The sequence below is a fragment of the Salvelinus namaycush genome, unplaced genomic scaffold (genome assembly GCF_016432855.1).
Source record: "Salvelinus namaycush isolate Seneca unplaced genomic scaffold, SaNama_1.0 Scaffold131, whole genome shotgun sequence".
Classification (NCBI taxonomy): Eukaryota; Metazoa; Chordata; class Actinopteri; order Salmoniformes; family Salmonidae; genus Salvelinus; species Salvelinus namaycush.
In genome coordinates this window covers 117,008-261,186 of record NW_024058020.1, presented here as the reverse complement: position 1 = coordinate 261,186, position 144,179 = coordinate 117,008, and the positions used below count along the sequence as shown (strand labels likewise).

The 144,179-nt window shown below is 45.4% G+C and overlaps 5 protein-coding genes, 1 long non-coding RNA gene and 1 other non-coding gene across 12 annotated transcripts in view; 3 read left to right on the top strand and 4 right to left on the bottom strand.

The window, feature by feature from the left end:
• Window positions 1-6,856, bottom strand: part of LOC120036335 — a 10,248-nt gene extending 3,392 nt beyond the window's left edge. For 2 of the 3 annotated variants that reach the window (XM_038982815.1, XM_038982816.1), the window contains exons 1-5: window positions 6,649-6,855; window positions 3,253-3,419; window positions 1,287-1,397; window positions 913-1,065; window positions 260-820 (exon numbers count right to left, since the gene is read on the bottom strand). In XM_038982815.1, coding sequence (XP_038838743.1) covers window positions 260-820; window positions 913-1,065; window positions 1,287-1,397; window positions 3,253-3,419; window positions 6,649-6,766 — 1,110 coding nt within the window. In that variant the 5' untranslated portion in view covers window positions 6,767-6,855. Of the gene's footprint in view, window positions 1-259; window positions 821-912; window positions 1,066-1,286; window positions 1,398-3,252; window positions 3,420-6,648 lie in introns of all 3 variants that reach the window. The other variant, XM_038982814.1, reaches the window with a different exon arrangement.
• On the top strand, window positions 5,946-14,233 carry LOC120036336. 3 transcript variants are annotated; one of them, XM_038982818.1, is made up of 6 exons: window positions 11,353-11,527; window positions 11,716-11,882; window positions 12,173-12,283; window positions 12,455-12,607; window positions 12,712-13,314; window positions 13,398-14,233. In XM_038982818.1, the coding sequence occupies exons 1-5, from the start codon at window positions 11,410-11,412 to the stop codon at window positions 13,309-13,311; spliced, it is 1,149 nt and encodes a 382-aa protein (XP_038838746.1). In that variant the 5' UTR covers window positions 11,353-11,409; the 3' UTR covers window positions 13,312-13,314; window positions 13,398-14,233. The 3 variants fall into 3 exon arrangements, 2 of the variants coding, with proteins under 2 accessions (XP_038838746.1, XP_038838745.1); XR_005474469.1 differs by lacking the exon at window positions 11,353-11,527 and adding an exon at window positions 5,946-6,480 and having other exon boundaries at window positions 12,712-14,233; XM_038982817.1 differs by having other exon boundaries at window positions 11,354-11,527; window positions 12,712-14,233.
• A 13,319-nt stretch (window positions 14,234-27,552) lies between these two features.
• Window positions 27,553-37,113, bottom strand: LOC120036339 (mpv17-like protein). The gene is made up of 4 exons (XM_038982823.1): window positions 36,067-37,113; window positions 35,659-35,729; window positions 31,872-31,901; window positions 27,553-29,167 (listed from the first exon to the last, which is right to left on the bottom strand). Exons 1-4 carry the CDS (start codon window positions 36,386-36,388, stop codon window positions 28,934-28,936), a joined length of 657 nt encoding a protein of 218 aa, XP_038838751.1. The 5' UTR covers window positions 36,389-37,113; the 3' UTR covers window positions 27,553-28,933.
• An 8,833-nt stretch (window positions 37,114-45,946) lies between these two features.
• Window positions 45,947-69,620, top strand: LOC120036334 (cytokine receptor-like factor 3). 2 transcript variants are annotated; one of them, XM_038982812.1, is made up of 10 exons: window positions 45,947-46,051; window positions 53,376-53,512; window positions 61,473-61,680; window positions 63,417-63,504; window positions 65,087-65,264; window positions 65,378-65,435; window positions 66,368-66,532; window positions 67,358-67,496; window positions 67,598-67,710; window positions 67,866-69,620. In XM_038982812.1, the coding sequence occupies exons 2-10, from the start codon at window positions 53,396-53,398 to the stop codon at window positions 68,132-68,134; spliced, it is 1,335 nt and encodes a 444-aa protein (XP_038838740.1). In that variant the 5' UTR covers window positions 45,947-46,051; window positions 53,376-53,395; the 3' UTR covers window positions 68,135-69,620. The 2 variants fall into 2 exon arrangements, with proteins under 2 accessions (XP_038838740.1, XP_038838739.1); XM_038982811.1 differs by having other exon boundaries at window positions 45,949-46,051; window positions 53,383-53,512.
• A 5,011-nt stretch (window positions 69,621-74,631) lies between these two features.
• On the bottom strand, window positions 74,632-110,677 carry LOC120036333 (polycomb protein suz12-A-like). Its single transcript, XM_038982810.1, has 16 exons — window positions 109,932-110,677; window positions 107,291-107,337; window positions 106,905-106,969; window positions 100,939-101,007; window positions 98,746-98,795; window positions 95,375-95,460; window positions 94,709-94,952; window positions 93,407-93,506; window positions 90,893-90,998; window positions 88,292-88,475; window positions 86,895-86,986; window positions 83,631-83,774; window positions 82,993-83,150; window positions 79,212-79,410; window positions 78,523-78,602; window positions 74,632-75,534 (listed from the first exon to the last, which is right to left on the bottom strand). The coding sequence occupies exons 1-16, from the start codon at window positions 110,131-110,133 to the stop codon at window positions 75,126-75,128; spliced, it is 2,235 nt and encodes a 744-aa protein (XP_038838738.1). The 5' UTR covers window positions 110,134-110,677; the 3' UTR covers window positions 74,632-75,125.
• An 8,354-nt stretch (window positions 110,678-119,031) lies between these two features.
• Window positions 119,032-124,173, bottom strand: LOC120036340. Its single transcript, XR_005474470.1, has 2 exons — window positions 124,002-124,173; window positions 119,032-121,217 (listed from the first exon to the last, which is right to left on the bottom strand). It is a non-coding gene; the product is annotated as an uncharacterized LOC120036340 (long non-coding RNA).
• Window positions 124,174-124,560: 387 nt separating this feature from the next.
• trnat-cgu lies at window positions 124,561-124,632 on the top strand. The gene has a single exon. It is a non-coding gene; the product is annotated as a tRNA-Thr (tRNA).
• Window positions 124,633-144,179: the final 19,547 nt, after the last annotated feature.

The window sequence follows — 144,179 nt, the reverse complement described above, 5'->3', positions numbered from 1 at the left end:
AAAATCAGATTTTATGACTGTGCCAGCTGGTGAGCACTCTGCAGAGCTGCCTCCAGAACAAGATTCAACACTAACCTGCCCTAAGATTGCATCCCCCTCTTGACCCCCCCCCCCCCCCCGGTTATCAAGTTGTGTTAACAGAATGGTAATATTAGTTGAAAAAAAAGTTACACTACCCAAAATATACTCAATTTGTGGAAGGACCCACACACTCGGTCCTCAGCCCTAGGCTCAATGCCAACAAGGTATCCACACTCACTATGTCCTCTGTATGCTGTTCTACCCCGTCTGTGAAAGGGTGTGACACACTCTTGGTTGGTAGGAGGTCCATGTCCATCTCAGCTTTTCTCTTCCTTGGAGAAAAGGTCAGTGGAAGGCCTTTATCCTGTGGAACATGGGCCTTCATATCCAGCAACACGCTTCTGAGCTGTGAAGACAGGTCAGTCACGTACTGTTCCTCTTGGAGATGATAAGTGAGTTCTGTGATCTCTTTAAGATATCCTGCACATTGCCCTCGTAACCGCAGCAGCTTCCTAGAGGACCTCTTCTTTCCTCTTACAGATGGACCTTCGTATGGACGGTCAATGTTGGAGTCTCTGGTGGCCTGCTTGGTCTTAAACATGACATTTCTTATGTCACTGTCAGTGGGGTAATAGCGCCTGCGAGTAGGTGGAGGGGGCTGCTCTCCATGGAAAAGCTCTTCCACTACAAAGGTGTTCAGATGACACTTCATTTCAGTCATCTTTCTCACACCAGACAGAGTCAGCTGCTCAATCTTCTCTCTCAGCCTGGCATCTACAGCTTCCCGAACATAAGCTGCCTGTTGGAGAAAGAACACATGGGTTTATCATAAAGGAGTCAGTGGGTAACTTAACCAACACTCTATTATATAGATTCTATAGATATATTTACCTCGCCAACAACTGCATGTGAGCTGTGCTCAGAGAGGGAGGGGAACCTGACGCAGTAGACAACCTCTGCCTTCACGGAGCTGGGTGTTTCACTTAGTGCTGCCTTCAGAGTTTGGGAGGCCTCCTTTTTAGAGCACACTGTACTTTCCTCAATCTAGACAAAAAAAAAAGTGGTATTTGTTACATATCTACTGTTACTATGTACAGTGTTAGGCTGATTCACACAGACAGTCCAATTCTGATCTTTTTTCCCTACTAATTGATCTTTTCACCAATCAGATCAGCTCTTTTGCCCATAATTGTAAATGGGCTGCCTGTGTAAACACGGCCTTAGACTTTGACCAACTGTAGGCCTTAAAACGTTTTCATATTTACCTTAAAATCAGGAAAGCGAATAACGTGGGCGATGTTGATTATAGCCTTGCAGTCCACCTTTTTGGTATTTTGTACCAGTTTCCGTTTCTGTAGAAAGGTATGGTCTTCAAGCTATGGAAGATGGCAAAACATTTAATAATAATTTTTAAAAGAATTGGACTTCCAGTACCAGTCAAAAGTTTGGACACAGCTACTCATTCAATTTGTACTATTTTCTACATTGTAGAATAATAGTGAAGACATCAAACCTATGATATAACACATATGGAATCACATAGTCACCAAAAAAGTGTTAAACAATTCCAAATATATTTTTGATTTTTCAAAGTAGCCACCCTTTGCCTTAATGACAGTTTTGCACACTCTTGGCATTCTCTCAACCAGCTTCACCTGGAATGCTTTTCCAACAGTCTTGAGAGTTCCCACATATGCTGAGAACTTGTTGGCTGCTTTTCCTTCACTCTGCGGTCCAACTCATTGCAAACCATCTCAATTGGGTTGAGGTTGCGTGATTGTGGAGGCCAGGTCATCTGCTGCAGCACTCCATCACTCTCTTGGTCAAATAGCCCTTACACAGCCTGGATGTGTGTTTGGTCATTGTCCTGTTAAAACAAATGATAGTCCCACTAAGCGCAAACCAGATGGAATGGCATATCGCTGCAGAATGCTGTGGTAGCCATACTGGTTAAGTGTGCCTTGAATTCTAAATAAAATCACTGACAGTGTTACCAGCAAAGCACCCCCACACCATCACACCTCCTCCTCCTCCATGCTTCACTGTGGGAACCACACATGCAGAGATCATCCGTTCACCTACTCTACGTCTCACAAAGACACGGCAGTTGGAACCAAAAATCTTAAATTTGGACTCATCAGACCAAAGGACAGATTTCCACCTTGTCTAATGTCCATTGCTGGTGTTTATTGGCCCCAGCAAGTCTCTTCTTATTATTGGTGTCCTTTAGTAGTGGTTTCTTTGCAGCTATTCGACCATGAAGGCCTGATTCACGCAGTCTCCTCTGAACAGTTGATGTTGAGATGAGTCTGTTACTTGAAGTCTGTTATGCAATAATTTGGGCTGCAATTTCTGAGGCTGGAAACTCTAATGAACGTATCCTCTGCAGCAGAGGTAACACTGGGTCTTCCTTTCCTGTGGTGGTCCTCAAGAAACAGTTTCATCGTAGCGCTTGATGGTTTTTGCAACTGCACTTGAAGAAACTTTCAAAATTCTTTACATTTTCTGAATTGACTGGCCTTCATGTCTTAAAGTAATGATGGACTGTCGTTTGTCTTTGCTTATTTGAGCTGTTCTTGCCATAATACGGACTTGGTCTTTTACCAAATAAGGCTATCTTCTGTATACCACCCCTACCTTGTCACAACACAACTGATTGGCTCAAACGCATAAAGAAGGAAAGAAATTCCACAAATTAACTTTTAACAAGTCACATCTGTTAATTGATATGCATTCCAGGTGACTACCTCATGAAGCTGGTTGAGAGAATGCCAAGAGTGTGCAAAACTGTCATCAAGGCAAAGGGTGGCTACTTTGAAGTATCTGAAATATATTTTGATTTGTTTAACACTGGTTACTATATGGTTACTATATGATTCCATGTGTTATTTCATAGTTGATGTCTTCACTATAATTCCACAATGTATAAAATAGTAAAAATAAAGAAAAACCCTGGAATGATTAGGTGTGTCCAAACTTTCGACTGGTACTGTATATAGCACTTTTGTAGACACCCAAAGCTCTTTACAGTGTACAGGGAAACTCACCACCCTAACCCCATCTACATACTCTTGCAATAAGTGCCATGGGATCTTTAGTGACCAGAGTTAGGACAACCCTTTAAAGTCCCATCTTATTGAGGAACATTCCATTGTTAGTACTTCAACATGATTCTAATTAAATGTTATAAAGTGCATGGTGTAAATGACAGTGATCCGTCTCTGAACTTACTTCCTTCTTGTCTCTTTCAGCAGCATATTTCTCTTTGGCTTTTGTCTGTCTGTCTTTGCCCTGGTGGCATTCATACGTCTTTGTGCCAACAACTTGAAACGGAACACCATTGAATGGGATACTTTTACTCTCCCAGCTGAGTTTTTTCCGTGCCAAAGGCTGTGCATCTGTTAAAAAGGTCAACAATATGATATATTACTATTAGAATGATAGGCTTGTAGGGAAACTAACAAAGTTGCTCTGTCAAATAACTCATCTGTTCTTGAAATGGATCCCTTATGCTGATGATGCACTAGCAATTTTGAGGCAATAAAGTTGAGCATCGTTGCCATGGCAGCATTGGTTGCTGCAACCAATGTACTCTTAAGGAGTGTAGGTGAGTCTACCATTACTCTTTATGGTCAAAGGACCTTATACACTACACGATCCCCAAAAAATGTGGACACCTGCTCGTCGAACATCTCATTCCAAAAATCATGGGTATTAATATGAACTTGGTCCCCCTTTCCTGCTATAAGAAATCTATAAGAAATCCCGCTATGCCCTCCGACAAACCATCAAACAGGCAAATCGTCAATACGGGATTAAGATTGAATCCTACTACGCCGGCTCTGACGCTCGTCGGATGTGGCAGGGCTTGAAAACTCTTACGGACTACAAAGGGAAACCCAGACGCGAGCTGCCCAGTGACGCAAGCCTACCAGACGAGCTAAATGCCTTTTATGCTCACTTCGAAGCAAGCAACACTGAAGCATGCACGACAGCACCAGCTGTTCTGGATGACTGTGTGATAACACTCTCGGTAGCCGATGTGAGCAAGACCTTTAAACAGGTCAACATTCACAAAGCCACTGGGCCAGATGGATTACCAGGACGTGTACTCAAAGCATGCGCGGACCAACTGGCAAGTGTCTTCACTGACATTATCAACCTCTCCCTGACAGTCTATAATACCTACATGTTTCAAGCAGACCACCATAGTCCCTGTGCCCAAGGAAGCGAAGACAACCTGCCTAAATTATTACCGCCCCATAGCGCTCACGTCGGTAGCCATGAAGTTCTTTGAAAGGCTGATTATCACATCAACAGCATCCTCTCGGATACCCTAGACCCACTCCAATTTGTATACCGCCCCAACAAATCCACAGATGACGCAATCTCAATCGCACTCCACACTGCCCTTTCCCACCTGGACAAAAGGAACACCTATGTGAGAATGCTGTTCATTGACTACAGCTCAACATTCAACACCATAGTGCCCATGAAGCTCATCACTAAGCTAAGGACCCTGGGACTAAACACCTCCCTCTGCAACTGGATCCTGGACTTCCTGACAGGCTGCCCCCAGGTGGTAAGGGTAGGCAACAACATGTCTGCCACACTGATCCTCAACACTGGGGCCCCTCAGGGGTGTGTACTTAGTCCCCTCCTGTACTCCCTGTTCACCCACGACTGTGTGGCCAAACACGACTCCAACACCATCATTAAGTTTGCTGACGACACAACAGTGGTAGGCCTGATCACCGACAACGAAGAGACAGCCTATAGGGAGGAGGTCAGAGAACTGGCCGGGTGGTGCCAGAATAACAACCTATCCCTCAACGTAACCAAGACTAAGGAGATGATTGTGGACTACAGGAAAAGGAGGACCGAGCACGCCCCCATTCTCATCGATGGGGCTGTAGTGGAGCAGGTTGAGAGCTTCAAGTTCCTTGGTGTTAACATCAACAACAAACTAGAATGGTCCATCACACCAAGACAGTCGTGAAGAGGGCACGACAAAGCCTATTCCCCTCAGGAAACTAAAAAGACTTGGCATGGGTCCCCAGATCCTCAAAAAGTTTTTCAGCTGCACCATTGAGAGCATCCTGACCGGCTGCATCACCGCCTGGTATGGCAACTGCTCGGCATCTGACCATAAGGCGCTACAGAGGGTAGTGCGTACGGCCCAGTACATCACCTGCAACCCAGGACCTATATAATAGGCTGTGTCAGAGGAAAGCCCGAGCCATAAGACTGCTGAACAATTAATTAAATGGCCACCGGACTATTACATTGACCCCCTCCATTTGTTTTGTACACAGCTCCTACTCGCTATTTATTATCTATGCATAGTCACTTCACCCCTACCTAGATGTACAAATTACCTCTAACCTGTACCCCCGCACACTGACTCTGTACTGGTACCTCCTGTATATAGCCTCGTTATTGTTATGTTATTGTGTTACTTTTTATTATTTTAGTTTATTTGGCAAATATTTTCTTAACTCTTCTTGAACTGCACTGTTGGTTAAGGGCTTGTAAGTAAGCATTTCACGGTAAGGTCTACACTTGTTGTGATCGGTGCATGTGACAAATAGTGTGATTTGACATGATCATAATTGACTGTAGCACATATAAAGTGCCCACAAGCTACCAGTGACTGAAAACACAACACACGTCATCAGAAGTGTCCACTTAACTTGAGGGCTGAGGGGAGAGTGTTTTTGGAATGTAACCGTTATTGTACAATCATTACTGTTGACCAATCACCGATAAAAAAGTGGCTTAGACTTCGGCTAGCCTCTAGAAAAAAAATTTGTTTGCCCGAACCACAGAACCGAAAGGGTAAACCAGACACGTCATAGGGGCTATACAGCTGCAGCGTCCCTTATTAAGAACGTTTTCTCACCACCAAATATGGTAGTGAGAGGAAGTCCAGTCGCGGGTAGTGGGAGCGGATGGAAGTAGCTGAAACTGGGCCGACATTCTGCTAATTTTCTCGTCGATTAAACATCTGATCTCAATACATTGTTCTGTCCAAAAAGTACAATATGTTACGAGCACAGTGCGCTAAGTTTTATAGACTTGAAGCTTTGCCAAAGTTTTAAAAAATTGCGTTTAGGAGTGGAAGGTCGAATTGAGTTTGTGCTTGGCTTTGCCCACTTGCTTGTTCTGCCCACTATGCTTATACTGTAAACAGCACAGATGAACTAACTTCGTTTTGGAAACAATTTCCAAGACGAACAAAAAAGCCAAAATGTCATAATATATGCACGAACTTTTCCGAAATGTTTCGGCTGGGAAGAATCCCGACGCCTTTAGCAAGGGCTTCGGTTCAACGTCCGTCCTTCAGCTGATGACACCGAACATGGAATGACTGAGACGGGCAAACCCCACTCCGTTGCCAGCAACATTGCATAGCAATATTGCCCCCCCAGAAATGGCCAGTGTATCATTAGCCGTCACGTAAGTAACTTAGTTATTTCAACAGTAATTAATGAAAAGGTCTAATTTATTGGGCTAGTGTATCATCAGCTTTAGGTCATTTTAGATGAGTAGCAAAAGTAAGCTACTAGCTACCTCATGTTAGCTATTTAGGCTATATACATGTATATGTTTTTAAAGACAACTTACCCTTTTGCCCAAAACTTTTGTCCTTTCTCAATGTTATGAATTTCAGTGACGTTTCCAATTCTTGTTCTCGAATGTATTTTGTTATTTGGTCCTCAAACTTGAACTCGTGATATGCCATTTCGAAAATATAGCGTTTTCCACCATAGATATTAAGCAGTGTACTAGCAGTTTCTAAACCTAGAGACGCAACATCGCGATACTTCCGGGAACGGTTGCGAAACAGACCAGGACGACGCCTCGATCACACCAACATTTTTCCCCCCGGTGTTGGTACACCAGAAGTACATTCATTTCCGATGGAACGCTGCGTTTGCATTACAGTATTGCTGAGGCAGTTGTGTGGTGCATAATTACTAAATCTGGAAGGTGAGAATCACCCACCACAATATCATCCACTAGATCTGGAAGGTGAGAATCACTCACCACAATATCATCCACTAAGGAAGGAAGATGAGAATCACCCACCACAATATCATCCACTAAATCTGGAAGGTGAGAATCACCCACCACAATATCATCCACTATAGAAGTTGAGAATCACCCACCACCAGGACAAACTAAGGAAACAACGTTTTTTTTGTGTAACAAAAAGGTAGCATAGTAACGTTTACACTAATAAAGCAAAAATTAGGTTAAGGTTAGGAAAAGGGTTTAGCTACAATTCTACAGTTGTCAACAATGGTTGTCCCTGACATTACCACCAAATCTAGCCACAACGGTAGAAACGTAAACAGACCATCTGTCCCGACATACCATCAGTATCAAAACACCGGTTTACGGTATGCGGGCAATGACCAATCAGATAAGGGAGTGTGATGACGTATACATTTTACAGCCAGAGGTTCTAATTAAAATAAATAAATACAACATTTGTACGTCTTTTTTTGGTGACGTCGATTTATTCCCCTTTCCGCAGTTTTTTTTCTTCTCCAGTTCACCACCCGTACAGTAGGTAGCAGCATGTCCATTCAATTTGTGGGATTGCCTCTCAGTGTGAGTAAGGAGATATAGATTGAAAAAATGTGAGTTTTGTTTTTTGTCAATTTACTATTTTAGTTGTGTGGATGAAGTTAGTTTCCCCCATCACGTATGGATGATCTTTTTACCTTGTATTTTCAACCCCCGTCCAGTTGGTGGTGCAAATACACTTTTTTGGGATGTAGTTTTTGGGATGTGTATTTTTTTGAAATTCATTATTTTATAATTGCAGCACCCTCGGCCCCCCTACTTCCCACGGCTATGGGACAGGGTTAGTTGGTAGGTCATATGTATTTATTTTTTTAAATCACAAAGTGTAATTCATTCAAACTACGTAATAGTAGGCTGATACACAGCCAATACAGTAGGTTGGAGCATGCCCCTAGAACATTTGTTAGAAGAAGAAGAATAACATTTGGCCTCACACTCCAGAACAGTAGGTGGCGCCAAGGGGTTTGTGCTGATTGTACGGAGATTGTGACAGCCGGTTAAATGGTGTCCCTTGACAAGGCAAGAACAAGATGTATGTCAGGAGAAGTGCAGTATTATCATAAGGAGACGTATACTTGGAATAGGGAGGAGGAATGGAGGGAAAACGAGTGGCAGAGGAGGTCTAAGAGAGAGAGGGAGGAAGAGGGTGAGCTTGAGTCGGTGAAAAATGGCGAGAAAGGAGGTGGTAGGTGTGAAGTTCTTGGAGCCCGAGGCACCGAGAGTCAGGATAAAGACGAGTCTATGACAGTAGGAGTGAAGTTCTCGGAGCCCGAGGCTTGCACCGAGAGTCAGGATAAAGACAAGTCTGTGACAGTAGCAGTGAAGTTTTTTGAAAAAGTGTACCCCTGCCTTTTGGCTGATCCAGTTGTGGTTTCAGGGTGGGTAAAAACAGAGTTGGGTGCTGTGGAATCACTGAGGGTAACCAGAGTGGCCTTGTGATAATTGTTTGTGTTTCTGCTGGTCAGAGGGAGCAGGCACTCCGTGTTAAATGAATGGAGACAAGATGTGAATTGTTTTGCTCTCAAGAAAAGGGCGCCATTGAAAGGAGTGATTACTGGGGTAGAGGTAAAAGCTGACCAACTGAAGGTGAAGACTCCCGGTGTTTGTGATGCTCGTCGTTTGGTGCGTAAGTGTAGAAACAGAAGTCATTGTTCTTTTAGGTTTTGATGTTTAGTCTTTGCCCAACAAAGTGATGTTAAGATATATAAAAGTTCTCCTGTACGAACTTTTTTGCCGACTACATTACGTTGTTACAGGTGTCAAGCTTATGAGCATGTGGCAGCAGTGTGTAGGAGGGAGGTTCCTAGGTGTGCAGAAGGGCATGAAGCAAAGGAATGTGTAGCATTGGGGAAAGTAGTGGTATGTGTTAATTGTAAGGGTGCCCATTGGGCTGGGGATCAGAAATGTCCCGTGCGAGAGAAGCAGGTTGAAGTTTCCAGGGTTATAGTAGTGCAGAAGTTGTCATACGCTGAGGCAGTGAAGAAAGTAGAGGAAGATGGGTCAAGGGGGAGGGATCCTGAGAAGAGTGGTGTGAGTAGTAGATCTGTACCGGTACAGAGGGATAAACCAACAAGTGATTAACAGTTGAAGTCGGAAGTTTACATACACCTTAGCCAAATACATTTAAACTCAGTTTTTCACAATTCCTGACATTTAATCCAAGTAAAAATTCCCTGTCTTAGGTCAGTTACGATCACCACTTTATTTTAAGAATGTGAAATGTCAGAATAATAGTGAATGACTTATTTCAGATTTAATTTCTTTCATCAGTGGGTCAGTTTACATACACTCAATTAGTATTTGGTGCCTTTAAAATTGTTTAACTTGGGTCAAATATTTCAGGTAGCCTTCCACAAGCTTCCCACAATAAGTTGGGTGAATTCTGGCCCATTCCTCCTGACAGAGCTGGTGTAACTGAGTCCGGTTTGTAGGCCTCCTTGCTCGCACACACTTTTTCAGTTCTACCCACAAATTTTCTATAGGATTGAGGTCAGGGCTTTGTGATGACCACTCCAATACCTTGACTTTGTTGTCCTTAAGCTATTTTGTCACAACTTTGGAAGTGTGCTTGGGGTCATTGTCCATTTGGAAGACCCATTTGCGACCAAGCTTTAACTTCCTGACTGATGTCTTGAGATGTTGCTTCAATATATCCACATAATTTTCCTCCCTCATGATGCCATTTATTTTGTGAAGTGCACCAGTCCCTCCTGCAGCAAAGCACCCCCACAACATGATGCCGCCAACCCCGTGCTTCACGGTTGGGATGTGTTCTTCGGCATGCAGCCTCCCCATTTTTCCTCCAAACATAACGATGGTCATTATGGCCGAACAGTTCTATTTTTTTCTATCAGACCAGAGGACATTTCTCCAAAAAGTACAATCTTTATCCCCATGTGCAGTTGCAAACTGTAGTCTGGCTTTTTTTATGGCAGTTTTGGAGCAGTGGCTTCTTCCTTGCTGAGCGGCCTATCAGGTTATGTCGATATAGGACTCGTTTTACAGTGGATATAGATACTTTTGTACCTGTTTCCTCCAGCATCTTCACAAGGTCCTTTGCTGTTGTTCTGGGATTGATTTGCACTTTTCACACCAAAGTACGTTCATCTCTAGGAGACAGAACGCGTCTCCTTCCTGAGCGGTTTGACGGCTGCCTGGTCCCATGGTGTTCATACTTGCGTACTATTGTTTGTACAGATGAACGTGGTACCTTCAGGCGTTTGGAAATTGCTCCCAAGGATGAACCAGACTTGTGGAGGGCAAAAAATAAAAAATCTGAGGTCTTAGCTGATTTCTTTTGATTTTCCCATGATGTCAAGCAAAGAGGCACTGAGTTTGAAGGTAGGCTTTGAAATACATCCACAGGTACACCTCCAATTGACTCAAATTTTGTCAATTAGCCTATCAGAAGCGTCTAAAGCCATGACATCATTTTCTGGAATTTTCCAAGCTGTTTAAAGGCACAGTCAATTTATGACCCACTGGAATTTTGATACAGTGAAATAATCTGTCTGTAAACAATTGTTGGAAAAATGACTTCTACATATCTACAAAGTAGATATCCTAACTGACTTGCCAAAACTATAGTTTGTTAACAAGAAATTTGTGGATTGGTTGAAAAATTAGTTTTAATGACTCCAACCTAAGTGTATGTAAACTTCAGACTTCAACTGTATGTTTCAGTAAGATTGGAGTTTTGGCATTTATAGTAATTGTAATCAACTGCAGGCATGGAACGTAAGTCGCAGAAAGTAGAAGTTGTGGTGGCAGCTGCAGAGAGGTCTTTGGGTGTGCGAGACTTGACATCAGAGTTACAGGGTATGTTAAGTGGTGGTGTCCCATCATTACAGGCTGTTGGCCTGAATTTTTTAAAATTTAACTAGGCAAGTCAGTTAAGAACAAATTATTATTTACGATGACGGCCTAGGAACAGTGGGTTAACTGCCTTGGGCAGAACGACAGATTTTTACCTTGTCAGCCTGGGGATTATATCTAGAAACATTTCAGTTACTGGCTCAACGCTCTAACCACTAGGCTACCCTGCCACCCCAATAGTGGAGCATGGTATTTATTATAATTTTTTAATTATTATTTTGTGAGTGTAGTGTGAAATTGTAGGGTATTTGTTATTTTTAGCAAAGTATAAGGGAGTTATACTCCAGTCTAGTAGGTAGCGGTAAACCTCATCGAAGAAGAACAGTAGGTGGCAGTGTATGCATCTAAAGGTTGGATGCGATCCGCCAAACCAATCTCAAAGAAGAAGAACATATTCGCTAACGCCGCATTTTCGAAATGGCATATCTCGAGTTTAAGTTTGAGGACGAAATAACTAAATACATTCGGGAACAAGAATTGGCAACGTCACTGAAATTCGTAACATTGGGAAAGGACAAAAGTTTCGGACAAAACGGTAAGTTGTCTTGTCTTTTTTTTTTAACTATTAACGTTAGCTAACTTTTGCTACTCTCATCTAAAATGATGCTAAGTTAGCTAGCTAGCATAACAGATTCCATTCCAAGCACTCGACCAGAGAGGAACTTTGTTAGTTTCCCTATCATTCTAATAGTAATATATCATATTGTTGGACCTTTTTAACAGATGCACAGCCTTTGGCACGGAAAAAACTCAGCTGGGAGAGTAAAAGTATCCCATTCAATGGTGTTCCGTTTCAAGTTGTTGGCACAAAGACGTATGAATGCCACCAGGGCAAAGACAGACAGACAAAAGCCAAAGAGAAATATGCTGCTGAAAGAGACAAGAAGGAAGTAAGTTAAGAGACGGATCACTGTCATTTACACCATACACTTTATAACATTTAATTAGAATCATGTTGAAGTACTAACAATGGAATGTTCCTCAATAAGATGGGACTTGAAAGGGCTGTCCTAACTCTGGTCACTAAAGATCCCATGGCACTTATTGCAAGAGTATGTAGGTGGGGTTAGGGTGGTGAGTTTCCATGTACACTGTAAAAAAGCTTTGGGTGTCTAGAAAAGTGCTATAAAAGTCAAATGTATTATTATTAGCTGAATGTATTTTTTATTATCTTCGGTAGCTTGAAGACCATGCCTTTGTAAAGAGACGGAAACTGGCACAAAATACCAAAAAGGTGGACTGCAAGGCTATAATAAACATCGCCCAAGTTATCCGCTTTCCTGATTTTAAGGTAAATATGAAAACTTATATCAAGGTCTAGGCCTACTGTTGGTCTGTTTAAAAAAAAAAAAAAAAAATGTATCAGAATTGAGCTGGATGTGTAAACACAACCTGTGAATCAGCCTAACACTACATAGTAACAGTAGATATGTAACAAATACCACATTTTGTTTTTGTCTAGATTGAGGAAAGTACAGTGCGCTCTAAAAAGGAGGCCTCCCAAACTCTGAAGGCAGCACTAAGTGAAACTCCCAGCTCCGTGAAGGCAGAGGTTGTCTACTGCGTCAGGTTCCCCTCCCTCTCTGAGCACAGCTCACATGCAGTTGTTGGAGAGGTAAATATATCTATAGAATCTATATATGTTGGTTAATCTATATATGTTGGTTAAGTTACCCACTGATCCCTTTATGATAAACCCATGTGTTCTTTCTCCAACAGGCAGCTTATGTTCGGGAAGCTGTAGATGCCAGGCTGAGAGAGAAGATAGAGCAGCTGACTCTGTCTGGTGTGAGAAAGATGACTGAAATGAAGTGTCATCTGAACACCTTTGTAGTGGAAGAGCTTTTCCATGGAGAGCAGCCCCCTCCACCTACTCGCAGGCGCTATTACCCCACTGACAGTGACATAAGAAATGTCATGTTTAAGACCAAGCAGGCCACCAGAGACTCCAACATTGACCGTCCATACGAAGGTCCATCTGTAAGAGGAAAGAAGAGGTCCTCTAGGAAGCTGCTGCGGTTACGGAGGCAATGTGCAGGATATCTTAAAGAAATCACAGAACTCACTTATCATCTCCAAGAGGAACAGTACGTGACTGGCCTGTCTTCACAGCTCAGAAGCGTGTTGCTGGATATGAAGGCCCATGTTCCACAGGATAAAGGCCTTCCACTGACCTTTTCTCCAAGTAAGAGAAAAGCTGAGATGGACATGGACCTCATTCCAACCAAGAGTGCGTCACACCCTTTCACAGACGGGGTAGAACAGTATACAGAGGACATAGTGAGTGTGGATACCTTGTTGGCATTGAGCCTAGGTTAGTAGGGCTGTGTGGATACCTTGTTGGCATTGAGCCTAGGTTAATAGTGAGTGTGGATACCTTGTTGGCATTGAGCCTAGGTTAGTAGGGCTGTGTGGATACTTTGTTGGCATTGAGCCTAGGTTAGTAGGGCTGTGTGGATACCTTGTTGGCATTGAGCCTAGGGCTGATGACAGTGTGTGGGTTCTGCCACCAATTGAGTATATTTTGGTTAGTGTAACTTTTATTTAAACTAATGTTAACATTCTGTCAACACAACTTGATAAAAACATGTTTTCTCATCTCAAGATGTTAAACAAATAAATTACTATAGTAAGTCATTTAGGAAGCATATATATACACACTGTTCCTCTCTTCTGCTGCTACTCTGTACTTTATTTTATTATTGTCTGTCCTGATGCCTAGTCACTTTACCCTGCACATTTATCTCCTTGATCTGGTACTGGTACTTCCTGTATATAGCTGCAGATTGATCTGGTACTTCCTGTATATAGCTGCAGATTGATCTGGTACTTCCTGTATATAGCTGCACATTGATCTGGTACTTCCTGTATATTGTGTATTCTATTCCTCTTGTTACAATCCCAAAATGTTTTAAACTTTGCATCGTTGTGAAGGGCTGTAAGCATTTCGCGGTTAAATCTACACCCGTTGTATTCGGCGCATGTGACAAATAACATTTGTTTTGAAGTGCCCAAATGAAGTAACAGGGTTGACCTTAAGTGTTGACGTTTAATCTTAAATCAGACAATTTCAAAATGTACAATTCTGAACGTTTCTTTGAAACTGTGTACGTTTTACTTGTGGATATTGAAAACAAAACATTGAAAATCAAGATGTACCAATTTGTTTGTCTACATGCCATTTTAAAAACAATGCAGAAATTGGATTAAACCTATTTTGGGTTAAAACAAGTAACTATGAGTAAGAGCCAACATAATGACAAGCTTGCAATCTGTTTGAGGGGTTGGGTGAAATGCTGAAGACACATTTTGGTTGAATGCATTCAGTTTTACAACTAAGTATTCCCTTTCCCTGAATAAGCAACCTGGTCATGGAGCATTTGGTATTATTCTGTACGTAAATCCGAGATACTCCACTTAGTATATGTTTCGTATGGTATATGTTAATCTGGGGATGTCCATCACCCATTCTGTATGACATCTTACGAACTATTATTAATATTATATTTTAAGAATTTGCAAAAAGTATACTATGTTATGAATTCAAGCTAGGTGGGTAATGTTAGCCAGGCTGGGGGTTAGTGGAAGGGTTAGCTAACATGCTAAGTAGCTAAAATTCTAAAGTTATCGATGATGAAATTCAAACTCGCAACCTTTGGGTTGTTTGTGTTATATACACCTACCCATCCACCTGACTTAAGTAACCATATCAAACGTAACATCCAGTGCATTCAGAAAGTATTCAGACCCCTTACCTTTTTCCACATTTTGTTACGTTACAGCCTTATTCTAAAATGGACTAAATTAAATGTTCATCAATCTACACACCATACCCCCTAATGACAAAGGGAAAACAGGTTTTTATAAATTTTGGCTAATTTATTTTAAAAAACCTAAAACTTATTTGCATAAGTATTCAGACCCTTTGTGATGAGACTGGAAATTGAGCTCAGTTGCATCCTGTTTCCATTGAGCAACCTTGAGATGGTTCTACAACTTGATTGGAGTCCACCTGTGGTAAATTCAATTGATTGGACATGATTTGGAAAGGCACATACCTGTCTATATAAGGTCCCACAGTTGACAGTGCATGTCAGAGCAAAAGGTCGAAGGAATTGTCCGTAGAGCTCCGAGATAGGATTGTGTCGAGGCACAGGTCTGGGGAAGGATACCAAAACATGTCTGAAGCGTTGAAGTTACCCAAGAACAGTGGCCTCCATCATTCTTAAATGGGGAAGTTTGGAACCACTAAGACTCTTCCTAGAGCTGTCCACCCGGCCAAACTGAGCAATCGGGGGAGAACGGCGTTGGTCAGGGAGGTGATCAAGAACCCGATGGTCACTCTGACAGAGCTCGAGAGTTCCTCTGTGGAGATGAGAGAACCTTCCAGAAGGACAACCATCTCTGCAGCACTCCACCAATCAGGCCTTTATGGTAGTGGCCAGATGGAAGCCACTCCTTAGTAAAAGGCACATGTCAGCTGGCTTGGAGTTTGCCAAAAGGCATCTAAAGGACTCTCAGAAAAAATTGGAAACAAGATTCTCTGGTCTGATAAGAGTTCAATCTTGGTTAAGCCTGAATGCCAAGCGTCACGTCTGAAGGAAACATGGCACCATCCCGTGGGGATGTTTTTCAGCGACAGGGACCCAGCCAGAACCTGGACTTGAACCCAATCGAACATCTCTGGAGAGACCTAAAAATAGCTGTGCAGCGACGCTCCCCATCCAACCTGACAGAGCTTGAGAGGATCTGCAGAGAAGAATGGGAGAAACTGCCCAAATACAGGTGTGCCAAGCTTGTAGCGTCATACCCAAGAAGACTCTGCTGTAATCGCTGCCAAAGGTGCTTCAACAAAGTACTGAGTAAAGGGTCTGAATACTTACGTAAATGTGATATTTCATTTTTTATTAATAAATTTAGCCAACATTTCTAAACCTGTTTTTGTTCTGTCATTATGGGGTTGTGTGTGTGGATTAATGAGGGGGGGGGACTATTTGATCAACGTTAGAATAAGGCTGTAAAGTAACAATGTAGAAAGTCAAGGGTTCTGCACACTTTCTGATTGCACCGTATCATACTAATGAGTGTCCTGGAGTTCCACGTACTATGCTACGTCTAGTCTTTGAGACCAGGCTGGAATAAGACATCCGATTACCACTTTGCGTTTAGAACGGGCTCACCGTTGGTTTTTATTATAGCTAATAAATAACCAAATCATTGAGGCAATGGAAACGTATGGCCTTTTTGCTCAACTCCTTCGTTCTCGCTCTGTGTTCTCACTTTTGATAAAGATCATATGTAAATGACGAGAGGGAATGTGGATGGAAAATGTGCTTGTATGAAATTCTCCACTCGTGCATCATCATGCAAATGTTTAACGTGGTGGATTCAAAAATAAATGAGGAAAGTGATACAACCCAATTAAGTTGTGCAAGACGTTTTGTATGTAACCAACTCTTTTCTTAATCAACGTGGCAGGTTAGGAGAATGAGGTTATCTTAACCTGCTATGTAAACGTACCATCAGTATTGCCTTGTTCACGTGCTAGGAACTAATCAACTCTGAAATGGCGACTTGCAAAGTGATGTAGCTGAAGCGGCAGGTAACCTAGTGGTTAGAGCGTTTGGACTAGTAACCGAAAGGTTGCTGACAAGGTCAAATCTGTCGTTCTGCACCTGAACAAGGCAGTTAACCCACTGTTCCTAGCCCGTCATTGAAAATAAGGATTTGTTCTTAACTGACTTACCTAGTTAAAAATACACGTGCTGCGTTGAACATAGTAAGTGATAAATATCAGACTTTCCTAGTTCCGACTAGCACGTGAACACGGGATAATGCCGCCACATTGGCATACGTGTCAGCACACTCCATCTGATTGGTCGGGTAGATGGGCCTTGGGGTGTGTTAACTAGCGACGACCGATTCACTGGTACTGTAATCATTTTTCAACAGGCTATTTATTGATGACTTTAGTGATAATAATCTGATCCTAGATCTTTAGGTAATAAAGTTACTTTTTTTAGGCCTCAATGTGATCAGTGGAATACATTCCTATGTCCTACTCTTCTAGCAAGCCTGTCCATTTTGTTATGAGCCTGTCCAATTTGTTATGAGTCTGTCCAATTTGTTATGAGTCTGTCCAATTTGTTATGAGCCTAGCCTGTCCATTTTGTTATGAGTCTGTCCGTTTTTAAAAGCAGCCCAGAATATTTCAAAGCAGCCCAGAATATTTCAGTCACTATCTCAGATGTGGGCTAGAAAATAGACAGGTTGCGGTTATGCAATGATCTTTGCCTATCCATGTGTTGTCTATGTCATATGAGGAGACCATGCATGCCTAAACATATTGCTGAAACTGTTAGGGGACAGTGAGATTACTGCATGCTGAAACTGTTAGGGGACAGTGAGAATACTGCATGCTGAAACTGGTAGGGGACAGTGAGATTACTGCATGCTGAAACTGGTAGGGGACAGTGAGAATACTGCATGCCTAAACATATTGCTGAAACTGTTAGGGGACAGTGAGAATACTGCATGCTGAAACTGTTAGGGGACAGTGAGATTACTGCATGCTGAAACTGTTAGGGGACAGTGAGAATACTGCATGCTGAAACTGGTAGGGGACAGTGAGATTACTGCATGCTGAAACTGGTAGGGGACAGTGAGAATACTGCATGCCTAAACATATTGCTGAAACTGTTAGGGGACAGTGAGAATACTGCATGCTGAAACTGGTAGGGGACAGTGAGATTACTGCATGCTGAAACTGGTAGGGGACAGTGAGATTACTGCATGCTGAAACTGGTAGGGGACAGTGAGATTACTGCATGCTGAAACTGGTAGGGGACAGTGAGAATACTGCATGCCTAAACATATTGCTGAAACTGTTAGGGGACAGTGAGATTACTGCATGCTGAAACTGGTAGGGGACAGTGAGAATACTGCATGCTGAAACGGGTAGGGGACAGTGAGATTACTGCATGCTGAAACGGGTAGGGGACAGTGAGAATACTGCATGCCTAAACATATTGCTGAAACTGTTAGGGGACAGTGAGAATACTGCATGCTGAAATGGGTAGGGGACAGTGAGATTACTGCATGCCAAAACATATTGCTGAAACTGTTAGGGGACAGTGAGAATACTGCATGCTGAAACTGGTAGGGGACAGTGAGAATACTGCATGCCAAAACATATACCAATACAAAATGTTGCTGACAGTGGGGGGACTGCATGCCAAAACATATACCAATAAAAAATGTTGCTGACAGTGAGGGGACTGCATCTGCCCCGCTGTTTCGTGGGGCAGATGTCTCCACCTGTAGCTGAATGTAAGAAACTACAGTTAAAATTGAATATAGCATTCTGTCAAGATTATTTTTGACCATTTCAATGAAATAATGAGAACTCTCATATCTTAAACTTTAAATCACTTTATTTGACCCACTGTTAATCTATCCATTTATACAATGGGTATATTTCTACAAACCATCGTAATAAAATGTGTTAGTCATTATGACCAAGGCATTTCCATTCCATTTCCATCATCATTATAGTCAAAACACACATGGATCATCATTATAGTCAAAACACACACTTGGATCATCATTATATTCAAAACACACTTTGCTTTGAAACAACAAATTATAAAATCCCAATGTCGATGCATTCATTGGGACCGTTTCAGATGAGCAGTATTGCATTCTCCATGTCGGCAGAGTAGACAGTAGGCCTTCTCCAGGGCCTGTCCAGAAACACACAAACAGCCCAGAGGCCTAGGCCACAGAGAGTATACAGTAGGCCTTTTCCAGGGGCCTGTCCAGAAACACACAAACAGCCCAGAGGCCTAGGCCACAGAGAGTATACAGTAGGCCTTTTCCAGGGGCCTGTCCAGAAACACACAAACAGCCCAGAGGCCTAGGCCACAGAGAGTAGACAGTAGGCCTTTTCCAGGGGCCTGTCCAGAAACACACAAACAGCCCAGAGGCCTAGGCCACAGAGAGTAGACAGTAGGCCTTCTCCAGGGCCCTGTCCAGAAACACACAAACAGCCCAGAAGCCTAGGCCACAGAGAGTAGACAGTAGGCCTTCTCCAGGGCCCTGTCCAGAAACACTACATGAACTACATGAAGTGGTTAGGCCATGGATAGAGGGGTTAGGGGATGTTTCTGGACAGGGCCCAGCCAGGTTCTGTGAGTTCAAATACTTTATTTTCCAGGGGTCAGAGGTCAGCCAAGCAGGGATGTCTGGGTAACTTTGTGCCTTCAGAGATTACCAATGTGATCCTGGTTAATCCACACGCTAACTATCAGCAGGCAGGGCCCCATACTGTTCTCTCTCTCTCTCTCTCTCTCTCTCTCTCTCTCTCTCTCTCTCTCTCTCTCTCTCTCTCTCACTCACTCACTCACTCACTCACTCACTCACTCACTCACACACACACATAGACGCCAAGAGAAATCTACAGGATCTGCTCTCTCTCTAAATAGAATAGATGATGTTTACACTACAGTAAACCATGAAGTCTGGGCCACCGTGTGGCATCACCACCAACAGCAGATTAAACAGATCAGTGTCTGTGTCTTCACCTGTCAATCACAGACGCATAGCCTGCATGGCACCCTATTCCCTACATAGTGGACTACTTTTGACCTGGTCCATGGCACCCTATTCCCTACATAGTGGACTACTTTTGACCTGGTCCATGGCACCCTATTCCCTACATAGTGGACTACTTTTGACCAGGTCCTTGGCATCCCTATTCCCTACATAGTGGACTACTTTTGACCAGGTCCTTGGCACCCTATTCCCTACATAGTGGACTACTTTTGAACTGGGTCCTGATCAAAAGTAGTGCACTATATAGGGAATAGGGTGCCATTTTGGATGCAGGCTTAGTGACCTTCAGTACGAGAGAAGTTGAGGTCAAAATTAAGTTGTTTAGCTTCACGTCCACCACACTCAGGGCTCAGATTACGGGGTTGCCGGGGATTCCAATAACACAAGGTAAAATAACACTGCACTTTGATTGATGCTCCTGTGTGGTTTATTGAAACAATGTGAGGACTGGGAACACACTGTAACAAGACTCCCATTAGTGGCCATCAGAGACATTTAGAGTTGGGACATTGACGTAGCATTTACATGACACCACAAGATTCTAAGGCAGCCATTTTGGCTCCCCGTTAAACATTTCACAGGGAATATTTAAACAATACTATATAACTGGATGTCTAGAATTTAGAACAATGTTCAAAGTTCTTTAAAAGCTGGCTGAGCTTTTCTAAATATATGGCTCTGCTGTCCACTTCATTCACCGCCCTTTGACCTCCTCCTACTGCGCAGCACCCTGACTGTGTGATCTATCCAGGTCAAGGCAGTGGCACCACTGTCAGAGTACATTGTGTTCCACACCAAGATAGCCTGGGTGCCAGTCTGCTTCTGCTCTTCTGCCGACTCCTCCTGGAGTTGTCATGCCAACGATGACAACGGAGGAGTAGGCCAAATCTCAACCAGATCTGGGACCGGGCTAACGCCAAGCAGAGCTGTAACTCACAACGTTGGACTTAATGGACAACATCACACGCCACTCATAGTCAACCGACAACAGTCTTCGCCAACAGAGCAAGAGATGAGTCTGTCTCTCCATGACAGTTTGCTTTACATCTCAGTGAAGGTGAAAGTCACTGATGTATTCCAGCCAACATGCTACACCAGTGGTTCCCAGTTCTGGTCTTAGGAACCCAACGGGGTTTTCCCCCCGAGCACTAATACACTTAATTCAACTAATCAACAAGCTTTTCATTATTTCAATCAGGTGTGTTGGTGCTGGTGCAAAAACAAAAATGGTTCCCAAGGACCAGGATTGGGAAACACTGACTACTACGTTATGGTGAGCCTTCACTCTGCCGACTACTACACCATGTTATGGTGAGCCTTCACTCTGCCGACTACTACACCATGTTATGGTGAGCCTTCACTCTGCCGACTACTACACCATGTTATGGTGAGCCTTCACTCTGCCGACTACTACATCATGTTATGGTGAGCCTTCACTCTGCCGGCTACTACACCATGTTATGGTGAGCCTTCACTCTGCCGGCTACTACACCATGTTATGGTGAGCCTTCACTCTGCCGACTACTACACCATGTTATGGTGAGCCTTCACTCTGCCGACTACTACACCATGTTATGGTGAGCCTTCACTCTGCCGACTACTACACCATGTTATGGTGAGCCTTCACTCTGCCGACTACTACACCATGTTATGGTGAGCCTTCACTCTGCCGACTACTACACCATGTTATGGTGAGCCTTCACTCTGCCGACTACTACATCATGTTATGGTGAGCCTTCACTCTGCCGACTACTACACCATGTTATGGTGAGCCTTCACTCTGCCGGCTACTACACCATGTTATGGTGAGCCTTCACTCTGCCGACTACTACACCATGTTATGGTGAGCCTTCACTCTGCCGACTACTACATCATGTTATGGTGAGCCTTCACTCTGCCGACTACTACACCATGTTATGGTGAGCCTTCACTCTGCCCACTACTACACCATGTTATGGCGAGCCTTCACTCTGCCGACTACTACACCATGTTATGGTGAGCCTTCACTCTGCCGACTACTACACCATGTTATGGTGAGCCTTCACTCTGCCGACTACTACACCATGTTATGGTGAGCCTTCACTCTGCCCACTACTACATCATGTTATGGTGAGCCTTCACTCTGCCCACTACTACACCATGTTATGGCGAGCCTTCACTCTGCCGACTACTACACCATGTTATGGTGAGCCTTCACTCTGCCGACTACTACACCATGTTATGGTGAGCCTTCACTCTGCCGACTACTACACCATGTTATGGTGAGCCTTCACTCTGCCGACTACTACACCATGTTATGGTGAGCCTTCACTCTGCCGACTACTACATCATGTTATGGTGAGCCTTCACTCTGCCGACTACTACACCATGTTATGGTGAGCCTTCACTCTGCTGACTACTACACCATGTTATAAACTCAGCAAAAAAATAAATCTCACAGATCTTAATTGTAAAGGGTTTAAACACTGTTTCCCATGCTTGTTCAATGAACCATAAACAATTAATGAACATGCACCTGTGGAATGGTCGTTTAGACACTAACAGCTTACAGACGGTCGGCAATTAAGGTTACAATTATGAAAACTTATGACACTAAAGAGTCCTTTCTACTGACTCTGGAAAAACACCAAAAGAAAGATGCCCAAGTGCCCTGCTCATCTGCGTGAACGTGCCTTAGGCATGCTGCAAGGAGACATGAGGACTGCAGATGTGGCCAGGGCAATAAATTGCAATGTCCAATGACGTCTAAGACAGCGCTACAGGACGGACAGCTGATCGTCCTCGCAGTGGCAGACCACGTGTAACAACACCTGCACAGGATCGGTACATCCGAAAATCACACCTACGGGACAGGTACAGGATGGCAACAACAACTGCCCGAGTTACACCAGGAACGCACAATCCCTCCATCAGTGCGCTCAGACTGTGCGCAATAGGCTGAGAGAGGCTAGACTGAGGGCTTGTAGGCCTGTTGTAAGGCAGGACCTCACCAGACATCACCGGCAACAACGTTGCCTATGGGCACAAACCCACCGTCGCTGGACCAGACAGGACTGGCAAAAAGTGCTCTTCACTGACGAGTCACGGTTTTGTGTCACCAGGGGTGATGGTCAGATTCGCGTTTATCGTCGAAGGAATGAGCATTACACTGAGGCCTGCACTCTGGAGTGGGATCGATTTGGAGGTGGAGAGTCCGTCATGGTCTGGGGCGGTGTGTCACAGCATCATCGGACTGAGCTTGTTGTCATTGCAGGCAATCTCAACGCTGTGCGTTACAGGGAAGACATCCTCCTCCCTCATGTGGTACCCTTCCTGCAGGCTCATCCTGACATGACCCTCCAGCATGACAATGCCATACTGCTCATTCTGTGCGTGATTTCCTGCAATACAGGAATGTCAGTGTTCTGCCATGGCCAGCGAAGAGCCCGGATCTCACTCCCATTGAGCATGTCTGGGACCTGTTGGATCGGAGGGTGAGGGCCAGGGCCATTCCCTCCAGAAATGTCCGGGAACTTGCAGGTGCCTTGGTGGAAGAGTGGAGTAACATCTCACAGCAAGAACTGGCAAATCTGGTGCAGTCCATGAGGAGGAGATGCACTGCAGTACTTAATGCAGCTGGTGGCCACACCAGATACTGACTGTTACTTTTGATTTTGACCCCCCTTTGTTCAGGAACACATTATACCATTTCTGTTATTCACATGTATGTGGAACTTGTTCAGTTTATGTCTCAGTTGTTGAATCTTGTTATGTTCATACAAATATTTAATATAAAATTGCCACTTTTTATACTTTGCCGAAATTACATAAGAATGTTACTAAACCTCCAGGGCGCCCTATTGTAGCGGGCATTGATGCAGTAACGGCCCCTCTTTCTACTTTTGTTGACTTTTTTATTAGACCACTCGCAGAACAGCTCCCCTCCTTTGTAAAGGACACCAGCAGTATGATCTCTATCATAGAATCTCTTGATCCTCTCCCTGAGAACACATTGTTAGTTACTTTTGATGTTGAGTCGTTATACACTAATATTCCTCACGAGCGCGGTATTGAAGCTATGGAACATTTTCTTCTGCAACGTGACCCCAATAAACCACCTTCCAGTGAATGCATTATAACATTGGCTGAAATAGTACTTACACACAACTATTTCATGTTTCTAAATGATTTCTTTATTCAGACGAAGGGTACTGCTATGGGATCCCCCATGGCTCCTAACTATGCTAATTTGTATGTTGGTTACATGGAGAAACAGTCTATTTTCAATCCTCTCAAAAATGTTTTCTTGCCTAACATCATTATTTGGAAACGGTATATTGATGATATTTTTGTTCTATGGAGGGGTGATGTAAAACAGCTCCAGGCGTTCCATGATTTTCTTAACTCCTGTTCTGAACATTTGAGATTTACTATGCAATCTGATACACGTCAAATCAGTTTTCTTGATCTTCTGATCTTGTGTGAAAATAATGTTCTATACACTGATCTTTACAGGAAACCTACTGATCGTAACAGTTTGTTGAGGGCTGACAGTTTTCACCCACTTCCCTTGAAAAATAGTTTGCCCTACAGCCAATTCTGTCGAATCAAAAGAATTTGCAAAAAACAATCAGATTTCGACAGAAATATGGCTGAGACGCAAAGAAAGTTCAAGGAGAGGGGGTACAAAAATGATCAGATTAATAATGCCATTGAGAAAATTCAAAACAAAACGAGACATGACCTTTTTCAAGGGCAGTCTCGCAAAAAGACGCATTCTTGCATTTTAACTACCCGCTATTCAAAGCGCTCTGAACAAATTAAGGGAATCGTTCACAAACATTGGCATATTCTTAAATCCGATGATAGTCTCGGTAATGTGTTTTCTGACCTTCCCTTGGTCGTATTTTCGCGGGGCAGAAATCTCCAAGACCAATTGGTACACTCTGATTTAACCCCCCAAGATATTCCTGAACAACGTCTATTTGCGCCCCTATTGGATGGTAATTATAAGTGTAATGGCTGTGCCCAATGCAATGGCACTTATAAATGCAGATCCTTCAAACATCCACAAACAGGGACATCGATCCAAATCAAAGGTGTTATTACGTGCTCCACTAAGGCAGTTATTTATCTCATAACTTGTCCTTGTGGTAAAAATTATGTGGGCAAAACAAAGCGTGAATTAAAAGTACGTATCTCAGAGCATCGTAGCACCATTAGGTGCAAAAACTTGACCTACCCAGTTGCGGCCCACTTTTTGGAGGCAGGCCACTCGATTTCATCTTTGCGTTATATTGGCATCGAACATGTCACCCTCCCTAGGAGAGGGGGTGACCTTGATAATTTATTGTTAAGACGAGAGGCTGCTTGGATATTTAATTTAAAGACCCTTGCTCCCTTCGGTCTTAATGTGGACTTTGATCTGAAGCCATTCTTGTGATTGTTGTGTTTGTTGTGACTTTGCCATTGTGGTTGTTTGTAGGCTTGTGTGGTCTTTAGTGAGTCTATGATCGTATGCTATCCATTTGTATTAATTGTATGTTGCTCATTCTATGCCGTTTTAATATGAGTAATTAACCAATGATATTAGGCCACTGTTGGCCATGATTACAGACACCTGTGTGTCTTGACACTATATATAAACGAGTCATCCCGCAGTGTCTGATTGTACCCTGATGAAGACAGCTTGCCTGTCGAAACGTTGGTAATTAAATATTTTTGCATCTGAGCTCCTAGAGTGTGCGGCTCTCCTTTATTTTCTAGTTTTCTACTCCGCTAGCCAGCACCTCGCCTACATAGGTGTGCGTTTCTTTTTCTTCTAGATCATACAAATATTTACACATGTTAAATTTGCTGAAAATAAACGCAGTAGACAGTGAGATTACATTTCTTTTTTTTGTTGAGTTTAGTAACAAGATGCACAGCATTAGTCAACAATCTCACACTGACTGCTTGTTCTGACATATGCTAAAATATATATCATGATGTTAATGTCCTTTGTGTCTACACTGTACATGTGGTAGTTCTCCATAATGTATTCCATTGGAATAATATGGTACAGTATTTTGGAGGATAGAAGATTTAGTCTAGGATGTAATCCACTTGCTCTTTGTCAGCATTGTATCTTTTAAAGGTAATCTTCCCTTGTCGCGGAGACCGCATTAATGGTGAACGCTACGTACGTCAGCTCATTGAGAAATAGATTTTAAATGGCGCTAGGCCGACAAAGCTCGATCATTTGAATCGTGATATGAGGTTTGAGGCTAATATACCTCTGTCGGTACAGTAAGTATCTCTACTAACTTGTTAACTCCTACTTTAAGAGGCAAAGAAAAGGAGGTATGACTTGACCTTGGATTTTATTTCTATCTATTCATTCAACGTATGTCATAACACAACTCTTCTATGAAACAGTGAACACAGGTAGCAAATGTTGAGTATTTGTAATATTAACACTACTTAAGTAGATTATACAGTAGGGTTGAACAACATTTACAGAAATCCAGGTAAGAGTATCCCTGGATTTCTTCCTTTATACCCTTCAGATTCCAGGAATATTTCAACCGGGATTTGTGGAAATCCTGGGAATTTTGGGAAAATTCTACAGTAAGGTTTGACTTAAGTAAAGAATGTTACAGATCTTCAGTACCTTGATGGGATGCAAAATTCCTGACACTTTCCCAGATTCCCAGGGTTGGAAAAACAAAAAACTGGAATTGGCAAGGAATAAGGAGGACATCCGGGAATCGTCCAATGGGTATTTCTGGAAAACCTAGGAATTTGGGGTATTTTGCAGCCCTAATGGTACACCTCTTGTTCATGGATATATGTACGTTATAAGGTAACCGGGTCGATGGCAACCTAGTAGGTTCAAATAAATATATAGACAATTCAAGTAACAGGACAGGATATCACTTTATCCTTCGATGGTCAATCTGGAAGACTAGTTATACAACACTTGAGCAGTACCATTCAACAGTTGGCACACACCTACTCATTCTACGGATTTTTTTAAATGTTACTATTTTTTACATTGTAGAATAATAGTGAAGACATCAAAACTATGAAATAACACATATGGAATCATGTAGTAACCAATGTTGTGTTAAACAAATTAAACAGATTCTTCAAAGTTGCCACCCTTTGCCTTGATGACAGCTTTGAACACACTTGGCATTCTCTCAACCAGCTTCATGAGGTAGTCACCTGGAATGCATTTCAATTAACAGGTGTGCCTTGTTAAAAGCTAATTTGTGGAATTTCTTTCCTTCTTAATGCGTTTGAGCCAATCAGTTGTGTTGTGACAAGGTAGGGGGTGGTATACAGAAGATAGCCCTTTTTGGCAAATGACCATATTATGGCAAGAACAGCTCAAATAAGCAAAGACAAAAGACAGTGATTTAAAGGCACACTTAACCAGCATGGCTACCACAGCATTCTGCATAGATACCCCATCCCATCTGGTTTGCGCTTAGTGGGACTATCATTTGTTTTTCAACAGGACAATGACCCAACACACCTCCAGGCTGTGTAAGGGCTATTTGATCAAGAAGGAGAGTGATGGAGTGCTGCATCAGATGACCTGGCCTCCACAATCATCCAATCTCAACCCAATTGAGGTGGATTGGGATGAGCTGGACAGCAGAGTGAAGGAAAGTAGCCAACAAGTGCTCAGCAAATGTGTGAACTCCTTCAAGACAGTAGGAAAAGCATTCCAGGTGAAGCTGGTTGAGAGAATGCCAAGAGTGTGCAAAGCTGTCATCAAGGCAAAGGGTAACTACTTTGAAGAATCAAAAATATAAAATATATTTAGATTTGTTTAACACTTTTTTGGTTACTACATGATTCCAAATGTGTTATTTCATAGTTTTGATGTCTACATTATTATTCTACAATGTAGAAATGAGTAAAAATAAAGAAAAACCCTTGAAAGAATAGGCATGTCCAAACTTTTGACTGGTACTGTATACATATATATATACATACACACACACACACACACACAAAAAGCCACAAAAACACACACAGTTTCTCTGAGTAAGAACTAACTACATCTAGACCAGAACATGAAGGGTTCTTGTTACCAACAGAAGGCACAACCGATGGGACATAGAAATTGAGAGCATAGAATAAACACATTTTACATATATACATGAACATCAAATACACACCCTGAAGAACATCTCTGCAAATCACAACATCTGACACCACCTCTCCCTGAGGAACATCCCTGCAAAACACAACATCTAACACCACCTCTTCCTGAGGAACATCCCTGTAATCACATTATCTAACACCACCTCTCCCTGAGGAACATCCCTGTAATCACATCATCTAACACCACCTCTCCCTGAGGAACATCCCTGTAATCACAACATCTGACACCACCTCTCCCTGAGGAACATCCCTGTAATCACAACATCTGACACCTCCTCTCCCTGAGGAACATCCCTGTAATCACATCATCTAACACCTCCTCTCTCTCATCCACCCAACATGTTTGTCTTACAAACAACTCCAGGGGCCGTAGATGTATGTATCAAGCATCTCAGAGTAACTTCTGTTTCACTAAATGTATTGCACTTCTACACCTGTACAGTCTGAATGTCTGTAAGTAATGTGTTCCGTGTCCGACTGTGCTTTCTGGGTTGCCCTTGACGGGATTGATAAAGTTGTGTTGAATTGAATCAGTGATGTAACGTTTGTAATGTAGGCCCACTGTACGTGTTGCTGGCATAGTATTAGATGGAGGTATTAGGCCCACTGTATGTGTTGCTGGCATAGTATTCGATGGCGGTATTAGGCCCACTGTTACATGTTGCTGGCATAGTATTAGATGGAGGTACTAGTCCCACTGTACGTGTTGCTGGCATAGTATTAGATGAATGTATTTGTATATGTACAGTAGGCTTAAATGATATAACTGTGCTCCAACAATGCCTCCTCCTTGCCCCTGAGGATATCAATAAAGTTATATTCACTCCTCCTTGCCCCTGAGGATATCAATAAAGTTATATTCACTCATCCTTGCCCCTGAGGATATCAATAAAGTTATATTCACTCCTCCTTTCCCCTGAGGATATCAATAAAGTTATATTCAATCCAACTGATTAAGTTCTCACTGTGTTTTTTTGTAAGGTGTGAGAGCCTGGCCTCACATGATGCCGTTGTGTTCTCGCCCTCTAACCACGCCCTCGTTCCTTGTCTTGTTGCCCTTGGAGACAGGGAGATATAACAACGTTTTGTTGAAATTCATTTGAAATAACATTTTAGCAGTTCAGTTTTCAGTGCTCAGGTCCTCTTCTGTTTCCTGTTTCCTGAATCCAATCTCATTGAACCAATTCAGTTAGTTGTCAGTGCTCTGCTGCTGTTCTTCCTCTTCTTTCTGTTTCCTGCGTGCGAGGTGGGCCTCCCGGGCGGCCTGCAGCCTCTGTTTGGGATACAGGACGAAGGCGAGGGCCACGCTGGCCGTACCGTCCCCGCTCTGCCGGGAGAAACACAGGAAGGTGGCCCACAGGAACGCACAGCAGCCCATGAAGACTGTCCTCAGGTACAGAGGCATCAGGAGGAAGTTTAGGAACTGGGGAGGGAGGGAGGGGGAAGGAGAGGGAGAGAGGGGGTGAAGAGGGAGGGAGGGAGGGATAAAAACAGGTGTCAGTTTGAAGTGATTCAGAAAAGAACACTAGTATTGTATTACAGCACACTGCACATGCCCCTCTGACTGACAGGTGTGTGTGTGTGTGTGTGTGTGTGTGTGTGTGTGTGTGTGTGTGTGTGTGTGTGTGTGTGTGTGTGTGTGTGTGTGTGTGTGTGTGTGTGTGTGTGTGTGTGTGTGTTTCCAACCAACTCAATGCACCATAGTACACATGTCAATCAGGGGCTCTGCTGGGGCAGTCCCAGCAGTTGTCCTATATACGGCCATACACAGGCAAGTTATATTTGCATTATGTAGCAAAATTAACTATTCATTACCGTTTTGTTTCATTCATGTAACAGATCAATACTGGTTCATAACATGTGACAGACCAACACTGGTTCATAACATGTGACAGACCAATACTGGTTCATAACATGTGACAGACCAATACTGGTTCTTAACATGTGACAGACCAATACTGGTTCTTAACATGTGACAGACCAACACTGGTTCATAACATGTGACAGACCAATACTGGTTCATAACATGTGACAGACCAACACTGGTTCATAACATGTGACAGACCAATACTGGTGCATAACATGTGACAGACCAACACTGGTTCATAACATGTGACAGACCAATACTGGTTCATAACATGTGACAGACCAATACTGGTGCATAACATGTGACAGACCAATACTGGTGCATAACATGTGACAGACCAACACTGGTTCATAACATGTGACAGACCAATACTGGTGCATAACATGTGACAGACCAACACTGGTTCTTAACATGTGACAGACCAACACTGGTTCATAACATGTGACAGACCAATACTGGTGCATAACATGTGACAGACCAACACTGGTTCTTAACATGTGACAGGCCAATACTGGTTCATAACATGTGACAGACCAACACTGGTTCATAACATGTGACAGACCAATACTGGTGCATAACATGTGACAGACAAACACTGGTTCTTAACATGTGACAGACCAATACTGGTTCATAACATGTGACAGACCAACACTGGTTCTTAACATGTGACAGGCCAATACTGGTTCATAACATGTGACAGACCAACACTGGTTCATAACATGTGACAGACCAACACTGGTTCATAACATGTGACAGACCAACACCTCACGAGGCTTCTTCTCTCTAAGCTGAGACCTTGAAACTGAGATATCTTTCGTTCTCAAAACAAAGGTCTGGGCGTACTGACAAATTGCAGCTACAGATAGTGAGGATTCGTTCAGTCAGTCACTTGCATGAACACAGACATTAGTTATTAGAACATCACATGAATAGAACACAGACATTAGTTATTAGAACAGCACATGAATAGAACACAGACATTAGTTATTAGAACAGCACATGAATAGAACACAGGCATTAGTTATTAGAACAGCACATGAATAGAACACAGACATTAGTTATTAGAACAGCACATGAATAGAACACAGACATTAGTTATTAGAACAGCACATGAATAGAACACAGACATTAGTTATTAGAACAGCACATTAATAGAACACAGACATTAGTTATTAGAACAGCACATGAATAGAACACAGACATTAGTTATTAGAACAGCACATGAATAGAACACAGACATTAGTTATTAGAACAGCACATGAATAGAACAGACATTAGTTATTAGAACAGCACATGAATAGAACACAGACATTAGTTATTAGAACAGCGCATGAATAGAACACAGACATTAGTTATTAGAACAGCACATGAATAGAACACAGACATTAGTTATTAGAACATCACATGAATAGAACACAGACATTAGTTATTGGAACAGCACATGAATAGAACACAGACATTAGTTATTAGAACAGCACATGAATAGAACACAGACATTAGTTATTAGAACAGCACATTAATAGAACACAGACATTAGTTATTAGAACAGCACATGAATAGAACACAGACATTAGTTATTAGAACAGCACATGAATAGAACACAGACATTAGTTATTAGAACAGCACATGAATAGAACAGACATTAGTTATTAGAACAGCACATGAATAGAACACAGACATTAGTTATTAGAACAGCGCATGAATAGAACACAGACATGAGTTATTAGAACAGCACATGAATAGAACACAGACATTAGTTATTAGAACATCACATGAATAGAACACAGACATTAGTTATTGGAACAACACATGAATAGAACACAGACATTAGTTACTGGAAAAGAACAAACATAAAGAATTCCAGCACCCTGTTATGACATCAGATCATCACTTCCACAGAAGACGGTGGTTTTCTCTAACAGTAAATAAACCATCATACTGAAATAGAACGGAGAAGGATAGCTGTGTGTGTGTGTGTGTGTGTGTGTGTGTGTGTGTGTGTGTGTGTGTGTGTGTGTGTGTGTGTGTGTGTGTGTGTGTGTGTGTGTGTGTGTGTGTGTGTGTGTGTGTGTGACATTACTGTATTGACACAGCACAGGCTCAACCGGATGTTTATAGTAAATTCCGCTGCATGTGTTAGTTGGTGGGGACATTTCAGAGCATGATGTTATGTCTTCACACAATATCGTTTATCATCAATACACTGGGATATTTACAGGACAGTGATACACTGTCTATCAATAGCATCCGTATCATTTACCTGCATGAAAGGCCAGTACATGAGTCCAGTCTGAAATTCAAAGAGACAAGATACATGTTAATAATCAAACCAAGTCAAATACAGTATTTCATTAGCTCCGTTCTAGAACAGATCCTTCACATCATAAACTGACTAGCAGGTCTGGTCTGTCTGCCTCTCATTTATGTCTTCCTGTCTGTTCACCCGTCTGTCTGTCTGCCTCTCATTTATGTCTTCCTGTCTGTTCACCCGTCTGTCTGTCTGTCTGTCTGCCTCTCATTTATGTCTTCCTGTCTGTTCACCCGTCTGTCTGTTCACCTGTCTGCTTGTCTGTCTGCTTGTCTGTCTGTCTGTCTGTTCACCTGTCTGTCTGTTCACCTGTCTGTCTGTCTGTCTGTTCACCTGTCTGTCTGTCTGTCCGTCTGTCCGTCTCTATGCCTGCTGAGTTTATCTCTCTGTTTGTATTTCCTTTATAAAGTGGATTGCGAGACTGTGATAACAAAGCACTTTAAATAAAGCTTGATTTGCCACTTATATAACAATCAGAGACTTCTTCCAGCAGCACTCCTCTCTATATGACCAGAGCTGTATTCCTACCACTCAGATCAATGGGACTTCTTCCAGCAGCACTCCTCTCTATATGTCCAGAGCTGTATTCCTACCACTCAGATCAATGGGACTTCTTCCAGCAGCACTCCTCTCTATATGTCCAGAGCTGTATTCCTACCACTCAGATCAATGGGACTTCTTCCAGCAGCACTCCTCTCTATATGTCCAGAGCTGTATTCCTACCACTCAGATCAATGGGACTTCTTCCAGCAGCACCCCTCTCTATATGACCAGAGCTGTATTCCTACCACTCAGATCAATGGGACTTCTTCCAGCAGCACCCCTCTCTTTATGTCCAGAGCTGTATTCCTACCACTCAGATCAATGGGACTTCTTCCAGCAGCACTCCTCTCTATATGTCCAGAGCTGTATTCCTACCACTCAGATCAATGGGACTTCTTCCAGCAGGACTCCTCTCTATATGACCAGAGCTGTATTCCTACCACTCAGATCAATGGGACTTCTTCCAGCAGGACTCCTCTCTATATGACCAGAGCTGTATTCCTACCACTCAGATCAATGGGACTTCTTCCAGCAGCACCCCTCTCTATATGTCCAGAGCTGTATTCCTACCACTCAGATCAATGGGACTTCTTCCAGCAGCACTCCTCTCTATATGTCCAGAGCTGTATTCCTACCACTCAGATCAATGGGACTTCTTCCAGCAGCACTCCTCTCTATATGTCCAGAGCTGTATTCCTACCACTCAGATCAATGGGACTTCTTCCAGCAGCACTCCTCTCTATATGTCCAGAGCTGTATTCCTACCACTCAGATCAATGGGACTTCTTCCAGCAGCACTCCTCTCTATATGTCCAGAGCTGTATTCCTACCACTCAGATCAATGGGACTTCTTCCAGCAGCACTCCTCTCTATATGTCCAGAGCTGTATTCCTACCACTCAGATCAATGGGACTTCTTCCAGCAGGACTCCTCTCTATATGTCCAGAGCTGTATTCCTACCACTCAGATCAATGGGACTTTTCCAGCAGCACTCCTCTCTATATGTCCAGAGCTGTATTCCTACCACTCAGATCAATGGGACTTCTTCCAGCAGCACTCCTCTCTATATGTCCAGAGCTGTATTCCTACCACTCAGATCAATGGGACTTCTTCCAGCAGCACCCCTCTCTATATGTCCAGAGCTGTATTCCTACCACTCAGATCAATGGGACTTCTTCCAGCAACACTCCTCTCTATATGACCAGAGCTGTATTCCTACCACTCAGATCAATGGGACTTCTTCCAGCAGCACCCCTCTCTATATGTCCAGAGCTGTATTCCTACCACTCAGATCAATGGGACTTCTTCCAGCAGGACTCCTCTCTATATGACCAGAGCTGTATTCCTACCACTCAGATCAATGGGACTTCTTCCAGCAGCACCCCTCTCTATATGTCCAGAGCTGTATTCCTACCACTCAGATCAATGGGACTTCTTCCAGCAGCACTCCTCTCTATATGTCCAGAGCTGTATTCCTACCACTCAGATCAATGGGACTTCTTCCAGCAGCACTCCTCTCTATATGTCCAGAGCTGTATTCCTACCACTCAGATCAATGGGACTTCTTCCAGCAGCACTCCTCTCTATATGTCCAGAGCTGTATTCCTACCACTCAGATCAATGGGACTTCTTCCAGCAGCACTCCTCTCTATATGTCCAGAGCTGTATTCCTACCACTCAGATCAATGGGACTTCTTCCAGCAGCACTCCTCTCTATATGTCCAGAGCTGTATTCCTACCACTCAGATCAATGGGACTTCTTCCAGCAGGACTCCTCTCTATATGTCCAGAGCTGTATTCCTACCACTCAGATCAATGGGACTTTTCCAGCAGCACTCCTCTCTATATGTCCAGAGCTGTATTCCTACCACTCAGATCAATGGGACTTCTTCCAGCAGCACTCCTCTCTATATGTCCAGAGCTGTATTCCTACCACTCAGATCAATGGGACTTCTTCCAGCAGCACCCCTCTCTATATGTCCAGAGCTGTATTCCTACCACTCAGATCAATGGGACTTCTTCCAGCAACACTCCTCTCTATATGACCAGAGCTGTATTCCTACCACTCAGATCAATGGGACTTCTTCCAGCAGCACCCCTCTCTATATGTCCAGAGCTGTATTCCTACCACTCAGATCAATGGGACTTCTTCCAGCAGCACTCCTCTCTATATGACCAGAGCTGTATTCCTACCACTCAGATCAATGGGACTTCTTCCAGCAGCACCCCTCTCTATATGACCAGAGCTGTATTCCTACCACTCAGATCAATGGGACTTCTTCCAGCAGCACCCCTCTCTATATGTCCAGAGCTGTATTCCTACCACTCAGATCAATGGGACTTCTTCCAGCAGCACTCCTCTCTATATGTCCAGAGCTGTATTCCTACCACTCAGATCAATGGGACTTCTTCCAGCAGGACTCCTCTCTATATGACCAGAGCTGTATTCCTACCACTCAGATCAATGGGACTTCTTCCAGCAGGACTCCTCTCTATATGACCAGAGCTGTATTCCTACCACTCAGATCAATGGGACTTCTTCCAGCAGCACCCCTCTCTATATGACCAGAGCTGTATTCCTACCACTCAGATCAATGGGACTTCTTCCAGCAGCACCCCTCTCTATATGTCCAGAGCTGTATTCCTACCACTCAGATCAATGGGACTTCTTCCAGCAGCACCCCTCTCTATATGTCCAGAGCTGTATTCCTACCACTCAGATCAATGGGACTTCTTCCAGCAGCACCCCTCTCTATATGTCCAGAGCTGTATTCCTACCACTCAGATCAATGGGACTTCTTCCAGCAGCACCCCTCTCTATATGTCCAGAGCTGTATTCCTACCACTCAGATCAATGGGACTTCTTCCAGCAGGACTCCTCTAAATTTCTACACTGCCCTTTATTTTATTTCAATAGGGGGAATATGTTCTACCCAGATCTCAGTATTATTTTACAACTGTTGTTGGGCCTGGAAGAGTTGTGCTCGTTATATGTTTTCCACTGGCAGTAATAGTCATGCATTGCAGTATCCCTGGCCGCCTGCCCATTGCTGCGCAAAAGCGGTGCCATAATCTGGGTTAATAGGGGGTGAGCTCACACCAGGCAGGCGGAAGGTGACTTTCCTTCTCTGCCTGTATGCGTGGGCCGGCCGGCCGGCCTCTCGGTCGGTTCCGGTTCGTTCTGATTTCATCTTACCTTGTACGTGTTGAGGAACTTTTCTCTCCAGTCCTCGAAGACATCGTCTTTATTCTCCAAGAAACTCACTCCTGCAGAAGAAGACGAGAGAGTACAAACTGTAGGTCACACTTGTGCCCATTTCACGCATCACTCAAACCTCGTGCATTTTGCACATGACCTTTTGAACGAGTACACGTCAGAACACTGCAGTCCGTTCACCACATTCAGCATGTACAAATACACACATCCAAGGTTAGGCTAGAGGAGAGTAGCCTAGCCTAGGCCTATTACCCAATGGACATTACGCATTGGTCTGTTTCTATATATACGGTTATTCTATGTAGGCCACTTTAGAACATTCGAAAATGGTTGTAGGCTACAATAGATACACTTCTATTAAACTTTCCACAGTAAAATGCATGTTACCTGTGTAGAAGACACTCGTTGCCAAGGGTGATGCAAAACTTTGGTCCAGGAGCAGTTTGCGGAAGAGCATTCCGGGAGATTTTCCCGGGAAACGGCTTTCCAAAGCCCGCAACCAGAAATAATTAAAGTTTCCATGGAAACTGATGGCCACTATGGCAACATTTCTGGTGTGTTTCCAGTCCATCTCTTCTCTTTGTGCGATCATCTGATGAACGAAGTCGCCGCCGGCAAACAGGCAGCCATACAGAGTAACGTTGGCTAGCCACGGAAAGCGTTTAACCGCTTCTTTTAATACGGTTTTCCTCATTTTCAACACGTTCATTTTGAACTGCGGTGTTCTACGACAACAGAACAGAGTAGAATATAATCGTGTCGTCCATTGTTGGGTGAAACTTCAACAGGAAAGTTGTCTTCTGCCTTTCCAAATCCTCCTCGGTGTAGAAACACACGTTGAGAGAGGCACGGGTCGGTCAGTGGCCGTACAGCGGCTCTGGAGCAGGTTATAGGTTAAGCGCCCTACCCAAGGGCACAATGGCGGGATAGATATTTTAAAGTTCCTCCTATTCACACACTTGGCATGCCAGCTAAATGTAGTCTACGCTTGTATACCCGAGATTATTATCTGATGTTAGTGAGCAAGCAGAACCCGAAAATACATTAATATTTAGCCAAAATGTTTAGACATTACTTCCAACCATTAAAGTACTGTTACGCATTCTTACATCTGCTTGTTTTAGTGAAAAAGTAAAACGGCTCCATCACAAACGTCCCACAAGACAGTGTTGTAACGCACCAAATCTGCCACCATTCCGTTGGGTCTCTTCATTTTCCGTATTTAGCTCTCCAGTCATAGCTCATCTAGTCTATTTAACCGTTAGGACTACACACATTCTATCCTAATAACAACGGACTCATTTGATAATGGAAGAGTAGCGAAATCCACCGATACGTTACATTTAAAGCATTTCATCCGTCCATTCTAGATCATCCCGTCCCTGTATACCGACCAGTACGGTACAGTATCAGGTTGCTATCTACCAAATCCATCCTGTGCGTCAACCGCTAATCTAGAGGATTGTCCCGTGAGGCGCACAGATTTATAGCGCGCTTCAACAACTCCACAAATCTCAATGACCCCTGTTAGTTTTTAGAGTATTGGGCATGCGGGTTTTAAACCAATCAAATGTGTTGTTAATCTGTTACGCTGCACTTCACTTTTATATGGTGGCCGGTGGCTACTTTTACGCACAGCTCTCTCTCTCTCTCTCACACACACACACACACACACACACACACACACACACACACACACACACACACACACACACACGTTTCAAAGGAATATATACATTTCAAATCTCTCTCTATCTATCGCTTGCACACATAGAACAACTCACACAGTGCAATCACATTTTAAAACCCTTTTATTATTTTTGATTAGATGAGCATACCAATGTGTTGTTTTCTGTAAGGTTTTCTGTCTGAAATGCTTTAACCAATGATGACAAGTTTTGTCAACAGTTTGATTTATAAAACCTCAGAGCTCAAATAAATACAGTGTCTTTGCCTACCTATCATCTTTAGGTGCTCTTGAAACGGTGTACAGACAGAGACATGGTTGTCTATCACCACTAGGAGGTGGTGTTGAAACGGTGTACAGACAGAGACATGGTTGTCTATCACCACTAGGAGGTGGTGTTGAAACGGTGTACAGACAGAGAGACATGGTTGTCTATCACCACTAGGAGGTGCTCTTGAAACGGTGTACAGACAGAGACATGGTTGTCTATCACCACTAGGAGGTGCTCTTGAAACGGTGTACAGACAGAGACATGGTTGTCTATCACCACTAGGAGGTGGTGTTGAAACGGTGTACAGACAGAGACATGGTTGTCTATCACCACTAGGAGGTGGTCTAGAAACGGTGTACAGACAGAGAGACATGGTTGTCTATCACCACTAGGAGGTGGTGTTGAAACGGTGTACAGACAGAGACATGGTTGTCTATCACCACTAGGAGGTGGTGTTGAAACGGTGTACAGACAGAGACATGGTTGTCTATCACCACTAGGAGGTGGTGTTGAAACGGTGTACAGACAGAGACATGGTTGTCTATCACCACTAGGAGGTGGTGTTGAAACGGTGTACAGACAGAGACATGGTTGTCTATCACCACTAGGAGGTGGTGTTGAAACGGTGTACAGACAGAGACATGGTTGTCTATCACCCCTAGGAGGTGGTGTTGAAACGGTGTACAGACAGAGACATGGTTGTCTATCACCACTAGGAGGTGCTCTTGAAACGGTGTACAGACAGAGACATGGTTGTCTATCACCACTAGGAGGTGGTGTTGAAACGGTGTACAGACACAGACATGGTTGTCTATCACCACTAGGAGGTGGTGTTGAAACGGTGTACAGACAGAGAGACATGGTTGTCTATCACCACTAGGAGGTGGTGTTGAAACGGTGTACAGACAGAGACATGGTTGTCTATCACCACTAGGAGGTGGTGTTGAAACGGTGTACAGACAGAGACATGGTTGTCTATCACCACTAGGAGGTGGTGTTGAAACGGTGTACAGACAGAGACATGGTTGTCTATCACCACTAGGAGGTGGTGTTGAAACGGTGTACAGACAGAGAGACATGGTTGTCTATCACCACTAGGAGGTGGTGTTGAAACGGTGTACAGACAGAGACATGGTTGTCTATCACCACTAGGAGGTGGTGTTGAAACGGTGTACAGACAGAGAGACATGGTTGTCTATCACCACTAGGAGGTGGTCTTGAAACGGTGTACAGACAGAGACATGGTTGTCTATCACCACTAGGAGGTGGTCTTGAAACGGTGTACAGACAGAGAGACATGGTTGTCTATCACCCCTAGGAGGTGGTGTTGAAACGGTGTACAGACAGAGAGACATGGTTGTCTATCACCACTAGGAGGTGGTCTTGAAACGGTGTACAGACAGAGACATGGTTGTCTATCACCACTAGGAGGTGGTGTTGAAACGGTGTACAGACAGAGACATGGTTGTCTATCACCACTAGGAGGTGGTGTTGAAACGGTGTACAGACAGAGACATGGTTGTCTATCACCACTAGGAGGTGGTGTTGAAACGGTATACAGACAGAGACATGGTTGTCTATCACCCCTAGGAGGTGGTGTTGAAACGGTGTACAGACAGAGACATGGTTGTCTATCACCACTAGGAGGTGGTGTTGAAACGGTGTACAGACAGAGAGACATGGTTGTCTATCACCACTAGGAGGTGGTGTTGAAACGGTGTACAGACACAGACATGGTTGTCTATCACCACTAGGAGGTGGTGTTGAAACGGTGTACAGACAGAGACATGGTTGTCTATCACCACTAGGAGGTGGTGTTGAAACGGTGTACAGACAGAGAGACATGGTTGTCTATCACCACTAGGAGGTGGTGTTGAAACGGTGTACAGACACAGACATGGTTGTCTACCACCACTAGGAGGTGGTGTTGAAACGGTGTACAGACAGAGACATGGTTGTCTATCACCACTAGGAGGTGGTGTTGAAACGGTGTACAGACAGAGAGACATGGTTGTCTATCACCACTAGGAGGTGGTCTTGAAACGGTGTACAGACAGAGAGACATGGTTGTCTATCACCCCTAGGAGGTGGTGTTGAAACGGTGTACAGACAGAGAGACATGGTTGTCTATCACCCCTAGGAGGTGGTGTTGAAACGGTGTACAGACAGAGAGACATGGTTGTCTATCACCACTAGGAGGTGGTGTTGAAACGGTGTACAGACAGAGACATGGTTGTCTATCACCACTAGGAGGTGGTCTAGAAACGGTGTACAGACAGAGAGACATGGTTGTCTATCACCACTAGGAGGTGGTGTTGAAACGGTGTACAGACAGAGACATGGTTGTCTATCACCACTAGGAGGTGGTCTAGAAACGGTGTACAGACAGAGAGACATGGTTGTCTATCACCACTAGGAGGTGGTGTTGAAACGGTGTACAGACAGAGACATGGTTGTCTATCACCACTAGGAGGTGGTCTAGAAACGGTGTACAGACAGAGAGACATGGTTGTCTATCACCACTAGGAGGTGGTGTTGAAACGGTGTACAGACAGAGAGACATGGTTGTCTATCACCACTAGGGGGTGCTGTTGAAACGGTGTACAGACAGACATGGCTCTTCATTTGGCTCTAGACTGTATATTATTATGTTTCAGATTGAGGTTTTATTGGGATCCCCGTTAGCCGACTCCAATGGCAACAATGGCTCGTCTTCCTGGGTTCCGACACATAACGAAAAAGACATTACAGACAAAAATACTTTAAGATTGACAAACATTTTAAAACGTTAATATGTAGGGGAGCGGTTGTGTTGTGAGATGTTGTTTTATTCGTTGTTTTAAAAAGCTAATTTAGCTGTTTTTTTGACTACTAATAAAACAAATGTAGACTGAACTGTATGCTATTTTGATACCATAATAATAGAATTGTGTTTTAGTCCAGACTATCCTGACCGGTTGCATCACCGCCTGGTAATGCAACTGCTCCGCATCTGACTATAAGGCGCTACAGAGGGTAGTGCGTACGGCCCAGTACATCACTGGGGCCAAGCTTCATGCCATCCAGGGCCTATATAATAGGCGGTGTCAGAGGAAAGCCAATACATTTGTCAGAGACTCCAGTCACCCAAGTCATAGACTGTTTTCTCTGCTACCGTACGGCAAGCGGTACCGGAGCAACAAGTCTAGGACCAAAAGGCTCCTTAACATCTTCTACCCCCAAGCCATAAGACTGCTGAACAATTAATCAAATGGCCACCAGACTATTTACGTTGACCCCCCCCCCATTTGTTTTGTACACTGCTGCTACTCGCTGTTTATTATCTATGCATAGTCACTTCACCCCTACCTACATGTACAAATTACCTCAACTAACCAGTACCCCCGCACACTGACTCGGTACCGGTGCCCCCTGTATATAGCCTCATTACTAACCTGTACCCCCGCACACTGACTCGGTACCGGTGCCCCCTGTATATAGCCTCCTTACTAACCAGTACCCCCGCACACTGACTCGGTACCGGTGCCCCCTGTATATAGCCTCCTTACTAACCAGTACCCCCGCACACTGACTCGGTACCGGTGCCCCCTGTATATAGCCTCCTTACTAACCTGTACCCCCGCACACTGACTCGGTACCGGTGCCCCCTGTATATAGCCTCCTTACTAACCTGTACCCCCGCACACTGACTCGGTACCGGTGCCCCCTGTATATAACCTCATTACTAACCTGTACCCCCGCACACTGACTCGGTACCGGTGCCCCCTGTATATAGCCTCATTACTAACCAGTACCCCCGCACACTGACTCGGTACCGGTGCCCCCTGTATATAGCCTCATTACTAACCAGTACCCCCGCACACTGACTCGGTACCGGTGCCCCCTGTATATAACCTCATTACTAACCTGTACCCCCGCACACTGACTCGGTACCGGTGCCCCCTGTATATAACCTCATTACTAACCAGTACCCCCGCACACTGACTCGGTACCGGTGCCCCCTGTATATAGCCTCATTACTAACCTGTACCCCCGCACACTGACTCGGTACCGGTGCCCCCTGTATATAGCCTCCTTACTAACCAGTACCCCCGCACACTGACTCGGTACCGGTGCCCCCTGTATATAGCCTCCTTACTAACCTGTACCCCCGCACACTGACTCGGTACCGGTGCCCCCTGTATATAACCTCATTACTAACCTGTACCCCCGCACACTGACTCGGTACCGGTGCCCCCTGTATATAACCTCATTACTAACCTGTACCCCCGCACACTGACTCGGTACCGGTGCCCCCTGTATATAGCCTCATTACTAACCAGTACCCCCGCACACTGACTCGGTACCGGTGCCCCCTGTATATAGCCTCATTACTAACCAGTACCCCCGCACACTGACTCGGTACCGGTGCCCCCTGTATATAACCTCATTACTAACCTGTACCCCCGCACACTGACTCGGTACCGGTGCCCCCTGTATATAACCTCATTACTAACCTGTACCCCCGCACACTGACTCGGTACCGGTGCCCCCTGTATATAGCCTCATTACTAACCAGTACCCCCGCACACTGACTCGGTACCGGTGCCCCCTGTATATAACCTCATTACTAACCTGTACCCCCGCACACTGACTCGGTACCGGTGCCCCCTGTATATAGCCTCATTACTAACCAGTACCCCCGCACACTGACTCGGTACCGGTGCCCCCTGTATATAGCCTCATTACTAACCAGTACCCCCGCACACTGACTCGGTACCGGTGCCCCCTGTATATAGCCTCATTACTAACCAGTACCCCCGCACACTGACTCGGTACCGGTGCCCCCTGTATATAGCCTCATTACTAACCTGTACCCCCGCACACTGACTCGGTACCGGTGCCCCCTGTATATAGCCTCCTTACTAACCAGTACCCCCGCACACTGACTCGGTACCGGTGCCCCCTGTATATAGCCTCCTTACTAACCAGTACCCCCGCACACTGACTCGGTACCGGTGCCCCCTGTATATAGCCTCATTACTAACCAGTACCCCCGCACACTGACTCGGTACCGGTGCCCCCTGTATATAGCCTCCTTACTAACCAGTACCCCCGCACACTGACTCGGTACCGGTGCCCCCTGTATATAGCCTCATTACTAACCAGTACCCCCGCACACTGACTCGGTACCGGTGCCCCCTGTATATAGCCTCATTACTAACCAGTACCCCCGCACACTGACTCGGTACCGGTGCCCCCTGTATATAGCCTCATTACTAACCAGTACCCCCGCACACTGACTCGGTACCGGTGCCCCCTGTATATAGCCTCATTACTAACCAGTACCCCCGCACACTGACTCGGTACCGGTGCCCCCTGTATATAACCTCATTACTAACCAGTACCCCCGCACACTGACTCGGTACCGGTGCCCCCTGTATATAGCCTCATTACTAACCAGTACCCCCGCACACTGACTCGGTACCGGTGCCCCCTGTATATAACCTCATTACTAACCTGTACCCCCGCACACTGACTCGGTACCGGTGCCCCCTGTATATAGCCTCCTTACTAACCAGTACCCCCGCACACTGACTCGGTACCGGTGCCCCCTGTATATAGCCTCCTTACTAACCAGTACCCCCGCACACTGACTCGGTACCGGTGCCCCCTGTATATAGCCTCATTACTAACCAGTACCCCCGCACACTGACTCGGTACCGGTGCCCCCTGTATATAGCCTCATTACTAACCAGTACCCCCGCACACTGACTCGGTACCGGTGCCCCCTGTATATAGCCTCCTTACTAACCAGTACCCCCGCACACTGACTCGGTACCGGTGCCCCCTGTATATAGCCTCCTTACTAACCAGTACCCCCGCACACTGACTCGGTACCGGTGCCCCCTGTATATAGCCTCATTACTAACCAGTACCCCCGCACACTGACTCGGTACCGGTGCCCCCTGTATATAGCCTCATTACTAACCAGTACCCCCGCACACTGACTCGGTACCGGTGTCCCCTGTATATAGCCTCATTACTAACCAGTACCCCCGCACACTGACTCGGTACCGGTGCCCCCTGTATATAACCTCATTACTAACCTGTACCCCCGCACACTGACTCGGTACCGGTGCCCCCTGTATATAGCCTCATTACTAACCAGTACCCCCGCACACTGACTCGGTACCGGTGCCCCCTGTATATAGCCTCCTTACTAACCAGTACCCCCGCACACTGACTCGGTACCGGTGCCCCCTGTATATAGCCTCATTACTAACCTGTACCCCCGCACACTGACTCGGTACCGGTGCCCCCTGTATATAGCCTCATTACTAACCAGTACCCCCGCACACTGACTCGGTACCGGTGCCCCCTGTATATAGCCTCCTTACTAACCAGTACCCCCGCACACTGACTCGGTACCGGTGCCCCCTGTATATAACCTCCTTACTAACCAGTACCCCCGCACACTGACTCGGTACCGGTGTCCCCTGTATATAGCCTCCTTACTAACCAGTACCCCCGCACACTGACTCGGTACCGGTGCCCCCTGTATATAGCCTCCTTACTAACCTGTACCCCCGCACACTGACTCGGTACCGGTACCCCCTGTATATAGCCTCATTACTAACCTGTACCCCCGCACACTGACTCGGTACCGGTACCCCCTGTATATAGCCTCATTACTAACCTGTACCCCCGCACACTGACTCGGTACCGGTGCCCCCTGTATATAGCCTCCTTACTAACCAGTACCCCCGCACACTGACTCGGTACCGGTGCCCCCTGTATATAACCTCATTACTAACCTGTACCCCCGCACACTGACTCGGTACCGGTGCCCCCTGTATATAACCTCATTACTAACCTGTACCCCCGCACACTGACTCGGTACCGGTGCCCCCTGTATATAGCCTCCTTACTAACCAGTACCCCCGCACACTGACTCGGTACCGGTGCCCCCTGTATATAACCTCCTTACTAACCAGTACCCCCGCACACTGACTCGGTACCGGTGCCCCCTGTATATAGCCTCCTTACTAACCAGTACCCCCGCACACTGACTCGGTACCGGTGCCCCCTGTATATAGCCTCATTACTAACCAGTACCCCCGCACACTGACTCGGTACCGGTGCCCCCTGTATATAGCCTCCTTACTAACCAGTACCCCCGCACACTGACTCGGTACCGGTGCCCCCTGTATATAGCCTCATTACTAACCTGTACCCCCGCACACTGACTCGGTACCGGTACCCCCTGTATATAGCCTCATTACTAACCTGTACCCCCGCACACTGACTCGGTACCGGTGCCCCCTGTATATAGCCTCCTTACTAACCAGTACCCCCGCACACTGACTCGGTACCGGTGCCCCCTGTATATAGCCTCATTACTAACCTGTACCCCCGCACACTGACTCGGTACCGGTGCCCCCTGTATATAGCCTCATTACTAACCAGTACCCCCGCACACTGACTCGGTACCGGTGCCCCCTGTATATAGCCTCATTACTAACCAGTACCCCCGCACACTGACTCGGTACCGGTACCCCCTGTATATAGCCTCATTACTAACCTGTACCCCCGCACACTGACTCGGTACCGGTACCCCCTGTATATAGCCTCATTACTAACCTGTACCCCCGCACACTGACTCGGTACCGGTGCCCCCTGTATATAGCCTCCTTACTAACCAGTACCCCCGCACACTGACTCGGTACCGGTGCCCCCTGTATATAGCCTCATTACTAACCTGTACCCCCGCACACTGACTCGGTACCGGTGCCCCCTGTATATAGCCTCCTTACTAACCAGTACCCCCGCACACTGACTCGGTACCGGTGCCCCCTGTATATAGCCTCCTTATTGATATGTTATTGTGTTACTTTTTACTTGAGTTTATTTGGTAAGTATTTTCTTAACTCTTCTTGAACTGCACTGTTGGTTAAGGGCTTGTCAGTAATCATTTCACGGTAAGGTCTACACTTGTTGTATTCGGTGCATGTGACAAATACAGTTTGATTTGATAGCTGTCATGATTCAGTCACTTAGGTCTACACATATTCTCAATCACACGCATACTTTGGCGATGATAAAAATGTCCAAACAATAAAATCGCACAGTTAGAAAGTACATTTATTTGGTTGAAACTTGCATTGGGATGTTTATGCCAATGCATCATCCGAGTTTCATCCGTCTTTAACTATTACAGCAAGGCTATTGTATCACATTTGCAACGTAGAGGGCGGGTACGGGGAGAGGAAGACTGGGTGATATCCTTCTTCTATTGGTTAGTTGAGCTGCCGATCAGCAGAAAGCCCAGGAAAATTGTTTTTTTTTGGACTGGCGCAAAAACGTCTTTGCGTTTGTTCGGTAGCCGAAACGGTATCGCACTTTAGAATGACCAGAAACTAAGTCCGAATCAGGTAGGATTCGTTATCGCATTATTTAATAGGCTACATGAAGCGTTTACTAATGTCTTGAATATGACTTTTGATGTGCTTTGAGCTGGCGTACATGGGTGCTTTCTTTGACATTTTCTGGAGATGTTTTGTTTCACGAGGGTTGGTGAAAGCCAAGCCCTCGATGCTTTACTTTCATTCATCATCCAACAATAACCAGAATTGTGTGAAGTGCATATGTACGGATAAAGGCATGTTGGGTGGTGACTTCTCGTGAAACGGGGGTGTTTAGAATTACGGAAGTTGATTTTGAGCGAGTATGGTCATGTTTTTCTGTTGCGCAAAGTTGCGTTGCCTCTCCATGTCATCCGCTCGCTACGTGATGATGATAATAGTTGCGGTCGAAGCTCCACACTCGTCTTTATGTGAGCATCTTACATAACTTTCCAGGTTGAACACATAATGACAGACAGTTGTGTAGAATGACACGTCTGATGTAGGATTCTAGGTTAATAATGTAGCCTACTGCTGGATATGGTGAATTTAAATTATAGGTCTAGAAATAACTATCAGAATGGCAATTGTCCAAAGTGATGAGATTTTGTAGGTTACTAATCAATCAATCAATCCATCAAATCAATCACATTTGATTTATAAAGCCCTTTTTACATCAGCCGATGTCAAAGTAATTTGTTACTTTACTTTCTTGACTTAGCTATCAGTAACACTCATGGAATTAAAGTGTAGACATGGCAGTAGGACTGTTTCCTAGCAACAGATCAATACGTATCTATAGGTCAGTAGTCTATGTTCATAACAAGTCTGAAAGCCTAACCCACTGTATGGATTTCGGGTGCGTACACGAAGTCCTGAAAAACAAAGGATGCGTCCCAAATAGCATCATATTCCCTACATAGTGCACTACTTTTGACCAGGACCATAGCAGACTTTGTTTCAGCTGGAGTGAGGGTGATATCATGTTTCACTGACAGCATCTTCTCAACAATAGTCTGAGGCTTTCTGCGATCAACATTGTGTGTCTGTGATTATCCATGTGGCCTGAATGTTCCTCCCACGCTGGGGTCAATCTGTTATATTGCTCCAAGATTACTGCCTTTAAATCCTGTGTGTGTGTGTGTGTGTGGAGGGAAGGGGTCTAGTCTTAGAACTGGGGCATACACATTCACGCCATACTATCTCTGTCACATGTAAATGCATGTGACAGAGATGAGAGAGAGACCAGGGCCCATAGGGATCAGACCAACAGTAGTGCACTACATAGGGACTAGGGTTCTATTTGTGATGTAGCCAGTGTGTTCAGGCAGGAGGCCCGCTGCCGTCTGAATCTAGGTCACCAGCAGCAGCAGCAGCAGCATCATCAGCAGCATCACATAGACAACACGGTAGCATACACCTCTAACACACACACACACACACACTCCTATACACACGTTCGTACACTCTCAACCGCACACACACAAAGTTCTCCATCTTTCTAGTCCCAACTCGGTGCCAACTCAGTCCTAACCAACGTTCCCTCTAAACTGAACGCGGCGCTCAGTGGCCTGAGATTGCTGCACAGCTAGACATATCAGCCCACTGAGAGAAGCACGAGATTGAACTTTACACAACTTTCTAGAGTGTTCTCTGTTAGTTAACACCATCTACATTTCCTTTTACTGTGTGGCGACAGTGGCCAATTTCAATGCAACATACCTGAAACAAAACTAACTATGCGAGAGATTTTGTTGACGGCAGAACGCATCAGAGTAGGATTCTATTGAGCACGACTCAGCCCGTACTCTACACAGACTGGTGGGGCATAACCAATCAGAACTGCAGTAGGCCTATATGCAAATAGATCATTGCCATATATGGATCTGTGCCATTTACTTTAAACTGGACTGTGTTTACAGCTGTGGTATCACTGACATTGCTCGTCCAAATATTTATACATTCTTAATTCCATTCCTTTACTTAGATTTGTGTGAATTATTGTGACATTGTTAGATATTACTGCACTGTTGGAGCTAGAAACACAAGCATTTCGCTACACCCGCAATAACATCTGCTAAACACGTGTATGTGACCAATAACGTCTGCTAAACATGTGTATGTGACCAATAACATCTGATTTGATAGTGAGTGTAGATGTGCTTGTTTTGAGATCAAATCAAGAGCTGCATGTAGCCACGTGTCCACATTGTGTTCATATCCTTTGCTAGTTAGTGAGTTATTAGCCCAGTTATATATCATTAGTAGTCAGTAGTAGGGGAGTGATTGCTTCCTACAAGAGCACTAAACATTTCTAGACAAGCAGGTCAGGTAAAGAGCTTTTCTTTGCCTTTGAAGGGACAGTCTTGTATTTTGAGACAGGCTTGAATAAGCTAAGTAGCCAATAGGCAGAGGGTAGCATCATTTGTCTGATTCTCTGTAATAATGGTATGGGAATAATAATGCATTTTATTTTGTAAAGTGTAAACAACACAACAACATTTTCAGTCACCTCCTTGTCTGAAAGACAAGTGGATAAACAGGTTCATGTCAAGCCCTGTATGTTGTTTTTGTCAAAAGTCTCATGGAATGTAGGACTACATTGAACACCACACATTGGCTGCTACTGTAGACTGAATAATAGAACAGCTATTTCCATTGGATGCATTTTCTCTATTGTTGTTGATGGTAGGCCACTCTGGTAGGCCTACATTACGATCAAATAGCCACAGTAGCCTACTTGACCACTGTTAAAACTAGAGGTTGACCGATTAATCGGCATGGCCGATTTCAAGTTTTCATAACAATCAGTAATTGGCATTTTTGGACGCCGATTACATTGCACTCCACGAGGAAACTGCGTGGCAGGCTGACTACCTGTTACGCGAGTGCAGCAAGGAGCCAAGGTAAGTTGCTAGCTAGCATTAAACTTATCTTATAAAAAACAATCAATCTCCACAATCACTAGTTAACTACACATGGTTGATGATTTTACTAGTTTAACTAGCTTGTCCTGAATTGCATATAATCAATGCGGTGCCTGTTAATTTATCCTCGAATCACAGCCTACTTCGCCAAACGGGTGATGATTTAACAAAAGCACATTCGCGTCAGCAGCAGTTTGGGCCACCTGGCTCGTTGCGAACTGTGTGAAGACCATTTCTTCCTAACAAAGACCGTAATTCATTTGCCAGAATTGTATATAATTATGACATAACATTGAAGGTTGTGCAATGTAAAAGCAATATTTAGACTTAGGGTTGCCACCTGTTCGATAAAATACGGAACGGTTCTGTATTTCACTGAAAGAATAAACGTTTTGTTTTCAAAATTATAGTTTCCAGATTTGACCATATTAATAACCTACGGCTCGTATTTCTATGTGTTTATTATATTATAATCAAGTCTATGATTTGATAGAGCAGTCTGAATGAGCGGTGGTAGGCAGCAGCAGGCTTGTAAGCATTCATTCAAACACTTTACTGCGTTTGCCAGCAGCTCTTAGTAATGCTTGAAGCACAGCGCTGTTTATGACCTCAAGCCTATCAACTCCTGAGATTAGGCTGACAATACTAAAGTACCTATTAGAACATCCAATAGTCAAAGGTATATGAAATACAAATGGTATAGAGAAATAGCCCTATAATAACTACAACCTAAAACTTCTTATCTGGGAATATTGAAGACTCATGTTAAAAGGAACCACCAGCTTTCATATGTTCTCATGTTCTGAGCAAGGAACTTAAATGTTAGCTTTTTTACATGGCACATATTGCACTTTTACTTTCTTCTCCAACACTGTGTTTTTGCATTATTTAAACCAAATTTAATATGTTTCATTATTTATTTGAGACTAAATAGATTTTATTTATGTATCTTGGCTTCTTACTGCATTCGCGTAACAGGCAGGCTCCTCGTGGAGTGCAATGTAATCAGGTGGTTAGAGCATTGGACTAGTTAACTGTAAGGTTGCAAGATTGAATCCCCGAGTTGACAAGGTAAAAATCTGTCGTTCTGCCCCTGAACAAGGCAGTTAACCCACTGTTCCTAGGCCGTCATTGAAAATAAGAATGTGTTCTTAACTGACTTGCCTAGTTAAATAAAGGTGTAAAAAAAAAAAATTGGACACCGATTTCCGATTGTTATGAAAACTTGAAATCGGCCCTAATTAATCGGCCATTCCGATTAATCGGTCGACCTCTAATCTGTAGGATTCTAGAGCCAGTGTGTTATAATCTGTAGGATTCTAGAGACAGTGTGACAGTGTGTTATAATCTGTAGGATTCTAGAGACAGTGTGTTATAATCTGTAGGATTCTAGAGACAGTGTGTTATAATCTGTAGGATTCTAGAGACAGTGTGTTATAATCTGTAGGATTCTAGAGACAGAGAACAGCTACCAACAACAAACCACACCCTTTTAGAAAGCTTTCTGAGAAACATACACTAGTTCTTTTCTAACAGATCAGTAACTATTTATAGTCAAAGAAGCACATCTCAATATGTTCTGGTGTAACTGTCTGTGTGGTTCTGTTAGATTGACTGTGTGGTTCTGTTAGATTGACTGTGTGGTTCTGTTAGATTGACTGTGTGGTTCTGTTAGATTGTCTTTGTGGCTCTATTAGATTGACTGTGTCTGTAGGCCTATCTGTTAGATTGACTGTGACTGCATGGTTCTGTTAGGTTGACTGTGTCTGTGTGGTTCTGTTAGGCCTACAGTCACAGTCAATCTATCTGTTAGGTCTGTAGATTGAACCAAAGATGTCCGCAGGGCGAGATGGAACCACCGTCTGCATCCCAAATGGCACCCTATTCCCTAAATACTGCACTCCGTTTTACCAGGGGGAGTTCTTTAAGGGACAGACCATGTGTTTTGTGTTATCCGTCTGGAGGGAAACGGGTGGGTTCAGCCCAGTGGGTCATGTGGTTCCACTGGTATTGTTGTCCTCCAACACCAACTCTGACCCTCCCGCTGTCTGTGTGTGTTTGACAGTAGTACCGTGACCCTTTGAACATACTCACTCAATCAATCAATCAATGAACCTCCCAGATGACCTCACTAAGGTGTGTGTTTGGGGGCAGCGTAGGATACATTGTGTACCCTGGGATGGCTTCTAGTGAAAACCCGTCCATCTCCTCTTTCTGCCTCTGGTGAAACCAGTTTTTATACAAGTCGATGGGGGGAAACCAGTTTTTACATAAGTCTATGTGTGAAACCAGTTTTTATACAAGTCTATGGGCGAAAACAATGCACTTGAGATGGAGGTTTTGGTGAAGACTGAAGTAAGCTTCCTCTGTACTGTACCTTCAGCCAAACTACCTCAACATGTTCTGGTCTGGTACAGGCTGTACTGTACCTTCAGCTAAACTACCTCAACATGTTCTGGTCTGGTACAGGCTGTACTGTACCTTCAGCTAAACTACCTCAACATGTTCTGGTCTGGTACAGGCTGTACTGTACCTTCAGCTAAACTACCTCAACATGTTCTGGTCTGGTACAGGCTGTACTGTACCTTCAGCCAGCCTACCTCAACATGTTCTGGTCTGGTACAGGCTGTACTGTACCTTCAGCCAGCCTACCTCAACATGTTCTGGTCTGGTACAGGCTGTACTGTACCTTCAGCTAAACTACCTCAACATGTTCTGGTCTGGTACAGGCTGTACTGTACCTTCAGCCAGCCTACCTCAACATGTTCTGGTCTGGTACAGGCTGTACTGTAACCCTAACCCACAGCATCAGTAAAACTCTTTTGTGTCATACCCATGGATTTCTGTTTTTGTATCTGCTATGTGGGAAACAGTCATCTTGAATGTGAATAGGGACGATCTGCTTGTAGCTGGTTGCTGCTAGTCTCTGGTTGGCTGGTTGCTGCTAGTGTCTGGTCTCTGGTTGGCTGGTTGCTTTCCTCCAGTTAAAGGGAAGTGGTTTGATCTGTTTTACACATCATCGTCAGACATCCTCTACTCTCCTCTAATCTCCCCTACTGTCTCTCCTCACTGCTGTCTGTCTGGTGTACAAGCTACTGTCTCTCCTCACTGCTGTCTGTCTGGTGTACAAGCTACTGTCTCTCCTCACTGCTGTCTGTCTGGTGTACAAGCTACTGTCTCTCCTCACTGCTGTCTGTCTGGTGTACAAGCTACTGTCTCTCCTCACTGCTGTCTGTCTGGTGTACAAGCTACTGTCTCTCCTCACTGCTGTCTGTCTGGTGTACAAGCTACTGTCTCTCCTCACTGCTGTCTGTCTGGTGTACAAGCTACTGTCTCTCCTCACTGCTGTCTGTCTGGTGTACAAGCTACTGTCTCTCCTCACTGCTGTCTGTCTGGTGTACAAGCTACTGTCTCTCCTCACTGCTGTCTGTCTGGTGTACAAGCTACTGTCTCTCCTCACTGCTGTCTGTCTGGTGTACAAGCTACTGTCTCTCCTCACTGCTGTCTGTCTGGTGTACAAGCTACTGTCTCTCCTCACTGCTGTCTGTCTGGTGTACAAGCTACTGTCTCTCCTCACTGCTGTCTGTCTGGTGTACAAGCTACTGTCTCTCCTCACTGCTGTCTGTCTGGTGTACAAGCTACTGTCTCTCCTCACTGCTGTCTGTCTGGTGTACAAGCTACTGTCTCTCCTCACTGCTGTCTGTCTGGTGTACAAGCTACTGTCTCTCCTCACTGCTGTCTGTCTGGTGTACAAGCTACTGTCTCTCCTCACTGCTGTCTGTCTGGTGTACAAGCTACTGTCTCTCCTCACTGCTGTCTCTCCTCACTGCTGTCTCTCCTCACTGCTGTCTCTCCTCACTGCTGTCTGTCTGGTGTACAAGCTACTGTCTCTCCTCACTGCTGTCTGTCTGGTGTACAAGCTACTGTCTCTCCTCACTGATGTCTGTCTGGTGTACAAGCTACTGTCTCTCCTCACTGCTGTCTGTCTGGTGTACAAGCTACTGTCTCTCCTCACTGCTGTCTGTCTGGTGTACAAGCTGTCTCTCCTCACTGCTGTCTGTCTGGTGTACAAGCTACTGTCTCTCCTCACTGCTGTCTCTCCTCACTGCTGTCTGTCTGGTGTACAAGCTGTCTCTCCTCACTGCTGTCTGTCTGGTGTACAAGCTGTCTCTCCTCACTGCTGTGTGTCTGACCCTCCTTGTTGTAGTACTGTGGTGGTGCAGAGCGTCAAACTGACTTCAGGGGAATACACACGTTCCAGTCTGAACGCTGTCAGAGTGAAGAGAATCAGACCACAGGGACATGAAGTTACAAACATCCGCTAATGACCTGTGTGTGTGTGTGTGTGTGTGTGTGTGTGTGTGTGTGTGTGTGTGTGTGTGTGTGTGTGTGTGTGTGTGTGTGTGTGTGTGTGTGTGTGTGTGTGGGAGCCAGGCGATACAGCAGGATGTCTATAGAGGCTGAGGCGTTGCTGCAGGAGGCTAAGGAGAGTATAGAAGCAGCTCAGAATTACAGGAGCGAACTACAACAACGCCTACATGGACTCAGCCAGGCACGCAAACAGGTAATAACACAACTACACTGGTCCAACCCGCACGCAAACAGGTAATAACACAACTACACTGGTCCAACCCGCACGCAAACAGGTAATAACACAACTACACTGGTCCAACCCGCACGCAAACAGGTAATAACACAACTACACTGGTCCAACCCGCACGCAAACAGGTAATAACACAACTACGCTGGTCCAACCCGCACGCAAACAGGTAATAACACAACTACACTGGTGCAAACAGGTAATAACACAACTACACTGGTGCAAACAGGTAATAACACAACTACACTGGTCCAACCCGCACGCAAACAGGTAATAACACAACTACACTGGTCCAACCCGCACGCAAACAGGTAATAACACAACTACACTGGTCCAACCCTCACGCAAACAGGTAATAACACAACTACACTGGTCCAACCCGCACGCAAACAGGTAATAACACAACTACACTGGTCCAACCCGCACGCGAACAGGTAATAACACAACTACACTGGTCCAACCTGCACGCAAACAGGTAATAACACAACTACACTGGTCCAACCCGCACGCAAAAAGGTAATAACACAACTACACTGGTCCAACCCGCACGCAAAAAGGTAATAACACAACTACACTGGTCCAACCCGCACGCAAACAGGTAATAACACAACTACACTGGTCCAACCCGCACGCAAACAGGTAATAACACAACTACACTGGTCCAACCCGCACGCAAACAGGTAATAACACAACTACACTGGTCCAACCCGCACGCAAACAGGTAATAACACAACTACACTGGTCCAACCCGCACGCAAACAGGTAATAACACAACTACACTGGTCCAAACCGCACGCAAACAGGTAATAACACAACTACACTGGTCCAACCCGCACGCAAACAGGTAATAACACAACTACACTGGCGCAAACAGGTAATAACACAACTACGCTGGTCCAACCCGCACGCAAACAGGTAATAACACAACTACGCTGGTCCAACCCGCACGCAAACAGGTAATAACACAACTACGCTGGTCCAACCCTCACGCAAACAGGTAATAACACAACTAGACTGGTGCAAACAGGTAATAACACAACTACGCTGGTCCAACCCTCACGCAAACAGGTAATAACACAACTACGCTGGTCCAACCCGCACGCAAACAGGTAATAACACAACTACACTGGTCCAACCCGCACGCAAACAGGTAATAACACAACTACACTGGTCCAACCCGCACGCAAACAGGTAATAACACAACTACACTGGTCCAACCCGCACGCAAACAGGTAATAACACAACTACACTGGTCCAAACCGCACGCAAACAGGTAATAACACAACTACACTGGTCCAACCCGCACGCAAACAGGTAATAACACAACTACACTGGCGCAAACAGGTAATAACACAACTACGCTGGTCCAACCCGCACGCAAACAGGTAATAACACAACTACGCTGGTCCAACCCGCACGCAAACAGGTAATAACACAACTACGCTGGTCCAACCCTCACGCAAACAGGTAATAACACAACTAGACTGGTGCAAACAGGTAATAACACAACTACGCTGGTCCAACCCTCACGCAAACAGGTAATAACACAACTACACTGGTCCAACCCGCACGCAAACAGGTAATAACACAACTACACTGGTCCAACCCGCACGCAAACAGGTAATAACACAACTACACTGGTTCAACCCGCACGCAAACAGGTAATAACACAACTACACTGGTCCAACCCGCACGCAAACAGGTAATAACACAACTACACTGGTCCAACCCGCACGCAAACAGGTAATAACAACTACGCTGGTCCTACCCGCACGCAAACAGGTAATAACACAACTACACTGGTCCAACCCGCACGCAAACAGGTAATAACACAACTACACTGGTCCAACCCGCACGCAAACAGGTAATAACACAACTACACTGGTCCAACCCGCACGCAAACAGGTAACACAACTACACTGGTCCAACCCGCACGCAAACAGGTAATAACACAACTACGCTGGTCCAACCCGCACGCAAACAGGTAATAACACAACTACACTGGTCCAACCCTCACGCAAACAGGTAATAACACAACTACGCTGGTCCAACCCTCACGCAAACAGGTAATAACACAACTACACTGGTCCAACCCGCACGCAAACAGGTAATAACACAACTACACTGGTCCAACCCGCACGCAAACAGGTAATAACACAACTACACTGGTCCAACCCGCACGCAAACAGGTAATAACACAACTACACTGGTTCAACCCTCATTCAGATTAAAGGTCGACCTACGGAATGGCCGATTAATTAGGGCTGATTTCAAGTTTTCATAACAATCGGTAATCTGTATTTTTGGATGCCGATTCTGGCCAATTACATTGCATTTCACGAGGAAACTGCGTGGCAGGCTGACCACCTGTTACGCGAGTGCAGCAAGGAGCCAAGGTAAGTTTAATGCTAGCAACTTATCTTATAAAAAACAATCAATCTCCACATAATCACTAGTTAACTACACATGGTTGATGATATTACTAGTTTAACTAGCTTGTCCTGCATTGCATATAATCAATGCGGTGCCTGTTAATTTATCATCGAATCACAGCCTACTTCGCCAAACGGGTGATGATTTAACAAAAGCACAATCGTTGCACGAATGTACCTAACCATAAACATCAATGCCTTTCTTAAAATCAATACACAGAAGTATATATTTTTAAACCTGCATATTTAGTTAAAAGAAATTCATTTTAACAGGCAATATTAACCAGGGAAATTGTGTCACTTCTCTTGCGTTCATTGCACGCAGAGTCAGGGTATATGCAACAGTTTGGGCCGTCTGGCTCGTTGCAAACTAATTTGCTAGAATTTGACATAATTACAATATAACATTGAAGGTTGTGCAATGTAACATCAATATTTAGACTTAGGGTTGCCACCCGTTTGATAAAATAAGGAACGGTTCCGTATTTCACTGAAAGAATAAACGTTTTGTTTTCGAAATGATAGTTTCCTGATTTGACCATATTAATGACCAAAAGGACCATTCATCTAGTATCAGGAAGATGTTACAGCCTTCCCTCCTCCCTCTACCCCCCTCTCTATCCCCCTTCCTCCCTCTCCCCTCCCCCTCTCTCTCCCCTCCTTCCTCCCTCTCCCCTCCTTCCTCCCTCTCCCCCTCTCTCTCCCCTCCTTCCTCCCTCTCCCCTCTCTCTCCCCTCCTTCCTCCCTCTCCCCTCTCTCTCCCCTCCTTCCTCCCTCTCCCCTCCCCCTCTCTCTCCCCTCCTTCCTCCCTCTCCCCTCCTTCCTCCCTCTCCCCTCCTTCCTCTCCCCTCCTTCCTCCCTCTCCCCCTCTCTATCCCCCTTCAGGCTAATTGTAAACACTTGTTATTTCCTGCTCCTCTAAAAGTAAAGCAGAGAAAGAGAGGTAAATGAAAAGAGAGACAAACACGACTCATTGGCCAAACCGGAGGTGGCGTGAATGCGGAGTAGTCCAACTCCTGAACTAAAAAGCACATTCTATTGAAAACAGGCTGTTTAGTTCAGGTGAGGACTTCATCTGTGTCTGTAACTAGGTTTCCATCCATCTGGTGACAGATTGTCATCAGAATGTTCTAAACTCCTGATTAAAAACAAGATGTCTCCGTTTCCCCACCAGAGATGTCTCCATCAAGCTGACGTGTTGCAGGTGAAAGGCAGTGTATTAAACAACTACTTCTGTGGTTCAATTCCCATCTACTGAATAGGGGGTGTAACGGTATTGGTGCTGAACCGTTCAGTACGGGGACCTCGGTTCGGTCTGCACTGTGAAACCCGAACACATTAAATCTATATATGTTTAAATGCACTAGGTCTATAGGCTATGACTATGCTGGGCTGTAGGCCTCTGCCTCTTGAGTAAATCTAAACTGAAAAACATTCCAGGCTATTCTGTTAAAACAACCAGAGTCTATGTGCACGTTGTGATCAACATTCAAATCTTAATTGGTTCATTTCAAACTGTCCTTTTGTGAGGCGTAGCCGGGAACTAGTTCTGTATGATGGCGAGTGGTGGGGGCGTCGATAAACCAGGAGGATTCTCCTTCGTTTAAATCTAAATTTTGGCTTCCCAGTAAATTACAAATGGCGATGGACAGAGTTGTGGCTTAAACCTTCACTGTATTGTCACCACTGCTCAACCAGAATTGTCAGAGACTCCAGTCACCCAAGTTAGACTGTTTTCTGTGCTACCGCACGGCAAGCAGTATCGGAGCGCCAAGTCTAGGACCATAAGGCTCCTTAACAGCTTCTACCCCCAAGCCATAAGACTGCTGAACAATTAGTCATATAGCCACCAGACAATTTACATTGACCCCCCCTCTTGTACACTGCTGCTACTCGCTGTTTGTTTGTTACCTATGTATAGTCACTTCGCCCCCACCTACATGTACAGATTACCCCAACTAGCCTGTACCCCTGCACACTGACTCGGTACCGGTGCCCCCTGTATATAGCCCCCACACTGACTCGGTACCGGTGCCCCCTGTATATAACCTCCACACTGACTCTGTACCGGTGCCCCCTGTATATAACCTCCACACTGACTCGGTACCGGTGCCCCCTGTATATAACCTCCACACTGACTCTGTACCGTAACACCCTGTATATAACCTCCACACTGACTCTGTACCGGTGCCCCCTGTATATAGCCCCCACACTGACTCGGTACCGGTGCCCCCTGTATATAACCTCCACACTGACTCTGTACCGGTGCCCCCTGTATATAACCTCCACACTGACTCTGTACCGGTGCCCCCTGTATATAGCCCCCACACTGACTCGGTACCGGTGCCCCCTGTATATAACCTCCACACTGACTCTGTACCGGTGCCCCCTGTATATAACCTCCACACTGACTCGGTACCGGTGCCCCCTGTATATAGCCCCCACACTGACTCGGTACCGGTGCCCCCTGTATATAACCTCCACACTGACTCTGTACCGGTGCCCCCTGTATATAGCCCCCACACTGACTCGGTACCGGTGCCCCCTGTATATAACCTCCACACTGACTCTGTACCGGTGCCCCCTGTATATAGCCCCCACACTGACTCGGTACCGGTGCCCCCTGTATATAACCTCCACACTGACTCTGTACCGGTGCCCCCTGTATATAACCTCCACACTGACTCTGTACCGGTGCCCCCTGTATAAACCCTCATTATTGTTATTCCCTCATTATTGTGTTACTTTTTATTATTACTTTTTATTTTAGTCTACTTGGTAAATATTTTCTTCTTCTTGAACTGCACTGTTGGTTAAGGGCTTGTAAGTAAGTATTTCACTGTAAAGTCTACACTTGTTGTATTCGGCGCATGTGGCAAATAAAGTTTGATTAGATTTGAATAGCCTCTGCAGCTGCCAACACCTCAAACATGTTGACACATTTACGCCAACATCACCCCAGTATTCCCACCACCGGAACAAGACGGAAACACAAAGCAACATCACCCCAGTATTCCCACCACCGGAACAAGACGGAAACACAAAGCAACATCACCCCAGTATTCCCACCACCGGAACAAGACGGAAACACAAAGCAACATCACCCCAGTATTCCCACCACCGGAACAAGACGGAAACACAAAGCAACATCACCCCAGTATTCCCACCACCGGAACAAGACGGAAACACAAAGCAACATCACCCCAGTATTCCCACCACCGGAACAAGACGGAAACACAAAGCAACATCACCCCAGTATTCCCACCACCGGAACAAGACGGAAACACAAAGCAACATCACCCCAGTATTCCCACCACCGGAACAAGACGGAAACACAAAGCAACATCACCCCAGTATTCCCACCACCGGAACAAGACGGAAACACAAAGCAACATCACCCCAGTATTCCCACCACCGGAACAAGACGGAAACACAAAGCAACATCACCCCAGTATTCCCACCACCGGAACAAGACGGAAACACAAAGCAACATCACCCCAGTATTCCCACCACCGGAACAAGACGGAAACACAAAGCAACATCACCCCAGTATTCCCACCACCGGAACAAGACGGAAACACAAAGCAACATCACCCCAGTATTCCCACCACCGGAACAAGACGGAAACTCAAAGCAACATCACCGCAGTATTCCCACCACCGGAACAAGACGGAAACACAAAGCAACATCACCTCAGTATTCCCACCACCGGAACAAGACGGAAACGCTAAACACCGCCGCTTTGTCTCCCCTCTGCATTGAAGCAGCCCTCCACAGCTGCTTCTGACTGGGCCAAAGACATGACAGATAGTTTACAGTAGTAGATATGAACCCATTCTCAGTGGTTGAGGAGAATAGAGGGTATCGAGTCACGTTACCAACTTCACCCTCCGCTCTATATAACGGGTAGTACCCTCTATATAACCAAGAGAACGGGTAGTACCCCCTCTATATAACCAAGAGAACGGGTAGTACCCCCTCTATATAACCAAGAGAACGCCAAAGTTATCAATGAATTGAAATGGACACTTATCTACAGAATGGTTCTGTTCTACCCGCTCTCTGGTGCCCACTGTTCCCACCCAGTATCTGGCACTCGTCTCTCTCCTTTCCCAGCTGTAGAGTCCAGTTTTGGGCCATTTTTCCCATAACCCCCCTCTTCCCCAGGGATGAGTCATAATCACTGTAATATGAGACGAGGCAGGCAGGAAAAACTGCTCTGTCACACACACACACAGATTACCAGGATGGTGTGACGTCCGTGAGCAGTGTGTGTGCCTTAAATACTTCTGGCTTCTGTATGAGAGGGAGTCAAAACATCCTGTAGTTATCTCTCTCTGGTCTCTCTCTCTCTCTCTGGTCTCTCTCTCTCTGGTCTCTCTCTCTCTCTCTGGTCTCTCTCTCTCTCTCTGGTCTCTCTCTCTAGTCTCTCTCTCGCTCTGGTGTCTCTCCTGTCTCTCGCTCTCTCTGGTCTCTCACTCTCTCTCACCTTACCCCCCTCTCTCTCTCTCATACGTCTTATCTCTCTCTCCCCAGCCTGTATGTCCTCTACTCCCAGTGGTCATTGTATTCCAGATGACAATATTAGCTTTCCAATCCTTCACCGTCCCAAAATATACATTATCTTTGGCAACATCCCAAATGGCACCCTATTCCCTCCATAGTGCACTACCTTTGGGCCATGGTCAAAATGAGTTCACTATATAGAGAATAGGATGCCATTTAGGATACTGCCCTTATCTCCACAAAACTGACAGACACCAGGAAGTGATGCAATGGCTCCAGTGAGGCATTTCCTGTGTCCTGCTGTCTGTACACAATGATCTCTGATAGTGTTCTATGTAGGTCTTTCCATCCTCATCCAACTATTCTTTTCTCTTGTTTATCAGTGCAGCTCCTCTGCTCTTCTGTTTCCTTCTCCCGCTCTCTCTCTGGTCTCACTCTGGTCTCTCTCTCTGGTCTCACTCTGGTCTCTCTCTGGTCTCACTGGTCTCTCGCTCTCTTTCTCTCTGGTCTCGCTCTTTTTTTGCTCTGGTCTCGCTCTTTTTTGCTCTGGTCTCTCGCTCTCGCTCTCTCTCACTGGTCTCTCACCCTCTTTCTCTCTGGTCTCTCTCTCATAGTCATAGTGAGAGGAGGACTGTCAGTCAGTGGGTGTGTCCCAAAAAGCTCCCTATATAGTGCACTACTTTTGACCAGAGCTCTATGGGCCCCTCCTCTCTATGAGCCCGACTGCACTATAAAGGCACTAAGGGTGCCATTTGGGACTGAGATAGTCTGGTAGTTTCATACTGACAGGAGTTCAGCTCAGGATGATTGTCTGTTAAGAGGAACTGAAACAGAGACTAAGTTTCACTGCAAACCACTACCCACCAGCTTCCTGTTCCGTTGGGGGACTGGCACTGTTTCCACATCTTAACGGTTTAGCATTTTTGGTACAAAGTTAACATATCAATTGAATCTCTCTCTCTCTCTCTCTCTCGCTCTCTCTCCAGGTACGAGGCAGCTCGTCTCAGGCCAGGGAGGGGTTGAAGCGTCATTTCTCAGAGCTCCAGACGGCTGTGACCCGCCTCCTGACGGAGCGTCTGAGCGTGCTCCTTAGCGAGGTGGATGTCATCGAGCAGGACAGCGTACGACCGCTGGACGACTGCCAGAAACTCATAGAACATGGAGTGAACACTGCAGACGAGCTGCTCCGAGAGGGTGAGGTATAGATAGACGGAGGGACGCATGGTTCAAATCCCGGAGCCCTTGAGCAAGGCACTTAACCCTGACTGATCCAAGGTGACCCTGGCCGTGACCCCACTCCCTGAGACTGTCTCAGGGGGAGTAGGGATATGCAAAAAACACACATGTCCCTTACACACTGTGTGTAACAGGACTAATAAAATATAATAACATAATCACCTCACAAATCATTATGACTCGTTCTATTACACACCGTCAGAATCATGTTTCTCCTGTCCTCCTCCTCCTCAGTACTGTCAGAATCATGTTTCTCCTGTCCTCCTCCTCCTCAGTACTGTCAGAATCATGTTTCTCCTGTCCTCCTCCTCCTCAGTACCGTCAGAAGCATGTTTCTCCTGTCCTCCTCCTCAGTACCGTCAGAATCATGTTTCTCCTGTCCTCCTCCTCAGTACCGTCAGAATCATGTTTCTCCTGTCCTCCTCCTCAGTACCGTCAGAATCATGTTTCTCCTGTCCTCCTCCTCCTCCTCAGTACCGTCAGAATCATGTTTCTCCTGTCCTCTTCCTCCTCCTCCTCAGTACCGTCAATCATGTTTCTCCTGTCCTCCTCCTCCTCCTCAGTACCATCAATCATGTTTCTCCTGTCCTCTTCCTCAGTACCATCAATCATGTTTCTCCTGTCCTCTTCCTCCTCAGTACCGTCAGAATCATGTTTCTCCTGTCCTCCTCCTCCTCAGTACCGTCAGAATCATGTTTCTCCTGTCCTCCTCCTCCTCAGTACCATCAGAATCATGTTTCTCCTGTCCTCTTCCTCCTCCTCCTCAGTACCGTCAGAATCATGTTTCTCCTGTCCTCCTCCTCCTCAGTACCATCAGAATCATGTTTCTCCTGTCCTCCTCCTCCTCAGTACCATCAGAATCATGTTTCTCCTGTCCTCCTCCTCCTCAGTACCATCAGAATCATGTTTCTCCTGTCCTCCTCCTCCTCAGTACCATCAGAATCATGTTTCTCCTGTCCTCCTCAGTACCGTCAGAATCATGTTTCTCCTGTCCTCCTCAGTACCGTCAGAATCATGTTTCTCCTGTCCTCCTCAGTACCATCAGAATCATGTTTCTCCTGTCCTCCTCAGTACCGTCAGAATCATGTTTCTCCTGTCCTCCTCCTCCTCAGTGCCGTCAGAATCATGTTTCTCCTGTCCTCCTCCTCCTCAGTGCCGTCAGAATCATGTTTCTCCTGTCCTCTTCCTCCTCAGTACCGTCAGAATCATGTTTCTCCTATCCTCCTCCTCCTCAGTACCATCAGAATCATGTTTCTCCTGTCCTCTTCCTCCTCCTCCTCAGTACCGTCAGAATCATGTTTCTCCTGTCCTCCTTAGTACCGTCAGAATCATGTTTGTCCTGTCCTCCTCCTCCTCAGTACCGTCAGAATCATGTTTGTCCTGTCCTCCTCCTCCTCAGTACCGTCAGAATCATGTTTCTCCTGTCCTCCTCCTCCTCAGTACCGTCAGAATCATGTTTCTCCTATCCTCCTCCTCCTCAGTACCATCAGAATCATGTTTCTCCTGTCCTCCTCCTCCTCATTACCGTCAGAATCATGTTTCTCCTGTCCTCCTCCTCCTCAGTACCGTCAGAATCATGTTTCTCCTGTCCTCCTCAGTACCGTCAGAATCATGTTTCTCCTGTCCTCCTCCTCCTCAGTACCGTCAGAATCATGTTTCTCCTGTCCTCCTCCTCCCCCATGTCCTCTCTCCAGGTGAGGTAGCTATCCGTTGTGGTCTGGGGGAGAAGGAGGACAAGCTGGGGAGTTTCACCAAGAAGGCCCTTCAGATCCAGCTGGACAGGTGAAGGAGAGGGAGGGAGGGAATTATCATACTCTCTTTCACTATGTCATGTATGTTGTAACTAAGAATACAATGTAAAGGTTAACTGCGCGTGTGTGTGTGTGTTTATTTTAACCGTGTGTGTGTTTATTTTAACCGCGTGTGTGTGTTATTTTAACCGTGTGTGTGTGTTATTTTAACCGCGCGTGTGTGTGTTTATTTTAACCGTGTGTGTGTGTTTATTTTAACCGTGTGTGTGTGTGTTAACCGTGTGTGTGTGTGTGTTAACCGTGTGTGTGTTTATTTTAAACGTGTGTGTGTTATTTTAACCGTGTGTGTGTGTGTTTATTTTAACCGCGTGTGTGTGTGTTTATTTTAACCGCGTGTGTGTGTGTTTATTTTAACCGCGTGTGTGTGTGTTTATTTTAACCGTGTGTGTGTGTGTGTTTATTTTAACCGTGTGTGTGTGTGTGTGTGTGTGTGTGTGTTTATTTTAACCGTGTGTGTGTGTTTATTTTAACCGTGTGTGTGTGTGTGTGTGTTATTTTAACCGTGTGTGTGTGTGTGTGTTATTTTAACCGTGTGTGTGTTTATTTTAACCGCGTGTGTGTGTTTATTTTAACCGTGTGTGTGTTTATTTTAACCGTGTGTGTGTTTATTTTAACCGCGCGTGTGTGTGTTTATTTTAACCGCGCGTGTGTGTGTGTTTATTTTAACCGTGTGTGTGTGTGTTTATTTTAACCGCGCGTGTGTGTGTTTATTTTAACCGTGTGTGTGTTTATTTTAACCGCGCGTGTGTGTGTTTATTTTAACCGTGTGTGTTTATTTTAACCGCGCGTGTGTGTGTGTTTATTTTAACCGTGTGTGTGTGTGTTTATTTTAACCGCGCGTGTGTGTGTTTATTTTAACCGTGTGTGTGTTTATTTTAACCGCGCGTGTGTGTGTGTTTATTTTAACCGTGTGTGTTTATTTTAACCGCGCGTGTGTGTGTGTTTATTTTAACCGTGTGTGTGTGTGTTTATTTTAACCGCGCGTGTGTGTGTTTATTTTAACCGTGTGTGTGTTTATTTTAACCGCGCGTGTGTGTGTGTTTATTTTAACCGTGTGTGTGTGTGTTTATTTTAACCGTGTGTGTGTTTATTTTAACCGCGTGTGTGTGTGTGTTTATTTTAACCGTGTGTGTTTATTTTAACCGTGTGTGTGTTTATTTTAACCGTGTGTGTGTTATTTTAACCGTGTGTGTGTGTTATTTTAACCGTGTGTGTGTGTTATTTTAACCGTGTGTGTGTGTGTGTTTATTTTAACCGTGTGTGTTTATTTTAACCGTGTGTGTGTTTATTTTAACCGTGTGTTTATTTTAACCGTGTGTGTGTGTTTATTTTAACCGTGTGTGTGTGTTTATTTTAACCGTGTGTGTGTCTTATTTTAACCGTGTGTGTGTCTTATTTTAACCGTGTGTGTCTTATTTTAACCGTGTGTGTGTGTGTGTTTATTTTAACCGTGTGTGTGTGTGTGTGTTTATTTTAACCGTGTGTGTGTGTGTGTTATTTTAACCGTGTGTGTGTGTGTGTGTGTTTATTTTAACCGTGTGTGTGTGTGTCAGCCTCCCGGAGGTACCAGTGTTAGTAGACGTGCCGTGTGTGTCTGCCCAGCTGGATGACTCTCTGCTGTACGCGGTGAGAGACAGAGTGTCACGACACGGATCAGTCTCTTCACACCCTCCGGTCCAGATAGAGGAACTCCAGGAGAGACCTGGCAGTGTGTTAGTACGCTGGTGTAAGGTGAGGACACGCGCACACACACACACACACACACCCTACAGGTGTTATGACAGTTAATATCAGTAACTAGTACACTGTCCTGTGTGTGTTTCATAACATCTCTGTCTCTCTAGGTGGATGATGAGTTTGCGGTGCAGGACTACCGTCTGCAGTATCGTCGCTCAGTGTCTGGTCAGTACCTAGGTCAAAAATGATTTAATATCCCAGAACTTACTCATTTCTTTGTGATTCTATATCATTCCTATTTATTTAAAATGTACAATAATAATCTAAGTCTGGAATGTTTTCATAAAACATAACTTTTAATAACGCATAAATACATTTCTGAACAAAGGGACCAGCCAAGCTGCCTTAGTGCAACAAAGGGACCAGCCAAGCTGCCTTAGTGCAACAAAGGGACCAGCCAAGCTGCCTTAGTGCAACAAAGGGACCAGCCAAGCTGCCTTAGTGCAACAAAGGGACCAGCCAAGCTGCCTTAGTGCAACAAAGGGACCAGCCAAGCTGCCTTAGTGCAACAAAGGGACCAGCCAAGCTGCCTTAGTGCAACAAAGGGACCAGCCAAGCTGCCTTAGTGCAACAAAGGGACCAGCCAAGCTGCCTTAGTGCAACAAAGGGACCAGCCAAGCTGCCTTAGTGCAACAAAGGGACCAGCCAAGCTGCCTTAGTGCAACAAAGGGACCAGCCAAGCTGCCTTAGTGCAACAAAGGGACCAGTCCTGATCCCATGAATCTGTTTGCGCCTGTGGATATGTTGTCCTAACCATACAATTACATATTAGTAGTGCTTAATAATATATCATATAATGTGAAATATATTATAAAATATAATTGTATGAATGGTACATTATAATATGAATAATACGTTTTAATTGAGTTGTACTTTATAGTATGAATAGTACTTTATAATATGAATAGAACATTCTACTAGAATAGTACTTTGTTAATAGTGCTTAATAATATATATTATAATGTGAAATATATTATAAAATGTAATTGTATGAATGTTACTTTATAATATGAATAGTTCTTTATAATATGACTAATACATTCTACTAGAATAGTGCTTGATCTCTGTGGTCCTAACCTTGGTATCTTCCCCTTCAGGTCAGTACGAGGATACCTACATCGGGCCGGAGCAGGAGTTCCTGGTCCTACACCTGGACCCCCACACTGATCATCTGTTCAGGGTGTGTGCCCGGGGGGAGGGACGGACCGAGTGGAGCCCCTGGAGCGTCCCACAGACAGGATACACCACACTGGCACCCCATGGTAAACACACACACACACACCCCATGGTAAACACACACACACCCCATGGTAAATGCGCGCACACACACACCACAGGGTAAACACACGCACACCACATGGTAAACACACACACACCACATGGTAAACACACACACACCACATGGTAAACTCACACACCACATGGTAAACTCACACACCACATGGTAAACTCACACACCACATGGTAAACTCACACCCCAGGGTAGAAACACACACCCCAGGGTAAACACACACACCACATGGTAAACTCACACACCTGGAGCAGATGTACGGTGAAGCATTCAGCTCCAGGTTATGCATGCTGACACAGCCTGGTCTACGAGCATCAAAGTATGTCTCTGATGGTGTTTTTGCGTCTCTGATGGTATTTTTGCGTCTCAGATGGTGTGTGCTCGTGTAGCGTGAGTCACTAGCTCTGGTCCAGGGCATCAGTGTGTTGGGCACATACCAGTCAGGGCCAGGGCGTAATGTTAACCATTGTTGCTTGTGCAGCTAGCTAGTACACACGTACTAGCTACTTAGAACACACTAGCTACTTAGCACACTCTAGCTACTTAGCACACTCTAGCTACCTAGCTTATAATTTCACTTCCCGTGCTGTTGGTGTCAGTAAAGCACCATCCTCTCTGGCATCATTCAACATCCTGTCTCATCTATGTCTCAGTGTCTGTGGCGTGAGAAGGTGTCTCCTGGAGCCAGACCTGTTGAAATGCAGTCGGCCTCGACTGAAGATGTACTGTTGTCATGGTTTCTGTCTTCTTCTGGGTGGTGTGTGTTTCTCTGACCGTGTGTTTGTGTGTGTTCCAGAGTGGCGTCCAGGCAGTGAGGGCTACATCCTCAGCAGTAGAAGGAACATCGCCATGCGGAGTGACTCGTCCCCCTCTAAAGCTGGGGTTCTTTACTCCAACGCTCCAACGTACTTCTGTGGACAGACGCTCACCTTCAAGTCAGTACACACACTCCCTCTCTCTCTCCATCACAATCTCTAGCGTAATGTTATGCTGTGATTCCTGTCGTGTGATTAATGTGTTTTGTGTGCTTGCGTAGGATCTCTGCGACGGGCCAGGTGGACAAGCGGGACAGTATCGGGGTGTGTGTGGGGTGTGAGGGAGAGGCGGAGTCTCTCCAGAGGGACCAGGCTGTCTGCATCTCCACCAACGGTACACTCACCATCACTTTAAAAAATATATATTGTAAAGCGTACAATTGCAGAGTAGCAGCAGCGTTAAAAGTTAGCAAAACTTGACAGATTTTTTCTCACCTTCTCTTTATCCCTCCTCTTCCTACTCTTTCCTCTCTCCTCTCTCCCCTCCAGGAATGGTGTTTGTCAACGGTAAAGAGATGACCAACCAGCTGCCTTCTATCACCCTTGGCTCTGCCGTGACCTTTGATATGGAAGTGGTCAACCTACTACCTATTAGCAACAACAACAACCTTAGCGACGGAGGCAACTTCAAGCTGAGGGTTACGATTGGCTCAGGGAACCGGGAAGTGGTGTTTGATTGGCTGCTGGACCAGGGGGTGGATTGCCTGTTCTTTGGCTGCTCCTTAGCCCACCCTGGTTGGAAGGTGCTTGTGTTTTGAGGCTGCTGATTGGACAGCAGCCCTGTCAGTCAACACAAAGGGACAAGCAGAGTAACAGTCCTGTCTGCTGGAGTTGTCCTGTCCCAAATCAACCCCTTAGACCAGTGGTATTCAAACTTTTTTTAGCAGGGACCCTATTTGTTTGTGTGCATTTTCTCATGAACCCACCCCAAAAATAATGACAACCTTAAATTAGTACATTTTACATCAACAAATAATCCTTAATTCGTTACATTTACAAGACACCAAAATAAATGTACTCAATTGTATTTTTCAAATACGTTTGTATAATCTGTACTCGTACTTTTTGTTTAGTGGGGTCGCGATCATCGCCTTTGAATACCACTGCCTTAGACACTTAGCCTCTACCCCCTATAGCAACCTTTCAGTATTGGGGTATTTCTAAAATGTGAATTCAACTGCTGTTTACAGTAATGTACCCCTCCTTTACCCACTGTGTGACCCATCGTTCCTTTCACCCTGGGAAAGGTTTCATCTGGCCTTCTGCAGCTATCTGTGCTCCCTCCAGGTATGACTGGTGATGGCTGTCTTCTCCGGTATCAGAACATCTCAGCTCCAGTAGCACACCTTTCTCCTCTTGGCACCTGGATCGACAATGTATGCAAAGCCCTTTCTGAACTGGCTGATAAGATATCCTGCCATCTGATACAGACTCGTGTGCCAGAACTGACCAATCATTCTTCCTTTTCAAGAGACACTCAGGCTGTGCATGAAATGGCACCCTATTCCCTACATAGTGCTATGGGCCTTGGTCAAAAGTAGTGCACTATATAGGGAATAGGGTGCCATATTTCAGATGCACATTCTCTCCAAACGTCCTAAAATGGTGTTGTTTTTTACTTTTGAATGTGAGAACAATAAGGGAGTGGTCTCGTTCAGAGATCAGAGAGAGACGTTACCTTTCATCAAACACATGCGCTGCAAAGCATGCTGGTGTGGTTTACCACAGAATAAGACACCACCACTGTGAAAAACGACTCACTCCAGAGATCGTAACCTCTTCTTTGTCGGTCTCTCCTTCCCTGTCGACCCGTTTAATTCTCTAGCTCAGTGTGAGCAGAACTCATGGTGTGGACGAAGTGTTCTGAATCAGATTCCATTTCATGCTCCTAATGTGCTTTTTAAAAACTTTTTTTTTTTTTTTTGCTAACAGTTTTCACAACCATGTAATGTAACTTCACTTGTAGACATTGATGAATTTTGGGGGGAACTTGTGAGGTGATTTATATTTTAAAACGGTATCCTATTTCCTCTAGAGCAATATAGGGACGAGTGGGTTGCTTCCTGTGGTTCTGCAGAGATGGAATGGTTGCTGTGGTTACAGAGCGCTCTTCAACAGACTGAGTTAGATGGTTCAAATTTTAAATTAACCTTTATTTAACTAGGCAAGTCAGGTAAAAACAAAATGTTATTTACAATGACGGCCTCCCCCCTAACCCGGACGACGCTGGGACAAACCCTATGGGACTCCCGATCACGGCCGGTTGTGACACAGCCTGGAAACGAACCAGGGTCTGTAGTGACACTAATACAGTGCCTTAGACCGCTGCGTCACTCGGGAGTGTGACATTTTCACATTTAACAGGTTAACAGTGGTCATACATACTGTAAGACAATGCTGGATACAGTATACAGCTGTATAGTTGCTCTGTGGCAGTGTTGCTCCACGTCCAAATAATCTGATATCAGTGAAAGGGTGGTGGGCTTGGAAATAGAACCAGGCCACCTGTTAAAGTGGGGTCGTACTCAGCTGTCTGTCATCCACCACCATCTTCATGCAAACATCCGTCTCCGATTCCTTTAACTGTGTCTCCGATTCCTTTAACTGTGTTGTTGAGTCCCAAATAGCACCCTATTCCCCATCTAGTGCACTACTTTTGACCAGGATCCATAGGGCTGGTCAAAAGTAGTGCACCAGATAGGGTGCCATTTGGAATGCTAACTGACTTGTAATCAGGGTTGGGCTCAGTTCCATTTCAATTCGGGAGGTTAACTGAAATTCCAATTGCGTTAAAGTGGAATGTGAGTTGACTTCCTAAATAGCATTGACCCCAGTCCTGCTTGTTATCAGGCTTATTATTTACATGTGTGTGTATACCTCCTTGTGCCTTCCTTCAGTACAGAACGAATGCCCCAGAAACATCCAATAAATTGCTTAGTCATCTATTTTTGGTTATTTTTGTCTGAAATATGAAAAAATCCAAATTGGAGCCACATCAAGAGATGGACAGAACTTCAGGATTATGGGTCAGCCAGGATAACAGACCATTTCTACTAGCCAGGATAACAGACCATTTCTACTAGCCAGGCTAGCAGACCATTTCTACTAGCTAGGATAACAGACCATTTCTAAAAGCCGGGTCCAAAATGTGCCGGCCCGTGCCATGTTTGTAAATACAACATTTGGCTGGTCTGACGGGCTAGTTGGGCACATTCCTACTGGCCCAGTCTGAAAAGTACTATCCTCGGGCTAGCTGACGGTCTACCCCCTTATCCTAACATGTGAATGAGATAGTTACAGTAACGTGACAAGAACCGTATCCACGAGATAGTAACGTGACCAGTAGTGTTAGAACCGTATCCATGAGATAGTTACAGTAACGTGACCAGTAGTGTTAGAACCGTATCCATGACAGTAACGTGACCAGCGGTGTTAGAACCGTATCCGTGACATAGTTACAGTAACGTGATCAGCAGTGTTAGAACCGTATCCGTGAGATAGTTACAGTAACCAGTAGTGTTAGAACCGTATCCGTGAGATAGTTACAGTAACGTGACCAGCGGTGTTAGAACCGTATCCGTGAGATAGTTACAGTAACGTGATCAGCAGTGTTAGAACCGTATCTGTGAGATAGTTACAGTAACGTGACCAGCAGTGTTAGAACCGTATCCATGACAGTAACGTGATCAGCAGTGTTAGAACCGTATCTGTGAGATAGTTACAGTAACGTGACCAGCGGTGTTAGAACCGTATCCGTGAGATAGTTACAGTAACGTGATCAGCAGTGTTAGAACCGTATCTGTGAGATAGTTACAGTAACGTGACCAGCAGTGTTAGAACCGTATCCGTGAGAGTTACAGTAACCAGCAGTGTTAGAACCGTATCCATTCAATTAAAACCATATGAGACGTTAATGGTAATAGTACAAAACATCTTTATTCTTTTAAATAGAAAACATTTTCTATGACTCCTTTATTACTAAATTCCCAACGTCCAGCTGGTTTTAGGATGTTGGTGCACAAAGTCCTGTTTTTCTTATCTGGGTTCGCCAGAGCAAAATGTTGCTCTTTTTCCCCTGAAGTGACGTATACACAAACCTGGGTCATGTTCATTGAGGCGCACTGTAGCAAAACATTTTGCAACAAAATACAAGTTTTATTGTATTAGTACAGATAGTACCTCCAACTCCCTCGTTTGAGTGCTTTCTAACGTTTTGTGCCAAATGAACATGACCCTAGTCAACATACTGCACACAGATACAGAACGTAGGAACAGCTTCCTTTGTTTGGGTCCTGATTGATTGCAATTCAAGTTGACACCTGCAAAGATCCACCCCATCACTGGAGAAGCAAAGGATGCATCTGAAATTACACCCTATTTCCTATATAGTGCACTCCTGTTGACCAGGGCCCACACTCCTGTTGACCAGGGCCCATACTCCTGTTGACCAGGGCCCATACTCCTGTTGACCAGGACCCATACTCCTGTTGACCAGGGCCCACACTCCTGTTGACCAGGGCCCACACTCCTGTTGACCAGGGCCCATACCAGTGGAGGCTGCTGAGGGGAGGACAGCTCATAATGGAATCAAACACATGGAAATCACGTGTTTGATGCCATTACCACGAGCCCGTCCTCCCCAATTAAAGGTGCCACCAACCTCCTGTGGTCCATACTACTTTTGACCAGGGCCTTATGGTACACTATATATAGGAAATAATATGCTGTTTCACAGGTGAGGAAAATAGTAGAAAATCTGCCGCAGATCCAAACTCCCTTTGGTCAGGAAACTCATCATTTAACTCCCCACTGTAATACTTACTATAGTTTATGTCTAGCAAGTCAACATGTCACCTTTCTGAAGACGCCAAATTAGTCCAACATAGTAAGAGTACGTCCCAAATGGCACCCTATTCCCTAAGTAGTGCAAATACTTCAAATACTTTATCTGTGCTTGCCTGGCTTAAAATGGACCAAAAGAATTGTCCTAAAACTGCAACTCCCCTCCCATCTAGCACTCCAGGCAAGCTAGAGCAAACGTTAAAGACTCCAAATAGTATTTAAACAGAGGTCTGATAGCAATACACATTTAGTTTAGGATTGTGGGTAAAGTGATCTTTCTACCCTGAGCCAGACACTTTCTAGTCCAACAACCCTGTTTCCAAGAGCTGAACTTCAGACCCGCGTACCGTCCTCAAGTTTAGCCTCGAAATGGCCGCCATAGTAATAAACATATAACAATCAAATGTTCAAATTCAGAATGCATCATCATACAACCAACCATTCCCCTTATTTAAAAAAACAACAATACATTTCAGCAGAGTCTGTCCATCATCAGGGTTGTATTCATTAGTGCACACTGTAACAAAAAGTTGAGCAAAAGAAAACAAAAACAAGCGTTTATATTGTTCAGGTAGTCCGACAAGTCTTTTCGGTTCATCTCTATACTGAACTATATATTTTTTTTAAACGAGTTTGTCCCAAAGCAAATATCCCAAATGGCACCCTATTCCCTATCTAGTGCACAGACACCCAAATCTGTCTCAAACAGGCACCTGAGACAAGACGGGTGCTAAAAGTAGGATGGACACACTACTGATGAACCAGTGAGGATGGACACAGTACTGACGGTATCCTATTCCATACATCAGTGGTTCTCAAACTGTGGGGCGCACCCCCCCTAGGGGGACCTCAGTCCAGCTTTCAACTTGCTCTTGAAAGTTGTAATAGAATGCTCAAGGTGACGTGTAGAAACTGGTTGTTGCATCATCAGTTCCTCTTTGTCATGTCAGTTATTGCATTTCTTAGAGAGATATTTAGAAGCTGTCAGAAATGTCCAGATCAACTAGCCCATATCAGCGAACGTTTTTTTTAATGCTTTTTTAGCCCGTAGACATTAATACACATTAGACATGGCAAAATGTATAGAATTGGAAATAAGCTTTAAATCTGCAACATTTTAGGGGTGTGAACAGTTTGTGTCATGAACAGTGCTTGTGCCCATAGAAATGGATGTTCCCCAATGCTGGAAGAGGAGCCTGAGTGAAACAGTTTGGGAACCACTGATCTATATAGAGCCCTATGGGCCTCGGCCGAAAGTACTAAGTAGGCCTTGTAACAGCCAGAACGGCCCAGAGGGCAGGAGCCCACCTCCTGCTTCTGTAGTGAGGCAGCTTGATGTACAAGTACACCTCCTGGACAGAATGCTAGTCTACAGCAGACAGCTTGATGTACAAGTACACCCCCTGGACAGAATGCTAGTCTATAGCAGACAGCTTGATGTACAAGTACACCCCCTGGACAGAACGCTAGTCTATAGCAGACAGCTTGATGTACAAGTACACCCCCTGGACAGAATGCTAGTCTATAGCAGACAGCTTGATGTACAAGTACACCCCCTGGACAGAATGCTAGTCTATAGCAGACAGCTTGATGTACAAGTACACCCCCTGGACAGAATGCTAGTCTATAGCAGACAGCTTGATGTACAAGTACACCCCCTGGACAGAATGCTAGTCTATAGCAGACAGCTTGATGTACAAGTACACCCCCTGGACAGAATGCTAGTCTATAGCAGACAGCTTGATGTACAAGTACACCCCCTGGACAGAATGCTAGTCTACAGCAGACAGCTTGATGTACAAGTACACCCCCTGGACAGAACGCTAGTCTACAGCAGACAGCTTGATGTACCAGTACACCCCCTGGACAGAACGCTAGTCTACAGCAGACAGCTTGATGTACCAGTACACCCCCTGGACAGAACGCTAGTCTACAGCAGACAGCTTGATGTACCAGTACACCCCCTGGACAGAACGCTAGTCTACAGCAGACAGCTTGATGTACCAGTACACCCCCTGGACAGAACGCTAGTCTACAGCAGACAGCTTGATGTACCAGTACACCCCCTGGACAGAACGCTAGTCTACAGCAGACAGCTTGATGTACCAGTACACCCCCTGGACAGAATGCTAGTCTATAGCAGACAGCTTGATGTACAAGTACACCCCCTGGACAGAATGCTAGTCTACAGCAGACAGCTTGATGTACAAGTACACCCCCTGGACAGAATGCTAGCCTACAGCAGACAGCTTGATGTACCAGTACACCCCCTGGACAGAACGCTAGTCTACAGCAGACAGCTTGATGTACCAGTACACCCCCTGGACAGAATGCTAGCCTACAGCAGACAGCTTGATGTACAAGTACACCCCCTGGACAGAACGCTAGTCTACAGCAGACAGCTTGATGTACCAGTACACCCCCTGGACAGAACGCTAGTCTACAGCAGACAGCTTGATGTACCAGTACACCCCCTGGACAGAATGCTAGCCTACAGCAGGGCCTGGTGAAAAGTAGTGCACACTAGTATAAAGGAATATGGTGCCAGTTGGGACTCAGACTAAGTTATTGCTGAAGTGATGTGTTTACACAACTCATGGTCACTGTAACATCAGTCTATTGACATCAAGCTAGACTGAATAACCAGACATGGGAAAACACTAGATGAAGGTTTCCCTGCTATAACCAGTGGGACAATGTGTGTGTGTGTCCAAATTGCCTGAAATTATTCTGGCCCACCACCTCTATACAGTAAACCCAACACCCCAGTGCTTGTTTGGAATGATGTCATCATGAGTCTCTCTTATTCCCTCCAATCACCACCACCACACCCTCTTTCACAGCCAATCACCGGGCATCATTTTAGATACTTATCCCTCCTCCAGGAGAGGGCCGGAGGAGGGTACCTCAGAACTTATGCCTCTTGCTCGGCCTGGATGTTTCCACAGCAACAGAACTACCAGCTTCATCACCATCGCCGTTTCCATTCGTGCGGCCATTACCATGGTTACTCTTACCATCCGTGTGGTCATCATTACATGTGGCATAGTCGGGTTGCAGCTCAGACGGAGACCCCAGCGCTGTCACCCACTCCTCTCCTCCATCCCCCTCTCCTCCTTCCTGCCGCTGGGTCTGCTGGATGTGTCGGAGGCGTGTCATGGCCTGGTTGATGGTTGTCGTGGTAACCAGTTTAAAGTCATGCATGCTGACCAGGTGTAACAGGAAGTTCCTACAGAGGTTCTTCCTGGCAATGTACGCACCGCAACCTTCCACAAACGCCAGACAGGCTCCGTTCATCTGGTTATCTGCTATGTAGCTGAGGGGAGAGAGAGAGTGGGGGGAGAGGGGAGAGAGAGAGAGAGGGGGCAGAGAGAGAGAGGGGGGTGGGGGGAGAGAGAGAGAGGAGGGGAGAGAGAGAGATGGGGGGCAGAGAGAGAGCGAGGGGAGAGAGAGGGGGATTAGAGTAGGGACGTCAAACTTTCAGCCTGTGCCAGACACTATGGAGCCTCTAGTCTAGAGCGCCTAGTTAATACTAATTAATTTGGGGCGGCAGGTAGCCTAGTGGTTAGAGCGTTGGGCCTGATCTTCACAGGGATGAACTTGATGCTCCTTTGCAATAAATATCGAGGGTCTTATTCTGGTGACATGATGATCGATGCTTAGCTGTCATTTGACCCCCCCCAAAAAGAAATCTCTCTCTTATCCATAATAATCTCATCATGTAGGCTTAGCCCACACCGTATCTGCCAGCTGTTGGCTAGAGGGCACGGGCCAAGACCAGAGGGCACATTCACTATATAAGGCAACATGTTACTGACAAAACCATCAGTTGAAAATGCATTAGAATTTTTTTTATTCGGTACATGGGAATTTAACCGCAAGTTATTTTTATGTTCACTACGTCATTACACACAGCCTTTTATCCCCCAACAAGTCAATATGATGGAAACATCTCTGGTGGGAAAATGTGTTTTCCACTGACACACAGCAACGTCTTATGAAGCTCTAGAGAACGACACACAGCAACGTCTTATGAAGCTTCAGAGAACGACACACAGCAACGTCTTATGAAGCTCTAGAGAACGACACAGCAACGTCTTATGAAGCTCTAGAGAACGACACACAGCAACGTCTTATGAAGCTCTAGAGAACGACACACAGCAACGTCTTATGAAGCTCTAGAGAACGACACACAGCAACGTCTTATGAAGCTTCAGAGAACGACACACAGCAACGTCTTATGAAGCTCTAGAGAACGACACACAGCAACGTCTTATGAAGCTTCAGAGAACGACACACAGCAACGTCTTATGAAGCTCTAGAGAACGACACACAGCAACGTCTTATGAAGCTCTAGAGAACGACACACAGCAACGTCTTAAGCTCTAGAGAACGACACACAGCAACGTCTTATGAAGCTCTAGAGAACGACACAGCAACGTCTTATGAAGCTCTAGAGAACGACACAGCAACGTCTTATGAAGCTTTAGAGAACGACACACAGCAACGTCTTATGAAGCTCTAGAGAACGACACACAGCAACGTCTTATGAAGCTCTAGAGAACGACACACAGCAACGTCTTATGAAGCTCTAGAGAACGACACACAGCAACGTCTTATGAAGCTTCAGAGAACGACACACAGCAACGTCTTATGAAGCTTCAGAGAACGACACACAGCAACGTCTTATGAAGCTCTAGAGAACGACACACAGCAACGTCTTATGAAGCTCTAGAGAACGACACACAGCAACGTCTTATGAAGCTCTAGAGAACGACACACAGCAACGTCTTATGAAGCTCTAGAGAACGACACACAGCAACGTCTTATGAAGCTTCAGAGAACGACACACAGCAACGTCTTATGAAGCTTCAGAGAACGACACACAGCAACGTCTTATGAAGCTTCAGAGAACGACACACAGCAACGTCTTATGAAGCTTCAGAGAACGACACACAGCAACGTCTTATGAAGCTTTAGAGAACGACACACAGCAACGTCTTATGAAGCTCTAGAGAACGACACACAGCAACGTCTTATGAAGCTCTAGAGAACGACACACAGCAACGTCTTATGAAGCTTTAGAGAACGACACACAGCAATGTCTTATGAAGCTCTAGAGAACGACACACAGCAACGTCTTATGAAGCTTTAGAGAATGACACACAGCAACGTCTTATGAAGCTTTAGAGAACGACACACAGCAACGTCTTATGAAGCTTCAAAGAACGACACACAGCAACGTCTTATGAAGCTTCAAAGAACGACACAGAGCAACGTCTTATGAAGCTTTAGAGAATGACACACAGCAACGTCTTATGAAGCTCTAGAGAACGACACACAGCAACGTCTTATGAAGCTCTAGAGAACGACACACAGCAACGTCTTATGAAGCTCTAGAGAACGACACACAGCAACGTCTTATGAAGCTTTAGAGAACGACACCGACACACAGCAACGTCTTATGAAGCTCTAGAGAACGACACACAGCAACGTCTTATGAAGCTTTAGAGAACGACACAGACACACAGCAACGTCTTATGAAGCTCTAGAGAACGACACACGGCAACGTCTTATGAAGCTTTAGAGAACGACACACAGCAACGTCTTATGAAGCTCTAGAGAACGACACACAGCAACGTCTTATGAAGCTTCAGAGAACGACACACGGCAACGTCTTATGAAGCTTTAGAGAACGACACACGGCAACGTCTTATGAAGCTTTAGAGAACGACACACGGCAACGTCTTATGAAGCTTCAGAGAACGAGACACAGCAACGTCTTATGATGCTTCAGAGAACGACACACAGCAACGTCTTATGATGCTTCAGAGAACGACACACAGCAACGTCTTATGAAGCTTTAGAGAACGACACCGACACACAGCAACGTCTTATGAAGCTTTAGAGAACGACACACAGCAACGTCTTATGAAGCTTCAGAGAACGACACACAGCAACGTCTTATGAAGCTTCAGAGAACGACACACAGCAACGTCTTATGAAGCTTCAGAGAACGACACACAGCAACGTCTTATGAAGCTTTAGAGAACGACACACAGCAACATCTTATGAAGCTTCAGAGAACGACACACAGCAACGTCTTATGAAGCTTCAGAGAACGACACACAGCAACGTCTTATGAAGCTTTAGAGAACGACACACAGCAACGTCTTATGATGCTTCAGAGAACGACACACAGCAACATCTTATGATGCTTTAGAGAACGACACACAGCAACGTCTTATGAAGCTTTAAACAAAGGCTGTATAACGAGGCCAGGGCTTTAATGTGGGGTACGTACCCATACTTCATAACGTGAAGGTTCCATAGCTTCATCACCTCCTTCTCTCCATCGTTCACGTCTGTAAACTCCTGGATTTGCTGTAGACAGAACAACAGTCAGAGTGGATCCACAGTCAAGTTGGAGACTCCAAACCCAATGTCAGTGTGGCTCTGTAAAACATACAGTCTGTAATGGTAGACCTGGGTTTGTATGGGTCTCACCGTGTGCGGGTAGCTACCCGCCCAGTGCGTCTCACCGTGTGCGGGTAGCTACCCGCCCAGTGCGTCTCACCGTGTGCGGGTAGCTACCCGCCCAGTGCGTCTCACCGTGTGCGGGTAGCTACCCGCCCAGTGCGTCTCACCGTGTGCGGGTAGCTACCCGCCCAGTGCGTCTCACCGTGTGCGGGTAGCTACCCGCCCAGTGCGTCTCACCGTGTGCGGGTAGCTACCCGCCCAGTGCGTCTCACCGTGTGCGGGTAGCTACCCGCCCAGTGCGTCTCACCGTGTGCGGGTAGCTACCCGCCCAGTGCGTCTCACCGTGTGCGGGAAGCTACCCGCCCAGTGTGTCTCACCGTGTGCGGTAGCTACCCGCCCAGTGTGTCTCACCGTGTGCGGTAGCTACCCGCCCAGTGTGTCTCACCGTGTGCGGTAGCTACCCGCCCAGTGTGTCTCACCGTGTGCGGTAGCTACCCGCCCAGTGTATCTCACCATGATGGTCCTCTCTCGGAGCCAGAAGGGGTCCGTCTCATCCTCACTGTCGTGATCTATCTCCTGGGGGGTTTTGGGGGTACAGCTGTCTGAGCGGAAGTAGAGACGGTTGTGACCAGGGATGATTCTCTGCTGGTCTCCCTCTTCTCCATCAGCCTCCAGGAACTCACACAGACTGGGGGGGAGAAGACGCTTAGGTCTGGGGGAGGAGAGGGAGGGGTTAGGAAGTGACTGTCAATTGTACCTGCATACACCGTTGTGCATACATACATGCTTTCGCCTACAGGAAGAGAGGAGATGGGTAGGGGGAATTAGAGAGAGAGAGGTAAAGATCCTACAGGAAGGAGAACAGAGGAGGTAAAGATCCTACAGGAAGGAGAACAGAGGAGAGGTAAAGATCCTACAGGAAGGAGAACAGAGGAGAGGTAAAGATCCTACAGGAAGGAGAACAGAGGAGAGGGAAAGATCCTACAGGAAGGAGAACAGAGGAGAGGGAAAGATCCTACAGGAAGGAGAACAGAGGAGAGGTAAAGATCCTACAGGAAGGAGAACAGAGGAGAGGGAAAGATCCTACAGGAAGGAGAACAGAGGAGAGGGAAAGATCCTACAGGAAGGAGAACAGAGGACAGGGAAAGATCCTACAGGAAGGAGAACAGAGGAGAGGGAAAGAGGGAGAGGTAAAGATCCTACAGGAAGGAGAACAGAGGAGAGGGAAAGAGAGAGGTAAAGATCCTACAGGAAGGAGAACAGAGGAGAGGGAAAGATCCCACAGGAAGGAGAACAGAGGAGAGGGAAAGAAAGAGGTAAAGATCCTACAGGAAGGAGAACAGAGGAGAGGTAAAGATCCTACAGGAAGGAGAACAGAGGAGAGGTAAAGATCCTACAGGAAGGAGAACAGAGGAGAGGGAAAGAGAGAGGTAAAGATCCTACAGGAAGGAGAACAGAGGAGAGGGAAAGAGAGAGGTAAAGATCCTACAGGAAGGAGAACAGAGGAGAGGGAAAGATCCTACAGGAAGGAGAACAGAGGAGAGGGAAAGAGAGAGGTAAAGATCCTACAGGAAGGAGAACAGAGGAGAGGTAAAGATCCTACAGGAAGGAGAACAGAGGAGAGGGAAAGAGAGAGGTAAAGATCCTACAGGAAGGAGAACAGAGGAGATGGAAAGATCCTACAGGAAGGAGAACAGAGGAGAGGGAAAGATCCTACAGGAAGGAGAACAGAGGAGAGGGAAAGAGAGAGGTAAAGATCCTACAGGAAGGAGAACAGAGGAGAGGGAAAGAGAGAGGTAAAGATCCTACAGGAAGGAGAACAGAGGAGAGGGAAAGATCCTACAGGAAGGAGAACAGAGGAGAGGTAAAGATCCTACAGGAAGGAGAACAGAGGAGAGGGAAAGATCCTACAGGAAGGAGAACAGAGGAGAGGGAAAGAGAGAGGTAAAGATCCTACAGGAAGGAGAACAGAGGAGAGGAAAAGATCCTACAGGAAGGAGAACAGAGGAGAGGAAAAGATCCTACAGGAAGGAGAACAGAGGAGAGGGAAAGATCCTACAGGAAGGAGAACAGAGGAGAGGGAAAGATCCTACAGGAAGGAGAACAGAGGAGAGGGAAAGATCCTACAGGAAGGAGAACAGAGGAGAGGGAAAGAGAGAGGTAAAGATCCTACAGGAAGGAGAACAGAGGAGAGGGAAAGATCCTACAGGAAGGAGAACAGAGGAGAGGGAAAGAGAGAGGTAAAGATCCTACAGGAAGGAGAACAGAGGAGAGGTAAAGATCCTACAGGAAGGAGAACAGAGGAGAGGGAAAGAGAGAGGTAAGATGGATGTTCAAAGCAGCACTTATTTATCTATGCCAGAAACACATATAGTAGTAACTTAGAGCACCCCAAGAAAACACTCCCAAATTACAAACTCTAAAATCAATTATAATATTATGTTGTTCTGAAAGTTGGGTTTGAGGTTCTCTCCGAATCAGCTCTAACTTTGGAAAAAATCCTACAGCGGCCCGTGGTCAGCATCACACCGTGAAAAAAAAAAAAAAAAAAAGATTGTGAGAATGAGGTGGAAGAATTGGTCCCACACTGCTACTAACCTTATGCCTAACCTTGACCTTAAATTAAGACCAAAAAGCATATTTTTGATTTCAGGAATTTTGACTTTGTGTCTGTGGTACACTATATACACAGCAGTATGTGGACACCCCTTCAAATGAGTGGATTGGTCTATTTCAGCCACACCCGTTGCTTGATTTTATACACCTGTCAGCAAACAGCCATGCAATCTCCATAGACAAACATTGGCAGTAGAATGGCCTTACTGAAGAGCTCAGTGATATTCAAAGTGGCACCATCCTAGGATGCCACCTTTCCAACAAGTCAGTCAGTTCATCAAATATTTGCCCTGGTCAACTGTAAGTACAGTTATTGTGAAGTGGAAATGTCTAGGAGCAACAATGGCTCAGCCGTGAAGTGGTAGGCCACACAAGCTCACAGAAAGGGACCGGCGGGGGCTGAAACGTGTAGCGTGTAAAAATCGTCTGTCCTCGGTTGCAAAACTCACTACCGAGTTCCAAACTGCCTCTGGAAGCAACGTCAGCACAAGAACTGCTCGTCGGGAGCTTCATAATGGGTTCGGACTAGACCCCTTAGTTCAAGGGAAGGGAAATCTTAACGCTACAGGATACAATGACATTCTAGACGATTCTGTGCTTCCAACTTCGTGGCAACAGTTTGGGGAAGGCCCTTTCCTGTCAGCATGACAATGTCCCCGTGCACAAAGCGAGGTCCATACAGAAATGATTTGTCAAGATCGGTGTGGAAGAACTTGACTGGCCTTCACAGAGCCCAGACCTCTGTGTGTGTGTGTGTGTGTGTGAGAGAGACCCAGACGTGTGTACCCAGTTACCTGCAGACGAGGATGTGTGTGAGTGTGAGAGAGACCCAGACGTGTGTACCCAGTTACCTGCAGACGAGGATGTGTGTGTGTGAGAGAGAGACCCAGACGTGTGTACCCAGTTACCTGCAGACGAGGATGTGTGTGTGTGTGAGAGAGACCCAGACGTGTGTACCCAGTTACCTGCAGACGAGGATGTGTGTGTGTGAGAGAGAGACCCAGACGTGTGTACCCAGTTACCTGCAGACGAGGATGTGTGTGTGTGAGAGAGAGACCCAGACGTGTGTACCCAGTTACCTGCAGACGAGGATGTGTGTGTGTGAGAGAGAGACCCAGACGTGTGTACCCAGTTACCTGCAGACGAGGATGTGTGTGTGAGAGAGAGACCCAGACGTGTGTACCCAGTTACCTGCAGACGAGGATGTGTGTGTGTGAGAGAGAGACCCAGACGTGTGTACCCAGTTACCTGCAGACGAGGATGTGTGAGAGAGAGACCCAGACGTGTGTACCCAGTTACCTGCAGACGAGGATGTGTGTGAGAGAGAGACCCAGACGTGTGTACCCAGTTACCTGCAGACGAGGATGTGTGTGAGAGAGAGACCCAGACGTGTGTACCCAGTTACCTGCAGACGAGGATGTGTGTGAGAGAGAGACCCAGACGTGTGTACCCAGTTACCTGCAGACGAGGATGTGTGTGAGAGAGAGACCCAGACGTGTGTACCCAGTTACCTGCAGACGAGGATGTGTGTGAGTGTGAGAGAGACCCAGACGTGTGTACCCAGTTACCTGCAGACGAGGATGTGTGTGAGAGAGAGACCCAGACGTGTGTACCCAGTTACCTGCAGACGAGGATGTGTGTGAGTGTGAGAGAGACCCAGACGTGTGTACCCAGTTACCTGCAGACGAGGATGTGTGTGACAGGGGATCTCTTGACGGGTCCGTTCCTGCTGAAGGCGAAGCCGGGCTGACTGTGAACATCCTGAGGATTCCCAGCGTACGCCCCGTCGTAACGCTCATTAATAGACACGTCTATCCTCGCTCCTTTAGGGTGGGGCTGGGGAGGAGGTCATAGAACACGTCAATCACAACGGAACTGTTTAATAACTAGCCCTTATTCAGCCCCAATATGTACAGCTCCTGACATTACCCCCCCCCACACACACACAATATGTACAGCTCCTGACATTACCCCCCCCCCCCACACACACAATATGTACAGCTCCTGACATTACCCCCCCCCCCCACACACACCCCCACCCCTGGTCTCTTTCTCACCTCCTAGGCTGTTTACACAGCCAGCCCAATTATTGGCAAAATATCAGAAGTGGGCTGCCTGTCTAAATGCAGTCATAGTTGAAGATGAATCTGTTGTGGGCCAGTTTGAGGAGACCGTAGTCTTCTACAGTTCAGAGTGCACCAGACACACACACACACACACACTCTCTCTCTCTCGATTCGTCTCTCTTCCCCTCGCTCAGTCTCTCTCTCTCTCTCTCGCTTCCTCTCTCTTCCCCTCTCTCTGTCTAGCTCTCACCACGTAGTTGAAGATGAATCTGCTGTGGGCCAGTTTGAGGTGTTTGAGGAGACTGTAGAGTCTCCTACAGTTCAGAGTGCACCAGGGACAGTGGAGGTCATCTCTAGCCTCGGTCTGCTGCTGTGTGTTGTGGTTATACAGGAACTAGAGAGAGAAGGAGAGAGAGAGAGGGAGGGCGAGAGAGTGAGAAGGATATAGACTATGTAATCCCACAGAAAAGGTCAGCCAGTCTGACCATAGAGTAGGAGCCAGTAGAAACGAAGACACTCCCCATCATAGACAGACAAGTCTTAAATACACTGTACTAATAACCCCCAGTCAGACCTGTTATAAAGGACCAGGTCTCTAATACCATCCCCCCCCCCCCCCCCCCCCCAGTCAGACCTGTTATAAAGGACCAGGTCTCTAATAACCCCAAGTCAGACCTGTTATAAAGGGCCAGGTCTCTAATAACCCCCAGTCAGACCTGTTATAAAGGGCCAGGTCTCTAATACCATCCACCCCCCAGTCAGACCTGTTATAAAGGACCAGGTCTCTAATACCATCCACCCCCCAGTCAGACCTGTTATAAAGGGCCAGGTCTCTAATACCATCCACCCCCCAGTCAGACCTGTTATAAAGGGCCAGGTCTCTAATACCATCCACCCCCCAGTCAGACCTGTTATAAAGGGCCAGGTCTCTAATACCATCCACCCCCCCAGTCAGACCTGTTATAAAGGGCCAGGTCTCTAATAACCCCAAGTCAGACCTGTTATAAAGGACCAGGTCTCTAATACCATCCACCCCCCAGTCAGACCTGTTATAAAGGGCCAGGTCTCTAATACCATCCACCCCCAGTCAGACCTGTTATAAAGGGCCAGGTCTCTAATACCATCCACCCCCCCCAGTCAGACCTGTTATAAAGGGCCAGGTCTCTAATACCATCCACCCCCCAGTCAGACCTGTTATAAAGGACCAGGTCTCTAATACCATCCACCCCCCCCCAGTCAGACCTGTTATAAAGGACCAGGTCTCTAATACCATCCACCCCCCAGTCAGACCTGTTATAAAGGGCCAGGTCTCTAATACCATCCACCCCCAGTCAGACCTGTTATAAAGGGCCAGGTCTCTAATAACCCCCAGTCAGACCTGTTATAAAGGGCCAGGTCTCTAATACCATCCACCCCCCCAGTCAGACCTGTTATAAAGGACCAGGTCTCTAATAACCCCCAGTCAGACCTGTTATAAAGGGCCAGGTCTCTAATACCATCCACCCCCCCAGTCAGACCTGTTATAAAGGGCCAGGTCTCTAATACCATCCACCCCCCTGTCAGACCTGTTATAAAGGACCAGGTCTCTAATAACCCCCAGTCAGACCTGTTATAAAGGGCCAGGTCTCTAATACCATCCACCCCCCAGTCAGACCTGTTATAAAGGACCAGGTCTCTAATACCATCCACCCCCCAGTCAGACCTGTTATAAAGGGCCAGGTCTCTAATACCATCCACCCCCCAGTCAGACCTGTTATAAAGGGCCAGGTCTCTAATACCATCCACCCCCAGTCAGACCTGTTATAAAGGGCCAGGTCTCTAATACCATCCACCCCCCAGTCAGACCTGTTATAAAGGACCAAGTCTCTAATACCATCCACCCCCCAGTCAGACCTGTTATAAAGGACCAGGTCTCTAATACCATCCACCCCCCAGTCAGACCTGTTATAAAGGGCCAGGTCTCTAATACCATCCACCCCCCAGTCAGACCTGTTATAAAGGGCCAGGTCTCTAATACCATCCACCCCCCAGTCAGACCTGTTATAAAGGGCCAGGTCTCTAATACCATCCACCCCCCCAGTCAGACCTGTTATAAAGGGCCAGGTCTCTAATAACCCCAAGTCAGACCTGTTATAAAGGACCAGGTCTCTAATACCATCCACCCCCCAGTCAGACCTGTTATAAAGGGCCAGGTCTCTAATACCATCCACCCCCAGTCAGACCTGTTATAAAGGGCCAGGTCTCTAATACCATCCACCCCCCCAGTCAGACCTGTTATAAAGGGCCAGGTCTCTAATACCATCCACCCCCCAGTCAGACCTGTTATAAAGGACCAGGTCTCTAATACCATCCACCCCCCCCCAGTCAGACCTGTTATAAAGGACCAGGTCTCTAATACCATCCACCCCCCAGTCAGACCTGTTATAAAGGGCCAGGTCTCTAATACCATCCACCCCCAGTCAGACCTGTTATAAAGGGCCAGGTCTCTAATACCATCCACCCCCCCAGTCAGACCTGTTATAAAGGACCAGGTCTCTAATACCATCCACCCCCCCCAGTCAGACCTGTTATAAAGGACCAGGTCTCTAACAACCCCCAGTCAGACCTGTTATAAAGGGCCAGGTCTCTAATACCATCCATCCCCCAGTCAGACCTGTTATAAAGGGCCAGGTCTCTAATACCATCCACCCCCCAGTCAGACCTGTTATAAAGGGCCAGGTCTCTAATACCATCCACCCCCCCAGTCAGACCTGTTATAAAGGGCCAGGTCTATAATAACCCCAAGTCAGACCTTTTATAAAGGACCAGGTCTCTAATACCATCCACCCCCCAGTCAGACCTGTTATAAAGGGCCAGGTCTCTAATACCATCCACCCCCCAGTCAGACCTGTTATAAAGGACCAGGTCTCTAATAACCACCACCCCCCAGTCAGACCTGTTATAAAGGACCAGGTCTCTAATACCATCCACCCCCCAGTCAGACCTGTTATAAAGGACCAGGTCTCTAATACCATCCACCCCCCAGTCAGACCTGTTATAAAGGGCCAGGTCTCTAATACCATCCACCCCCCAGTCAGACCTGTTATAAAGGGCCAGGTCTCTAATAACCCCCACCCCCCAGTCAGACCTGTTATAAAGGACCAGGTCTCTAATAACCCCCAGTCAGACCTGTTATAAAGGGCCAGGTCTCTAATACCATCCACCCCCCAGTCAGACCTGTTATAAAGGACCAGGTCTCTAATACCATCCACCCCCCAGTCAGACCTGTTATAAAGGACCAGGTCTCTAATACCATCCAACCCCCAGTCAGACCTGTTATAAAGGACCAGGTCTCTAATACCATCCAACCCCCAGTCAGACCTGTTATAAAGGACCAGGTCTCTAATACCATCCACCCCCCAGTTAGACACATAAGAGAACAAAAGACAAGCACAACACAACTGTGATTCAGACATGGATTGCACAATGCAATCTGCACTGAAGTCAACAATACAAGTGTGTTTCTCCCTCTCACCTGGTAGAAAATGCGTAGATTGTCACTTGGTTCCTCAAGTGTGTGTTCTCGTCTCATCTGAAATGCTGTACTGCTGAAGGAGTCTTTCACAGCTACAGAGAGAGGGAGGAAACGTGTACCATGTTTAAAGGGATTCTTTAACGTGTACCATGTTTAAAGGGATTCTTTAACGTGTTCCATGTTTAAAGGGATTCTTTAACGTGTTCCATGTTTAAAGGGATTCTTTAACGTGTTCCATGTTTAAAAGGGATTATTTAACGTGTACCATGTTTAAAAGGGATTATTTAACGTGTACCATGTTTAAAAGGGATTCTTTAACGTGTACCATGTTTAAAGGGATTCTTTAACGTGTACCATGTTTAAAGGGATTCTTTAACGTATACCATGTTTAAAGGGATTCTTTAACGTGTACCATGTTTAAAGGGATTCTTTAACGTATACCATGTTTAAAGGGATTCTTTAACGTGTACCATGTTTAAAGGGATTCTTTAACGTATACCATGTTTAAAGGGATTCTTTAACGTGTACCATGTTTAAAGGGATTCTTTAACGTGTACCATGTTTAAAGGGATTCTTTAACGTGTACCATGTTTAAAGGGATTCTTTAACGTGTACCATGTTTAAAGGGATTCTTTAACGTGTTCCATGTTTAAAGGGATTCTTTAACGTGTACCATGTTTAAAGGGATACTTTAACGTGTTCCATGTTTAAAGGGATTCTTTAACGTGTACCATGTTTAAAGGGATACTTTAACGTGTTCCATGTTTAAAGGGATACTTTAACGTGTTCCATGTTTAAAGGGATTCTTTAACGTGTACCATGTTTAAAGGGATTCTTTAACGTGTACCATGTTTAAAGGGATTCTTTAACGTGTACCATGTTTAAAGGGATTCTTTAACGTGTACCATGTTTAAAGGGATTCTTTAACATATACCATGTTTAAAGGGATACTTTAACGTATACCATGTTTAAAGGGATACTTTAACGTATACCATGTTTAAAGGGATACTTCAGGATTTTGGTAATGAGGCCCTTTGTCTACTTCCCCAGAAATCAGATGAACTCGTGGATACTACTTTTATTTCTCGGTGTCCAGTATGAAGGATGTTGCTAACTATCACTGGCGCAATTGCTAACTAATTTTCGCTAGCAGATATCAGACTTCCAGTCATTGTGCTAATGCTAGTTAGCATTGGCTCACAAAACTACCTCTAACTTCCTTTATACCGGACACAAAGACATAAAAATGATATTCATTTAAACATGGTATATGTTAAAGTATCCCTTTAAACATGGTATATGTTAAAGTATCCCTTTAAATTGACACCATTCAGTGAGCTTCTACAGATTACAACAGTCCGTCTGTGTGCGCGTGCGTCGTCCGGCCCGTGTCTCACCTACGGTCTGAGTGGGTCTGAGGGAGCAGGGCCTAGGGTCGGAGGTCAGGCTGCTAGCGTCAGCGTTCCGCGTGGCGAGGGGTTTGGCCACAGGGGCTGTCGACCTATCACTGGGCTCGCCTGTCCAACGCAGTGTGAACTGGAGAGTAGGACCCTTGGAGAACGTCTCAAACGGAGGAAGGAGCTACAGAAAGTGGGGGAGGGAGAGAGAGACAAAGACACGAGTAAAGGGAAGTGCTGACCTCTTCCTGTCTGTTCAGAGAGAGGAGGAATTACACACTAGTGTACAAAACTTCTGTACTTTTTTTATACAATCATTTTTATTTTTGGTACTTCTGCCAAATGGGTCTCACGGATCAAATCTGTTTATCAACGCAGTCGATGTCCCCCACGGAGTGCACCGTGCCTGCCCCACTTAGCCTGCACTGGGAGTCTGGGCTGCATCATGTTAGCTCTCCACTTAGCCTGTACTGGGAGTCTGGGCAGCATCATGTTAGCTCTCCACTTAGCCTGTACTGGGAGTCTGGGCTGCATCATGTTAGCTCTCCACTTAGCCTGTACTGGGAGTCTGGGCTGCATCATGTTAGCTCTCCACTTAGCCTGTACTGGGAGTCTGGGCTGCATCATGTTAGCTCTCCACTTAGCCTGTACTGGGAGTCTGGGCTGCATCATGTTAGCTCTCCACGTAGCCTGTACTGGGATTCTGGGCTGCATCATGTTAGCTCCTCACTTAGCCTGTACTGGGAGTCTGGGCTGCATCATGTTAGCTCTCCACTTAGCCTGTACTGGGAGTCTGGGCTGCATCATGTTAGCTCTCCACTTAGCCTGTACTGGGAGTCTAGGCTGCATCATGTTAGCTCTCCACGTAGCCTGTACTGGGAGTCTGGGCTGCATCATGTTAGCTCTCCACGTAGCCTGTACTGGGAGTCTGGGCTGCATCATGTTAGCTCTCCACTCAGCCTGCACTGGGAGTCTGGGCTGCATCATGTTAGCTCTCCACTCAGCCTGCACTGGGAGTCTGGGCAGCATCATGTTAGCTCTCCACTTAGCCTGCACTGGGAGTCTGGGCTGCATCATGTTAGCTCTCCACTTAGCCTGGGGGTCTGGGCTGCATCATGTTAGCTCTCCACTCAGCCTGGGGGTCTGGGCTGCATCATGTTAGCTCTCCACTCAGCCTGCACTGGGAGTCTGGGCAGCATCATGTTAGCTCTCCACTTAGCCTGTACTGGGAGTCTGGGCTGCATCATGTTAGCTCTCCACGTAGCCTGTACTGGGAGTCTAGGCTGCATCATGTTAGCTCTCCACTTAGCCTGTACTGGGAGTCTGGGCTGCATCATGTTAGATCTCCACTTAGCCTGTACTGGGAGTCTGGGCTGCATCATGTTAGCTCTCCACTTAGCCTGTACTGGGAGTCTGGGTTACATCATGTTAGCTCTCCACTTAGCCTGCACTGAGAGTTTGGGCTGCATCATGTTAGCTCTCCACTTAGCCTGTACTGGGAGTCTGGGCTGCATCATGTTAGATCTCCACTTAGCCTGTACTGGGAGTCTGGGCTGCATCATGTTAGCTCCTCACTTAGCCTGGGGGTCTGGGCAGCATCATGTTAGCTCTCCACGTAGCCTGGGGGTCTGGGCTGCATCATGTTAGCTCTCCACTCAGCCTGTACTGGGAGTCTGGGCTGCATCATGTTAGCTCTCCACGTAGCCTGTACTGGGAGTCTAGGCTGCATCATGTTAGCTCTCCACTCAGCCTGCACTGGGAGTCTGGGCTGCATCATGTTAGCTCTCCACTCAGCCTGTACTGGGAGTCTGGGTTACATCATGTTAGCTCCTCACTTAGCCTGTACTGGGAGTCTGGGCTGCATCATGTTAGCTCTCCACGTAGCCTGGGGGTCTGGGCTGCATCATGTTAGCTCTCCACTCAGCCTGTACTGGGAGTCTGGGCTGCATCATGTAAGCTCCCCACTCAGCCTGCACAGAAGATACCGGTAGCTTCCAGCTTTGTAGGCTAACTTTCCATGCTAGCTGACAGCTAAAGCTAACATTCCACTACCACTAGTGGGTCATACGCAGGACCTATTTGAAATGTGAATTCACATCATTTTATGATTAATAATTTAAAATATTTTTTAAAAGATGGCTATTTAAACATTTTTACATTTGACACATTCCTATTATAAATGTAATGATATTGAACTTCTAAGATGCCTAACTATTGAACAGAGCAGTAGCTGAGTTTATCTGTCTGGATCAAGAGGCATTCTGGGACTTTGGTTAATATACCTTTTATTTATTTACATTTTTTATTTAACCTTTTTTTAACTAGGCAAGTCAGTTAAGAATAAATTCTTATTTACATTGACGGCCTACCAAAAGGCAAAAGGCCTCCTGCGGGGACGGGGGCTGGAATTAAAATAAAAATATAGGACCAAAAACACATCACGACGAGAGACAACACAACACTACATAAAGAGAGACCTAAGACAACAACATAGCATGACAGCAACACATGACAACACTGGTATCGTTTTGGTATTGAGTAACGTAATACTAAACCTGGTATCGAAGTCCAAACTCTGGTCTGGTGACAACACACACGCACCTTTCCATCCAGGTTGGTTTCCCAGGTGGCTCTCTTCTTGTTGACAGGACAGTCCACCATCTGCTGCATAGACACCTCATACTCTCCATCTAACAACTGCAGACGCCTACACACACACACACACACACACACACACACACATTAACAGATACAGCCCATCCAACAACTGCAGACGCCTACACACACACACACACACACACATTAACAGATACAGCCCATCCAACAACTGCCGACGCCCACACACACACACACACACACACACACACACACACACACACACACACACACACACACACACCAACACAGACACACACACACACACACACACACACACACACACACACACACACACACACATTAACAGCAACGGATACAGCCCATCCAACAACTGCAGACGCCTACACACACACACACACATTAACAGCAACAGATACAGCCCATCCAACAACTGCAGACGCCTACACACACACACACATTAACAGCAACAGATACAGCCCGTCCAACAACTACAGACGCCTACACACACACACACACACACACACACACACATTAACAGCAACGGATACAGCCCATCCAACAACTGCAGACGCCTACACACACACACACACACATTAACAGCAACAGATACAGCCCATCCAACAACTGCAGACGCCTACACACACACACACATTAACAGCAACAGATACAGCCCGTCCAACAACTACAGACGCCTACACACACACACACACACACACACATTAACAGCAACAGATACAGCCCGTCCAACAACTGCAGACGCCTGAAAGGAGGAAGGGACATTGGCCGTCTTCCAGAGCTTCAAATCGGTGATGCAGAGTGAGTCGGTTTTTGTGAAGAAAGGTGATTTCTTCACCGCAGTTGTTGTGGAACGAGCCCCACAGTCCGCCAGAGACGTGGAACGCGCCCCACAGTCCGCCAGAGACGTGGAACGCGCCCCACAGTCCGCCAGAGACGTGGAACGCGCCCCACAGTCCGCCAGAGACGTGGAACGCGCCCCACAGTCCGCCAGAGACGTGGAACGCGCCCCACAGTCCGCCAGAGACGTGGAACGCGCCCCACAGTCCGCCAGAGACGTGGAACGCGCCCCACAGTCCGCCAGAGACGTGGAACGCGCCCCACAGTCCGCCAGAGACGTGGAACGCGCCCCACAGTCCGCCAGAGACGTGGAACGCGCCCCACAGTCCGCCAGAGACGTGGAACGCGCCCCACAGTCCGCCAGAGACGTGGAACGCGCCCCACAGTCCGCCAGAGACGTGGAACGAGCCCCACAGTCCGCCAGAGACGTGGAACGAGCCCCACAGTCCGCCAGAGACGTGGAACGAGCCCCACAGTCCGCCAGAGACGTGGAACGAGCCCCACAGTCCGCCAGAGACGTGGAACGAGCCCCACAGTCCGCCAGAGACGTGGAACGAGCCCCACAGTCCGCCAGAGACGTGGAACGAGCCCCACAGTCCGCCAGAGACGTGGAACGAGCCCCACAGTCCGCCAGAGACGTGGAACGAGCCCCACAGTCCGCCAGAGACGTGGAACGAGCCCCACAGTCCGCCAGAGACGTGGAACGAGCCCCACAGTCCGCCAGAGACGTGGAACGAGCCCCACAGACCGCCAGAGACGTGGAACGAGCCCCACAGACCGCCAGAGACGTGGAACGAGCCCCACAGACCGCCAGAGACGTGGAACGAGCCCCACAGTCCGCCAGAGACGTGGAACGAGCCCCACAGTCCGCCAGAGACGTGGAACGAGCCCCACAGTCCGCCAGAGACGTGGAACGAGCCCCACAGTCCGCCAGAGACGTGGAACGAGCCCCACAGTCCGCCAGAGACGTGGAACGAGCCCCACAGTCCGCCAGAGACGTGGAACGAGCCCCACAGTCCGCCAGAGACGTGGAACGAGCCCCACAGTCCGCCAGAGACGTGGAACGAGCCCCACAGTCCGCCAGAGACGTGGAACGAGCCCCTCAGTCCGCCAGAGACGTGGAACGAGCCCCACAGTCCGCCAGAGACGTGGAACGAGCCCCACAGTCCGCCAGAGACGTGGAACGAGCCCCACAGTCCGCCAGAGACGTGGAACGAGCCCCACAGTCCGCCAGAGACGTGGAACGAGCCCCACAGTCCGCCAGAGACGTGGAACGAGCCCCACAGTCCGCCAGAGACGTGGAACGAGCCCCACAGTCCGCCAGAGACGTGGAACGAGCCCCACAGTCCGCCAGAGACGCGGAACGAGCCCCACAGTCCGCCAGAGACGCGGAACGCGCCCCACAGTCCGCCAGAGACGCGGAACGCGCCCCACAGTCCGCCAGAGACGCGGAACGAGCCCCACAGTCCGCCAGAGACGCGGAACGAGCCCCACAGTCCGCCAGAGACGTGGAACGAGCCCCACAGACCGCCAGAGATGTGTGCAGCGTATGAGAGGGAGAATGAGAAAGAGACAGAGTGTGTGTGACAGAATGAAAGACAAATAACAAAAGAACACAACCCTGTGTGTGTGTGTGTGTACCTGTTCTTATCAAACACAGTCATCTGAGCTACGAACGTTGTTTCTCCCACTTCTTCTTGTCTGACGGTGGAGCTTCTCTTCTTCCTGTTACACACATCCTCTGTACCAATACAAGACTGGGGTTAACACACACACATCCTCTGTACCAATACAAGACTGGGGTTCACACACACACACACACACCCTCTGTACCAATACAAGACTGGGGTTAACACACACACACACATCCTCTGTACCAATACAAGACTGGGGTTAACACACACACACACACACATCCTCTGTACCAATACAAGACTGGGGTTAACACACACACACACATCCTCTGTACCAATACAAGACTGGGGTTAACACACACACACACATCCTCTGTACCAATACAAGACTGGGGTTAACACACACACACACACACACACACACATCCTCTGTACCAATACAAGACTGGGGTTAACACACACACATCCTCTGTACCAATACAAGACTGGGGTTAACACACACACACACACCCTCTGTACCAATACAAGACTGGGGTTAACACACACACACACATCCTCTGTACCAATACAAGACTGGGGTTAACACACACACACACATCCTCTGTACCAATACAAGACTGGGGTTAACACACACACACACACATCCTCTGTACCAATACAAGACTGGGGTTAACACACACACACACACACACACACACACATCCTCTGTACCAATACAAGACTGGGGTTAACACACACACACACACACACACACACATCCTCTGTACCAATACAAGACTGGGGTTAACACACACACACACACCCTCTGTACCAATACAAGACTGGGGTTAACACACACACACACATCCTCTGTACCAATACAAGACTGGGGTTAACACACACACACACATCCTCTGTACCAATACAAGACTGGGGTTAACACACACACACACACACACACACATCCTCTGTACCAATACAAGACTGGGGTTAACACACACACACACACACACACACACATCCTCTGTACCAATACAAGACTGGGGTTAACACACACACACACACCCTCTGTACCAATACAAGACTGGGGTTAACACACACACACACATCCTCTGTACCAATACAAGACTGGGGTTAACACACACACACACATCCTCTGTACCAATACAAGACTGGGGTTAACACACCCCCCCATCCTCTGTACCAATACAAGACTGGGGTTAACACACACACACAGTAATGTCTGAAACACAAAGAAGACTGGAGTTCCCCCCCACCAGCCATCTACCCTACTGACATGTAGTGTGACTAACTCCAGCACAAAGCCTACCTATATTCTCATTGGTCTGTCCATTGACCAGTCCGTTGTGCTGCGTCCTGCCTGGTCCAGACACTCTGAACAACAGGGAGTAGGACTTGACCGTGTGGCCGTTGCTGGCATCAAACTCACTACTGGACACCACCAGAGAAGGACAGGAGCCTGGCTTGGGCTGACTGCTGGAAGTGCTGCTGTCTGGGTTCAGAGGCACCTGCTTCTTCCCTGTAGGAACCTGCTTCACTGGACAGCTCACATCCTGGAGGTGGGAGAGAAGCGGGGGAGTGGAAATGTGTATGGGAGAGAAACGGGGGGAGTGGAAATGTGTATGGGAGAGAAACAGGGGAGTGGAAATGTGTATGAGAGAGAAACGGGAGAGTGGAAATGTGTATGGGAGAGAAACAGGGGAGTGGAAATGTGTATGAGAGAGAAACAGGGGAGTGGAAATGTGTATGAGAGAGAAACGGGAGAGTGGAAATGTGTATGGGAGAGAAACGGGGGAGTGGAAATGTGTATGGGAGAGAAACGGAGAGTGGAAATGTGTATGGGAGAGTGGGAAGAAAAGAGAGAAAAGAGAGGATGAGAGATAGAGGGATAAAATGAGATAAGATGTGAGCGCCCGCACACACACACTTACATTTTTGTCATTTAGCAGATGCTCTCACACTCTCTCTCTCTTACCTTCCTCTTCTTGTGACAGACTTTAACCAGCAGCACCTCTAGAGAAACAGAGTTCTGCTCATTCTCTGAGGCTACTGATGACTTCTCTGTAGAGTGGAATAAGACAGTAACCGTCAGGATTAGAGGGGAATAAGACAGTAACCGTCAGGATTAGAGGAGAATAAGAAGACAGTAACCGTCAGGATTAGAGGAGAATAAGAAGACAGTAACCGTCAGGATTAGAGGGAATAAGAAGACAGTAACCGTCAGGATTAGAGTGGAATAAGAAGACAGTAACCGTCAGGATTAGAGGGAATAAGAAGACAGTAACCATCAGGATTAGAGTGGAATAAGAAGACAGTAACCGTCAGGATTAGAGTGGAATAAGAAGACAGTAACCGTCAGGATTAGAGTGGAATAAGAAGACAGTAACCGTCAGGATTAGAGGGAATAAGAAGACAGTAACCGTCAGGACTAGAGGGAATAAGAAGACAGTAACCGTCAGGATTAGAGGGAATAAGAAGACAGTAACCGTCAGGATTAGAGGGAATAAGAAGACAGTAACCATCAGGATTAGAGGAGAATAAGAAGACAGTAACCATCAGGATTAGAGGAGAATAAGAAGACAGTAACCGTCAGGATTAGAGGAGAATAAGAAGACAGTAACCGTCAGGATTAGAGGAGAATAAGAAGACAGTAACCGTCAGGATTAGAGGAGAATAAGAAGACAGTAACCGTCAGGATTAGAGGGGAATAAGAAGACAGTAACCGTCAGGATTAGAGGGAATAAGAAGACAGTAACCGTCAGGATTAGAGGGAATAAGAAGACAGTAACCATCAGGATTAGAGGGAATAAGAAGACAGTAACCATCAGGATTAGAGGGAATAAGAAGACAGTAACCATCAGGATTAGAGCGGAATAAGAAGACAGTAACCATCAGGATTAGAGGAGAATAAGAAGACAGTAACCATCAGGATTAGAGGGAATAAGAAGACAGTAACCATCAGGATTAGAGGAGAATAAGAAGACAGTAACCATCAGGATTTAAATTAATAACGTGCATTTGATATCTGATTAAATTGATATTTGCCATCGTCCCTGCAAACAAGTTAAACACTTACCAACTATCATCCCTACAAACATCAAGTTAAACACTTACCAACTATCATCCCTACAAACATCAAGTTCAACACTTACCAACTACCATCCCTACAGACATCAAGTTAAACACTTACCAACTACCATCCCTACAAACATCAAGTTATACACTTACCAACTATCATCCCTACAGACATCAAGTTATACACTTACCAACTATCATCCCTACAAACATCAAGTTAAACACTTACCAACTATCATCCCTACAGACATCAAGTTCAACACTTACCAACTGTCATCCCTACAAACATCAAGTTAAACACTTACCGACTATCATCCCTACAGACATCAAGTTCAACACTTACCAACTATCATCCCTACAAACATCAAGTTAAACACTTACCAACTATCATCAAGTTAAACACTTACCAACTATCATCCCTACAAACATCAAGTTAAACACTTACCAACTATCATCCCTACAAACATCAAGTTAAACACTTACCAACTATCATCCCTACAAACATCAAGTTAAACACTTACCAACTATCATCCCTACAGACATCAAGTTAAACACTTACCAACTATCATCCCTACAGACATCAAGTTAAACACTTACCATCTATCATCCCTACAAACATCAAGTTATACACTTACCAACTATCATCCCTACAAACATCAAGTTAAACACTTACCAACTATCATCCCTACAGACATCAAGTTAAACACTTACCAACTATCATCCCTACAAACATCAAGTTAAACACTTACCAACTATCATCCCTACAAACATCAAGTTAAACACTTACCAACTATCATCCCTACAGACATCAAGTTAAACACTTACCAACTGTCATCCCTACAAACATCAAGTTAAACACTTACCAACTATCATCCCTACAAACATCAAGTTAAACACTTACCAACTATCATCCCTACAAACATCAAGTTAAACACTTACCAACTACCATCCCTACAAACATCAAGTTAAACACTTACCAACTACCATCCCTACAAACATCAAGTTAAACACTTACCAACTACCATCCCTACAAACATCAAGTTATACACTTACCAACTATCATCCCTACAGACATCAAGTTATACACTTACCAACTATCATCCCTACAAACATCAAGTTAAACACTTACCAACTATCATCCCTACAGACATCAAGTTCAACACTTACCAACTGTCATCCCTACAAACATCAAGTTAAACACTTACCGACTATCATCCCTACAGACATCAAGTTCAACACTTACCAACTATCATCCCTACAAACATCAAGTTAAACACTTACCAACTATCATCAAGTTAAACACTTACCAACTATCATCCCTACAAACATCAAGTTAAACACTTACCAACTATCATCCCTACAAACATCAAGTTAAACACTTACCAACTATCATCCCTACAAACATCAAGTTAAACACTTACCAACTATCATCCCTACAAACATCAAGTTAAACACTTACCAACTATCATCCCTACAGACATCAAGTTAAACACTTACCAACTATCATCCCTACAGACATCAAGTTAAACACTTACCATCTATCATCCCTACAAACATCAAGTTATACACTTACCAACTATCATCCCTACAAACATCAAGTTAAACACTTACCAACTATCATCCCTACAGACATCAAGTTAAACACTTACCAACTATCATCCCTACAAACATCAAGTTAAACACTTACCAACTATCATCCCTACAAACATCAAGTTAAACACTTACCAACTATCATCCCTACAGACATCAAGTTAAACACTTACCGACTATCATCCCTACAAACATCAAGTTAAACACTTACCAACTATCATCCCTACAAACATCAAGTTAAACACTTACCAACTATCATCCCTACAAACATCAAGTTAAACACTTACCAACTATCATCCCTACAAACATCAAGTTAAACACTTACCAACTATCATCCCTACAGACATCAAGTTAAACACTTACCAACTATCATCCCTACAAACATCAAGTTATACACTTACCAACTATCATCAAGTTAAACACCTACCAACTATCATCCCTACAGACATCAAGTTAAACACTTACCATCTATCATCCCTACAAACATCAAGTTAAACACTTACCAACTATCATCAAGTTAAACACTTACCAACTATCATCCCTACAAACATCAAGTTCAACACTTACCAACTATCATCCCTACAAACATCAAGTTAAACACTTACCAACTATCATCCCTACAAACATCAAGTTAAACACTTACCAACTATCATCCCTACAAACATCAAGTTCAACACTTACCGACTTTATGAAAGAACCCAGTGAAGGTGAGTTGCAGGTGTGAAGCCAGGCTGGGGACAGAGTTATACAAGAGTTACCAAAAAGACCTTAGATCTCATTTTTTCAGGTGTGAATGTTTTTTTTATGGACTATGGATATCAAGCACTTTGGGAGTTAAAGCAATAATCCACACAAAAATGATATTCTGGTATTTTACCCATTGATACAGTCCCATTTTGTTTTGCAAGTCAACGGTCAAGTACAGGACATTGGCCTGGAGAACTTTCAACAAGGAAAGTGTAGCAAGCCACATCATCACTGTATCAACAGCGGACTAACGGAAAAAGACCAGAGTTGTGTTCAAATACCCATACTAACATACTAACATACTGTATACTACCTACTTAATGAGTACCCATACTAACATACTGTATACTACATACTTAATGAGTACCCATACTAACATACTGTATACTACATACTTAATGAATATATACTATTAGTTCATTTTAGTATACTGTAAACAAACGGTATCCTTTCAGTTGAGCGTACTAGCTCTTCACCTGTCTACCAGAAGTTGATGCTGTTGCTATGCAACCTCTTGCTAGCTTGTTAGCATAACAAATAACTAGCTAGACATTTTACAACCTCGGGTGTGTTCATAAATTCAAATCTGGAGTGCCAGAGTGTGCCCTGGGCGTTTGTAAATTCAGAGTGTTTTGTTAGATTGTCCGTTTGTAAATTCAGTGTTTGGCTCTCGGGGTGTTCAGAGATCACACTGCCAGGCAGTGTTACTGGACGCTCCGGCCGAGGAGCTGGGTTGATCCGAGCCTTCTGACCTCACAACGGCAGTCAAGCACCCAAGCTAATTGGCTAACTTGCAAGCTACTTCCAGACACAAATGAGAGAACACCTCAATCTGACCATTTTACTCTCCCTAGCAGAGCTGGTTAGGCTGTTTTCATGTTATCCAGATCGTTGGTGACCAACTGTGCTGTTGGCAACAATTTAATTACGCTTTTTTGCCGGCGTTTACTGACACCGGCCATATTCAACTGGTGTTGAGTGTTAAAATCATCAGTTATTCTATGCTCTGGTACACTCAGACGAGAGTGCTCTGAAATCGGAGTAGATAGCCAGAGTGAATTTACGAGCTCATCTGAATGTCCATTGAGAACGCACAACGACTACACCGTTTAGCTAAGCTAAGAACGACGGGAATAATCAAGTCAGTAAACGCTGGGTAGTTAGATAGCCTATAGTTAATATACTGGCAAGTTTTATGTATTAGTAACCAACTAAAGTTGAGTAGCTAGCTAACATACCGGTACATACTGCTGTAATGATATGCTATGTGGTTCGTAAGGACAGCGTAGCTAACATACCGATACATACTGCTGTAATGATATGCTATGTGGTTCGTAAGGACAGAGTAGCTAACATACCGATACATACTGCTGTAATGATATGCTATGTGGTTTGTAAGGACAGCGTAGCTAACATACCGGTACATACTGCTGTAATGATATGCTATGTGGTTCGTAAGGACAGCGTAGCTAACATACCGGTACATACTGCTGTAATGATATGCTATGTGGTTCGTAAGGACAGCGTAGCTAACATACCGATACATACTGCTGTAATGATATGCTATGTGGTTCGTAAGGACAGCGTAGCTAACATACCGATACATACTGCTGTAATGATATGCTATGTGGTTCGTAAGGACAGCGTAGCTAACATACCGGTACATACTGCTGTAATTATATGCTATGTGGTTCGTAAGGACAGCGTAGCTAACAAATTGTCAGCCAACATAACGTGTAAGGTAACTTATTTGAAAAGTCATTACTTTATTACATTGGTCAACATTTTGTTAACATTTGTCATAGTTAGTTAAAAGGAATGTATTTGTATTCACTCTCGTTGGATTTAGGCTGCATATTTTCCGCCATTTACTTCAAATCTGAAAACGTTGTGAAGCCACGCCCATTTTCTGAAGAACTGCATTATTGGCCCTAAAGGCACATAAATAGTGTCCACTGTTTGTATACTTCGTATTTTGGCGAATGTAGTACGACATCCGGGAACTTTGTCATACTAACTATATCCATACTATGACCAATAAGCAAACTACATACTCAATTTACGTCAGAAATAGTGTGGTTAGTGTGAGTATTGGAACACAGCTCTGGAAGATAATGGTCTGTTTACCTGTGTGTCTTCTGCTCAGCCCTCTTCTTCTCCACTCTGTACAGCAGGTGATCCACCCTGGAGGACTTCCTGACCCCACCCAGAGAACCCCCCAGGGTTAATAGACAGGACACACTGGGGATTTAGACTACATCTGAGGCTGTGTCCTCCTTCTCCACACTTGTGTTGTATACTCCCCGTCAAGGATTTAACCACGCTGGAACAGTGCCCCACCCACTGCTCCAACAACCATCCAATGATGTTAAATCCATGACAGGAAGTGTGAAAGTGGAAGAATCAGACATCACCACTAAATTTAAATAAATATCTTAAAGTGAGGATGAATTCAACCCAATGAGGAACGGGGCTGTGTAGCTCTATACACTCCTTGAAAATGGAGTGGAAATGGCAGATTTTGGGGTATTTATAATCTCCTAAACTGTAACAGCGGCTGTACAGTAACACGCTATACATGACGTCAGAGCGCAGCGGCTGTACAGTAACACGCTATACATGACGTCAGAGCTCAGCGTCTGTACAGTAACACGCTATACATGACGTCAGAGCTCAGCGTCTGTACAGTAACACGCTATACATGACGTCAGAGCTCAGCGTCTGTACAGTAACACGCTATACATGACGTCAGAGCTCAGCGTCTGTACAGTAACACGCTATGCATGACGTCAGAGCTCAGCGTCTGTACAGTAACACGCTATGCATGACGTCAGAGCTCAGCGTCTGTACAGTAACACGCTATACATGACGTCAGACCTCAGCGTCTGTACAGTAACACTATACGTTATGGGCAGAAAGACAGCCGGTAGGATGCGTTATGGGCAGAAAGACAGCCGGTAGGATGCGTTATGGGCAGAAAGACAGACGGTAGGATGCGTTATGGGCAGAAAGACAGGCGGTAGGATGCGTTGGGCAGAAAGACAGGCGGTAGGATGCGTTATGGGCAGAAAGACAGGCGGTAGGATGCGTTATGGGCAGAAAGACAGACGGTAGGATGCGTTATGGGCAGAAAGACAGACGGTAGGATGCGTTGGGCAGAAAGACAGACGGTAGGATGCGTTGGGCAGAAAGACAGGCGGTAGGATGCGTTATGGGCAGAAAGACAGGCGGTAGGATGCGTTATGGGCAGAAAGACAGGCGGTAGGATGCGTTATGGGCAGAAAGACAGGCGGTAGGATGCGTTATGGGCAGAAAGACAGACGGTAGGATGCGTTATGGGCAGAAAGACAGACGGTAGGATGCGTTATGGGCAGAAAGACAGACGGTAGGATGCGTTATGGGCAGAAAGACAGACGGTAGGATGCGTCGGGCAGAAAGACAGACGGTAGGATGCGTCGGGCAGAAAGACAGGCGGTAGGATGCGTTATGGGCAGGAAGACAGGCGGTAGGATGCGTTATGGGCAGAAAGACAGGCGGTAGGATGCGTTATGGGCAGAAAGACAGGCGGTAGGATGCGTTATGGGCAGAAAGACAGGCGGTAGGATGCGTTATGGGCAGAAAGAAAGACGGTAGGATGCGTTATGGGCAGAAAGACAGGCGGTAGGATGCGTTATGGGCAGAAAGACAGACGGTAGGATGCGTCGGGCAGAAAGACAGACGGTAGGATGCGTCAGGCAGAAAGACAGGCGGTAGGATGCGTTATGGGCAGAAAGACAGGCGGTAGGATGCGTTATGGGCAGAAAGACAGGCGGTAGGATGCGTTATGGGCAGAAAGACAGGCGGTAGGATGCGTTATGGGCAGAAAGACAGGCGGTAGGATGCGTTATGGGCAGAAAGACAGGCGGTAGGATGCGTTATGGGCAGAAAGACAGGCGGTAGGATGCGTTATGGGCAGAAAGACAGGCGGTAGGATGCGTTATGGGCAGAAAGACAGGCGGTAGGATGCGTTATGGGCAGAAAGACAGACGGTAGGATGCGTTATGGGCAGAAAGACAGACGGTAGGATGCGTTATGGGCAGAAAGACAGACGGTAGGATGCGTTATGGGCAGAAAGACAGACGGTAGGATGCGTTATGGGCAGAAAGACAGACGGTAGGATGCGTTATGGGCAGAAAGACAGACGGTAGGATGCGTCGGGCAGAAAGACAGACGGTAGGATGCGTCGGGCAGAAAGACAGCCGGTAGGATGCGTTATGGGCAGAAAGACAGCCGGTAGGATGCGTCGGGCAGAAAGACAGACGGTAGGATGCGTCGGGCAGAAAGACAGACGGTAGGATGCGTCGGGCAGAAAGACAGACGGTAGGATGCGTTATGGGCAGAAAGACAGACGGTAGGATGCGTCGGGCAGAAAGACAGACGGTAGGATGCGTCGGGCAGAAAGACAGACGGTAGGATGCGTCGGGCAGAAAGACAGACGGTAGGATGCGTCGGGCAGAAAGACAGACGGTAGGATGCGTCGGGCAGAAAGACAGACGGTAGGATGCGTCGGGCAGAAAGACAGACGGTAGGATGCGTGGGCAGAAAGACAGACGGTAGGATGCGTCGGGCAGAAAGACAGACGGTAGGATGCGTTATGGGCAGAAAGACAGGCGGTAGGATGCGTTATGGGCAGAAAGACAGGCGGTAGGATGCGTTATGGGCAGAAAGACAGGCGGTAGGATGCGTTATGGGCAGAAAGACAGACGGTAGGATGCGTCAGGCAGAAAGACAGACGGTAGGATGCGTTATGGGCAGAAAGACAGGCGGTAGGATGCGTTATGGGCAGAAAGACAGGCGGTAGGATGCGTTATGGGCAGAAAGACAGACGGTAGGATGCGTTATGGGCAGAAAGACAGACGGTAGGATGCGTTATGGGCAGAAAGACAGACGGTAGGATGCGTCGGGCAGAAAGACAGACGGTAGGATGCGTTATGGGCAGAAAGACAGCCGGTAGGATGCGTTATGGGCAGAAAGACAGCCGGTAGGATGCGTTATGGGCAGAAAGACAGACGGTAGGATGCGTCGGGCAGAAAGACAGACGGTAGGATGCGTCGGGCAGAAAGACAGACGGTAGGATGCGTCGGGCAGAAAGACAGACGGTAGGATGCGTTATGGGCAGAAAGACAGACGGTAGGATGCGTTATGGGCAGAAAGACAGCCGGTAGGATGCGTTATGGGCAGAAAGACAGACGGTAGGATGCGTCGGGCAGAAAGACAGACGGTAGGATGCGTCGGGCAGAAAGACAGACGGTAGGATGCGTCGGGCAGAAAGACAGACGGTAGGATGCGTTATGGGCAGAAAGACAGACGGTAGGATGCGTCGGGCAGAAAGACAGACGGTAGGATGCGTCGGGCAGAAAGACAGACGGTAGGATGCGTCGGGCAGAAAGACAGACGGTAGGATGCGTCGGGCAGAAAGACAGACGGTAGGATGCGTTATGGGCAGAAAGACAGACGGTAGGATGCGTTATGGGCAGAAAGACAGACGGTAGGATGCGTTATGGCAGAAAGACAGGGTAGGATGCGTTATGGGCAGAAAGACAGGCGGTAGGATGCGTTATGGGCAGAAAGACAGGCGGTAGGATGCGTTATGGGCAGAAAGACAGACGGTAGGATGCGTCAGGCAGAAAGACAGACGGTAGGATGCGTTTCGCATCATCGGGGGAAAACAAGAACTCAGGGCCCCACATATCACTATAATCAAGAAGAACTCAGGGCCCCACATATCACTATAATCAAGAAGAACTCAGGGCCCCACATATCACTATAATCAAGAAGAACTCAGGGCCCCACATATCACTATAATCAAGAAGAACTCAGGGCCCCACATATCACTATAATCAAGAAGAACTCAGGGCCCCACATATCACTATAATCAAGAACAACTCAGGGCCCCACATATCACTATAATCAAGAACAACTCAGGGCCCCACATATCACTATAATCAAGAAGAACTCAGGGCCCCACATATCACTATAATCAAGAAGAACTCAGGGCCCCACATATCACTATAATCAAGAACAACTCAGGGCCCCACATATCACTATAATCAAGAAGAACTCAGTGCCCCACATATCACTATAATCAAGAAGAACTCAGTGCCCCACATATCACTATAATCAAGAACAACTCAGGGCCCCACATATCACTATAATCAAGAACAACTCAGGGCCCCACATATCACTATAATCAAGAACAACTCAGGGCCCCACATATCACTATAATCAAGAACAACTCAGGGCCCCACATATCACTATAATCAAAAACAACTCAGGGCCCCACATATCACTATAATCAAAAACAACTCAGGGCCCCACATATCACTATAATCAAGAACAACTCAGGGCCCCACATATCACTATAATCAAGAACAACTCAGGGCCCCACATATCACTATAATCAAGAACAACTCAGGGCCCCACATATCACTATAATCAAGAACAACTCAGGGCCCCACATATCACTATAATCAAGAACAACTCAGGGCCCCACATATCACTATAATCAAGAACAACTCAGGGCCCCACATATCACTATAATCAAGAACAACTCAGGGCCCCACATATCACTATAATCAAGAACAACTCAGGGCCCCACATATCACTATAATCAAGAACAACTCAGGGCCCCACATATCACTATAATCAAGAACAACTCAGGGCCCCACATATCACTATAATCAAAAACAACTCAGGGCCCCACATATCACTATAATCAAAAACAACTCAGGGCCCCACATATCACTATAATCAAAAACAACTCAGGGCCCCACATATCACTATAATCAAGAAGAACTCAGGGCCCCACATATCACTATAATCAAGAACAACTCAGGGCCCCACATATCACTATAATCAAGAAGAACTCAGGGCCCCACATATCACTATAAATCAAGAAGAACTCAGGGCCCCACATATCACAATAATCAACCAATATGCAAAACAGCTAATAACTAAACGCACCTTTTCTCATTGACATGGAGAAAGATACAGCCATTAGCCAACCAGCCTACACGTACGCCGTCTCATTCAGCAGACACTGGTCCTATGTGGTTCAGTTAGGAAGAGTGCAGCGCCAGCAACAAGGTTGATTTTCAATTGTTTTCAATTCCCACATGAATCACTGTTTTTCAAGAGCATCTGTGATGATGCATCATGGGTAAATTGATCTACAGATAATAAATGAGTAGTTATATTACGCAAGGTGATTTGTAGATCAGTCAATCTGCTGTCACCTGCAATGTCAAACAAGTCCAGAGACATACAGATGTATGTATAGATTACAACACTCAGTGAAACAGCAGGGGCAGCCCCCTCCTACACTATGCAGCCCCATAGCGGTTGGCCCTCTGTTAAGATAACAGCATTCTGAACCACACACACACACACACACACTCTCTCCCCTGCAGTAAACCAACAGGGTTTAACCCTACCAACTCTTCAGGTTCTGAGGTGGTCGGGTTCACGGTCATTATGTCTGCTGCTCATGTAGGCTATTTAAAGACTGGAAACTCATCAAACTGGCTTCATCAGTATGCTGAGAATGCCTAACATATCAATGGACATGTGAAAACATTCAGTTAGAATCAACACCTTCATGCAGGTGTAAGAATATGTCGAGGATAAATACACAACGCAGAGTTTGAGAGGATGAGAGGACGAGAGCACTAAAAACGAGATATAATACTAACGGTCAACAGAGAATTGTCAATGTAAATAGGAGTTGGTTTTCAGTTCAACAGCTGTTTAGAATCTGTGGAATGTCACTCCTGAACTCAGAGCTTCGTTCTGTACATTGAGTGTGGAGCAGGATACTGGTTATTTGGCCATTGGCCCAGTCATACTGACCTTTGATTGGTCAACCCTAGGCTATAAACCGGCATCCTGTGCCTATGTTCCGTGGAGAAAAGCTGAGGAGAAGTGAGAATGAACATCTACCTCCCAGCATAACATCTTCATGTGTCCTTCTCAAATAAACCTATTTTCCTCCCCTTGATTTGCTTTGGAGTTTGTGTTATTGAAGAATAACCTAAATTGCTAACGCAGGTTTTTACCGTTTGTCGTTTGTTCTGGAGTTTCTGTGGGACATGTAGGTGAGGGTTCTGTGCAGAAATATGGGCTGAAAATACAACAACAAAAAACGATTAGAAATCTGCACTTGCATCTTGTGCACTTTGCCAGAAATGTTGCAACAGGTTGTCCAATGACCAAAAGAAGGCCATTCTATCTAGTGGAACTGTGCAGTGCATCAACACTTTACCATCTTCAAAACAGACATCATTAACCAGTCATGTCAAAGCTGGTTCAAGGTAGTCTTTATCTGCTCAACAGAATGCTATTCTAGGAGGTACATTAAATGTTTACCATCTTCAAAACAGACACACCATTAGAGGCCACAGACAGTAAAGAATGACAGGTGCTGAGAAGGCTTCCAACGTACCGCTATCAAGTTCCTTGTTCTGAGAAACCTGTAGATCTGGGTCGGTTCTGGAAACACAATAGACCGGTTGAACATTCATTAAGTTCACAGTAAATTACATTGACAATAACATTATACTGATAACAGACTATTTCTCCTAGAAGGGCAATTATTGTTGGCTCTGAAACCGACACTGGGTCAACATTTATTAGCTTACAGTAAATTACTTTACATTAGCAATCTTATTCGTATACTCGTACAGTAGAGTGCAGTAATGTATAGTTCAGTAGAGCAGAGTTCAGTACAGTAGAGTATTATTCAGTTCAGTACAGCAGAGTATAGTTCAGTACAGTTCAGTAGAAGATAGTTCAGTTCAGTAGAGGATAGTTCAGTAGAAGATAGTTCAGTACAGTTCAGTAGAAGATAGTTCAGTACAGTATAGTTCAGTAGAGGATAGTTCAGTAGAAGATAGTTCAGTACAGTAGAGTATAGTTCAGTTCAGTAGAGGATAGTTCAGTACAGTATAGTTCAGTAGAAGATAGTTCAGTACAGTAGAGTATAGGTCAGTACAGTATAGTTCAGTTCAATAGAAGATAGTTCAGTTCAGTTCAGTAGAGGATAGTTCAGTTCAGTAGAGGATAGTTCAGTTCAGTAGAAGATAGTTCAGTTCAGTAGAAGATAGTTCAGTTCAGTAGAAGATAGTTGTTCAGTAGAGGATAGTTCAGTTCAGTACAGTATAGTTCAGTAGAAGATAGTTCAATTCAGTAGAGGATAGTTCAGTTCAGTTCAGTAGAGGATAGTTCAGTTCAGTAGAGGATAGTTCAGTTCAGTAGAGGATAGTTCAGTTCAGTACCGTATAGTTCAGTTCAGTAGAGGATAGTTCAGTTCAGTAGAGTATAGTTCAGTACAGTATAGTTCAGTAGAAGATAGTTCAGTTCAGTAGAGGATAGTTCAGTTCAGTAGAGGATAGTTCAGTTCAGTAGAGGATAGTTCAGTAGAGGATAGTTCAGTAGAGGATAGTTCAGTTCAGTACAGTATAGTTCAGTAGAGGATAGTTCAGTTCAGTACAGTATAGTTCAGTTCAGTAGAGGATAGTTCAGTTCAGTAGAGGATAGTTCAGTTCAGTAGAGGATAGTTCAGTTCAGTAGAGGATAGTTCAGTTCAGTAGAGGATAGTTCAGTTCAGTACATTAGAGTTCAGTACAGTACAGTTCAGTAAGTATTATTCAGTTCAGTAGAAGATAGTTCAGTTCAGTTCAGTACAGTCGTGCAGTACATTATAGTGCACTCAACTAGTGTGCTCTACTGTATACTGTATAGAACTATACCTTTCTTTACTGTACTCTACTGTGCTGTCCAAACATGTGAATCCAACTGTGGTTTGTGACTACTATGATTTCCCATTGTAGCCAATTCAATTGCAGAAATTCAGTTACTGATTTCTCTGAAATTCTGTTACCGATTTCATGACGGGATTTCGAGTTGTAATCACTTAATAAATCATAAACAAAATGAACGTCAGTAAAAACACTCTAGTTATGTGGGTTTTTGATAACGGAATATCAAGGCACAGGGGAATGTTTTCTTAAACTTACAGAAGGCAGAAACACTTCTCCAAAACAAAATATAAGTGTTGATTTTAGGAGTCTTTACTTCAACATTGTTGTGTTTTAATGTATTTCTAAAACCTTTTAATACTTTTTCTGGTAGATGTTTTCTAAGATTCCTTTTCCATCTGTTTGACCAGAAATCAAAGCCTTTGCTTATTGCTAATTTTTAGGATGGGAAATGGTTGAAAAATGTATATATACACACACACACCTTTACATTTTTCACAAATATAGACTTCCCATGTTGGTGATCATGGGTCCCTTTAACATGAAAATGACCCTATACATATTTACGTGTGTCGCATTAATCAATCAATCGAATTTATTTATAAAGCCCTTCTTACATCAACTTATGTCACAAAGTGCTGTACAGAAACCCAGCCTAAAACCCCAAACAGCAAGCAATGCAGGTGTAGAAGCACGTTAGTTAGTACATAGTAAACATGAGTTAGTACACAGTTGCTACCATGCTGTGTTTTCATGTGTTGCTGCCATGCTATGTTGTCTTAGGTCTCTCTTTATGTACTGTTGTGTTGTCTCTCGTCGTGATGTGTGTTTGGCCCTATATTTTTATTTTAATCCCAGCCCCCGTCCCCCTTCTGCCTTTTGGTAGGCCGTCAATGTAAATAAGAATTTGTTCTTAACTGACTTGCCTAGTTAAATAAAGGTTACAAAAATAAAAAATAAACATATTTCAAAGGCAGCACATGCTCATTTCTTAAAGTAGTGCTGGCACATGTCATCTCTTCAGAGGAAGTAAGCAAACACGTGGTAAAATAAATTAACTACAGTAGTTAGCTATAAATCTAAAATAGGATCAGATTTCTTTGTATACTGATGACTGTCAAATCATGTTGTCAGATGCTTTGAACTTGACGTCTTTATGGTGAAATGTGGTTATAATTTTGTTTTTCGAAAGATGCCACACGATCACAAGGGACACTCCTATATAGGCTAGATTAAATATAGAGATTCATTGTAAATGCCAATCTAGCAATATAAAGATAACTAATCATGCAACAACATTATATGACGACAATGACAGCAACTCACTTTCAAATGCCTGCAAGAACAACTCATGATCGGCTTGAACCAGTTCCATTTTCGGCTTCTTGGCTGCGGGCACCACAACTGCAGTTGTTTGGTGGTGGTAGACACGGCCGTTCGCTCTGCCGCCACCGGTACCAACGTATCCCACAACGGGACCCGATACGTTGTTGCCGCCGTCAGAAGAACCGTGCTTCTGGGGAGACATGGCCCAGGAAATACAAAAATGTCCCAGGTATATTCCAAATATGGAAGAAAAAAAATATCAGGTCCTTTGTCAAAACAAAGAGTAACGTTACCAAAAACGAGCAAGCTGAAGCTAGCCGGGCGGTGTTAGCCAGCAAAGTTAGCTAGCTATCTTCTTGTCAATTACATGGAATAAACATTAGACTTGTAGAAATGCATTGTTTGTTGGCTATAAAACAGTTCGTCAGAGAAACAATTTAGATTAAATCGCAAGGACGCACGAAATTAGAGAAGTTAGCAAGCACCCGGCACGTTCACCTAGCTATGTCTGTGTAGCTATGTTTCCTACTGAACATCAGTTAGCTAGTTATGCTAAGCCTGAGCTAGCTTGTTAGATGGACCTGCTGAATCGCTGTAGATATCACAACAAATAAGGTGATTTGGAAAGATGCCATGAAAGAATGGCTAGCCACTATGTCGATTTGGTAAAGCTACAAAACTCTACGCAAATTAACCATTTAGTACAATTTTCCTGAGCGCTTCTACGGAACAGTCAAATTGACCGTTTTTTTCTCCCACATATCAGGAATAAACTCCCTGAACTCAACAATTCAAATGGTGACTTGAAAGCAACCGCCCTCACAGATCCTAGCCGAATCAGAGGCGTTGTTTAGAGAAGTGAGAGTTGTGATTGGTGCGAATCATCACGGGTCGGCAGATGACGTTCGGTAGAGAAACGTTTGCCACTCACACGCAGTCGTCACTAGTTACCACAGCCACAAAGTCAGAAGGCCCGCCTACTCGACCAATCAGATGAGCGAGTGTGATGACGTGATCGACAGCTCAGAAGGCCAGCCTATCCGACCAATCAGCTGAGGGAGTGTGATGACGCATTTTCCGTTCCGTTCCATTACTCTGAGGTGGTCTACCCAATACATTACTGGGAGGTGGTCTACCCAATACATTACTGGGAGGTGGTCTACCCAATACATTACTCTGAGGTGGTCTACCCAATACATTACTGGGAGGTGGTCTACCCAATACATTACTCTGAGGTGGTCAACCCAATACATTACTGGGAGGTGGTCTACCCAATACATTACTCTGAGGTGGTCAACCCAATACATTACTCTGAGGTGGTCTACCCAATACATTACTCTGAGGTGGTCAATCCAATACATTACTCTGAGGTGGTCAATCCAATACATTACTCTGAGGTGGTCTACCCAATACATTACTGGGAGGTGGTCTACACAATACATTACTCTGAGGTGGTCTACCCAATACATTACTGGGAGGTGGTCTACCCAATACATTACTCTGAGGTGGTCTACCCAATACATTACTCTGAGGTAGTCTACCCAATACATTACTGGGAGGTGGTCTACCCAATACATTACTCTGAGGTGGTCTACCCAATACATTACTCTGAGGTGGTCAATCCAATACATTACTCTGAGGTGGTCTACCCAATACATTACTGGGAGGTGGTCTACCCAATACATTACTCTGAGGTGGTCTACCCAATACATTACTCTGAGGTGGTCTACCCAATACATTACTCTGAGGTGGTCTACCCAATACATTACTCTGAGGTGGTCTACCCAATACATTACTCTGAGGTGGTCTACCCAATACATTACTCTGAGCTTTGTATATCCAGTTGAAGTCGGAAGTTTACATACACTTAGGTTGGAGTCATTAAAACTCGTTTTTCAACCACCACAAATTTCGTGTTAACAAACTATAGTTTTGGCAAGTCGGTTAGGACATCTACTTTGTGCATGACACAAGTAAATTTTCCAACAATTGTTTACAGACAGATTATTTAATTTATAATTCACTGTATCACAATTCCAGTGGGTCAGAAGTTTACATACACTAAGTTGACTGTGCCTTTAAACAGCTTGGAAAATTCCAGAAAATTATGTCATGGCTTTAGAAGCTTCTGATAGGCTAATTGACATCATTTGAGTCAATTGGAGGTGTACTTGTGGATGTATTTCAAGGCCTACCTTCAAACTCAGTGCCTTTTTGCTTGACATCATGGGAAAATCAAAAGAAATCAGCCAAGACCTCAGAAAAAAATAGCAATTTCCAAATGCCTGAAGGTACCACGTTCATCTGTACAAACAATAGTACGAAAGTATAAACACCATGGGACCACGCAGCCGTCATACCGCTCAGGAAGGAGACATGTTCTGTCTCCTACAGATGAACGTACTTTGATGCAAAAAGTGCAAATCAATCCCAGAACAGCAGCAAAGGACCTAGTGAAGATGCTGGAGGAAACAGGTACAAAAGTATCTATATACACAGTAAAAGGAGTCCTATATCGACATAACCTGAAGGGCTGCTCAGTAAGGAAGAAGCCACTGCTCCAAAACCGCCATAAAAAAGCCAGACTACGGTTTGCAACTGCACATAAGGACAAAGATCGTACTTTTTGGAGAAATGTCCTCTGGTCTGATGAAACAAAAATGGAACTGTTTGGCCATAATGACCATTGTTATGTTTGAAGGAAAAAGGGGGAGGCTTGCAAGCCAAAGAACACCATCCCAACCGTGAAGCACGGAGGTGGCACTATCATGTTGTGGGGGTGCTTTGCTGCAGGAGGGACTGGGGCACTTAACAAAATAGATGGCAACATGAGGAAAGAAAATTACGTGGATATATTGAAGCAACATCTCAAGACATCAGTCAGGAAGTTAAAGCTTGGTCGCAAATGGGTCTTCCAAATGGACAATGACCCCAAGCAAACTTCCAAAGTTGTGGCAAAATGGCTTAAGGACAACCAAGTCAAGGTATTGGAGTGGCCATCACAAAGCCCTGACCTCAATCCTATAGAAAATGTGTGGGCAGAAAAGCGTGTGCGAGCAAGGAGGTCTACAAACCTGACTCAGTTACACCAGCTCTGTCAGCTCTGTCAGGAGGAATGGGCCAAAATGCACCCAACTTATTGTGGGAAGCTTGTGGAAGAAATAAAAGGTGAAATAAATAATTCTCTCCAATATTATTCTGACATTTCACATTCTTAATATATAGTGGTGATCCTAACTGATCTCAGACAGGGAATTTTTACTAGGATTACATATCAGGAATTGTGAAAAACTGAGTTTAAATGTATTTGGCTATGGTGTATGTAAACTTCCGACTTCAACTGTAGAGCGTGCAACTCTATTTATTGTTATAGGCTACCATTTCAAGTTGTGGGCACAAAGACAGACAGTGCCTTTAGAAAGTATTCATACTCCTTGACTAATTCCACATTTTATTGTGTTATAGCCTGAATTCAAAATGGATAAAAACTAAAACTAATTGTCACCCATTTACAACACACAATACCCCATAATGGAAAAAGTTAAAACGTGTTTTTAGAAATTTTAGCAAATTTATTGAAAATGAAATACAGAAATATATCTCATTTACATACGTATTCACATCCCTGAGTCAATACATGTTAGAATCACCTTTGGCAGCAATTACAGCTTTGAGTCTTTCTGGGTAAGTCTCTAAGAACTTTGCACACCTGGATTGTACAATATTTGCCTATTTATTATTTTCTCATTTATTATTTTCAAAAGTCTTGCCATAGATTTTCAAGCAGATTTAAGTCCAATCTCGGCCACTGTCTTCTTGGTAAGAAACTCCGGTTTGAATTGGGTGGTGATTTTAGCATTTCGTGCACATGATCCATCAATTTAGACACGTTTCTGGGTAAGCGTAATCTAATAATTATACAATATTTGAGTCAGGACACTTTCTATTGTTACTATGCAAATAACCATGTATTTCTGTATCCTGTGCATGTGACAAATAAACTTTAATTTCATTGTGTGTGTCTATCAGAGACGGTAATGTGAAGAACAACATTACATTTGAGTAATTTAGCAGACACTCTTATCCAGAGCGACTTCATACATTTTTCATACTGGTCTCCTGTGGGAATCGAACCCACAACTCTGTAGACAAAGGGCTCTTCAGTAGGTGTACCAAAACATTCAAGGGCCATTTTCTCAAAGGTGGGGTTACAAGTTTATCAACTTTCAAAGCATAATTCCTTTCCCATTGTTCCTCAACTGCAGTGTAGCTCTACTTTTATCCAGTGTAAAAAAAACACAATTTCAAATGTTGCTACGTAATACCGAATCGGGGCGGTCGGTCACATTTTTACTCCTTTACTTATTTAGGCTTGCCATAAAAAGGTAGAATACTTATTGACTCAAGACATTTCAGATTTTCATTTTTAATTAATTTGTAAAAATTTCTAAAAACATAATTCCACTTTGACATTATGGGGTATTGCGTGTAGGCCAGTGACCCCCCCAAAAAATCTAAATTCAGGCTGTAACACAAGACAATTAGGAAAAAGTCAAGGGGTGTAAATACTTTCTGAAGGTACTGTATGAATGACACCAGAGGAAAGACAGACAGACAAAAGCCAAAGAGAAATATGCTGCTGAAAGAGACAAGAAGGAAGTAAGTTCAGAGACGGATCACTGTCATTTACACCATACACTTTAACATTTAATTAGAATCATGTTGAAGTAATAACAATGGAATGTTCCTCAATAAGATGGAAGATGGGTCTTTTAAACAGGTGTCCTAACTCAGTGGTCACACGGCTATGGATGAGTACAATTTTATGTGCAAATCAAACTGTATTCCTATCGTGTAATACTTTGTATAAAAGTGCCATGTATGTCAAGTGTATGAATAATATATAAAGTTACCTTTGTCCTCTGAAGACGGGGGTGGATGGGCCAATCAAATCAAATAAAGAGGTTGTAAGTGGGCCAATCAAATCAAATAAAGAGGTTGTAAGTGGGCCAATCAAATCAAATAAAGAGGTTGTAAGTGGGCCAATCAAATCAAATAAAGAGGTTGTAAGTGGGCCAATCAAATCAAATAAAGAGGTTGTAAGTGGGGTTCGTGTGGTGAGGAAAGTGCCATGTAAGTAGTCCAATCAATTATTATTTTAATGAAAATGTTTTGACCATATTCCATAGCTTGAAGACCATGCCTTTGGAAACTGGTACAAAATAACAAAAAGATGGATTGCAAGGCTATGTTAAGTGAAATAAATAAATGACTATAGTAAGTGCCTGGATGCCAAATAAAGTAACAGAGTAGACATTTTCATCTTAAATCAGCCCAAAATTTTTTTTAATGAAATTTATGTGAACATTGCTGTGAAGCTGTGAACGTTTAACTTGTGGATTTTGAAAATAAAGATCTAAAATTAAGATATATCAACTTGTTGGTCTACATGCTATTTTAAAAACAATGCAACTACTGGAGTAAACCTATTCTGGGTTAAAGTAACTATGAGTAAGGGCAAACATCATGATAAACTTGCAAGCTGAGTTTGAATAAGACATCTGATTACCACTTTGCATTTAGAACGGTTGGTTTTATTATAGCTAATAAATAATCAAATAATTGATGGATCACTGGATAAAAGAAATACAGGTCTCTTTCCTGCCCGTCATCACACTCCCTCACCTGATTGGTCGTTTCCCACGAAGCCTAAACCGGCATTCACGTCATCACACTCCCTCACCTGATTGGTCGAGTAGGCGGGCCTTCTTACCTTGTGGCTGTGGTAACTAGTGACGCATACGTGCTACTTCTTTTTCTTTATATGTATCAGCAGACTACACTCAAAAAGTGTATTGCCGCCACCTACTGTGCGGGATGAAAACAAAAAGATCACAAAAATATTAACATGGTCGGTGTGAGGGGGCAAAAAATATCCCAAACATCTTATTTCTTCTGTTAAAACAAAACCGCCAAATCCAATTCATACTCAGGCTCAGGAGCCTGGGAGTGTGGCACATCTTCCATTGAAGTCCCAGATACTTTTCAGCTGTAGCCACAATGATGTTCAACTTCTTAGATTTCTTTGATACTTTGTGCCGTACAATTAATAACAGTTGTAATAAATGCTATAAAATCCATCTTTTTAACACACTGTTCTCTTGCTTGACACGCGGGCTGTGTTGCATCTGGGTATCATACCTTCAACACTATCACTTGCTTTCTCAACTCTTTTGGTTGCATCCGCATAGGAGATCTGATGGACCGTCCTGACTTTCGCCAGCTCAACTTCCTTCACCCTTTTACAGGGCACTTCAAGACCTCTGGATCATGATCGCCACCACAATCACAGCCCTGACCTTCTTCACTCCGATCTTCAGCCTCCACACATATGCCACATGCCCAAATCCTTTACAGTTTTTACATTGTAGCATTTTGTGGACGAATGGTGTTACCTTACCTTACATACCTTTAGCTTTAACATGTGTAGGAATGGTCTTACCTTACATACCTTTAGCATGTGTAGGAATGGTCTTACCTTACCTTACATACCTTTAACATGTGTAGTGATGGTCTTACCTTACATACCTTTAACATGTGTAGGGATGGTCTTACCTTACCTTGCATACCTTTAGCTTTAACATGTGTAGGGATGGTATTACCTTACCTTGCATACCTTTAGCTTTAACATGTGTAGGGATGGTCTTACCTTACCTTGCATACCTTTAGCTTTAACATGTGTAGGGATGGTCTTACCTTACCTTACATACCTTTAGCTTTAACATGTGTAGGAATGGTCTTACCTTACCTTACATACCTTTAGCTTTAACATGTGTAGGAATGGTCTTACCTTACCTTACATACCTTTAGCTTTAACATGTGTAGGAATGGTCTTACCTTACCTTACATACCTTTAGCTTTAACATGTGTAGGAATGGTCTTACCTTACATACCTTTAGCTTTAACATGTGTAGGAATGGTCTTACCTTAGCTTACATACCTTTAACATGTGTAGTGATGGTCTTACCTTACATACCTTTAGCTTTAACATGTGTAGGGATGGTCTTACCTTACCTTACATACCTTTAGCTTTAACATGTGTAGGAATGGTCTTACCTTACCGTGCATACCTTTAGCTTTAACATGTGTAGGGATGGTCTTACCTTACATACCTTTAGCTTTAACATGTGTAGTGATGGTCTTACCTTACCTTACATACCTTTAGCTTTAACATGTGTAGTGATGGTCTTACCTTACCTTACATACCTTTAGCTTTAACATGTGTAGTGATGGTCTTACCTTACCGTGCATACCTTTAGCTTTAACATGTGTAGGGATGGTCTTACCTTACATACCTTTAGCTTTAACATGTGTAGTGATGGTCTTACCTTACCTTACATACCTTTAGCTTTAACATGTGTAGGAATGGTCTTACCTTACCTTACATACCTTTAGCTTTAACATGTGTAGGAATGGTCTTACCTTACCTTACATACCTTTAGCTTTAACATGTGTAGGAATGGTCTTACCTTACATACCTTTAGCTTTAACATGTGTAGGAATGGTCTTACCTTAGCTTACATACCTTTAACATGTGTAGTGATGGTCTTACCTTACATACCTTTAGCTTTAACATGTGTAGGGATGGTCTTACCTTACCTTACATACCTTTAGCTTTAACATGTGTAGGAATGGTCTTACCTTACCGTGCATACCTTTAGCTTTAACATGTGTAGGGATGGTCTTACCTTACATACCTTTAGCTTTAACATGTGTAGTGATGGTCTTACCTTACCTTACATACCTTTAGCTTTAACATGTGTAGTGATGGTCTTACCTTACCTTACATCCCTTTAGCTTTAACATGTGTAGGAATGGTCTTACCTTACATCCCTTTAGCTTTAACATGTGTAGGAATGGTCTTACCTTACATCCCTTTAGCTTTAACATGTGTAGGAATGGTCTTACCTTACATACCTTTAGCTTTAACATGTGTAGGTTGCAGTGGAGGCTGCTGAGGGGAGGACGACTCATAATAATGGCTGGTAACGGAGAGAATGGAATGGCATCAAACCATGTTTTTGATGCGTTTGATACGATTCCGCTCCAGCCATTACCACGAGCCCGTCCTCCCCAATTAAGGTGCCACCAACCTCCTGTGGTAGGGAGGTGTTCTGTGTCAAAAAAATAATTTAAAAAAAGAACCAATAGACTCTTTTCCCTTTCTCCATTCATTGTTCTGGTCAGGTGACAGGAACTAACCACACCTGCTCTTCTCTTCCTTAGGTATCTGACCTCGACTTCCATCGACATCCCGGAGATCCCGGCCCATAGGGATCTGGTCAAACGTAGTGCACTATGTAGGGAATAGGTTGCCATTTGGGACATGGCTCATGTTGTTTATGTTGGAAACAGGAGTCACGTGAGTCTATGGCAGGGGCCTCCAACCCTGTTCCTGGAGTGCTACCCTCCTGTAGGTTTTCACTCCAACCCTGTTCCTGGAGACCTACCCTCCTGTAGGTTTTCACTCCAACCCCAGTTGTAACTAACCTGATTCAGTTTATCAACCAGATAATTATTAGAATCAGGTGTGCTAGATTAGAATTGGAGTGTAAACCTACAGGAGAGTAGCTCTCCAGGAACAGGGTTGAATTTAAAACCTACAGGACAGTAGTTCTCCAGGAACAGGGTTGAAGTTAAAACCTACAGGACAGTAGTTCTCCAGGAACAGGGTTGAAGTTAAAACCTACAGGACAGTAGTTCTCCAGGAACAGGGTTGAAGTTAAAACCTACAGGACAGTAGTTCTCCAGGAACAGGGTTGGAGTGTAAACCTACAGGAGGGTACCTCTCCAGGAACAGGTTTGGAGTGTAAACCTACAGGAGGGTAGTTCTCCAGGAACAAGGTTGAAGTTAAAACCTACAGGACAGTAGTTCTCCAGGAACAAGGTTGAAGTTAAAACCTACAGGACAGTATCTCAGTGACGTCATTACAACCAGCTATGACCACTGGCATGGCACCCAACTTTCAAAGGAATTACAAATCATAGTTTGTACATGATAAACGAATACTTCAAATACATTAAGGAGGAAAGAATAGTGCAGAGTTAATCACATTATTTATTAACCTGACATTAATACCTTTTGTTCACATAGAAACCAACAACCAGGTAGTGATTCAGCAAAATACACACAGTAGCACTTGAGTCGACAACAATGGCCAACAGACATGATATTAGTCAACCAGGTAGACGGGTAACAGATCCAACAATGATAAAAGCATGATTTTAAAAACGAGATGTTATGACGTACAAATACAGAGAAAACCGTTAAAAGGCGTCATCGACATGGAAACGTGTATTTTTTTTTTTACCTAGACAGTAACTTAAAAAGGTGTTATCTTTCTCTTACATGGAAGGTTTCAGACAGTTTAAGTCTAGTCCTGGGCTAAAAAAATAATAAATCACTTTTAATAGAGATTCTCCATTGACCAGGCTTTTTATTCTAGGACTAGGCTTAATCTGTGTGCGGGAAAGCGGTGTATAATGTTTAGTCCCAACAGTGTCATTATTATGTAGGCTCATTCTACAGTCACATGGACGGAAGCCACGTTTCACAAATCCCTTTCGGCAATATAAAGTACCAACATGAATCAATCACATTCAATGGATGATAGTTTTAAATTAAACAAGTGGCCTGAGTTAGCCTGGTCCTAGATCTGTTTGTATGGTCTTGCCCACTCCTACGGTCATTGTTGGCAAGACAGCACGAACAGATCAGGGACCAGGCTAGACGTCAGTATCCACACAGTAGCAAAATACAGTGTTTTCTGATCACAGCCAGTCATGATAGACTGGTCCCAGATCTGTTTGTGCTATCATGTCAATTCCATGTTTGGCATGGCAAGGAGTTGACACGATAGCACAAACAGATCTGGGACCAGGCTACAGTCATCACGGCACTCAAGCTCTCAGATTGAAGAGCCCCTCTCCAGCTACCCTCAGCTCCCAGACTTCCTCTCAATCCCGTTCCAAGTAACAGCAGAGTGACGAACGAGACTTGGAGGGGTGACTACTCCAACAAGCTCTAATAGAGCCTTTGTACTGTATACCAGGACTACTTTCCACCAGGAAGCTTCCACAAGCAACTCCTCATGGTCTCTTGAGCTCGTCTTCCAATAGTAGTGCTTTGATGAAACAGAATCCTATACCTACCCAGTTGTCATACCTATCCAGACCGTTCTTTGATGGTCAGGGCCGAGGGGAAGGACTATGGAGGGGTTGCAGACTGTCTGTTGAGCTCCAGTAGTAGTAGTAGTAGTAGTAATGTGATGATCCAGCGTTACACTGCTTATACCTATCTGCTTATACTTATCAAGACCCTTCAGATCTGCCAACACCCAAGGGTTAGGGGCCAAGGTCATTATCTTATGCATAAGTGGCGTCACTCCTACACGATGCCCCATCCCTAAACTGACAGTCATCGCATGATATGACATAAGACAATGGGGGAGGGTTAGGGAGTGATTTGGGACTGGCTGTTAGTCTGGTGAGTAGCTGACGCTAGCCGTAATGCAGTCCTTAGGTCTGGAGTATCTAGGACCGTCTCACCTCCCATCTCCGCTGGAATAGGGTGAAGTTGCCCCTAGATGCTGATCTTGGGTCAGTTTAGTATTTTCCCCACTACTGGTTACAGATAGGATTGAGGGAGGGCGAAATGATCCAAGATCTGTACCTAGGGGAAACCTTCCCCCGGGGCCATCTCACTGACTGAATACGACCATGGCTTCAGTGTTTTCTCCACAGTATATAGGTCATGAGGAGGACGAGGCCTGCGGACAGGGCTGTTATGACACACTGGTGGATGGTGAGGACGCTCTCCAGGTTGCCGATGCGTTCCTCCATGGCACTGGTGTGGAAGTAGTCATAGACCCCCGCCCCGATGCTCCACACGGCCCACACAGCATCCACGATCAGGGGCATGGTAGGTCGTCAGAGGGGGTGAGGCTGAGGCTGGGGACCGAGGGGTGTCACAGGGGTGGGACTTCAGGGTCTCTGCAGCTTCAAGGGTTTAACCTACACCTGGAACATGGAGGAGTGGCAGATCAGCGACGGCTTGGGACAGAGCTGGGGTGTCAGTTCAGGGTCTCTCCAGCCTCAAGGGTTTAACCTACACCTGGGACATGGAGGAGTGGAAGATCAGCAACGGCTTGGGACAGAGCTGGGGTGTCAGTTCAGGGTCTCTCCCGGGTTCCTACCGCAGTAGCGCTGATTCCTAGGCTTTCTCACCTGCAAAGGAACGGTTGGGAATGTAGCTTTACCAGGTTATATAGATGCAATATTATGAATATAGAATGGAATATGAAATTGAGTTACGGTAAGTAACATCCCCCTCTTCAAAGGGGGTGACACTCTAGACCCAAACTGCTACAGACCTATATCTATCCTACCCTGTCTTTCTAAGGTCTTCGAAAGCCAAGTTAACAAACAGATTACCGACCATTTCGAATCCCACTGTACCTTCTCCGCTATGCAATCTGGTTTCAGAGCTGGTCATGGGTGTACCTCATCCACGCTCAAGGTCCTAAACGACATCATAACCGTCATCGATAAGAGACATTACTGTGCAGCCGTATTCATCGACCTGGCCGAGGCTTTCGACTCTGTCAATCACCACATTCTTATTGGCAGACTCGACAGCCTTGGTTTCTCAAATGATTGCCTCGCCTGGTTTACCAACTAGTTCTCTGATAGAGTTCAGTGTGTCAAATCGGAGGGCCTGTTGTCCGGACCTCTGGCAGTCTTTATGGGGGTTCCACAGGGTTCAATTCTCGGGCCGACTCTCTTCTCTGTATACATCAATGATGTTGCTCTTGCTGCTGGTGATTCTCTGGTACACCTCTACGCAGACGACACCATTCTGTATACTTCTGGCCCCTCTTTGGACACTGTGTTAACTAACCACCAGACGAGCTTCAATGCCATACAACTCTCCTTCCGTGGCCTCCAACTGCTCTTAAATGCAAGTAAAACTAAATGCATGCTATTCAATCGATCACTGCCCGCACCTGCTCGCCCGTCCAGCATCACTACTGGACGGCACTGACTTAGAATACGTGGACAACTACAAATGCCTAGGTGTCTGGTTAGACTGTAAACTCTCCTTCCAGACTCACATTAAGCATCTCCAATCCAAAATTAAATCTAGAATCAGCTTCCTATATCGCAACAAAGCATCCTTCACTCATGCTGCCAAACATACCCTCGTAAAACTGACCATCCTACCGATCCTCGACTTCGGTGATGTCATCTATAAAATAGCCTCCAACACTCTACTCAAGAAATTGGATGCAGTCTATCACAGTGCCATCCGTTTTGTCACCAAAGCCCCATACACTACCCACCATTGCGACCTGTACGCTCTCATTGGTTGGCCCTCGCTTCATACTCGTCGCCAAACCCACTGGCTACAGGTTATCTACAAGTCTCTGCTAGGTAAAGCCCCGCCTTATCTCAGCTCACTGGTCACCATAGCAGCACCCACTCGTAGCACGCGCTCCAGCAGGTATATCTCACTGGTCACCCCCAAAGCCAATTCCTCCTTTGGTTGTCTTTCCTTCCAGTTCTCTGCAGCCAATGACTGGAACGAACTACAAAAATCTCTGAAGCTGGAGACTCATATCTCCCTCACTAGCTTTAAGCACCAGCTGTCAGAGCAGCTCACAGATCACTGCACCTGTACATAGCCCATCTATCTACCTACCTCATCCCCATTCTATAATTATTTATTTATTTATCTATCTATCTTGCTCCTTTGCACCCCAGTATCTCTACTTGCACATTCATCTTTTGCACATCTACCATTCCAGTGTTTAATTGCTATATTGTAATTACTTCACCACCATGGCCTATTTATTGCCTTAACTCCCTTATCTTACCTCATTTGCACTCACTGTATATAGACTTTTTGTTTTCTTTTGTTCTACTGTATTATTGACTGCTTGTTTTGTTTATTCCATGTGTAACTCTGTGTTGTTGTATGTGTCGAATTGCTATGCTTTATCTTGGCCAGGTCGCAGTTGTAAATGAGAACTTGTTCTCAACTAGCCTACCTGGTTAAATAATGGGGAAATAAAACAAATGTAAAATAGGTAGGTTAACGTTACTCTGTTGTAGCTAAACGAGAACTAGCATGGTCAAAAAGTGAAACACACACTTATGATCTTATAGAACACGTTTCACTGCCCTGATTCAGGGAACCTGAATAATACTGTATGTTCCACGGAACACACATGTGGAACATAGCTTCGTTTCAAAGCTCAGGCTAACAACATTGTAACGTTATTGTAGCTAGCTCACAACATTGTAATGTTATTGTAGCTAGCTAACAACATTGTAACGTTATTGTAGCTAGCTCACAACATTGTAACGTTATTGTAGCTAGCTAACAACATTGTAACGTTATTGTAGCTAGTTCACAACATTGTAATGTTATTGTAGCTAGCTCACAACATTGTAACGTTACTGTAGCTAGCTAACAACATTGTAACGTTATTGTAGCTAGTTCACAACATTGTAATGTTATTGTAGCTAGCTAACAACATTGTAATGGTATTGTAGCTAGCTCACAACATTGTAACGTTATTGTAGCTAGCTAACAACATTGTAACGTTATTGTAGCTAGTTCACAACATTGTAATGTTATTGTAGCTAGCTCACAACATTGTAATGTTATTGTAGCTAGCTCACAACATTGTAATGTTATTGTAGCTAGCTCACAACATTGTAATGTTATTGTAGCTAGATAACAACATTGTAATGTTATTGTAGCTAGCTCACAACATTGTAATGTTATTGTAGCTAGCTAACAACATTGCAACTTGTTACAGTGCGGTGCACATAACATCAGACAAAGATTATTATTAGGCCCATATGTATTCGACCAACATTCCATGAATTTGCTACCTTCGGTGACCACTTTTGACAATGACACCGGTACAGAACTCTCATATGGTCAGCTAGTTAGCTAGCTAGCTACATCTTTGCTGAACTATGAACATGCCTAGGACTTACCAAAATGACCCAGGCGCACAGGTTAAAATGAGACACGCTTGCAATCTGCATCCAAGTTCTCTATCTAGCTATAAATCACATAATCGTCAACATATAACGTTCGATGCTCAAGATACCAAACTGGGCTAGCAACATGATCATTAGCTTAGTCACCCACTACATCCGGGTGCAGTGCTACATTCAGGAACACATGGATAGGGCGTGTTCTAAATAGCGTCATACAATCGATCAATGCTGATAATAAACACAATACGTATCGGGCATCATCATCATCCTATTTTGCTTTCTAGCGGCTAAAGTCACATTTTGAAAACGACCCATGTAGCTAACTTCCAGTAGCTAGCTACCAACGTCAGTTTTAGCTAAGCTTAGCTAAGTGGTCAACTGGAAGATGACATGGTGTGTCTGGTTTGGAGATGTATGTTTGAGATTGCTCGTCATAAACACTTGCTACTATCAATAAATATATTTGTATCATCCATAACATTTTCCAAACGGATTCAGTCAATTTGCAGGAAAAAGGTTTGAAAACTCATATTTTTCCTACGCACTATTACCAGGCGCGGTGGCCAAGTGGTAAGGCGTCGGTCTCGTAAACCGAAGATCGCGGGCTCGATCCCCGTCCGTGCCTCGGAAACGAAGTCCGTGGTGGACACATTTTTAAACCGGACAGTTCCAACGTGATACTTCATTGTGATATTTGATATATATTTCAAACTCAATATAAAGGTAATGCCTTGATAGAACGTTTAAATCTCAACAATGTACAATGTAAAAGTTATATGCTAAGACTTCTCATACATAAATGGTGTTCATCAAGACAATATATTGGAGACATCAAGGTAAAACAGGTTTAGAGGTAAATCAAATCTAGGAGACATCAATGTAAAACAGTTCTATAGCTAAAAATCTTTCACTTATATTTCAGACGTTTATTTGGCACGCCCCTCCTAATGACCACCAGTCGGCGCTCCAACTACAATAGTGTGTATAGACCAGTTAAGTAGCCCAATGAGATTTTATATACAGATCAGATGAGAGATCAGCCATCATACAATGACACATGGATGAAAGAAACAAAAACTAGACTCTAAAGACTGAGTTCTTGTCTATCTTTGTAAATATACATGTTTGTAAATATATATCTTGTTTTCAATCCAATGCCGTAATAGACAGCCTGATAATAGAGGCCTAAAATATGAAAACATGGTTAGGCAAATCAACGTTCTAAATGTATATTTTACTCAGAAACTTGATAAATCCTTTTGGTATACGAAAACCTCGTTGTTCTGATTATTGTTTGTGAAGAGGAAGGTACAATAGTAATTTATTCCCCACACTTTTACATACGAGAGTGCAGAGCCAAACCTTTCCATTTGGTGGCAATGGTTACTGCAAGATCTCAACTGTCTCCAGGACTGTGTTCTTCTGGAGCTCGACATACCTACTGCCTAGTCACCACCACCTAGAATTCCATTTTAGGGAGGGCCTGAAAAGGAGGCTCGCACTACGCGGCCCACACAGCACAGCCAGAGCCACTAGGTTTGGGCTACTGTCTCTAGGTGCTGCACGGGACGATCGGTCAGTACACACACAGAGAGAGGGAGAGAGATCAGGTGGGTTTATTTTTCCCCGGGAAACGTTACCGTTCTGGGACACACGGTAGCCTACTGCTTTTTTGTTCAGGAACAACTTTAGGAGAATATTCAACTGTCTTTGGAGAGATGGGCCTATGTTCCATGCCGATAGAGGCAATTTCTGTCATCTGTTTCGTGTCTGACTGTGGACAATTAAACCTGCTTTTTGGAGGATAACATATACATTTTTCCTAAAGGATTTTACTCATAACATGAAAGTTGTATGGGGATTGCGAATAGGAACCCTGGTCGTGGGCTCTAGAACTCAACAAGTATCCCCTCGTGTTCCAACTGTGCGCTTTGGAGAGTGTGCCCAACCTGTGCAAGGATGACACGCACGTTGTGTGGCCTACTGTAGCTATGATCGATAGGTTTACATGATGGGTAAATTTGTGAGGAAGTTTTTTTTTACTGTAGTTAACTCTTTCCCTTACCCTAAGTACTTTTGAGCTACAAAGAGACCAGGCCAATTTCTCTCTCAACTGAACGCTGAAGTGTGAGAGCAAGACGGTTCACTTGAGGACAACAAGGTAATTTCAGTGGATAGATTAGCATAATACAGATTGATCATTGTCTTTGCTTCACAACAATAGTTTTACGTTCAAAGCAACTTTACCGTTTTTTTACCCATTTGGAATGAATAAATAAAATCTTAGTTTTACATTAATGTAGACAAATACATTGTCTAGGGGCTTCCGAGTGGCGCAGCGGTCTAAGCCACTGCATCGCCGTGCTAGAGATGTCACTACAGACTTTGGTTCGATTCCTGGCTGTGATTGGGAGGCCCATATGAGTGGCACACAATTGTCCCAGTGTTGTTGGGGTAGGCTGTCATAGTAAATAAGAATGTGTTTTTGACTGACTTGCCTAGTTATATGAAGAGTGCCTTGGTCCTCCTTTCTATTTGATGACAAAATGTACCCCTTTTACCAAAGAGCACCTTCTGTCTACCAAAACCTACTATTGTGTACCTTAGTACCTTCTGTCTACCAAAACCTACTATTGTGTACCTTAGAACCTTCTGTCTACCAAAACCTACTATTGTGTACCTTAGTACCTTCTGTCTACCAAAACCTACTATTGTGTACCTTAGTACCTTCTGTCTACCAAAACCTACTATTGTGTACCTTAGAACCTTCTGTCTACCAAAACCTACTATTGTGTACCTTAGAACCTTCTGTCTACCAAAACCTACTATTGTGTACCTTAGAACCTTCTGTCTACCAAAACCTACTATTGTGTACCTTAGAACCTTCTGTCTACCAAAACCTACTATTGTGTACCTTAGAACCTTCTGTCTACCAAAACCTACTATTGTGTACCTTAGAACCTTCTGTCTACCAAAACCTACTATTGTGTACCTTAGTACCTTCTGTCTACCAAAACCTACTATTGTGTACCTTAGTACCTTCTGTCTACCAAAACCTACTATTGTGTACCTTAGTACCTTCTGTCTACCAAAACCTACTATTGTGTACCTTAGTACCTTCTGTCTACCAAAACCTACTATTGTGTACCTTAGAACCTTCTGTCTACCAAAACCTACTATTGTGTACCTTAGTACCTTCTGTCTACCAAAACCTACTATTGTGTACCTTAGTACCTTCTGTCTACCAAAACCTACTATTGTGTACCTTAGAGCCTTCTGTCTACCAAAACCTACTATTGTCTACCTTAGCTTCCCTTCCTTCTCTTTTCTACATAATCTATATTGTTTAATTCAGTAAATAGATCATTAGTGTGTTTCACAACTAGCCATGTTTTAGCCAATGTTCCATTGGTCCTGGTGTGTTAGAGGGTGGGTCTTTGTTTGCAAGGTGAGTAGTGTACTCTCCTCTCAACTGGCCTACAAAGTCCCAGTTTCTGGCCCACAAGATCACCCAGTTCATCTGAACATGTATAGCCACAATGTGACACCCCTGGAGTAGCTTAGGGGTCAAGTGCCTTGCTCGAGGGTACAACGGCAGGAGATGGTGTACTAGAATACCTAGAATCCCACCAAATGTTTTTTCCTGTCTGACTTGGGATTCAAACCGGAATCCCTGTGTGTGTGCGAGCACGTAGGAGTGTGTGTGTTCGAGCACGTAGGAGTGTGTGTGTGTTTATGACTGTGTGTGTGCGAGCACATAGGAGTGTGTGTGTGTGTGTGTGTATGACTGTGTTTGTGTGTGTGTATGACTGTGTGTGTGCAAGCACATAGGAGTGTGTGTGTGTGTGTTTGTGTGTATGACTGTGTTTGTGTGTGTGTATGACTGTGTGTGTGCGAGCACGTAGGAGTGTGTGTGTGTGTGTATGACTGTGTGTGTGTGTATGACTGTGTGTGTGTGTATGACTGCGTGTGTGTGTATGACTGTGTGTGTGCGAGCACGTAGGTGTGTGTGTGTGTGTGTATGACTGTGTGTGTGCGAGCACGTAGGTGTGTGTGTGTGTGTGTGTATGACTGTGTGCGTGTGTGTGTATGACTGTGTGTGTGTGTGTGTGTGTGTGTGTGTGTGTGTGTGTGTGTGTGTGTGTGTGTGTGTGTGTGTGTGTATGACTGTGTGTGTGTGTGTGTGTGTGTATGACTGTGTGTGTGTGTGTGTGTGTGTATGACTGTGTGTGTGTGTGTGTGTGTGTGTGTGTGTATGACTGTGTGTGTGTGTGTGTGTGTGTGTGTGTGTGTGTGTGTGTGTGTGTGTGTATGACTGTGTGTGTGCATGACTGTGTGTGTGTATGACTGTGTGTGTGTATGACTGTGTGTGTGTGTGTATGACTGTGTGTGTGTGTGTGTGTGTATGACTGTGTGTGTGTGTGTGTGTGTATGACTGTGTGTGTGTGTGTGTATGACTGTGTGTGTGTGTGTGTGTGTGTGTGACTGTGTGTGTGCATCCGCGTGGTGCTTCTGCTCCAGGCCCTGGGTGTTGAGCTGAAAACGTCAGTGACTATATCTGTGTGTGATCCTCACCAACAGCTTCATAGTTCTCACACCTAGTCTAGAAATGCTTGATTAGTTTGCAACAAAACCCTCCGCACACACACACGTCCCCACACGCAGGGTGCTAAACCCATCAGGATGTTTTCTCACTGACATTAATCATGTTTTAAAATAGATCCCCACAGGCAGGCTGAGGGAATGTGTGATTTATGACGGACTATGTTATCTCCAATATTAGCATGTCACTCATACAGTCGGCATATACTGAGGATATGACTAAGTTGTTGATTTGATGACATATGGTTCGTCCCAAATCACACCCCATTCCCTAGTGTGCTACTTTTGACCAGGGCCTTTACGTCCCAAATTGCACCCTATTCCCTAGTGTGCTACTTTTGACCAGGGCCTTTACGTCCCAAATTGCACCCTATTCCCTAGTGTGCTACTTTTGACCAGGGCCTTTACGTCCCAAATTGCACCCTATTCCCTAGTGTGCTACTTTTGACCAGGGCCTTCACGTCCCAAATCACACTCTATTCCCTAGTGTGCTACTTTTGACCAGGGCCTTTACGTCCCAAATTGCACCCTATTCCCTAGTGTGCTACTTTTGACCAGGAACCTATACGTCCCAAATTGCACCCTATTCCCTAGTGTGCTACTTTTGACCAGGGCCTTCACGTCCCAAATTGCACTCTATTCCCTAGTGTGCTACTTTTGACCAGGGCCTTTACGTCCCAAATTGCACCCTATTCCCTAGTGTGCTACTTTTGACCAGGGCCTTTACGTCCCAAATCACACTCTATTCCCTAGTGTTCTACTTTTGACCAGGGCCTTCACGTCCCAAATTGCACTCTATTCCCTAGTGTGCTACTTTTGACCAGGGCCTTTACGTCCCAAATTGCACCCTATTCCCTAGTGTGCTACTTTTGACCAGGGCCTTCACGTCCCAAATTGCACCCTATTCCCTAGTGTGCTACTTTTGACCAGGAACCTATACGTCCCAAATTGCACCCTATTCCCTAGTATGCTACTTTTGACCAGGGCCTTCACGTCCCAAATTGCACCCTATTCCCTGGTGTGCTACTTTTGACCAGGGCCTTTACGTCCCAAATTGCACCCTATTCCCTAGTGTGCTACTTTTGACCAGGAACCTATACGTCCCAAATTGCACCCTATTCCCTAGTGTGCTACTTTTGACCAGGGCCTTCACGTCCCAAATTGCACTCTATTCCCTGGTGTGCTACTTTTGACCAGGGCCTTTACGTCCCAAATCGCACTCTATTCCCTAGTGTGCTACTTTTGACCAGGGCCTTCACGTCCCAAATCGCACTCTATTCCCTAGTTTGCTACTTTTGACCAGGGCCTTTACGTCCCAAATTGCACCCTATTCCCTAGTGTGCTACTTTTGACCAGGGCCTTTACGTCCCAAATTGCACCCTATTCCCTAGTGTGCTACTTTTGACCAGGAACCTATACGTCCCAAAATCGCACCCTATTCCCTATGCACCTTGGTCAAATGTAGTGCACTATAGAGAATAGGTTGCCATTCCAGACACAGACATATAGTATACACTGGGTTGAAGTTGTCACAAGGTAGTTGTTGATTTGAGGACGGTGCAGTAGGTTATTTAAAGGGCCAGTGCGGTTCTCTGACCAGGGATCACAATAATGAACCACACATGGTTTTGGTTTGGAATGTTAGTGCAGTAAACAGAAAAAAACCCGGAATAACTTTGACCTGTTGGAAACTTTTTTATGAAAGGCGTATTCTTCGTCTGACTTCGTCAAGCGGAGAAGAGATGTTCAGAAAGAAGGATATAATAATAAACATTCACATTTTACAATTAAATCCTATAATAGAATTTTCCTTTATCAGATTATGCTAATTAAATAAACATATTTCCCTTGAGAGTGGGAAGTTTTTTTCTTTCTGAATAATGTTATTCTGAACAATGACTATTTAGTTATTTTCATCATTGTATGTAACCACTATGGACCTGTACCAAGTCCACTCATACCAAAAGACTAAGAAATGGGACCCAGTGTCTCTATGCTTGGCACTAAACATTAACAACCTCTTAAGGATTGGACCCTTTTTCCCCAATTTTTGCCTAAAACGACATACCCAAATCTAACTGCCTGTAGCTCAGGACCTGAAGCAAGGATATGCATATTATTGATACCATTTGAAAGGAAACACTTTGAAATTTGTGGAAATGTGAAATTAATGTAGGATAATATAACACAATAGATCTGGTAAAAGATAATACAAAGAAAAAACATGGCAATTTTTTTTGTACCATCTTTGAAAGAGAAAGGCCACAATGTACTATTCCAGTTTAGGTGCTATTTAGATTTTGGCCACTAGATGGCAGCAGTGTAAGCGCAACGTTTTAGACTGATTCAATGAAGCATTGCATTTCTGTTCAAAATGTTGTATCAAGTCTTGCCAAATATGTCTAATTGGTTTATTGATACATTTTCAAGTACATAACTGTGCACTCTCAAACAATAGCATGGTATTCTTTCACTGTAATAGCTACTGTAAATTGGACAGTGCAGTTAGATTAACAATAATTTAAGCTTTCTGTCCATATCAGATATGTCTATGTCCTGGGAAATATTCTTGTTACTTACAACCTCATGCTAATTACATTAGCGCATGTTAGCTCAACCGTCCCGTGGGGGGGGGGGGGGGGGGGGGGGGGGTCACCAATAGAGGTTAAGGAGGCAGATTGGGGATAAGGCTCTGCAATAGACTAGCGTCCCGTCCAGGCTGTGTACATCAAGCTGCCTCACGCTTACATGTCCAAAGCTTATTACTTTGCTTTAAGACCTGTACAATGAGTTCTGTGCAGCTGTCACCTATCCAGTCTAGAGTCGGTTGAGGAAGGAAGACAGGAAGGAAGGAAGGAAGGAAGGAAGGTTGGAACTAGGGCCTTGCTCCAGGGAGTTTTTCCTAGCCACCGTGCTTCTACACCTGCATTGCTTGCTGTTTGGGGTTTTAGGCTGGATTTCTGTACAGCACTTTGTGACATCAGAAGGGATTTATAAATACATTTGATTTGATTGTTCTAACGGAGTCAAAGCCGGGATTCAATCCGATCACGTCCACATTGCACAGCGTTTTAAAGACAATGTTCCCTCATTAGCGGAGACCACAATTATGGTAAACACTGCATATGTTGGCTCAATTGGAAATGACATGTAAATGTAGCGGTGTCCAAACTGAATTCCAGCCGTAGACTGATGTATCTAGTGGAGAGGTAGGGAGCAAGGGTCTAGGGAACATGCTGATGTAGCTAGTAGAGTGGTAGGAAGCAAGAGTCTAGGGAACATGCTGAGGTAGCTAGTAGAGAGGTAGGGAGCAAGGGTCTAGGGAACATGCTGAGGTAGCTAGTAGAGCGGTAGGGAGCAAGGGTCTAGGGAACATGCCTAATGGATGGTGATGGATGTTGAAGGATCTGGGCTGGAGACAAATACTAACTGCTGATTAGACCTGTGATATTAAACAGTGTTCTGATCTGGGCTGGAGACCAACACTGTAACTGCTGTTTAGACCTGAGATACTAAAAACAGTGTTACTGGCATCGTTTGCTCTGGTCTGGTCCATTACCTCTCTAACAACATGGATACAGGTCCAGGCAGAGACTGGACCAGTGAGTGTCCCAAATTGCACCCTATACAGTCCTCTGCATTACTTCTGACCAGGGTTCATAGGGACGCCAGTTAGCAGCTTCCCCAAGATGTTATCTTTTCTCAGGGACATCACTGACACAATGTAGAACATGACCTGTCAAACATCTCTGATAAGACAGAGATGTTAGAAATATCACTGCTCACTTTTCTGAGGTCTGAGAACCAGAAAAAACCCACCTCTGGTTGTTACTGGTCATCTGGGGGTAACAGAGTCTAGGTGAATGGTCAGGTGGTTGTTACTGGTCATCTGGGGTAATAGAGTCTAGGTGAATGGTCAGGTGGTTGTTACTGGTCATCTGGGGGTAACAGAGTCTAGGTGAATGGTCAGGTGGTTGTTACTGGTCATCTGGGGGTAACAGAGTCTAGGTGAATGGTCAGGTGGTTGTTACTGGTCATCTGGGGGTAACAGAGTCTAGGTGAATGGTCAGGTGGTTGTTACTGGTCATCTGGGGGTAACAGAGTCTAGGTGAATGGTCAGGTGGTTGTTACTGGTCATCTGGGGGTAACAGAGTCTAGGTGAATGGTCAGGTGGTTGTTACTGGTCATCTGGGGTAACAGAGTCTAGGTGAATGGTCAGGTGGTTGTTACTGGTCATCTGGGGTAACAGAGTCTAGGTGAATGGTCAGGTGGTTGTTACTGGTCATCTGGGGGTAACAGAGTCTAGGTGAATGGTCAGGTGGTTGTTACTGGTCATCTGGGGTAACAGAGTCTAGGTGAATGGTCAGGTGATTGTTACTGGTCATCTGGGGGTAACAGAGTCTAGGTGAATGGTCAGGTGGTTGTTACTGGTCATCTGGGGGTAACAGAGTCTAGGTGAATGGTCAGGTGGTTGTTACTGGTCATCTGGGGTAACAGAGTCTAGGTGAATGGTCAGGTGGTTGTTACTGGTCATCTGGGGTAACAGAGTCTAGGTGAATGGTCAGGTGGTTGTTACTGGTCATCTGGGGTAACAGAGTCTAGGTGAATGGTCAGGTGGTTGTTACTGGTCATCTGGGGTAACAGAGTCTAGGTGAATGGTCAGGTGGTTGTTACTGGTCATCTGGGGGTAACAGAGTCTAGGTGAATGGTCAGGTGGTTGTTACTGGTCATCTGGGGGTAACAGAGTCTAGGTGAATGGTCAGGTGGTTGTTACTGGTCATCTGGGGTAACAGAGTCTAGGTGAATGGTCAGGTGGTTGTTACTGGTCATCTGGGGTAACAGAGTCTAGGTGAATGGTCAGGTGATTGTTACTGGTCATCTGGGGGTAACAGAGTCTAGGTGAATGGTCAGGTGGTTGTTACTGGTCATCTGGGGGTAACAGAGTCTAGGTGAATGGTCAGGTGGTTGTTACTGGTCATCTGGGGTAATAGAGTCTAGGTGAATGGTCAGGTGATTGTTACTGGTCATCTGGGGGTAACAGAGTCTAGGTGAATGGTCAGGTGGTTGTTACTGGTCATCTGGGGGTAACAGAGTCTAGGTGAATGGTCAGGTGGTTGTTACTGGTCATCTGGGGTAACAGAGTCTAGGTGAATGGTCAGGTGGTTGTTACTGGTCATCTGGGGTAACAGAGTCTAGGTGAATGGTCAGGTGGTTGTTACTGGTCATCTGGGGGTAACAGAGTCTAGGTGAATGGTCAGGTGGTTGTTACTGGTCATCTGGGGGTAACAGAGTCTAGGTGAATGGTCAGGTGGTTGTTACTGGTCATCTGGGGTAACAGAGTCTAGGTGAATGGTCAGGTGGTTGTTACTGGTCATCTGGGGTAACAGAGTCTAGGTGAATGGTCAGGTGATTGTTACTGGTCATCTGGGGTAACAGAGTCTAGGTGAATGGTCAGGTGGTTGTTACTGGTCATCTGGGGGTAACAGAGTCTAGGTGAATGGTCAGGTGGTTGTTACTGGTCATCTGGGGTAATAGAGTCTAGGTGAATGGTCAGGTGATTGTTACTGGTCATCTGGGGGTAACAGAGTCTAGGTGAATGGTCAGGTGGTTGTTACTGGTCATCTGGGGGTAACAGAGTCTAGGTGAATGGTCAGGTGGTTGTTACTGGTCATCTGGGGTAACAGAGTCTAGGTGAATGGTCAGGTGGTTGTTACTGGTCATCTGGGGTAACAGAGTCTAGGTGAATGGTCAGGTGGTTGTTACTGGTCATCTGGGGTAACAGAGTCTAGGTGAATGGTCAGGTGGTTGTTACTGGTCATCTGGGGGTAACAGAGTCTAGGTGAATGGTCAGGTGGTTGTTACTGGTCATCTGGGGTAACAGAGTCTAGGTGAATGGTCAGGTGGTTGTTACTGGTCATCTGGGGTAACAGAGTCTAGGTGAATGGTCAGGTGGTTGTTACTGGTCATCTGGGGGTAACAGAGTCTAGGTGAATGGTCAGGTGGTTGTTACTGGTCATCTGGGGTAACAGAGTCTAGGTGAATGGTCAGGTGGTTGTTACTGGTCATCTGGGGTAACAGAGTCTAGGTGAATGGTCAGGTGGTTGTTACTGGTCATCTGGGGTAACAGAGTCTAGGTGAATGGTCAGGTGGTTGTTACTGGTCATCTGGGGGTAACAGAGTCTAGGTGAATGGTCAGGTGGTTGTTACTGGTCATCTGGGGTAACAGAGTCTAGGTGAATGGTCAGGTGGTTGTTACTGGTCATCTGGGGTAACAGAGTCTAGGTGAATGGTCAGGTGGTTGTTACTGGTCATCTGGGGGTAACAGAGTCTAGGTGAATGGTCAGGTGGTTGTTACTGGTCATCTGGGGGTAACAGAGTCTAGGTGAATGGTCAGGTGGTTGTTACTGGTCATCTGGGGTAACAGAGTCTAGGTGAATGGTCAGGTGGTTGTTACTGGTCATCTGGGGTAACAGAGTCTAGGTGAATGGTCAGGTGGTTGTTACTGGTCATCTGGGGTAACAGAGTCTAGGTGAATGGTCAGGTGGTTGTTACTGGTCATCTGGGGTAACAGAGTCTAGGTGAATGGTCAGGTGGTTGTTACTGGTCATCTGGGGTAACAGAGTCTAGGTGAATGGTCAGGTGGTTGTTACTGGTCATCTGGGGGTAACAGAGTCTAGGTGAATGGTCAGGTGGTTGTTACTGGTCATCTGGGGTAACAGAGTCTAGGTGAATGGTCAGGTGGTTGTTACTGGTCATCTGGGGTAACAGAGTCTAGGTGAATGGTCAGGTGGTTGTTACTGGTCATCTGGGGTAACAGAGTCTAGGTGAATGGTCAGGTGGTTGTTACTGGTCATCTGGGGTAACAGAGTCTAGGTGAATGGTCAGGTGGTTGTTACTGGTCATCTGGGGGTAACAGAGTCTAGGTGAATGGTCAGGTGGTTGTTACTGGTCATCTGGGGTAACAGAGTCTAGGTGAATGGTCAGGTGGTTGTTACTGGTCATCTGGGGGTAACAGAGTCTAGGTGAATGGTCAGGTGGTTGTTACTGGTCATCTGGGGTAACAGAGTCTAGGTGAATGGTCAGGTGGTTGTTACTGGTCATCTGGGGTAACAGAGTCTAGGTGAATGGTCAGGTGGTTGTTACTGGTCATCTGGGGGTAACAGAGTCTAGGTGAATGGTCAGGTGGTTGTTACTGGTCATCTGGGGGTAACAGAGTCTAGGTGAATGGTCAGGTGGTTGTTACTGGTCATCTGGGGTAACAGAGTCTAGGTGAATGGTCAGGTGGTTGTTACTGGTCATCTGGGGTAACAGAGTCTAGGTGAATGGTCAGGTCCTGAGTCTCGGGGTCTTAGGAGGTTACTGCCGATGATGGATGGCTAGTCAGAATCTGGCCCGATGTTGTTCTGAGGCTGCCAATGTTATTGACCTACAGTGAGTGTTTTCATTTAACACGGATGCTAAATGAGGTAGAAAGGGTTTCTTCTTACTGTGAGAACATGGATGAACCCATTCACCCTCTTTTTAAACAGCCCCTGCTGGAATCCCAGCACGCCAACCCTAACTAACACAGGTCGTTTTTTATAAGAGCAATTTATAAACCTCTGGCATGCACTCTGGAGCGGGGGAGACTAAGTGCTCTCTATCCTCTCTCTCTCTTTTTCTCTCTCTCCCTCTCTCGTGAGCAGGGGACGAAAAGAGAAGGAGTGGAAGAGAGAAGAGAAGCCAAAAGACAGCAAGAAAAGTACGGGGCTTTAGGATAGCCTTACTGTAACGTTGTAGTGATGTAGTATGTGTTTGTGTATGGATCCCCATTAGCTGCTGCCTTGGGAACAGCTACTCTTCCCGGGGGACAGAAAAATTAAGCCAGTTATGCAATTTTAAAAAACATGACAATACAGTCATAACAGATTTCACAACACACTCAGGGTGTGCCCTCAGGACCCTACTCCACTACCACATATCTACAACACACTAAGGGTGTGTCCTCAGGACCCTACTCCACTACCACATATCTACAACACACTAAGGGTGTGCCCTCAGGCCCCTACTCCACTACCACATATCTACAACACACTAAGGGTGTGTCCTCAGGACCCTACTCCACTACCACATATCTACAACACACTAAGGGTGTGCCCTCAGGACCCTACTCCACTACCACATATCTACAACACACTAAGGGTGTGTCCTCAGGACCCTACTCCACTACCACATATCTACAACACACTAAGGGTGTGTCCTCAGGACCCTACTCCACTACCACATATCTACAACACACTAAGGGTGTGCCCTCAGGACCCTACTCCACTACCACATATCTACAACACACTCAGGGTGTGTCCTCAGGACCCTACTCCACTACCACATATCTACAACACACTAAGGGTGTGCCCTCAGGCCCCTACTCCACTACCACATATCTACAACACACTAAGGGTGTGTCCTCAGGACCCTACTCCACTACCACATATCTACAACACACTAAGGGTGTGTCCTCAGGACCCTACTCCACTACCACATATCTACAACACACTAAGGGTGTGCCCTCAGGACCCTACTCCACTACCACATATCTACAACACACTAAGGGTGTGCCCTCAGGCCCCTACTCCACTACCACATATCTACAACACACTAAGGGTGTGCCCTCAGGCCCCTACTCCACTACCACATATCTACAACACACTAAGGGTGTGTCCTCAGGACCCTACTCCACTACCACATATCTACAACACACTAAGGGTGTGCCCTCAGGACCCTACTCCACTACCACATATCTACAACACACTAAGGGTGTGCCCTCAGGCCCCTACTCCACTACCACATATCTACAACACACTAAGGGTGTGCCCTCAGGACCCTACTCCACTACCACATATCTACAACACACTAAGGGTGTGCCCTCAGGACCCTACTCCACTACCACATATCTACAACACACTAAGGGTGTGCCCTCAGGACCCTACTCCACTACCACATATCTACAACACACTAAGGGTGTGTCCTCAGGACCCTACTCCACTACCACATATCTACAACACACTAAGGGTGTGTCCTCAGGCCCCTACTCCACTACCACATATCTACAACACACTAAGGGTGTGTCCTCAGGACCCTACTCCACTACCACATATCTACAACACACTCAGGGTGTGTCCTCAGGACCCTACTCCACTACCACATATCTACAACACACTAAGGGTGTGTCCTCAGGACCCTACTCCACTAACACATATCTACAACACACTAAGGGTGTGTCCTCAGGACCCTACTCCACTACCACATATCTACAACACACTCAGGGTGTGTCCTCAGGACCCTACTCCACGACCACATATCTACAACACACTGTGTGCCCTCAGGACCCTACTCCACTACCAAATATCTACAACACACTAAGGGTGTGCCCTCAGGACCCTACTCCACTACCACATATCTACAACACACTAAGGGTGTGCCCTCAGGACCCTACTCCACTACCACATATCTACAACACACTAAGGGTGTGTCCTCAGGCCCCTACTCCACTACCACATATCTACAACACACTGTGTGCCCTCAGGACCCTACTCCACTACCACATATCTACAACACACTAAGGGTGTGCCCTCAGGCCCCTACTCCACTACCACATATCTACAACACACTACGGGTGTGTCCTCAGGACCCTACTCCACTACCACATATCTACAACACACTAAGGGTGTGCCCTCAGGCCCCTACTCCACTACCACATATCTACAACACACTAAGGGTGTGCCCTCAGGACCCTACTCCACTACCACATATCTACAACACACTAAGGGTGTGCCCTCAGGACCCTACTCCACTACCACATATCTACAACATACTAAGGGTGTGTCCTCAGGACCCTACTCCACTACCACATATCTACAACACACTACGGGTGTGTCCTCAGGACCCTACTCCACTACCACATATCTACAACACACTAAGGGTGTGCCCTCAGGCCCCTACTCCACTACCACATATCTACAACACACTACAGGTGTGTCCTCAGGACCCTACTCCACTACCACATATCTACAACACACTAAGGGTGTGCCCTCAGGCCCCTACTCCACTACCACATATCTACAACACACTAAGGGTGTGCCCTCAGGACCCTACTCCACTACCACATATCTACAACACACTAAGGGTGTGCCCTCAGCCCCCTACTCCACTACCACATATCTACAACACACTAAGGGTGTGTCCTCAGGACCCTACTCCACTACCACATATCTACAACACACTACGGGTGTGTCCTCAGGACCCTACTCCACTACCACATATCTACAACACACTAAGGGTGTGCCCTCAGGCCCCTACTCCACTACCACATATCTACAACACACTAAGGGTGTGCCCTCAGGACCCTACTCCACTACCACATATCTACAACACACTAAGGGTGTGCCCTCAGGACCCTACTCCACTACCACATATCTACAACACACTAAGGGTGTGCCCTCAGGACCCTACTCCACTACCACATATCTACAACACACTAAGGGTGTGTCCTCAGGACCCTACTCCACTACCACATATCTACAACACACTAAGGGTGTGTCCTCAGGCCCCTACTCCACTACCACATATCTACAACACACTAAGGGTGTGTCCTCAGGACCCTACTCCACTACCACATATCTACAACACACTCAGGGTGTGTCCTCAGGACCCTACTCCACTACCACATATCTACAACACACTAAGGGTGTGTCCTCAGGACCCTACTCCACTACCACATATCTACAACACACTAAGGGTGTGTCCTCAGGACCCTACTCCACTACCACATATCTACAACACACTCAGGGTGTGTCCTCAGGACCCTACTCCACTACCACATATCTACAACACACTGTGTGCCCTCAGGACCCTACTCCACTACCAAATATCTACAACACACTAAGGGTGTGCCTTCAGGACCCTACTCCACTACCACATATCTACAACACACTAAGGGTGTGCCCTCAGGACCCTACTCCACTACCACATATCTACAACACACTAAGGGTGTGTCCTCAGGCCCCTACTCCACTACCACATATCTACAACACACTGTGTGTCCTCAGGACCCTACTCCACTACCACATATCTACAACACACTAAGGGTGTGCCCTCAGGCCCCTACTCCACTACCACATATCTACAACACACTAAGGGTGTGTCCTCAGGACCCTACTCCACTACCACATATCTACAACACACTACGGGTGTGTCCTCAGGACCCTACTCCACTACCACATATCTACAACACACTAAGGGTGTGCCCTCAGGCCCCTACTCCACTACCACATATCTACAACACACTAAGGGTGTGCCCTCAGGACCCTACTCCACTACCACATATCTACAACACACTAAGGGTGTGCCCTCAGGACCCTACTCCACTACCACATATCTACAACATACTAAGGGTGTGTCCTCAGGACCCTACTCCACTACCACAATACACTAAGGGTGTGTCCTCAGGACCCTACTCCACAACGCACTATGGGTGTGCCCTCAGGACCCTACTCCACTACCACATATCTACAACACACTAAGGGTGTGCCCTCAGGACCCTACTCCACTACCACATATCTACAACACACTAAGGCTGTGTCCTCAGGACCCTACTCCACTTCCACATATCTACAACACACTAAGGGTGTGTCCTCAGGACCCTACTCCACTACCACATATCTACAACACACTAAGGGTGTGCCCTCAGGACCCTACTCCACTACCACACCACACTAAGGGTGTGCCCTCAGGCCCCTACTCCACTACCACATATCTACAACACACCAAGGGTGTGCCCTCAGGACCCTACTCCACTACCACATATCTAAAACACACTAAGGGTGTGTCCTCAGGCCCCTACTCCACTACCACATATCTACAACACACTAAGGGTGTGCCCTCAGGACCCTACTCCACTACCACATATCTACAACACACTAAGGGTGTGCCCTCAGGCCCCTACTCCACTACCACATATCTACAACACACCAAGGGTGTGCCCTCAGGACCCTACTCCACTACCACATATCTAAAACACACTAAGGGTGTGTCCTCAGGCCCCTACTCCACTACCACATATCTACAACACACTAAGGGTGTGCCCTCAGGACCCTACTCCACTACCACATATCTACAACACACTAAGGGTGTGCCCTCAGGACCCTACTCCACTACCACATATCTACAACACACTAAGGGTGTGTCCTCAGGCCCCTACTCCACTACCACATATCTACAACACACTAAGGGTGTGCCCTCAGGACCCTACTCCACTACCACATATCTACAACACACTAAGGGTGTGACCTCAGGACCCTACTCCACTACCACATATCTACAACACACTAAGGGTGTGCCCTCAGGACCCTACTCCACTACCACATATCTACAACACACTAAGGGTGTGCCCTCAGGCCGCTACTCCACTACCACATATCTACAACACACTAAGGATGTGTCCTCAGGACCCTACTCTACTACCACATATCTACAACACACTAAGGGTGTGCCCTCAGGACCCTACTCCACTACCACATATCTACAACACTAAGGGTGTGCCCTCAGGACCCTACTCCACTACTACATATCTACAACACACTAAGGGTGTGCCCTCAGGACCCTACTCCACTACCACATATCTACAACACACTAAGGGTGTGCCCTCAGGACCCTACTCCACTACCACATATCTACAACACACTAAGGGTGTGCCCTCAGGACCCTACTCCACTACCACATATCTACAACACACTAAGGGTGTGTCCTCAGGATCCTACTCCACTACCACATATCTACAACACACTAAGGGTGTGCCCTCAGGACCCTACTCCACTACCACATATCTACAACACACTAAGGCTGTGTCCTCAGGCCCCTACTCCACTACCACATATCTACAACACACTAAGGGTGTGTCCTCAGGACCCTACTCCACTACCACATATCTACAACACACTAAGGGTGTGCCCTCAGGACCCTACTCCACTACCACATATCTACAACACACTAAGGGTGTGCCCTCAGGACCCTACTCCACTACCACATATCTACAACACACTAAGGGTGTGCCCTCAGGCCCCTACTCCACTACCACATATCTACAACACACTAAGGGTGTGCCCTCAGGACCCTACTCCACTACCACATATCTACAACACACTAAGGGTGTGTCCTCAGGACCCTACTCCACTACCACATATCTACAACACACTACGGGTGTGTCCTCAGGACCCTACTCCACTACCACATATCTACAACACACTAAGGGTGTGCCCTCAGGCCCCTACTCCACTACCACATATCTACAACACACTAAGGGTGTGTCCTCAGGACCCTACTCCACTACCACATATCTACAACACACTACGGGTGTGTCCTCAGGACCCTACTCCACTACCACATATCTACAACACACTAAGGGTGTGCCCTCAGGCCCCTACTCCACTACCACATATCTACAACACACTAAGGGTGTGCCCTCAGGACCCTACTCCACTACCACATATCTACAACACACTAAGGGTGTGCCCTCAGGACCCTACTCCACTACCACATATCTACAACACACTAAGGGTGTGCCCTCAGGACCCTACTCCACTACCACATATCTACAACACACTAAGGGTGTGTCCTCAGGACCCTACTCCACTACCACATATCTACAACACACTAAGGGTGTGTCCTCAGGCCCCTACTCCACTACCACATATCTACAACACACTAAGGGTGTGTCCTCAGGACCCTACTCCACTACCACATATCTACAACACACTCAGGGTGTGTCCTCAGGACCCTACTCCACTACCACATATCTACAACACACTAAGGGTGTGTCCTCAGGACCCTACTCCACTACCACATATCTACAACACACTAAGGGTGTGTCCTCAGGACCCTACTCCACTACCACATATCTACAACACACTCAGGGTGTGTCCTCAGGACCCTACTCCACTACCACATATCTACAACACACTGTGTGCCCTCAGGACCCTACTCCACTACCAAATATCTACAACACACTAAGGGTGTGCCTTCAGGACCCTACTCCACTACCACATATCTACAACACACTAAGGGTGTGCCCTCAGGACCCTACTCCACTACCACATATCTACAACACACTAAGGGTGTGTCCTCAGGCCCCTACTCCACTACCACATATCTACAACACACTGTGTGTCCTCAGGACCCTACTCCACTACCACATATCTACAACACACTAAGGGTGTGCCCTCAGGCCCCTACTCCACTACCACATATCTACAACACACTAAGGGTGTGTCCTCAGGACCCTACTCCACTACCACATATCTACAACACACTACGGGTGTGTCCTCAGGACCCTACTCCACTACCACATATCTACAACACACTAAGGGTGTGCCCTCAGGCCCCTACTCCACTACCACATATCTACAACACACTAAGGGTGTGCCCTCAGGACCCTACTCCACTACCACATATCTACAACACACTAAGGGTGTGCCCTCAGGACCCTACTCCACTACCACATATCTACAACATACTAAGGGTGTGTCCTCAGGACCCTACTCCACTACCACAATACACTAAGGGTGTGTCCTCAGGACCCTACTCCACAACGCACTATGGGTGTGCCCTCAGGACCCTACTCCACTACCACATATCTACAACACACTAAGGGTGTGCCCTCAGGACCCTACTCCACTACCACATATCTACAACACACTAAGGGTGTGTCCTCAGGACCCTACTCCACTTCCACATATCTACAACACACTAAGGGTGTGTCCTCAGGACCCTACTCCACTACCACATATCTACAACACACTAAGGGTGTGCCCTCAGGACCCTACTCCACTACCACACCACACTAAGGGTGTGCCCTCAGGCCCCTACTCCACTACCACATATCTACAACACACCAAGGGTGTGCCCTCAGGACCCTACTCCACTACCACATATCTAAAACACACTAAGGGTGTGTCCTCAGGCCCCTACTCCACTACCACATATCTACAACACACTAAGGGTGTGCCCTCAGGACCCTTCTCCACTACCACATATCTACAACACACTAAGGGTGTGCCCTCAGGCCCCTACTCCACTACCACATATCTACAACACACCAAGGGTGTGCCCTCAGGACCCTACTCCACTACCACATATCTAAAACACACTAAGGGTGTGTCCTCAGGCCCCTACTCCACTACCACATATCTACAACACACTAAGGGTGTGTCCTCAGGACCCTACTCCACTACCACATATCTACAACACACTAAGGGTGTGCCCTCAGGCCCCTACTCCACTACCACATATCTACAACACACTAAGGGTGTGCCCTCAGGACCCTACTCCACTACCACATATCTACAACACACTAAGGGTGTGTCCTCAGGCCCCTACTCCACTACCACATATCTACAACACACTAAGGGTGTGCCCTCAGGACCCTACTCCACTACCACATATCTACAACACACTAAGGGTGTGACCTCAGGACCCTACTCCACTACCACATATCTACAACACACTAAGGGTGTGCCCTCAGGACCCTACTCCACTACC

Bases quoted from the DNA above. Each gene is read 5' to 3' on its own strand.
- LOC120036336 (XM_038982818.1), top strand. From the start codon at position 11,410: ATGGCATATCTCGAGTTTAAGTTTGAGGACGAAATAACTAAATACATT. The intron at 11,883-12,172 runs GTAAGTTAAGAG...TATCTTCGGTAG, and splicing joins CTGAAAGAGACAAGAAGGAA to CTTGAAGACCATGCCTTTGT. The intron at 12,608-12,711 runs GTAAATATATCT...TTTCTCCAACAG, and splicing joins CACATGCAGTTGTTGGAGAG to GCAGCTTATGTTCGGGAAGC.
- LOC120036334 (XM_038982812.1), top strand. From the start codon at position 53,396: ATGTCTATAGAGGCTGAGGCGTTGCTGCAGGAGGCTAAGGAGAGTATA. The intron at 53,513-61,472 runs GTAATAACACAA...CTCTCTCTCCAG, and splicing joins TCAGCCAGGCACGCAAACAG to GTACGAGGCAGCTCGTCTCA. The intron at 63,505-65,086 runs GTGAAGGAGAGG...TGTGTGTGTCAG, and splicing joins CTTCAGATCCAGCTGGACAG to CCTCCCGGAGGTACCAGTGT.
- LOC120036333 (XM_038982810.1), bottom strand. From the start codon at position 110,133: ATGTCTCCCCAGAAGCACGGTTCTTCTGACGGCGGCAACAACGTATCG. The intron at 93,507-94,708 runs GTAGGCTTTGTG...GTATTGGTACAG, and splicing joins ACAGACCAATGAGAATATAG to AGGATGTGTGTAACAGGAAG. The intron at 78,603-79,211 runs GTGAGATACACT...TTCTGTCTACAG, and splicing joins TCCGAGAGAGGACCATCATG to CAAATCCAGGAGTTTACAGA.
- LOC120036339 (XM_038982823.1), bottom strand. From the start codon at position 36,388: ATGAACGTGTTGAAAATGAGGAAAACCGTATTAAAAGAAGCGGTTAAA. The intron at 35,730-36,066 runs GTAACATGCATT...CTTCTTCTGCAG, and splicing joins AACGAGTGTCTTCTACACAG to GAGTGAGTTTCTTGGAGAAT. The intron at 29,168-31,871 runs GTAAATGATACG...CTCCCTCCCCAG, and splicing joins TGTACTGGCCTTTCATGCAG to TTCCTAAACTTCCTCCTGAT.